General features: G+C 47.0%; 3 protein-coding genes across 3 annotated transcripts; 2 read left to right on the top strand and 1 right to left on the bottom strand.

Moving 5' to 3' along the window:
* On the top strand, positions 10,021 to 85,558 carry PAG6 (pregnancy-associated glycoprotein 6; the record flags this gene model as incomplete). Its single annotated transcript, NM_001001536.2, is given in 20 exon segments — positions 10,021 to 10,092; positions 11,471 to 11,496; positions 11,499 to 11,635; positions 12,949 to 13,057; positions 13,060 to 13,065; positions 13,156 to 13,256; positions 13,258 to 13,275; positions 14,396 to 14,458; positions 14,461 to 14,488; positions 14,491 to 14,536; positions 14,538 to 14,549; positions 14,551 to 14,558; positions 14,561 to 14,594; positions 15,508 to 15,511; positions 15,514 to 15,583; positions 15,586 to 15,622; positions 17,058 to 17,199; positions 17,285 to 17,369; positions 17,372 to 17,382; positions 85,233 to 85,558. Coding segments are annotated over 20 exon segments (1,146 nt in total). The 3' UTR covers positions 85,389 to 85,558.
* LOC100522849 (pregnancy-associated glycoprotein 2-like) lies at positions 47,486 to 56,778 on the bottom strand. The gene is made up of 9 exons (XM_021082953.1): positions 56,685 to 56,778; positions 55,445 to 55,583; positions 53,990 to 54,107; positions 53,780 to 53,898; positions 52,367 to 52,566; positions 51,319 to 51,432; positions 49,636 to 49,777; positions 49,450 to 49,548; positions 47,486 to 48,123 (listed from the first exon to the last, which is right to left on the bottom strand). The coding sequence occupies exons 1-9, from the start codon at positions 56,735 to 56,737 to the stop codon at positions 47,968 to 47,970; spliced, it is 1,140 nt and encodes a 379-aa protein (XP_020938612.1). The 5' UTR covers positions 56,738 to 56,778; the 3' UTR covers positions 47,486 to 47,967.
* Positions 106,848 to 115,935, top strand: LOC110259249 (pregnancy-associated glycoprotein 2-like). The gene is made up of 9 exons (XM_021082952.1): positions 106,848 to 106,918; positions 108,020 to 108,158; positions 109,494 to 109,611; positions 109,701 to 109,819; positions 111,071 to 111,270; positions 112,204 to 112,317; positions 113,856 to 113,997; positions 114,085 to 114,183; positions 115,780 to 115,935. The coding sequence occupies exons 1-9, from the start codon at positions 106,866 to 106,868 to the stop codon at positions 115,933 to 115,935; spliced, it is 1,140 nt and encodes a 379-aa protein (XP_020938611.1). The 5' UTR covers positions 106,848 to 106,865.

Here is a 128,292-nt window from a genome sequence, read left to right as displayed (position 1 = left end):
CTGATTATATAGAGACTAAACAACATGCTACCAAAAAACCAATGGGTCAACAAGGAAATCAAAAAGCAAATTAAAAATACCTTGAGACAATGACAATGAAAACACAGCATTAAATCCATGGGATGCCACAAAAGCAGTTCTCAGAGGGAAGTTCTATAGTGATACGGGCCTTCCTGAAAAAAGAGGAAAATGTCAAATCAACAACTGAAGCTACCACCTAAAAGAATTCGAAAAGAAGAACAGAAAAACCTAAAGTCATCAGAAGGAAGGTGTCATAAAGTCAGGGAGGAAATCAATGAAATACAGAGTCAAAAATGATAGAAAATGATAAAACCAAGAGCTGGTTTTTGAAAATACACACATTGACCAAACTCTGGCCAGACTCACCAAGAAGAGAGAACAACAGAGAAGTAAGAAATGAAAAAAGGAAATATCAATGGATATGTAGATATTAAAAATAAGAGAATTTATGAGAATTATATACCAAGAAATTTGACCATCTAGAAGAAAGGACACTTTCTAGAGAAATACAGCCCACCAAAACAGAATCGAGAAGAAATTGATCATTTGAAAAGACTGATCACAGAAATGACATCGAATTGTAATAAAAACACTCCCTACATACCAGTCCTGATCCAGATAGCCTCACAGGCAAATTCTACCAAATTTACAAGAAAGAACTTATTTCCATCCTTCTTAAACTTTTCCAAAAGATTGAAGAAGAAGGAATAATCCCAAGAACATTCTATGAAGTCAGCATCGCCCTAATAGCAAAACCAGACAAAGATACCATCAAAAATACAGGCCACTATCTTTGAAGAATAGAGACTCCAAAATTCTCAACAAAATTTTAGCCCGCTGAATCCAAGACCACTTAAAAAAGACCATACAGCACGACTGATGGGACTCATCCCAAGTTCACAAGGATGGTTCAACATATGAAAATCACAACAGCCTACACCACATTAACCAAAGAAAAGTCAGAGCCCACATGAGCATCTCAAAGATGCAGAAAAGGCATTAGAATCTTCTCTCTTGTGGATTTCCTTTTATTTTATGCCTGTGTCCTCTTCTTTGTAGGTTTTGTGAATGAATTGTTTGTTTGGTTTTGCTTTGTGGTTGCCCTGCTTTCCAAGTCGGTTGACCCCTTCCCGTATCTGCCTGATTTTAGCCTGATAGTCACATAGGCTTAAATACATTCTAAACAAAAAGAGTCTAGACTTTCTGGCTTCCCTTCCCCACATTTTTATGATTGTGATGTCCTTCTTTACATCTTCGTGTTTATCCTTTTGCTGATCCTCGTGTTTATCACGGCTTTACAAACACCTTCCCCTCCTAGATCTGCACACGGCTTATAAGGGATTACTTTCCCTGTTGTGATTTCCTCCATCCTGAATCTGCTTACGTCTTTCCTTTTTAGAGGAGAGCTGCCAGTATTTCTTTGAGAATGGTTTAGATGCTATCCTCTTTTACTTTTTGTGTGGGGAGAAATTCCTTATTTCTCCGTCTACTGTAAATGGTAATCTTGCTGGGTAGAGTACTCTAGGCTGTAAATTTTTCCCATTTACAATTTGAATATATCTTGACACTCTTCTCTGGCCTGTAGTATCTTCGCAGAGAAATCAGCACATAACCTTATGGGGGGTTCCCTTGAATTAACTCCTAGAGTTTCCTCTTGCTGTCTTTGGAATCCTCTCCTTATCTTTAACTTTTGCCATTTTTAGTATAGTATGTCTTGGTGTGGGTTTGTTTGGGTTCAACTTGTTTGGGGCCCTCTGTGCTTCCTGTATCTTGGTATCTGCTTCCTAAAGGATTGCAAAGGTTTCAGCCATGATTTCTTCAAATACATTTTCAGTCCACTTTTCTTTTTCTTCTCCTTCTGGAATCCCTGTAATGTATTGATTGGCCTGCTTTATATTAGCCACAGATCTCTTATTTTGCTTTCATGTTTTTTCATGTGGTTTTCTGTCTGCTGTCCTGATTGTGTGATTTCCATTATTCTACCTTCCAAGTCACTTATTCATTCCTCTGCATTATTCTTTCAGTTTTTCAACACCTTTAACTCAGCTTGTATCTCTGCACATATATTTTCTTGCCTTTTTTTTTTTTTTTTTGTCTTTTGCCTTTTCAGGGCAGCACCCATGGCATATGGAAGTTCCCATGCTAGGGGTCTAATCAGAGTACAGCTGCCAGCCTATGCCAGAGACACAGCAACGCTAGATCTGAGCTGTGACTGCAACTAACACCACAGCTCATGGCAACACTGGATCCTTAACCCATTGAGTGAGGCCAGGGATCAAACCCGCCACTTCAAGATTCCTAGTAGGATTCATTTCCACTGTGCCATGATGGGAACTCCTGCAAATACATTTTCTATTTTTTCCTTAACCTCCTTATACGTTCTAACTCCTTTCTAAACTAATCTACATTACTGTTCATATCCATTCTTAATTTCTTCCTATCCACTCTTCATTCCTTCATATCCACTCTTCATTCCTTCAGAACTTTCACTGTCTCCCTTTTGAACTCAGTTTCTATTAGACTGCTGGGGCCTGTTTCATCGTTTGCTCTTTCAGGGGAATTTTCCTGTTTTTTTCACTGGCAATTATTCTGACTTTCTTCATTTGCTTTAATTTTTCTTATGCCATGAGTTTAGGGAAAACAGATACTCCAGTCTTGGAAGGCTATTTATGTGTGAAACACCCTTTGTAAAGTCTTACTTTTGGGGATGGGGAGCGAGGACTGCTTTTGTTTCAGATGATTGCTGTCTCCTTCCTCACTGTGCCACTACTCTCCCCTTGATGGAGGGTGTGCTGCTGTACAGTTTGTGCAGGCTTCCAGGGAGATGGAGGCAATGGGCAGGGCCCCTATAGCCAGTGCCTGGTTTCTGGGCCCTTGCAGTGCCAAAGACCCTCAGGGAGGTGGCCCAGGCTGCTCCTGATGGCAAGGGCCTGAAGGGGCAGTGAACCTCAGGCAGGTATGGGCGACACTCAGAAACTTGACAGCAGCAACAGCAGTGCATGGAATTCCCAGTTGAGTCAGAGCAACAAGGAGTGTGCTCAGTTGTGGGTCACTCCTCCGTCACCACCCGTGAGGTATCTGGGGCCACAGGTGGTGCCGGTTCACAATATCCTAGTGGTGGCAGGCCACCCACCCCCTCTTGACTCTGAGATGGCTCTGGTGGTTTGCCCCTCATGCCCATACCCTGCTCGAGAGGCACCCCACACGTGCAGCCTTTGCGACAGGTTCCCACCACCACCACCCAAGAGACCATACCACATGGGCAGAGGAAATTTCCCATGCTGTCCTGCCTCTCTCCTCTTGCCCTCTCCAACAATGGTGCCTTGCTTTTCCTGGGGCCTACGGCTCTTCCCACATTCCCTAGGCTGTGGCCCCTGCTCCCCAGCCCATTCTTTCGTGGTCCCAGGCTGCTTCCGGTGATTCCTCCTTCCTTCCAGAGTGATGTTGGCTCCCCACATGGCTCCCTAATCCCTCAGGCTGCCTCCACACAGCCAATCCCAGTCCTCTCCCAAGAACTGACGTCTGAAGCCTGAGTCTCAGTGCCCAGCCCCCACCCAAGCATCTCAGGATGTGGTGTCCTGGGGCGGTGGTACCAAAGGTCCATGCACCTCGCTCTCTGCTTTGCCCTCCTAGTCCCACTGCTGCACTTTCCTCTCAGCTGTTAAGGTCCCTCCTCTCAGCTGATCCCCCCATCAGTTAAGTGGCCCCCAAGCTCTTGGATTCCTTTCCTCTTTCACAGCTCCTCTCAGGAGTGCTGATCCCATTCTGATTCCTTTGTATTTTTTTTTTTCATTTCCTCCCTCTCTCCCTCTCTCTCCTTCGCTCTTTCTCTCATTTCCTTTTGTTCTACCCATACGCTTGGATGTGTCTTGCCCTTCTTGGAGGCTTAAGCTTTTCTTCCAGTGGTCAGTAGATGTTCTGTGCCAGTCGTTTCACATGCAGATGTTTTCTTCTGTGGTTGCTGGAGAAGGTGAGGGTCATGTCTTACCCTCGGCCATCCTGATCCCTCCACCCAACTTTCGACAACAAAGGTGAACATGAGGACATTTGCTAAGGGAGATAAGCCAGTAACAACAGGACAAATACAGTATGGTTCTACCTCCGTGAATTACCTAAAATAGACACACTCTGAGTTCCCTGGTGGCTTAGCATTTAAGGATTTGGTATGGAAACTGCTGTGGCTCTTTCCCCAGTTTTCCACATGCCTCGGGGTGGACAAAAAAAAAAAGTCACACTCATAGAAGCAGAGAGTAAATTGTGGTCGTCAGGGAGAGGGATAAATGGGGAGTCGCTATTCAACCAGTATGAAGTCTCAGTTATGTAACATGAGTAAGGTCTAGAGACTTGCTGTAAGATTTAGCACAATACTTAACAAGGTTGTAACACACACTTGGTTTCTTTTATAACCACACTGAGGCCAAAACTCAGCCTCTGTCCACTGGTAATGAATAGAAACACAGAGACAGAGTTTGGGGAGAAGAGGAAAAAGATAGCTGTGTGTGTGTGTGTTTAGGGCCACACCCAGAGCATAAGGAGGTTCCCAGGCTAGGGGTCGAATCGAGCTGTAGCTTCTGCCCTACATCACAGCCACAGCAATGCGGGATCCAAGCCACATCATGGAAATGCCAGAACCTTAACCCACTGAGCAAGGCCAGGGATCAAACATGCATCCTCATGGATACTAGTCTGATTCGTTTCCACCAAGCCACCATGGGAACTCCAGAAAAGGATAGCTATTGTTTACCGGGCAAAGGAAGCCACAGCAGGCTAATGCCTTAAAGACTGTGCCACTCTTGGGAGAGATTAGGTGGTTTTATACCTTGGGGAGTGGAAAGTAGGGCCCCAGATAGGATCAGGGGAGAGGCCAGCTTGCATTGTTTAGCTGCCCCAGGACTGGTTCCAGTGGTCCCCCTTCTTCCCAGAGTTGAAGAAGCCTCCATTAAGCAGTGAACATCTTCCATTTCTTGAAGGTTTTAGTTCTGCAGAAGGGCTCAAAGATATGGTTATACATATTCCTTGAAGAGAACCAGGACCCTGCCCCAAGGCTGCACTCTTGTCTCTTGACTGCGCCTCCTGGTCTCTGCATCCCCTCCCTTCCCTGCCTAGCAACTCTTTGAACCTGCCCTTTGGAACTCAGGGAAGGGCACGGAGGCTGAAGCTTACTCCCTAAACATAAGAAATGGAGACACAGAAAGCCTTGTGTGCCCAGGAGCCCCACATAGCCCTGCTTGGTTTCCACATTTGCTGCATATGGTAGTTTCCAGGCTGGAGGTCAAAGCAGAGCTGCAGCTGAGGCCTTCACCACAGCCAGAACAACTCTGGATCCAAGCCACATCTGCAATCTATGCCACAACTTGTGGCCACACCAGAACCCTAATGTACTGAGCAAGGTCAGGGATCAGACCTACATCCTAAAGATACTATGTCAGTTCTTAACCCGAGGAGTCAACAGGAACTCCACCACATACGTTTTTTAACTCATACATTCCATTGTATAATTGTCTCTGTACATGCAGAGTCAGGCATATATATATAACCTCATTCACGTGGCAACGTGGTTCCATGTTTGGGTTCGGGAGTTAGGTTACCTGTGTTCATGCCCAGCCTCTGCTACCCAGAGCAGAGAAACCTCAGGTTCCACGTGCATAGAAATAGAGATCGTAGCAGTTACATGCAGACATCATAAGACTGCTGTGAAAATTAAATGAAATCATGTTGGTACCTTTAGCGCATTACTTAGACCTAGAAAGTGCTCAGGAGTTGTCTGGCTATAATGGTAATGCTGAGTGATGCAGAGAGCTGGGCCCTCCATCCCAACAAGCAAGTGGAATGGCCCTGCCAGACCTCAGTATATCTTCCTCCATGAGACTAGCCGTATTGCAATCGTTGATCTCCTACCTTCAATCAAATGCCAAGATTCTGTTATTCTGTGACTATAATTACATGAGATGTTGGTTCTGAAATGTCACCATGACAGTGAATTCAATCAGAACAGCTAAAAAATTATCGTAATTTTCATTATTCTGATCAGATTTTTATTATAGCATAGTTGATTCAGTGTTGTGCGATTTCTACTGTACAGCATTACTGACCCAGTCACTCATGTATGTACATTCGTTCTCTCCTCCTCTCTTCCATCTCTTCCTCTCTATGTCCAAGAGATTGGACATAGTCCCTGGGCTGTACAATAAACCCCACTGCTAACAATTCTAAGGGGAATATTGGCATCCACCAACCCCAAACGCCCCATCCGTCCCACTCCCTCCCCTCTCCCTCCTCCCCAGGGCAACCACAGGTCTGCTCTCCATGTCCATGATCTGTTTCTGGTTTGCAGATAGGATCATCTCTAGCCATACTTTAGATTCCACACATAAGTTGATATCATACACTGTTTGTCTTTCTCTTTGAGACTTACTTCACTTAAGTAGGAGAATCCTTGTCTGGCGCCTTAGACCCCTCGGCCATCCTGGCACTTTTATTGGAGGCTTTTTATTTCACATGTAAACCTCCTTTCTCTTTTCCACTGAAAGTCTTGCTTCATAACGACATTAGCAAAATTACTTACATGTTTTAAATTTCAAATTTCAAATTTTTAGTTTCAAATTTCTTTAACCAGTTTGTTTGTTTGCTTTGGTTTGCTTTTGCTTTGAGGGAAGGGTTAATGATTTGTTTGTGTTTAGTCCTTAGAAAATAAGTCACTAGGAATATAGAGTCAAAATTCTGCATTTTAAAGCCACTTAAGTAATATGTTTTTCTATGTGGCTATGTCACCAACTTGATGCAATTAGGTCATTTGTTTTAGTTGGTTCTCAATCTTGACAGATGAGTTTATCTATTTTTGATTCTGAAACACATTGACATGGTTGCAAAGGCAAACTAGGAAAGCAAGAAAAACCTCACTTCCATCCCTTCCCCTCCCCCATGAGATTAAACTTGTATTCAATTTTGGTTTGTTCTTCCACTGTTGCTTATTGAAAATGTACATGTATATGTATGTAAAAGCAACAAACTCAACACGGTTCTGGGCCCTCTTTCTTTAAGGCCTAAACAGTTACAATATATAAAATAGATAAACAAAAAGACCTACCATATAGTAGAGGGAATTCTCAATTTTTTTTCTTTCTATGGCCACACCCACGGCATATGGAAGTTCCCAGGCTAGGGGTCAAATCACAGCTAGAGCTGCTGGCCTACACCACAGCCACAGCAACGTGGGATCCGAGCCACATCTGTGAACTACACCACAGCTTACGGCAGTGTCAGATCCTTAACCCACTCATCCAGGACAGGGATCAAACCCGCATCCTCATGAGCACTGTGTCTGGTTCTTAACTCTCTGAGACACAACAGGAATTAGAACTCAATGCTTTACAATAACCGATAAGAGAAAAGAATCCAAAAAAATGAGATATACATGTATGCATAAATGAGTCACTTGGCTGTGCCCCTAAAATTAACACAACATTGTAAATGAACTAGACTTCCACTTTTAAAAATACCTTTAAAAAAGAAAAAATGCACTTTCATTTTAATCACATAATAACCAAAAAAAAAGAAAAATACCTAAACAGTATAGCCTGGATATGTCATCCATTCCACTCCTCTCCACACCCGCATTATACCCAGCTGTGCACCTGCCCTAAATATCTGAATCGACCCTCCCCTGTGGATGTCACCTCAGACATATTTATAAGCTTTTGCTTTACAAATAATGTTGCAGTGAACAGCTGCACCTAGCACATATGTCATTTTGCATTTTTGCAGTGTATCTTTGAGATAGGTCCTAGAGGGAACTTTGCTGAATTAAAGGGCATACATGTGTGGTTTGCTAGATACTGTCAGGTCCCCTCCATAAGGACTGAATCAGCAAACCTCAATCGTAACAAGGTACAAAAATGAGGAAAAAGACACAGTGGCCCCTACAACTTCTGTCAGCCGCCTAATGACCAGGTTAGCCTCGCATTGTTCTCCCCCATGGACGCCTGGGCAGATCTCAGGCAGGACCACCCAAGTCCAGGGAGCCCTGAAGGAGCCACCAAATGCCACTAGGTTCACTTTGGCTGCAATACTAGTTTAACCAGTAGCCCTGTTCATCTCAAGCTGAGAAGAAGCTCAGAATGGTCTTTCTTATTTTTTTTGTTTTGTTTTGTTTTGTTCTGTTTTCTTCAATTGATAAGAACTTAAAAATTAATAATTTCACAATATCTTTGTTTTGACAAACTAAGTATTTCAAGGCATGGAGCCTACTGGGGAATTATAACAAGTTTCTGTTGTGGCTCACCAGGTTGAGAACCACACTAGTATCCATGAGGATGCCACTGTGATCCTGGGCCTTATTCCAATGGGTTAAGATCAGGTGTTGCCATGAACTGTGGCATAGGTAAAGGAAGAGGCTCAGATCTGGCAAGGCTGTAGCTGTGGTGTAAGCCTCAGGCTGCAACTCTGATTCCACCACTAGCCTGGGACATTCCACAGGATGCAGGTGCAGCCCTAAAAAACGGGGGGGGGCCCAGTCATTGCACAGTGGTTAACGAATCCGACTAGGAACCATGAGGTTGCGGGTTCGATCCCTGCCCTTGCTCAGTGTTTTAAGGATCTGGCATTGCCGTGAGCTGTGGTGTTGGTCAAAGACTGGGCTCGGATCCTGAGTTGCTATGGCTCTAATCTACAGCTCCAATTAGACCCCTAACCTGGAAACCTCCATTATGCCGAGGAGCAGCCCTAGAAAAAAGCAAAAAGACAAAGAAAGAAAGAAAGAAACAAAGAAACAAACAAAGAAACAAACAAAGAAACAAAGAAAGAAAAAACTGATTGACAGCAAATGGAATTCTATATTCTTTGGCTTATCTTCCCCACTGGTCTTTCTTGACAAATGGAAGAAAAGTCACATGGTTAAGATGCATTTAGTCTCTTATTCATTTGACCAATGTGGCTGGAACCTCCTCTCTGTCCCCTCTTGACTCCCACCCCCAGGCAAGAAAGAAAACCCTGCACAGCCTACAGGTTGAATCCAGCACACAGGTGCTTGAGGTTGGGATCACATGTTTCTTTGGGGAAAAAATGAGAGGGAGAAAAAATTAGTAGCTAACATTTGAAAAACAGGGGATTTCACATAAATATCCAGACTTCTGATTCTCTGGAAAACGTAGCCAACCATCCTGCTTTACAGCATGGCAGCCACTGGTTGGAGCTGAGTAGGGGCTGCCACAGCCAGGATGCCCATCCAACCAGGCCATTCATTGACTTTGCATCCTGGGCCATGCGTTTCTGAGAACTGCCCTAGACGGCCAGTCCCTGAGACAAGGACTGCCTGTGTCTTACTCAACTTTGATTCCTGGCATCTAACCTGGACCTAGGCGCACAGGGTCCTCCATTAATGGAGTGTTGGATGAATAAAACATGTTTTGGATGCATGTGTCCCACTTCTTCCAATATTAAAATTGTGCCATAATAATTCCCTCTAGCCTAGGACTTGGAAGACAATGGCACCCCAGTGTCATGATCTGTGCCTATGGGTCCCTACCTAAAGCCACTTGTATGTCAGGAGGCGGCCTTAAGTCTTCACTTTGCCATTTGAACTCTTTTCCTCCTCAAAATCTCTGCTACAACAGAGGACAGAAAGGCACACCTCACAAAGTGGCTGCCAAGACCACACAAAACTATGAAATGCCAAGCATGGCCCCCAGCACTTATTTTTATCACATTGTTAGCAGTGTTTCATCTCCAATGTCACAGTGTCTCTCAATTCTTTGTTAATCCCCCCACTTTGATTTCGTTGTGCAGCTAAGCCCCAAGGAAGAGATAGAAGTAGAATCTCTGTATTCTGAGAATTTTCTAAGTCCACCCCCAAGGATATCAATGGAGGCTAAGATCTTATCAGGAGGTCTATTCTTATCAGTCCAATGGTGGCCGAGAGGGACGATACAGGCATGTCAGAGCATATATAACTAGGAGTTTCCCACCACCACTGCATGCTCAGAACTCCCTCTTTCCTGAGTACCTGGACCCAGAAAGAAGCATGAAGTGGCTTGTGATCCTTGGGCTGGTGGCCCTCTCAGACTGCTTAGTCATGTAAGTACGGGGACTAGAACTGACAACATCTCTCTCTATGGAAGGTTTCTTGTCGCCCTGGCATCCTCTTATTCCTCCACACACTGGGGTTAGAAGGGAATGCCATCATTCCTGACAGTCTTAAACCTCAGCTCTCACTGACTGATAAGTACTTTGCATGGGAACCATGGGGCCCAAGGGTCTTGGGAAGGGCTGCGGGATTGCACAACTCTGGGGCACCAGTCCCATCACAACCCAAGTGAAAATGGCACGCCTTGGATTTGTTCCGTGCACATCCCAGGCAACTGTCAGCGTGATCCTGTGGAAAGCATTTCTCCTGCATTTGCTCCTAGGTCTTCTCTCGGCTCTCTCTCCATTTCTGTGTCGATGTGTTTCTAGTGCTTCACCTGTGGATCTCTCTTCTTTCTCTCCATCTCTTTGGCTGACTCTACCCATGAAGAACACTCGGAGGTTTTGTTCATTTTCCTTTCAATTCTGATTCTTCCCCATTCACTAGCCTCTTTTTATGTGGTGGTGTGTGTGTGTGTGTCTTTTCGTCTTTTGCCATTTCTTGGGCTGCTCCCGTGGGCATATGGAGGTTCCCAGGCTGGGGTCTAATCGGGCTGTAGCCACCAGCCTACACCAGAGCCACAGCAACGCGGGATCCGAGCCGTGTCTGCGACCTACACCACAGCTCATGGCAATGGCCGGATCATTAACCCACTGAGCAAGGGCAGGATCGAACCCGCAACCACAATGGTTCCTAGTCGGATTTGTTACCACTGCGCCACGATGGGAACTCCCGCTAGCCTCTTAATTGGCACAATTTATTCCCCATCTCCTGGCTCCATCTCTCATCCTTTCTTCGGCTTGAGCCCTGGAGAAAGATCAGGAGGCCTACTGCTAGGCCTTTTGACCTCTAACAAGCAGTATGACCACAGCCAAGTCACAGACTCCCTGTCCTGCATTTCAAAGTCCTTCTCTCTAAAAAGAGGATCACGATCCCCCTTGCTCCTCCCAGAGCTACTGTGAGGCAGATACTCTTGGATGACAATAGCGATGGGATCGGCTACCATGGTGGAGACTTCCCACACACAAAGGCACATGACTTCCATCCTCTTCCTTAACAGCCAGAACATTCTATGTAGGGGGCGGGGGCTATTGCATTCAACCTGGTGCCACTGGAGGCTCCAAGGGCTCCCATGGCTTTTGCAACATTACAGGAAAGAACCTGTATTCAAACCTAGGCCCTTGCCATGGTCTTTGCAGGATGACACTCCTCATAACAATGCTTGGAAAAATACAGCGTCGGTACAATGGAGGGTGACAGTCCTTCTACAACATGGGACAGCTGTTGGCTATCTCTTGTTTTTTTCCTTTTCCCAATGCACCGTGAAAGGATCCCTCTCACGAAGGTCAAGTCCGTCGAGAAAGCCTCAGAGAAAAAGGCTTGCTGAAAAATTTCCTCAAGGAACATCCTTACAACATGATCCAGAATCTCCTGAGCAAGAATTCTTCCCATGTCCAGAAATTCTCTTATCAGCCGCTGAGGAACTACCTGGATGTGAGTTGAAAGGGGAGGAAGGCTCCACAGCGCCCCCTGGTGCTCTGGTCAAGCCTGGGGTTCCCCAGGAGGGGCCAGGAGGGATGTTGGGGCTGGGGCCCCTTCAGGAAGCAGAACCACAGGGGGATCTGGCGCCTCACACCCAGAGGAGAAGGCACTCCCACCTCAACTCTTGGTCTGAGGTGACTGGGCCCAGAGATGACCCGTGGCACTGAACCTCCACTTCTGTGCCAGGGAGTTGTCATTGGCACGTGGAGCTTTTGGGGTTTTTTGGTGGCTAGGGCCAGCACCAAAGCATATGGAAGTTCCCAGGCTAGGAGTTGAATTAGAGCTGCAACAACCAGCCTACACCACAGCCAGGCATTTCAAGCCACGTCTGCTACTACACCACAGCCCAGGGCAATACCATTTCTTCAACCCACTGAGTGGGGCTAGGGATCCAACCCAATCCTCACAGATCCTAGGGGGGTTCATCATGGCTGAGCCACCGCTGGAACTCCCAAGATTCTTCTTCTTGAACTAAAGGAACCACTTAGTTACAGATGAAGAGTGAATCATGTCTAATTAAACAATAAAGCCAACTGCAAAGCAACTTTGAAGCCACAGACTGTGAAGTCCTTCCAGCCCACGTAGACCTAAAAGTTTATGAGTAAAAGTTATTGAGCTCCTAGAGTGGTGATGCTGTAGAAATCTAATACTATATTGTTATGGCTACTGATTTCTTTCTTTTTTTTTTTTTTTGTCTTTTTTGCCTTTTGAGGGCTACACTGCAGCATATGGAAGTTCCTAGGCTAGTGGTTATGTCAGAGCTACAGCTGACAGCCTATGCCACAGCCACAGGGATGGGGGATGCAAGCTGTGTCTAAGACCCACACTGCAGCTCATGGCAATGCCAGATCCTTAAACCACTGAATGACGCCAGGGATCAAACCTGTGCCCTCATGGACACCACTCAGGTTCCTAACTGCTGAGCAACTACGGGATGGCTACTGATTTTGAAAAAAGATCTTATCTCTTCGTCAAGAACACATAGCCCAGCCTGAGACACAGACAAAGAATAATGAATGTCACATAAAGGGCCAACTGCGTGCTGTTGACAGGACAAGGATTGAGTGTGGGCAAAGGAAAGAGAAGGACGTGTCAGGATGGGCCTTGAGGGGACACTGGAGAGCTGCTCCAATGAGGCACTGGTCTGAGCACAGGCTATGAGGTGGGGCCGTGCACAAGGGACCTCAAGGTTGGTGGCACTTCCCAAAACCAAGGTGACCAGGGCAGTCAGTTCTGCCCTGACCACCCCTCCCCGCTCCCTATAGATGGTCTACGTGGGCAACATCAGCATCGGCACACCCCCGCAGCAGTTCAGCGTCGTCTTTGACACCGGCTCATCAGACCTCTGGGTGCCCTCCATCTACTGCAAAAGCAAGCCTGTGGTGAGTGCCCTCCCCACCCACCTTGTGCTGCCCCGACCCCCCTTCTCGGACCTTGGCAAGCTCACAGATACGCATCTCCTCTATCTGCAGTTACACACAGGTCCTTCAACCCTTCCCACTCCAGCACCTTCCATGACCGGGGCAAATCCATCAAGTTGGAATACGGCTCTGGGAAGATGTCAGGATTTCTTTGGCCAAGACACCGTTCGGGTAATGTGGATACCACAAGCTCAGGCAGGCTGGCCCTGGAGGGACTGTTGCTTCCCAGACAGACACAGATCCCTGGGGAGGAAGTACATCTGCTGACACACAAACTCTCAGAAATGCTGACCCAGAGAAATGTCTGCGTGTGGATTTGCTGCTCAGGTGTCACTTTGCTGGCAGCACTGGGTGGGGGAGTAAAACACACACACATTTCTGTTCCCCCACTAGGCCTGGCACTGGGCCAGGCACTTCCACTTGATCATGGTTTAGTCCTGCAGCCCCTCCCCCCTGCAGCAGGTACTGTCATTACCTCCTTTGTACAGATTAGGGAACTGAGGTGCAGAGAACAAGGGCCTTGGCCAAGGTCACCCACCCATCTGGTAAGCGGTGAAGCTGGGCTGCCAGTCAGAACTGAGCTGTTGTGGGCCTTGGGAGAGAGAAATAAAACTGATCTGGGGACCCTGGGGAGCAGCCCAGGGCTTCAGGCACTCAGGCAGGGGAGGCAGGGGGCCAAAGATGTGGGAGCAACCTGCTAAGTGCATTCTTACTCTAGGCGGTCTTGGAGTATCTAATTAAAAACTCAGGCCGGCCTCCTCATAAGGGCCTGGGTATTCTCTTTCTCTTCCTCTTTCCTCTCTCTCTCTCTCACACACACACACTGCATGTTTCTCAGGCGGAATTCATAAGAACCTTGAAGTTACCTTTTATAATGGGCATCTGTCTTACTGTGTGGATGCAGAATCCCACAATGCATTGCAACAAACTCATCCCTTTCTGCCATCAGATCCCAGGGATCCAAAGGAAAGGCTACCCTGCCCTCTACTCATTCTCCTCAGGTGGGAACCATGTGGTCCTGCCTTGAGCCTCTCTCCCCCCAGGACAAGGGCATAAGGCCAGTCTACTAACTGGAGATAGCATTTGCAGAAGGAGCCGCTGTGGGTGAAATCCAGAGCCCAGCTACAATTGAACTGGATCCCTGTCCTACCTTGGCCTATGGTCAACTCCGAGGCCCAGGCCAGGCCTTAGTTTCCTGCAAGATGATGGCATCTCTGGTGCCCCTCCATCCTAGCAAAGTCCCAGGCCTGCTTCCCAAATATTTCATGTGGAAACACCCCTTCTCCCACAGATCGGCCAACTCACAAGCACGGGCCAGGCATTTTGGCTGAGCAAGGAGGAGACCGGTAAGGCTTTGAACATGCCATCTTCGATGGCATCCTGGGCTGGCCTATCCCAGCATCGCCATCAAAGGGACCACCACCGTCATTGAATAACCTAAAGAAAGCAAGACCAATTTCTGAGCCTGTCTTTGCCTTCTACCTGAGCAGGTAAGTCTGAGCTGCCACAAACCCTGTCTCACATCAGCTCTAAGAGGGTTTAAGTTGCATGAAAAATTCTAGCGTACACAACCCAGAAGTTTTCTGAGAGATAGTTTAGACTAGGGTAACACACTCGCTAACGTAAGGCCACAATTGGTCCACTCAACTGGTTACTATCAATACACTTTTATTGGAACACAACCATGCTCCTGGGCCAAGGGCAGCACTTGGTCCAGAGAGGTGGAGGGAAGAGGAGAGCAGTGGAGGGGTCAGGATTCAGGGTGAGGGAAGAGAGAACGGGATTCGCTGACGGATTCGATAAGGAAGGGAGGACAGGGATGGGGGACTCTTTCTTCCTCACTCACATTTGACCAGGAGCCCCAGGACCAGCTAGAGCACTGGCAGGGCCAGTGCAAAAGGAACATTTGGGACCCCTTGTGAAAAAGCTTGAGTTTCAGGACAGAGATGGAAGAGGCACGGGGCCCTGCTGAACGGGGGCCCATGGATGGCTCAGGTCACAGGCCCAGGAAACTGGCCCTGGGTGAGCCTGACCATGCCCTAGTGACCTCAGGTCCAGCTTTCCTGAAATTGACAGGCTGGCCCAGTGGAAGCCACAGCCCTCCAGGCTGGGTCCCCTGAGGGACCTCTCAGTAGGCTGATTGCAGGAAAGGACCAGGCCCTCCAGGAAGGGTGGGTGCTCAGAGCCTGGCCAGGTTGCCCAGGTTCAAACCTCTCTGGGCCACTCATTAGCTGATCAGGTACTCAACCCTCTGTGCCTCAATTTCTGCATCTGTAAAATGGGATCATAGCAGTGCCTGTGAGGGGTGGATAAGCACAGCCCTCAACCGCACCTGGTGTGTGGCCACGTTGAGAAAAGCCACCCATTACTCTACACTCAGCCCTCCTCTCCTCCTCTCCTCAGTGACAAGAGGAGGGCAGCGTGGTGATGTTTGGTGGCGTGGACAAGAAATACTACAAAGGAGACCTCAAGTGGGTGCCCTGACACAAACTAGCTACTGGCAGATCGCCTTGGACAGGTAAGCCCCTCCCTCTGAGGGCCACACTGAGGGATTCCCCACACATGCGCCCAGACACGGACTGGTTCACACCCCTGCATGTGCAGAGACACACCGTCTCACACACACACACACACACACACACAGATACACACACACATACACTCCACAGACAGATACACACATAGAAACATGTACAGAGACACACTATAGAAACACACACAGGCACACAGAGACACCAGATGAACAGACACAGACATACACAGACAGACCACAAACACATCTCAGAGGTTTATATTTACCCAGGCCTCCTGACCAGTCCTGACAAGGGCCAGTGATGCTTGGCAACCCGGGATGCTGCAGCTTCCGCTGTGGGAGGCAGACGGGGACCATGGGTTGAGGTCCCTAAAGGGTCCTGAAAGGAGGATCAGGGAGACTTCCACGAGCCTGAGCAGGCTGGTGCTAAGATGACCAACCGTCCTCGGCTACCCAGGCCCAAGCAGTGATTAGGGCACAGGGTCGCCAGTGGGAAAACAGGACACAATCCTGGACAAACTGGGAAAACGGGTCTCCTTAGGGAGAAGCTACCGCAAGTGCAGAGAGGTTGGCTACATTCCTGAGACTGGAAAGCACATCAGACAGAGAGACGCCTCCTGACCCTGACCCACCCAGCCCCATCCCAGGCACACAGGGAGACAGGGGATATGACAGAGGCCACCAGGGAGCTGGACCCAAGAGTGGCCTCAGAACAAGAGGCAGGAGTTGAGCCCCTCACACAAGAGCTTCCATGTCCCTTGGAGGCCCCTGGGCAATGTCGCTCATCGCCTGCCCGGGAGCCTCAGTGTCTGAGCCAGCCCAGGGGGCAGGGCTGGGACAAGCTCTCCCAGGGCACCCTGGGTCCCCCTCCCCACCACTCTAATGAGCATCTGCTGCCCCAGAGAACCTCCAACATTCAACAAACCATGGTGTGGATTTACTGTGTGCTGGGCCCGAGGATACCCCTTGTTCTTACAGACCTAGCATCTAGGAAGGTGGACATTCAGGAAACAAGTCCCACAAAGATGATATTACCACTTTGCTCCAGGCTAGACATGAAGAAGTGTGTACAGAGAATATCCAAGAGAAGAGCCTGATGTAGTCGGTGGGGGAAGAGGTAGAGGGGGAGAATTCCCTGAAATGTGACAATGAAGCTGCAACCCAGATATGAGAGAAATCAACCAAGGGGATGGGGCCTTCTAGACAGGGTGACCAGCATGTGCCAAGGCCCTGAGGCACAAATGAGCCCGGTGCATTCAGGAACTGAAAGGAAATCAAGGAAAGTGAAATGACCAGAGCAAAGGAAAACAGAGTGGGGACAAGAGCTGGAGGACTGTTCTGGAGACAGTCGTGGGTGGGGCGGTGGCAGCATGGGAGACTCAGCGTGACCCTGGTGCCCCCTTTGTCCACTGTCTCTCAGGATCACATGCAGAGGGAGAGTCATTGGTTGTCCCCGCGGCTGCCAGGCCATCGTGGATACCGGGACGTCGATGCTGCATGGCCCAAGTAAAGCGGTGGCCAAAATCCATTCTCTCATCAATGCCAAGCACTTTGAGAAGGAGGTGAAGTATCAGGCCACAGGGTCACTCTGGGGCTCTTCACAGGAAAGATCAGCTGAACCAACCACTCTCCCTCTTTCTCTAACAGTATGTCGTCCCGTGTAATGCCAGGAAGGCCTTGCCAGACATCGTCTTCACCATTAACAATGTCGACTACCCAGTGCCAGCTCAAGCCACATCCGAAAGGTCAGGGCCAACCATGGGGCTGGTTCTTAAATCTGCAATGTGTGGGACCAGTGCACTGCTGGATGCCTGGAGAAGGGGACCTCTAAAGGCCAAGATGCACCCCAGCAGTTCCCACCCCCACCACCCACCACTGACCACTCATCACCAAATGGCTGTGGCCAGGGTGGGGCCAGGGCCTCCCACAAAACCAGTCTCTTGAAGGCAAAGGGAAGACTAGGATCTGGATACGGAGGTTGGCAGCAGCAGGTGAGGGCTCAGGCTCACGGCTGTGTCTTTCCTTCTCCCAGAATGCTAATAATAACCGCTGCTACAGCACCTTTGAGGAATCATGGATACCTTGAACCAGAGGGAGATTTGGATCCTGGGTGATGTCTTCTTAAGGCTGTACTTCACTGTTTATGATGAAGGACAGAACAGGATTGGCCTGGCTCAGGCCACATAAATGCTGGGGCTGCTTCAAGCAACATCCAGGCCAACCCCCCAACACACATTCCCTCACACCCAGGCATTCCTCGCCAGGGAGGGCAGCTTGAACGGGTTCGGTGCTCTGAAAAGCCCTGTTCTCAGTAAAGAATAAAGGATTGCCTTTGCAATGGTGCTACTACCAACCAGCGCTCTCTCTCTGAGTCTCTCTGGGCGGTGCTTCATAATAGCGCAGGACTTGACGACCTAGTCTGAACCACAAGTGAGAGGAGCCCATCTCCACGAATTTTCCAAGGGAAGGGCAGACCTCTTGGAAAGATAGTGGAGATCGGGGATCCAGAATCAGCACAGATCCAAACATCTCAGACCTGGACCCAAGTCATCAGAAGCCATCAGCTCACGCTTCCTCTCCATTGCTCTTTCCCTCTTCCCATCTTTGACTCTCTTAGCCTCTCTCTTACCTTTCCTCCCTCAGGCTTCTAAACATACTGAAGGACTCCGCAGCTGCCTGCCCAAGGTTTTATATTCCAAAAGGCATCTAACCCCTTGGGAAACAAGCGCACAAAGATGCGGCGGTACCAGGGAGGGCTCTGATTGGTCCACCTGAGGTCATGTGTCCAACCCTGGACCAACCATCACGGAGGGGGTCGTGGGTACTCTGATTGGTTTAACTTGGTCACATGGCCCTGCCCTGCAGAGACCAGGATTGACAGGTTCTTCCAGAACCATTATTGGAGCTGGGGAGAAGTGGCCCCAAGTAAGTGCCAGAGGGATATTCTAGATTACAGAACAGTGTGTGACTATCCCAGAAACTGTGCCACATTCTCAGAGGGATGGTAAAGGTTAATAAAAATAGATGCTAGGAAGGCCGCCGTCGTGGCACAGTGGTTAACGAATCTGACTGGAACCATGAGGTTGCGGGTTTGGTCCCTGCGCTTGCTCAGTGGTTAACGATCTGGCGTTGCTGTGAGCTGTGGTGTAGGTTGCAGACGCGGCTCAGATCCTGCGTTGCTGTGGCTCTGGCGTAGGCGGTGGCTACAGCTCCGATTAGACCCCTAGCCTGGGAACCTCCATATGCCGGCGGAAGCGGCCCAAAAAATAGCAAAAAGACAAAAATAAAAAAATAGATGCTAGGCAGTGCCTATCCTTAAGGGGTTAAGGAACCGCCTTGTGGCTGGTGTCACTGCTGTGGCTCAGGTTCAATCCCTGGCCCCTGGATGTGCTACAAGACTGGCAAAAAAAAAAAAAAAATTCTATTCTTACCCTCTCAGAGGACCTTTGACAGTGGCCCTCTGCTCCAGAAGGGCTTTGGTTGACGCCCTGCAAACTTAGAATGTTCCCCTTATCCCCCACCCCCACCCCAGCCATCAGCTCTCTGCCACCCACTCCTGTACTATCCTTCCAGTCCCACTTCTGGGGTGACAGACACATGTGGTGCCCAAGCCATCCCCACTCCTTTGAGGCCCCAGCATGGCCCTCATCTTGGCCTCAAATACTGTTGGTGGGGCTGTGTAAAGGGGGGAACATGATGCACAAAGACATCAGCCTTTCAGAGCTTCCTCCAGAGGGCAGAGACACAAACCACCTGGTCCCAGCTGCCATGGTTGGCACGTTTGCAGACCCAGATAGTTGCCCAGGCTAGACAGAAGGAGTCAGAGCAAAGGGAGGTCCTGATGGAAGAAGGAACAGGGAGGAATAAATAAGATGGAAAACACACCCAACTCACCCAAAGTATCTGCACTTTCTTCGCTCAGGCAAGAAAATGTCAGCTACAGGACTGTCTCCTCCCTCATGTTTTCATTCAGTACAAATTTACCAAGCACTGAACTATGTGCCAGGTACTGTGGTGGATCCCAGAGATAGAGGGCTGGGTAGGAGCCCACCACCCAGGCGTGGAGACAGATAAACAGACCCCCAGTGGCAAGGGCCAGATGGAGAAAACGGCAGAGGTGTTGAGATACAACTGGGTTTTGGCTTAATGGAGACTCAAGCAAAGAGTTTGTGAGACTCGTTTTCCAAGTGGTCCTTGTGGAGCCATAAGCAATGCCTCTCCTGGTGAGAAACCACCAATAACAGTCGTAATAATCAGCCCCAGTTGATGACACGTGCAGTCTCCCTGTTTCCTCATGAGCCCCTGCAGGGCGTGATCCCCATGTACAGATGAGGGAAGTCTCCTCCATCTTCTGGTTCCAGTACCAGTGACAGGCACACAGTAGGTCCTCAATAATTCCATGTTGAATAAATGAATGGATGGATCCGTAAGTGCTTTCACTAGAACACACTGCTGCACCCATGCTGGGGATCATGTATGATGTCAGCATGGCTATTTTCCGTAATAGCAACCTGAAACGGCCAGGCTTTTCTCCCTAGATGAGCCTAAGGGAGGGGCTGAAGCAGGTGTCTGTTAATAAGCCTGCTATTCTTCAGTCTCTATTTTGGCAGCCTGTGCCACCAACATGGAGAAAAATCTGATTTTCAAAGAAAACATCTTTCCTACACTCCACCTTTATCCTCTACTAATTGCAGACCACAGAGTTGATACCTTCCGTGAGAGAAAAAGTAGGAAAAACAGGAAAAAGATAAATCTGGAGTTCCCATTGTGGCTCAGTGGAAACGAGCCCAAATAGTACCCATGAGGATGAAGTTTGACGCCTGGCCTCACTCTGTGGGTTAAGGATCCAGCATTGCCATGAGGTGTGGTGTGTGTTGCAGACGTGGCTTGGGCCTGAGTACCCGTGGCTGTGACATAGGCTAGCAGCTGCAGCTCTCATTCAACCCCTAGCCACGGGTCTCAGGTGCAGCCCTAAAAAGCAAGAAAAGAAAAGAAAGAAAAAAATTTTTAGAGATAGATCTTGAACGTTTCTTGTGAGTGTATAAATTGGTATAGTCTATTTGGAGATGATTTATCCCTAAAATAAGTATGGTTCTCTCCCAGAAATCTTGCTTCTAAGATTTATGCTAAAGCAATGATCACAAACAAATATTAATAAGCACCCACAAACATTAATAAGCAAGGATGCAATCCTCAGGGCCTCTTACAAAAGGGAAAATCTAGGACATCCCAAGCTCATTCAAGTATACACAGCGCAGATCAGCCATCGAGCAACTGCCTTAAAATGTGTTTGGGGAGGCTTCAGTGTTAGGAGATATTTTTCCAATACGACACTGAAGAAAAAGAACAGAATACAAAACAGCATGATCCCCAGGTTGCTAAGCACGTGGAAGACACTGCAGCATCCTGGCCAGGCAAGTACATCCTGGAGCTCTCCTGCCTGGGTGCACATCCCACCTCTGACACCTACAGGTCATGTGACCTTGATAAGTTCTTCTCTGGACAGCAGTTTCCTCTTCTGTAAATTTGGAATGAGGATAGATCCTCTCACATGGATCCTCAAGAAAAAGCACATTAAGTGACAATGAGATATCACCTCACACCTACTAGGTTGGTCATTATAAAAAACAAAAGATGACAAGTGTGGAGGAGGACATGGAACCCTGTGCTGGGGGGAATGGACAAGGATGCAGCTGCTGGCAAACAAAGGGAGGTTCCTCCAACACTTGAAAAGAGAATTGCTATTTAATCCAGCAATCCCACTTCTGGAATCCCACTTCTGGGTAGTTATTCCCCCAAATTAAAAGCAGGATCTCAAAGGGATATTGTACTGTCCTGTTCATTGCAACATTATTCACAATAGCCCAGATGTGGAAACAACTTAGATCCATTAACATTTGAATGGATGAAAGAAATATGATACAGACATACAATGGAATATCATTCAGCCTTAAAAAAGGAGGAACTCCTGCCATTTAAAAAAAAATAGTTAATTTAGAATGTTCTGTCAATTTCTACTGACAGGAAAATAACCAAGTTATACATTATATACATTCTCTTTTCATATTATCTTCCATCATGTCTATCATAAGTGATTGGAATTATGTTCTCTGTGCTATACAGCAGGATCTCGTTGCTCATCCATTCTAAATGTAATAGTTTGTATCTATAAACCGATACTTTTACTCCATCCCACTCCCTCCCCCTCCAACTTGGCAGCCACAAGTCTGTTCTCTAAGTCCCTCAGTTTTCTTTCCTTCTGAGAATAGGTTCGTTTTGCCACAATGCAGATTCCATGTATGAGATATCACATGATATTTTCCTCTCTTCTGAATTACTTCATTTAGTATGAGAACCTCTATCACATCCATGTTAACACAAAACGGCATTCTTTTGACTTTTGTTATGGCTGAGTAATATCCATGGTGTCTATGCACTACATCTTCTTAATCCAGTTCATCTGTCAATGGACATTTAGGTTGTTTCCATGCCTGGGCTATTGCAAAGAGTGCTGCAGTTTTTATCATAGGGTGCATGTAGCTTTTGGAATGAAAGTTTGGTCTGGATATATGCCCAGAGTCGGATTGCTTGATCATATGTCAGTTCCATACGTAGTTTTCTGAGGTACCTCCAAACTGTCTTCCAAAGGGTTGTACCAATGTACATTGCCACCAAGAGTGTAGGAGGGTTCCCTTGTCTCCACAGCCTCTCCAGCATATCTCATCTATGGACGTATTGATGATGGTCTTTCTGACAAGTGCGAGGGGTACCTCATGGTATTTGATTTGCATTTCTTTAATGACTAGTGATGTTGAGCATTTTTCAGGTGTCTGCTGGCCATCCATATGTCTTCCTAGGAGAAATGTCTCTTTAGGTCTTCTGCCCACTTTTCAATTGCATTCTTTGTGCTTTGCTGTTGAGTTGCAGGAGGTGTTTGTATACTTTGAGAGTAAACCCTTCTTGGTTGCATGGTTTCTAACTATTTTCTCCCATTCTATAGGTTGTCTTTTTGTGGTTTATGGTTTCTTTTGCTGTGCAAAAGCTTGTCCGTTTTAGTGGGTCCCTTTGGCTTCTTTTCGTTCCTATTTCTCTTGCCTTAGGGGACTGACCTAAGAAAACATTTGTGTGGTTGACGTCAGAGAATGTTTAGCCTAGTTCTCTTCTGGGAGTTCGATGGTGTCCTATCTTATGTTTAAGTCTGTAAGCCATGTTAGTTGACTTCTGTGTGTAGTGTGAGGGAGTGTTCTACTTTCATTGATTTACATGCAGGTGTCCAGCTTCGCCAGCACCGCTTGCTCAAGAGACTGTCTTTTTCCATTTTCTTTCTTGCTTCCGTTTTGAAGATTCATTGACTACAGTGGTCCATTTCTACTAGGTGTCTGGGCTTATTTCTGGGCTCCCTCTCTCTTCTGTTGCATTAGTCACTATGTCTGTTTTGTACCAGTACCACACTCTCTCGGTTACAGAATATTGTCTGAAGTCTGGGAGAGTTACGTCTCCTGCTTGGTTTTCTTCCTCACTACTGCCTTGGCAATTCAGCTCTTTTATGGTTCCATACACATGTTTGGTTGTTTGTTCCAGTGTGAGAAAAATGTCGTCAGTAATTTCATAGGGATCTCATGAACAACTGCGATGGCTTTGAGTGGATGTCATTTTAATAACATGAATGCTTCCAGTGCAAGAGCATGGGATATCTTCCCATTTCTTTGAATCCTCTTTAATTTACTTGATTAATGTCTTATATTCTCAGCATAGGAGACTTTCACCACCTTGGTCTGGTTTATTCTGAGGCATTTCATACTTTGTGGTGATTTCTAAAAGGTATACATTCTTGTTATTCTTTTTGTAATATTTCATTGTTCGTTAGTAGAAGGACAGCTGATTTCAGAATGTTAAGCTTGTATCCTGCTACTTTGCTGAATTCATTCATCAGTTCATGTAGCTTTTGGGTAGCGTCTTTAGGGTTTTCTTATACATAGTACTATGTCATCTGCATAGAGTTACAATTTTACCTCTTCCCTTCCCATTTGGATACCTTTTATTTCTTTGGTTTTTCTGATTGCTGTGGCTAGGACTTCCAATACCATGTTGAATGCGTTTCAACGCATTATATAAGTGGTGAGACTGGACGTCCTTGTCTTGTTTCAGACTTTAGCAGAAAGGCTTTCAGCTTTTCTCCATTGAGTAGTATATTGACGTGGGGTTTCCCATCAATGGCTTTTATTTGTTAAGGTATGTCCCTCTATAGGCATGTTGGTAACAATGTTAATCCTGAATGGATGTTTGTTGTGTCAAATGCCTTTTCTGCATCTTTGAGATGCTCATGTGGGCTCTGACTTTTCTTTGGTTAATGTGGTGTAGGCTGTTGATTGATTTGCATATGTTGAACCATCCTTGTGAACTTGGGATGAGTCCCATCAGTCGTGCTGGTATGGTCTTTTTTAAGTGGTCTTGGATTCAGCGGGCTAAAATTTTGTTGAGAATTTTGGAGTCTCTATTCTTCAAGATAGTGGCCTGTAAATTTTTTGATGGTATCTTTGTCTGGTTTTGCTATTAGGGCGATGCTGACTTCATAGAATGTTCTTGGGATTATTCCTTCTTCTCAATCTTTTGGAAAATTTAAGAAGGATGGAAATAAGTTCTTCTTGTAAATTTGGTAGAATTTGCCTGTGAAGCTATCTGGATCAGGACTGGTATGTAGGGAGTGTTTTTATTACAATATCTCATGTCATTTCTGTGATCAGTCTTTTCAAATGATCAATTTCTTCTCGATTCTGTTTTGGTGGCTGTATTCCTCTAGAAAGTGTCCTTTCTTCTAGATGGTCAAATTTCTTGGTAATAATATCTCATAAAATTCTCTTATTTTTTAATATCTACATATCCATTGATATTTCCTTTTTTCATTTCTTATTTTGCTTATCGTGTTGTCTCTCTCTTCTGGTGAGTCTGGCCAGAGTTTGGTCAATTGTGTTTACTTTTTAAAAAACCGCTCTTGGATTTATATTTTCTATCATTTTTGACTCTGTATTTCATTGATTCCTCCCTGACTTTATGACACCCTTCCTTCTGATGACTTTAGGTTTTCTTTGTTCTTCCTTTCGAATTCTTTTAGGTGGTAGCTTCGGTTGTTGATTTGACATTTCTCTTTTTTCAGGAAGGCCCGTATCACTATGAACTCCCCTCTGAGAACTGCTTTTGTGGCATCCCATGGATTAAATGACTGTGTTTTCATTGTCATTTGTCTCAAGGTCTTTTTTATATTTGCTTTTTGATTCCTTGTTGACCCATTGTTTTTTGTAGCATGTGTTAGTCTTATCAGGTTTTCTCATTCTTTCCGTGGTTGATTCTTCTTTTCATGTATCAGTTCATTAGTTCATCAGATTTGACAGATGTTCTGATTTCTAATTTCATACCATTGTGATCAGAGAAAGCTTGAAATAATTTCATAATCTTAAATTTGTTGAGCTTAGTTTTGGTTCAGTATCTGACAATCCTTGAGAAATGTTCCATGTGCACTTGAAAAGAATGTGTTATTCTGTTTTGAGATGTGACGCCCAAATATCAATTAAATCTAACTGTTAATTGCCTCATTTAGGACTCTGCTGCCTTGTTGAATTTCTTCTAGAAGATCTGTCCACTGAGAGAGCAGGGAGTTAAAATCTCCTACTGTTTTTGTATTCCCATCAAGTCTCCTCTTATGTCGTTAGTATTTGTTGTATGTATTTGGGTGCACCTATATTAGGGCATATATATTGACAAGTGTAATATGCTCTCTGAACTGATCCTCCTATCATTAAATAGTGTACTTCTTTGTCTTTCTGCTTTGTTTAAAGTCTGTTTGACTGATTGAATATTGCAATTCCCACATTCTTGCCATTCCATCTCATTGTCATGAAATATCTTTTCCCATCCCCTCACTTTCAACTTATATGTGTCCTTGCCTTAGGTGAGGCTATTGCAAGCAGCATAATGTAGCTCTTGTTTTCACATCCAGTCTGCCTCTCTATGTCTTTTGATTGGAGACATTCAGTCCATTGACAGTTAGGGAATTATTGATAAATCCTTTGCCACTGTGAACTTTGTTGTCCAGTAATTCATGTTTCTCCTTTATTCCTTTCCTTTTTTTTTTTTTTTTTTGGCTGGATGATTTCCTTTATTTTATGCCTGTTCTCTTCTTTTAGGTTTTGTGAATGAATTGTTTGGTTTTGCTTGTGGTTGCCCTGCTTTCCAAGTCGGTTGACCCCTTCCCTGATTTTAGCTGCACATAGGCTAAAATACATTCTAAACAAAAAGAGTCTAGACTTTCTGGCTTCCCTTCCCCACATTTTATGATTGTGATGTCCTTCTTTACATCTTCGTGTTTATCCTTTTGCTGATCCTCGTGTTTATCACGGCTTACAAACACCTTCCCCTCCTAGATCTGCACACGGCTTATAAGGATTACTTTCCTGTTGTGATTTCCTCCATCCTGAATCTGCTTACGTCTTTCCTTTTTAGAGGAGAGCTGCCAGTATTTCTTTGAGAATGGGTTTAGATTGCTATCCTCTTTTACTTTTTGTGTGTGGGAGAAATTCCTTATTTCTCCGTCTACTGTAAATGGTAATCTTGCTGGGTAGAGTACTCTAGGCTTAAATTTTTCCCATTTACAATTTGAATATATCTTGACACTCTCTTCTGGCCTGTAGTATCTTCGCAGAGAAATCAGCACATAACCTTATGGGGGGGTTCCCTTGTAATTAACTCCTAGATTTTTCCTCTTGCTGTCTTTGGAATCCTCCCTTATCTTTAACTTTTGCCATTTTTAGTATAGTATGTCTTGTGTGGGTTTGTTTGGGTTCAACTTGTTTGGGCCCTCTGTGCTTCCTGTATCTTGGTATCTGCTTCCTAAAGGATTGCAAAGGTTTCAGCCATGATTTCTTCAAATACATTTTCATCCACTTTTCTTTTTCTTCTCCTTCTGGAATCCCATAGATGTATTGATTGGCCTGCTTTATATTAGCCACAGATCTCTCTATTTGCTTTCATGTTTTTCATGTGGTTTCTGTCTGCTGTCCTGATTGGTGTTTCCATTATTCTACTTCCAAGTCACTTATTCATTCCTCTGCATTATTCTTCAGTCTTCAAACCTTAACTCAGCTTGAATCTCTCAAATATTTCTACTTTTTCTTCACTCTCCTATAGATTCTATACTCCATTCTAAACTAATCCACATACTGTTCATATCCATTCTTAATTTCTTCCTATCCACTCTTCATTCCTTCAAACTTTCACTGGTCTCCTTTTGAACTCAGTTTCTATTAGACTGCGGGGCCTGTTTCATGTTTGCTCTTTCAGGGGAATTTTCCTTTTTTCACTGGCAATTATTCGACTTTCTTCATTTGCTTTATTTTTCTTATGCCATGAGTTTAGGGAAAACAGATACTCAGTCTTGGAAGGCTATTTATTGGAACACCCTTTGTACTACTTTTTGGGGTGGGGGGAGGAGGTTGCTTTTGTTTCAGATGATGGCTGTCTCCTTCCTCACTGTGACTACTCTCCCCTTGATGGAGGGTGTGCTGATGTATGGTTGCAGCTTCCAGGGAGAGGAGGCAATGGGCAGGGCCCCTTAGCCAGTGCCTGGTTTCTGGGCCCTTGCAGTGCCAAAGACCCTCAGGGAGGTGGCCCAGGCTGCTCCTGGTAACCTGGGGCCTGGGAAGTGGCAGCTGACACTCAGGAAGTCTAGGAGAAGCTCCAGTTGTGCCCTCCTCTCACCACCCGTGAGGTATCTGGGGCCACAGGTGGTGCCGTTCACAATATCCTAGTGGTGGCAGGCCACCCACCCCCTCTTGACTCTGAGATGGCTCTGGTGGTTTGCCCCTCATGCCATACCCTGCTCAAGAGGCACCCCACCACGTGCAGCCTTTGCGACAGGTTCCACCACCACCACCCAAGAGACCATACCCACATGGGCAGAGGAAGATATTCCCATGGCTGTCCTGCCTCTCCTCCTCTTGCCCTCTCCAACAATGGTGCCTTGCTTTTCCTGGGGCCTACGGCTCTTCCCACATTCCCTAGGCTGTGGCCCCTGCTCCCCAGCCCATTCTTTCGTGGTCCCAGGGCTGCTTCCGGTGATCCTCCTTCCTTCCAGAGTGATGTTGGCTCCCCACATGTCCCTAATCCCTCAGGCTGCCTCCACACAGCCAATCCCAGTCCTCTCCCAAGAACTGACGTCTGAAGCCTGAGTCTCAGTGCCCAGCCCCCACCCAAGCATCTCAGGAGTGGTGTCCTGGGGCGGTGGTACCAAGGTCCATGCACCTCGCTCTCTGCTTTGCCCTCCTAGTCCCACTGCTGCACTTTCCTCTCAGCTGTTAAGGTCCCTCCCTCTCAGCTGATCCCCCATCAGTTAAGTGGCCCCCAAGCTCTTGAGTCCTTTCCTCTTTCACAGCTTCCCTCAGGAGTGCTGATCCCATTCTGATTCCTTTGTATTTTTTTTCATTTCCTCCCTCTCTCCCTCCTCTCCTTCGCTCTTTCTCTCATTTCCTTTTGTTCTACCCATACGCTTGGATGTGTCTTGCCCTTCTTGGAGGCTTAAGCTTTTCTTCCAGTGGTCAGTAGATGTTCTGTGCCATCGTTTCACATGCAGATGTTTTCTTCTGTGGTTGCTGGAGAAGGTGAGGGTCATGTCTTACCCCTCGGCCATCCTGATCCCTCCACCCAACTTTCGACAACAAAGGTGAACATTGAGGACATTGTGCTAAGGGAGATAAGCCAGTAACAACAGACAAATACAGTATGGTTCTACCTCCGTGAATTACCTAAAATAGACACACTCTGAGTTCCCTGGTGGCTTAGCATTTAAGGATTTGGTATGGAAACTGCTGTGGCTCTTTCCCCATTTTCCACATGCCTCGGGTGGAACAAAAAAAAAAGTCACACTCATAGAAGCAGAGAGTAAAATTGTGGTCGTCAGGGAGAGGATAAATGGAGGTCGCTATTCAACCATGATTGTAAGTCTCGGAGTTTGATGTAAGCAGTGAGGTCTGAGAGCTTGGCCTCTAGGAGACCTTGGCTCCGTTGAGTATCTAGATCCTGTGTAGTGTGGCCATAACAGCACAACATACATCCAACAACAGGTTTTGAAACCACAACACTTGGTTTCATTTTATACCACACTCACAGACAGCAAAACTAGCCTCCATTCACGGTATCAGCCACGAAATACGAAACAACTAGAGAAAACAGAGTTTTCTTTTCTCTTTCCCTTGGTGCTGTTGAGAAAGGATATTCACACTCTATCTGCACCCTAAAAGCATGCTCTGTGTTTCGTGTGTGTCTATGTTCATTAAGCGGCCAATAGCCCACAAGGAAGGCAGACTATAGTTGAGGGCCGAAGCGCTCGAGTACATCAGGGAGCAATCAGGTAGGTGCGTTGGTATGATTCTGCCACTACCCGTTAAAGTATGTGCATCTTACCCCAGCATCTCTCACTAGCGCTCACAAACCGCTTAATGACTGGCCATATCCATAGCCACATGCTACATTAGGCGTAGAGAATGCACTAGATACCTTAACTCATACCGCGACGTGATGGAACAAAGGTACCAGGGACCTGCACCAATACATCCGCCCTATTCTCTATTCTATGGATATCTCTACTGTCTGAATTCATTTTCCCCATCACCAACAGCCAATTACCTCATCTGGCACACGCTTTCTCATCAGAAGTGATGACGATATGTCTGTTTATGTCCACCCCAAGCTGTGGAAATCTGGGTGAAATTGAGACCAGAGCAGGCAATTATATAGAGACTAAACAAATGCACTAAAAAAACAAAGGTCAACAAGGAACAAAAGAATTAAAAAGTACTGAGACAATGACAATGAAACACAGCATTCCATCATGGGATGCCACAAAAGCAGTTTCAGAGGAAGTTCATATGATACGGCCTTCCTGAAAAAGGAAAATTCAATCAACAACCGAGCTACACTAAAGAATTCGAAAGGAAGAAAAGAAACCTAAGTCATCAGAAGAAGGGTGTCATAAAGATCAGGGAGAATCAATAAAATAGAGAATCACAAATGATAGAAAACTTGATAAAACCAAGAGCTGGTTTTTTGAAAAATAAACACAATTGACAAACTCTGGCCAGACTCACCAAGAAGAGAGAGACAACACGGGTAAACAAATAAGAAATGAAAAAAGGAAATATAATGGATATTGTAGATATGTACAAAATAGAGAATTTTATGAGAATTATATACCAGAATTTGACCATCTAGAAGAAATGGAGCACTTTCTAGAGGAATACAGCCCACAAAACAGAATCGAGAAGAAATTGATCATTTGAAAAGACTGATCACTAGAATGACATTGGATTTGTATAAAAACACTCCTACAAGCCACGTCCTGGACCAGATAGCCTCACAGGCAAATTCTACCAAATTTACAAGGAAGAACTTATTTCCATCCTTCTTAAACTTTTCCAAAAGATTGAAGAAGAAGGAATAATCCAAGAACATTCTATGAAGTCAGCATCGCCCTAATAGCAAAACCAGACAAAGATACCATCAAAAATTTACAGGCCACTATCTTTGAAGAATAGAGACTCCAAAATTCTCAACAAATTTTAGCCCGCTGAATCCAAGACCACTTAAAAAGACCATACAGCACGACTGATGGGACTCATCCAAGTTCACAAGGATGGTTCAACATATGCAAATCAATCAACAGCCTACACCACATTAACCAAAGAAAAGTCAGAGCCCACATGAGCATCTCAACAGATGCAGAAAAGGCATGTGACACAATCCAACATCCGTTCAGGATAAACATTGTTACCAACATGCCTATAGAGGGAACATACTTAACACAATAAAAGCCATTGATGGGAAACCACAGTCAATATACTACTCAATGGAGAAAAGCTGAAAGCCTTCTGCTAAAGTCTGAAACAAGACAAGGATGTCCAGTCTCACCACTTATATTCAGCGCATTCAACATGGTATTGGAAGTCCTAGCACAGCAATCAGAAAAACCAAAGAATAAAAGGTATCCAAATGGGAAGGGAAGAGGTAAAATTGTAACTCTATGCAGATGACATAGTACTATGTATAGAAAACCCTAAAGACGCTACCCAAAAACTACATGAACTGATGAATGAATTCAGCAAAGTAGCAGGATACAAGCTTAACATTCTGAAATCAGCTGTCCTTCTACATACGAACAATGAAATATTACAAAAAGAATAACAAGAATGTATACCTTTTAGAAATCACACCACAAAGTATGAAATGCCTCGGAATAAACCAGACCAAGGTGGTGAAAGTCTCCTATGCTGAGAACTATAAGACATTAATCAAGTAAATTAAAGAGGATCAAAGAAATGGGAAGATATCCCATGCTCTTGCACTGGAAGCATTCATGTTATTAAAAGGACATCCACTCAAAGCCATCGGCATTGTTCATGAGATCCCTACGAAATTACTGACGACATTTTTCTCACACCTGGAACAAACAATCCAAACATGTGTATGGAACCATAAAAGAGCCTGAATTGCCAAGGCAGTAGTGAGGAAGAAAACCAAGCAGGAGACGTAACTCTCCCAGACTTCAGACAATATTCTGTAACCGAGAGAGTGTGGTACTGGTACAAAACAGACATAGTGACTAATGCAACAGAAGAGAGAGGGAGCCCAGAAATAAGCCAGACACCTAGTAGAAATGGACCACTGTAGTCAATGAATCTTCAAAACGGAAGCAAGAATAGAAAATGGAAAAAGACAGTCTCTTGAGCAAGCGGTGCTGGCGAAGCTGGACACCTGCATGTAAATCAATGAAAGTAGAACACTCCCTCACACTACACACAGAAGTCAACTAACAATGGCTTACAGACTTAAACATAAGATAGGACACCATCGAACTCCCAGAAGAGAACATAGGCTAAACATTCTCTGACGTCAACCACACAAATGTTTTCTTAGGTCAGTCCCCTAAGGCAAGAGAAATAGGAACGAAAAGAAGCCAAAGGGACCCACTAAAACGGACAAGCTTTTGCACAGCAAAAGAAACCATAAAAACCACAAAAAGACAACCTATAGAATGGGAGAAAATAGTTAGAAACCATGCAACCAAGAAGGGTTTACTCTCAAAGTATACAAACACCTCCTGCAACTCAACAGCAAAAGCACAAAGAATGCAATTGAAAAGTGGGCAGAAGACCTAAAGAGACATTTCTCCTAGGAAGACATATGGATGGCCAGCAGACACCTGAAAAAATGCTCAACATCACTAGTCATTAAAGAAATGCAAATCAAAACTACAATGAGGTACCCCCTCGCACTTGTCAGAAAGACCATCATCAATACGTCCATAGATGAGATATGCTGGAGAGGCTGTGGAGACAAGGGAACCCTCCTACACTCTTGGTGGCAATGTACATTGGTACAACCCCTTTGGAAGACAGTTTGGAGGTACCTCAGAAACTACGTATGGAACTGACATATGATCAAGCAATCCGACTCTGGGCATATATCCAGACCAAACTTTCATTCCAAAAGCTACATGCACCCCTATGATAAAAACTGCAGCACTCTCTGCAATAGCCCAGGCATGGAAACAACCTAAATGTCCATTGACAGATGACTGGATTAAGAAGATGTAGTGCATAGACACCATGGAATATTACTCAGCCATAACAAAAGTCAAAAGAATGCCGTTTGTGTTAACATGGATGTGACTAGAGGTTCTCATACTAAATGAAGTAATTCAGAAAGAGAGGAAAATATCATGTGATATCTCATACATGGAATCTGCATTGTGGCAAAACGAACCTATCTCCAGAAGAGAAAGAAACTGAGGGACTTAGAGAACAGACTTGTGGCTGCCAAGTTGGAGGGGGAGGGAGTGGGATGGACTAAAAGTATCGGGTTATTAGATACAAACTATTACATTTAGAATGGATGAGCAACGAGATCCTGCTGTATAGCACAGAGAACAATATCCAATCACTTATGATAGAACATGATGGAAGATAATATGAGAAAGAGAATGTATATAAATGTATAACTTGGTTATTTTCCTGTGCAGTAGAAATTGACAGAACATTCTAAATTAACTACTTTTTTTTTAAATGGCAGGAGTTCCTCCTTTTTTAAGGCTGAATGATATTCCATTGTATGTCTGTATCATATTTTCTTCATCCATTCAAATGTTAATGGATCTAAGTTGTTTCCACATCTGGGCTATTGTGAATAATGTTGCAATGAACAGGACAGTACAAATATCCCTTTGAGATCCTGCTTTTAATTTGGGGGGAATAACTACCCAGAAGTGGGATTCCAGAAGTGGGATTGCTGGATTAAATAGCAATTCTCTTTTCAAGTGTTGGAGGAACCTCCCTTCTGTTTGCCAGCAGCTGCATCCTTGTCCATTCCCACCAGCACAGGGTTCCATGTCCTCCTCCACACTTGTCATCTTTTGTTTTTTATAATGACCACACTAGTAGGTGTGAGGTGATATCTCATTGTCACTTAATGTGCTTTTTCTTGAGGATCCATGTGAGAGGATCTATCCTCATTCCAAATTTACAGAAGAGGAAACTGCTGTCCAGAGAAGAACTTATCAAGGTCACATGACCTGTAGGTGTCAGAGGTGGGATGTGCACCCAGGCAGGAGAGCTCCAGGATGTACTTGCCTGGCCAGGATGCTGCAGTGTCTTCCACGTGCTTAGCAACCTGGGGATCATGCTGTTTTGTATTCTGTTCTTTTCTCTCAGTGTCGTATTGGAAAAATATCTCCTAACACTGAAGGCCTCCCCCAAACACAATTTTAAGGCAGTTGCTCGATGGCTGATCTGCGCTGTGTATACTTGAATGAGCCTTGGGATGTCCTAGATTTTCCCTTTTGTAAGAGGCCCTGAGGATTGCATCCTTGCTTATTAATGTTTGTGGGTGCTTATTAATATTTGTTTGTGATCATTGCTTTAGCATAAATCTTAGAAGCAAGATTTCTGGGAGAGAACCATACTTATTTTAGGGATAAATCATCTCCAAATAGACTATACCAATTTATACACTCACAAGAAACGTTCAAGATCTATCTCTAAAAATTTTTTTCCTTTTCTTTTCTTTTCTTGCTTTTTAGGGCTGCACCTGAGACCCGTGGCTAGGGGTTGAATGAGAGCTGCAGCTGCTAGCCTATGTCACAGCCACGGGCACTCAGGGTCCAAGCCACGTCTGCAACACACACCACACCTCATGGCAATGCTGGATCCTTAACCCACAGAGTGAGGCCAGGCGTCAAACTTCCATCCTCATGGGTACTATTTGGGCTCGTTTCCACTGAGCCACAATGGGAACTCCAGATTTATCTTTTTCCTGTTTTTCCTACTTTTTCTCTCACGGAAGGCTATCAACTCTGTGGTCTGCAATTAGTAGAGGATAAAGGTGGAGTGTAGGACAAGATGTTTTCTTTGAAAATCAGAATTTATCCTGATGTTGGTGGCACAGGCTGCCAAAATAGAGACTGAAGAATAGCAGGCTTATTAACAGACACCTGCTTCAGCCCCTCCCTTAGGCTCATCTAGGGAGAAAAGCCTGGCCGTTTCAGGTTGCTATTACGGAAATAAGCCATGCTGACATCATACATGATCCCCAGCATGGGTGCAGCAGTGTGTTCTAGTGAAAGCACTTACGGATCCATCCATTCATTTATTCAACATGGAATTATTGAGGACCTACTGTGTGCCTGTCACTGGTACTGGAACCAGAAGATGGGAGGAGACTTCCCTCATCTGTACCATGGGGATCACGCCCTGCAGGGGCTCATGAGGAAACAGGGAGACTGCACGTGTCATCAACTGGGGCTGATTATTACGACTGTTATTGGTGGTTTCTCACCAGGAGAGGCATTGCTTATGGCTCCACAAGGACCACTTGGAAAACGAGTCTCACAAACTCTTTGCTTGAGTCTCCATTAAGCCAAAACCCAGTTGTATCTCAACACCTCTGCCGTTTTCTCCATCTGGCCCTTGCCACTGGGGGTCTGTTTATCTGTCTCCACGCCTGGGTGGTGGGCTCCTAACCCAGCCCTCTATCTCTGGGATCCACCACAGTACCTGGCACATAGTTCAAGTGCTTGGTAAATTTGTACTGAATGAAAACATGAAGGGAATGTCCTGTAGCTGACATTTTCTTGCCTGAGCGAAGTAAAGTGCAGATACTTTGGGTGAGTTGGGTGTGTTTTCCATCTTATTTATTCCTCCTGTTCCTTCTTCCATCAGGACCTCCCTTTGCCTCTGACTCCTTCTGTCTAGCCTGGGCAACTATCTGGGTCTGCAAACGTGCCCAACCATGGCAGCTGGGACCAGGTGGTTTGTGTCTCTGCCCTCTGGAGGAAGCTCTGAAAGGCTGATGTCTTTGTGCATCATGTTCCCCCCTTTACACAGCCCCACCAACAGTATTTGAGGCCAAGATGAGGGCCATGCTGGGGCCTCAAAGGAGTGGGGATGGCTTGGGCAGCCACATGTGTCTGTCACCCCAGAAGTGGGACTGGGAAGGATAGTACAGGAGTGGGTGGCAGAGAGCTGATGGCTGGGGGGGGGGGGGGGGATAAGGGGAACATTCTAGTTTGCAGGGCGTCAACCAAAGCCCTTCTGGAGCAGAGGGCCACTGTCAAAGGTCCTCTGAGAGGGTAAGAATAGAATTTTTTTTTTTTTTTTGCCAGTCTTGTAGCACATCCAGGGGCCAGGGATTGAACCTGAGCCACAGCAGTGACACCAGGCACAAGGCGGTTCCTTAACCACTCAAGGATAAGGCACTGCCTAGCATCTATTTTTTTTTTTTTTTTTGTCTTTTTGCTATTTCTTTGGGCCGCTTCCACGGCATATGGAGGTTCCCAGGCTAGGGGTCTAATCGGAGCTGTAGCCACCGGCCTACGCCAGAGCCACAGCAACGCGGGATCTGAGCCGCGTCTGCAACCTACACCACAGCTCACAGCAACGCCAGATCGTTAACCCACTGAGCAAGGCAGGGACCGAACCCGCAACCTCATGGTTCCTAGTCGGATTCGTTAACCACTGCGCCACGACGGGAACTTCCTAGCATCTATTTTTATTAACCTTTACCATCCCTCTGAGAATGTGGCACAGTTTCTGGGATAGTCACACACTGTTCTGTAATCTAGAATATCCCTCTGGCACTTACTTGGGGCCACTTCTCCCCAGCTCCAATAATGGTTCTGGAAGAACCTGTCAATCCTGGTCTCTGCAGGGCAGGGCCATGTGACCAAGTTAAACCAATCAGAGTACCCACGACCCCCTCCGTGATGGTTGGTCCAGGGTTGGACACATGACCTCAGGTGGACCAATCAGAGCCCTCCCTGGTACCCCGCTCTTCTGTGCGCTTGTTTCCCAAGGGGTTAGATGCCTTTTGGAATATAAAACCTTGGGGCAGGCAGCTGCGGAGTCCTTCAGTATGTTTAGAAGCCTGAGGGAGGAAAGGTAAGAGAGAGGCTAAGAGAGTCAAAGATGGGAAGAGGGAAAGAGCAATGGAGAGGAAGCGTGAGCTGATGGCTTCTGATGACTTGGGTCCAGTGTCTGAGATCTTTGGATCTGTGCTGATTCCTGGATCCCCGATCTCCACTATCTTTCCAAGAGGTCTGCCCTTCCCTTGGAAAATTCGTGGAGATGGGCTCCTCTCACTTGTGGTTCAGACTAGGTCGTCAAGTCCTGCGCTATTATGAAGCACCGCCCAGAGAGACTCAGAGAGAGGCGCTGGTTGGTAGTAGCACCATTGCAAAGGCAATCCTTTATTCTTTACTGAGAACAGGGCTTTTCAGAGCACCGAACCCCGTTCAAGCTGCCCTCCCTGGGCGAGAATGCCCTGGGTGTGAGGGAATGTGTGTTTGGAGGGGTTGGCCTGGATGTTGCTTGAAGCAGCCCCAGCATTTATGTGGCCTGAGCCAGGCCAATCCTGTTCTGTCCTTCATCATAAACAGTGAAGTACAGCCTTAAGAAGACATCACCCAGGATCCAAATCTCCCTCTGGTTCAAGGTATCCATGATATCCTCAAAGGTGCTGTAGCAGCGGTTATTATTAGCATTCTGGGAGAAGGAAAGACACAGCCGTGAGCCTGAGCCCTCACCTGCTGCTGCCCAACCTCCGTATCCAGATCCTAGTCTTCCCTTTGCCTTCAAGAGACTGGTTTTGTGGGAGGCCCTGGCCCCCACCCTGGCCACAGCCATTTGGTGATGAGTGGTCAGTGGTGGGTGGTGGGGGTGGGATCGGCAGTCGTGCAGCTTGGCCTGTAGAGGCCCCCCTCCTCCAGGTATCTGGGTTTCATCTCTCTCCTTAGGTGAGAGCTGAGTGGCTCTCTGAGCAGCTGAGGAAGCAGGGTGTCCATCGAAGAACCAGGCAGACTGTAGTCCCCTCCACCCCTCCCTGCTGTTTCTTTCCTTCTGCCCCAGGCTGGCTGTTCCTCTGCACAGAAGGCCTTTTCTTGCCCCTTTCCCCACAACCTGTTCTTTAAGGCTGCACTCAGCGCCTCTCCCCCACCCCCACTCGGGTGGCCTTCCTGGACTCCTGCTCACCCTCCTTGGCCACTCCAGGCTGGGTTGGTTGACTTGCCCAGTGCTCCATTGTCTCTAGCCCTCATCAGCTGGATGTGCCCCTGGCATCCCTTGGCACAGCCCCCAGGGGTGCCATGGGCACGAGCCCAGTGTCGATTTGCCTCCACCCCAGAGGGGCTTCTCAACCCTCCATGAGGTTGGGGGTTTACAATCATTGAAATTCCCTCTCTTCTTCACAGCCTTCTTTGAGCTCCTTCAGCCTCCTCTCAATTCCCATTGGGAGCTGATGTGTATTAACGCTCAAGTCTGAGCCAGGGGCTGTGCAGTCACTGTGTCCCCTTCATGCAGGAGGGCCTCAAGCCCTGCACAGGGCTGGTCTGGTGTCCCAGCTCCCAGAGCAGGACCTGGGGCTTAGAAGGGCAGGTGCAGCCTAGGACTCGGAAACCCTCTAATCATCATCCAAACCAGGGCACTTTGGAGATGGGCAGGGAGACTGTGAACCACTCTGGGGGACAACACACTGGCAGTGTCCTCAGCCACCCCCTTGTCCCTCAGCCTGATGATCACAGGGATTCTGTGTCATCCATCCTGGTTGGGCCCTTGAGGGCCAAGCCCTTAGTGGTCCCCTCTCCTTGTGCCTGGCACCGTGCCTGCCCGGGGTGGAGTCTCCATATGGATTTCAGGATGGTGGTTGTCCTAGTCTTCCCTTTGCCTTCAAGAGACTGGTTTTGTGGGAGGCCCTGGCCCCCACCCTGGCCACAGCCATTTGGTGATGAGTGGTCAGTGGTGGGTGGTGGGGGTGGGATCGGCAGTCGTGCAGCTTGGCCTGTAAGGCCCCCCTCCTCCAGGTATCTGGGTTTCATCTCTCTCCTTAGGTGAGAGCTGAGTGGCTCTCTGAGCAGCTGAGGAAGCAGGGTGTCCATCGAAGAACCAGGCAGACTGTAGTCCCCCTCCACCCCTCCCTGCTGTTTCTTTCCTTCTGCCCCAGGCTGGCTGTTCCTCTGCACAGAAGGCCTTTTCTTGCCCCTTTCCCCACAACCTGTTCTTTAAGGCTGCACTCAGCACCTCTCCCCCCACCTTGTGCAACCCGGGGATGCTGCAGCTTCCGCTCTGGGAGGCAGACGGGGACCATGGGTTGAGGTCCCTAAAGTGTCCTGAAAAGAGAATCAGGGAGACTTCCACGAGCCTGAGCAGGCTGGTGCTACGATGACCAACCGTCCTCGGCTACCCAGGCCCAAGCAGGTGATTAGGGCACAGGACCGCCAGTGGGAAAACAGGACACATCCTGGACAAACTGGGAAAACGGGTCTCCTTAGGGAGAAGCTACCCAGCAGTGCACAGAGGTTGGCTGCATTCCTGAGACTGGAAAGCACATCAGACAGAGAGACGCCTCCTGACCCTGACCCACCCAGCCCCATCCCAGGCACACAGGGAGACAGGGGCTATGACAGAGGCCACCAGGTAGCTGTGACCCAGGAGTGGCCTCAGAACGAGAGGCAGGAGTTGAGCCCCTCACACAAGAGCTTCCATGTCTTTGGAGGCCCCTGGGGAATGCCGCTCATCGCCTGCCCGGGAGCCTCAGTGTCTGAGCCAGCCCAGGGGGCAGGGCTGGGGGACAAGCTCTCCCAGGGCACCCTGTGTCCCCCTCCCCACCACTCTAATGAGCATCTGCTGCCCCAGAGAACCTCCAACATTCAACAAACCCATGGTGTGGATTTACTGTGTGCTGGGCCCTGAGGATACCCCTTGTTCTTACAGACCTAGCATCTAGGAAGGTGGACATTCAGGAAACAAGTCCCACAAAGAATGAATTACCACTTTGCTCCAGGCTAGACATGAGGAAGTGTGTACAGAGAATATCCAAGGGAAGAGCTGATGTAGTCGTGGGGGAGAGGTAGAGGGGGGAGAATTCCCTGAAATGTGACAATGAAGCTGCAACCCAGATGATGAGGAGAAATCAACCAAAGGGGATGGAGGCCTTCTAGACAGGGTGACCAGCATGTGCCAAGGCCCTGAGGCACAAATGAGCCCGGTGCATTCAGGAACTGAAAGGAAATCAAGGAAGTGAAATGACCAGAGCAAAGGAAAACAGAGTGGGGACAAGAGCTGGAGGACTGTTCTGGAGACAGTCGTGGGTGGGGGCGGTGGCAGCAGTGGGAGACTTCAGCGTGACCCTGGAGCCCCCTTTGTCCCACTGTCTCTCAGGATCACCTGGAGAGGGCAAATTATTGGTTGTCCCCGCGGCTGCCAGGCCATCGTGGATACCGGGACCACGTACCTGATGGGCCCACACGCAGAGGTGGACAAAATCCATTCTCTCATGAACGCAGTGCCCCTTCAGGAAGAGGTGAAGTATCAGGCCACAGGGTCACTCTGGGGCTCTTCTCCCAGGAAGGATCAGCTGAGCCAACCTCTCTCCCTCTTCCTCTAACAGTACCTGGTCCATTGTAATGCCAGGGACACCTACCCTGACATCATCTTCACCATTAACAATGTCGACTACCCAGTGCCAGCTCGTGCCTACATCCGAAAGGTGAGGGGCCAACCCTGGGGGCTGGTTCTTAAATCTGCAGTGTGTGGCACCAGTGCACTGCTGTATGCCAGGAGGAGGGGCCCCTCTACAGGCCAAGCTGTACCACTGCAGATCCCACCACCCACCACCGTATGGCTGTGGCAAGGGAGGGGGCCAGGGCCTCCCACAAAACCAGTCTCTTGAAGGCAAAGGGAAGACTAGGACAACCACCATCCTGAAATAAGATGGAGACTCCACCCCGGGCAGGCACGGTGCCAGGCACAAGGAGAGGGGACCACTAAGGGCCTTGGCCCTCAAGGAGCTTCCGGTCAACCAGGGCCCACGATGGATGACACAGAATCCCTGTGATCATCAGGCTGAGGGACAAGGGGGTGGCTGAGGACACTGCCAGTGTGTTGTCCCGCCAGAGTGGTTCACAGTCTCCCTGCCCATCTCCAAAGTGCCCTGGTTTGGATGATGATTAGAGGGTTTCCCGAGTCCTAGGCTGCACCTGCCCTTCGTAAGCCCCAGGTCCCGCTCTGGGAGCTGGGACACCAGACCAGCCCTGTGCAGGGCTTGGAGGCCCTCCTGCATGAAGGGGACACAGTGACTGCACAGCCCCTGGCTCAGACTTGAGCGTTAATGCACGTCAGCTCCCGATGGGAATTGAGAGGAGGCTGAAGGAGCTCAAAGAAGGCTGTGAAGAAGAGAGGGAATTTCAATGATTCTAAACCCCCAGCCTCATGGAGGGGTGAGAAGCCCCTCTGGGGTGGAGGCAAATCGACACTGGGCTCCGTGCCCATGGCACCCCTGGGGGCTGTGCCAAGGGATGCCAGGGGCACATCCAGCTGATGAGGGCTAGAGACAATGGAGCACTGGGCAAGTCACCCAACCCAGCCTGGAGTAGCCAAGGAGGGTGAGCAGGAGTCCAGGAAGGCCACCCGAGTGGGGGTTGGGGGAGAGGCGCTGAGTGCAGCCTTAAAGAACAGGTTGTGGGGAAAGGGGCAAGAAAAGGCCTTCTGTGCAGAGAGAACAGCCAGCCTGGGGCAGAAGGAAAGAAACAGCAGGGAGGGGTGGAGGGGGGCTACAGTCTGCCTGGTTCTTCGATGGACACCCTGCTTCCTCAGCTGCTCAGAGAGCCACTCAGCTCTCACCTAAGGCGGGAGATGAAACCCAAAAGCTGCAGATCTGGATACAGAGGTTGGGCAGCAGCAGGTGAGTGCTCGGGCTCAGGCTCACGGCTGTGTCTTTCCTCCTCCCAGGATGCTATAATAACCTCTGCTACAGCACTTTGAGGGATGGGGATACTCTGACCAAGAGCCAGACTGGATCCTGGGGATGTCTTCTAAAGGTGTACTTCACCGTGTTCGATCGAGGACAGAACAGGATTGGCCTGGCTCGGGCCGCATAAATGCTGGGGCTGCTTCCAGAAACAACCAGGCCCACCTCCCCAAACACACATTCCCTCACACCTAGGGCATTCCCGCCCAAGGAGGGCGGCTTGAACGGGGTTCAATGTTCTGCAAAGCCCAGTTCTCAGTAAAGAATAAAGGATTGCCTTTGCAATGGTGCTGATACCAACCAGTGCCTCTCTTGGAGTCTGGGCGATTCCTGGTAATCCTGCAGGCCTGGACAACCTCGTCTGAACCACAAGTGAGAGGAGCCCACCTCCATGAGATTGCCAATGGAAGGGCAGACTTCTTGGAAGGATACTGGGGACTGGGGATGCAGGAACCAGAGCAGATCCAAAGATCTCAGTGACTGGACCCAATAAATCAGACTCAGCTTACTCTCTTCCCTGCTCTTTCCCTTCTCTCATCTTTGATCGAGTCTCTTAACTGGACAGCTTTCTGCCCTCAGGCCTCTACACGAAATGAAAGACTCCGAAGCTTCCTGCCCCAGTGTTTTATTTTATTTTATTTTTACCTTTTTTTTTCCTACTGTACAGCATGGTGACCCAGTTACACATACACATATCCATTCTTTTTTCGCCCATTACCATGCTCCATCAGAAGTGACTAGGCAAGAGTTCCAGTGCGACACAGCAGGATCCCATTGCTTGTCCATTCCAAAGGCAATTGTCTGCATCTATTAACCCCAAGCTCCCAATCCATCCCACTCCCTCCCCCTCCCCCCAGGCAACCACAAGGCTATTCTCCAAGTCCATGAGTCTCTTTCCTGTGGAAAGCTTCCTTTGTGCCATATATTCGATTCCAGACATGAGTGATATCATATGGCGTTTGTCTTTCTCTTTCTGACTTACTTCACTCAGGATGAGAGTCTCCAGTTCCATCCATGTTGCTGCACATGGCATTAGTTCGTTCTTTTCTATGGCTGAGTAGCATTCCATGGTGTATTTATACCACAGCTTCCTAATCCAATCATCTGTCGACGGACGTTTGGGTTGTTTGCATGTCTCGGCTTTTGTGAATAGAGCTACAATGAACATGCAGTGGCATGTGTCTTTTTTAAGGAAAAGTTTTGTCCGGATATATGCCCATGAGTGGGATTGCTGGCTCATATGGTAGATCTATGTATAGTTTTCTAAGGTACCTCCATACTCATCTCCATAGTGGTTGTACCAGCTTACATTCCCACCAACAGCGCAGGAGGGTTCCCTTTTCTCCACACCCCCTCCGCACTTGTTATTTGTGGACTTATGAATGATGGCCATTCTGACTGGTGTGAGGTGGTATCTCGTGGTAGTTTTGATTTGCATTTCTCTAACAATCAGGGCTGTTGAGCATTTTATCATGTGCTTGTTGCTCATCTGTACATCTTCCTTGGAGAAATGTCTGTTCAGGTCTTTTGCCCATTTTCTCCATTGGGTTGTTGGCTTTTTTGCGGTTGAGTTGTAGAAGTTGTTTGTATGTTTTAGAGATGAAGCCCTTGTCAGTTGCATCGTTTGAAACTATTTTCTCCCATTCTGTAAGTTGTCTTTTTGGTTTCTTTGTGGTTTCCTTTGCTGTGCAAAAGCCTGTCAGTTTGATTAGGTCCCATTGGTTTATTTTTGCTTTTATTTCTGTTGCTTTGGGAGACTGTTTTAAAATTTTAAATGCATAGGAGTTCCCATTATGCCTCAGTGGGTTAAGAACCTGACATAGTGTTCCTAAGGATGCAGGTTTGATCCCTGGCCTTGTGCAGTGGGTTCCATATGCCCCAGGTGTGGCCATAAAGAGAAAAATGAAAAAGAAAATTGCATTTTTAGGAGAATATTCAGTTTTGGGAGAAATTGTTCCAATGTGACACAGAGAGAAAGGAACAGAATATAAAACAGCAGGATCCCTGGGTTGCTAAGCACATGGAAGACACTGCAGCATCCTGGCCAGGCAAGTACATCCTGGAGCTCTTCTGCCTGGGTTCAAATCCCACCGCTGACACCTACCGGTCATGTGACCTTGATAAGTTCATCTCTGGACAGGAGTTTCCTCTTCTGTAAATTTGGAATGAGGATAGATCCTCTCACACGAATCCTCAAGAAAATGCACTTCAAGTGACAATGAGATATCACCTCACACCTACTAGTGTGGTCATTATAAAGAACAAAAGATGACAAGTGTGGAGGAGGACGTGGAACCCTGTGCTGGTGTGAGTGGACAAGGATGCAGCTGCTGGAAAACAGAAGGGAGGTTCCTCCAACACTTGAAAAGAGAATTGCTATTTGATCCAGCAGTCCCACTTCTGGGTAGTTATTCCCCCAAAATTAAAATCAGGATCCATCAACAATTGGATGGATAAAGGAAATGTGGTAGACATTTTCTACAAATGGAATATTATTCAGCCTTTAAAAAAGAAGGAAATCCTGCCTTTTTTCTCCCCCTTTTTAGGGCTACACCTGGGGCATGTGGAAGTTCCCAGGCTAGGGGTCAAATCAGGCTACAGCTGCCGGCCTATGCCACAGCCACAGCAACAGAGGATCCAAGCCGCGCCTGTGACCTACGCCACAGCTTGTCGCAACGCCAGATCTGTAGCCCACTGAGCCAGGCCAGGGATTGAACCTGCGACCTCATGGATACTAGTTGGGCTCCTTCCCACTAAGCCACAACGGGAACTCTGATGTTTGTGGGTGCTTCTGATCATTGCTTTAGCATAAACCTTACAAACAAAGATGCTAGGAGAGAGGCCGTACTTATTTTAAGGACTAATATCTCCAAAAGATTACCAATTTACACTTTTACAAGATCTATCTTTTCCCTGTTTTTCCTACCTTTTCTTTCATCAAATCTCTCTGGACTGCAATTAGTAAAGGATAACTGTGGAGGGTGGGGCAAAAGGCTTGCTTTGAAAATCAGAATTTATCCTCATGTTGGTGGTGTAGCCTGCCAATACTGACACTCAAGAACAGCAGGCTTATTAACAGACACCTGCTTCAGCCCCTCCCTTAGGCTCATCTGGGGAGCCAAGCCTGACCTTTTCAGGTTGCTATTATGGAAATAAGCCATGCTGACATCATGCATGACCCCTGACATGGGTGCAGCAGTGTGTTCTAGTGAAAGCACTTAGGGATCCATCCACTCATTTATTCAACATGGATTAATTGAGGACCTACTGTGTGCCTGTCCCTGGTACTGGAACCAGAAGATGGGAGGAGACTTCCCTCATCTGTACCATGGGGATCATGCCCTGCAGGGGCTCATGAGGAAACAGGGAGATTGCACCTGTCATCAGCTGGGGCTGTTTATTTGACTGTTATTGGTGGTTTCTGACCAGGAAAGGCATTATAGTTCCATGAAGACAGCTTGGAAAATGAGTCTTATAAACTTTTTGCTGCACCTCCATTAAGCCAAAACCCAGTTCTATCTCAACACCTCTGTTGCTTTCTCCATCTGGCCCTTGCCACTGAGGGTTGTCTGTTTATCTGTCTCCATGTCCGGGTGGTGTGTTCCTAAGGCAGCCCTCTATCCCTGGGGTCCACCACAGTACCAGGCACATAGTAAGTGCTCAGGAAATTTGCACTGAATGAAAAAATGAAGGCAGGGAGGCATTGCTTTAGTTGACATTTGTCTTGCCTGAGTGAAGTAAAGGCTGGAACTGTGTATTGATTTGGGTGTATTTTCCATCTTTTTTTTTTTTTTGTCTTTTTGCCATTTCTTGGGTAGCTGCCAGCCTACGCCAGAGCCACAGCAACGTGGGATCCGAGCCGCATCTGCGACCTACGTCACAGCTCACGGCAACGCCAGATCCACTGAGCAAAGGCAGGGATTGAACCCACAACCCCAAGGTTCCTAGTCGGATTTGTTAGTCACTGCGCCATGATGGGAACTCCTATTTTCCATCTTATTTATTCCTCCCTGTTCCTTCTTCCATCAGGGCCTCCCTTCACCTCTAACCCCTGCTGTCCCCAGCCTGGGCATCTGCCTGGGTCTGCAAACATGCCAAACAATGGCAGCTGGAACCAGATGCTTCTCTGGAGGAAACTCAGGAACACCTGAAGTCTTTGTGCACCCAGTACTGCCCTTTACCTGGACAGGCGGCCCTGCCAGCAGAATTAGAGGCCAAGGTAAGGGCCATGCTGGGCCCCTGAAAGGGTGGGGATGGCTCAGGTATCCACATGGTCTGTCACCCAGAAGTGAGACTGGAAAAACACTACAGAGGTTGGGTGGCAGAGAGCTGGTGACTAGGGGTTGGGGGACAAGGGAAATTGCAGTTAGCAGGGCTTCAGCAAGAGCCCTTCTTGAGCAGAAGGCCACTGTTAAAGGTCCTTGAGTTGAGAAGAATGGAATCTTTTTTTACTTTGTGGCCTGGCCCTTGGTATGTGGAGGGGCCAGGGAATGAATCCCAGCCACAGCAGTGAACCTAGCCGAAACACCAATCCTTAACCACTAGGCCACCTGGGAACTCCTAGCATCTATTTTTTTTTTTTTTACCACTTACTATCCCTCTTAGAAGGTGGCAGAGTTGCTGCAGTAATCACAACCTGCTCCTAAATCTGGAACATCCCTGTGTCACATCCTTTGGAGCCACTTAGCCCCAGGTACAGAGCTGTGGTTCTGGAGGAAACTGTTAATGAGATGCTGCCTGGCAGGGCCATGCGACCAAGTAAGCCAATTGTAGTACCCCAAGACCCCTCCACGATGGCTGGCCTGGGTTGGAAACATGACCTCAGGTGGACCAATCAGAGCATCCCTGGTACCCTGATCTTTTCTGAGCTTCTTTCACTAGGGGGTGAGATGTCTTAGGGATATAAAACCCAGGGGCAGAAATAGATCAACTGAACAGACCGATCACGAGAAATGAAATTGAATATGCCATAAAAACACTCCCTACAAATAAAAGTCCAAGACCAGATGGCTTCACAGGTGAATTCTACCAAACATACAAAGAGGAACTTATACCCATCCTCCTTAAACATTTTCAAAAGGTTGAAGAAGAAGGAACCCTCCCAAATTCATTCTATGATGCCGCCATCACCCTAATCCCAAAACCAGACAAAGATACCACCAAAAAAGAAAACCGTAGGCCAATATCCTTGATGAACATAGACGCAAAAAATATCAACAAAATTTTAGCCAACCGAATCCAACAACACATCAAAAAGATCATACATAGAACACACCTGCACACCATCTACAAAAATAAACTCTAAATGGCTTAAAGACTTAAACATCAGACAAGACACCATCAAACTCCTAGAAGAGAACATAGGCGAAACCTTCTCTGACATTAACCTTACAAATGTTTTCTCAGGTCAGTCTCCCAAAGCAACAGAAATAAAAGCAAAAATAAACCAATGGGACCTAATCAAACTGACAGGCTTTTGCACAGCAAAGGAAACCACAAAGAAACCAAAAAGACAACTTACAGCTAAAACATACAAACAACTTCTACAACTCAACCGCAAAAAAGCCAACAACCCAATGGAGAAAATGGGCAAAAGACCTGAACAGACATTTCTCCAAGGAAGATGTACAGATGAGCAACAAGCACATGATAAAATGCTCAACAGCCCTGATTGTTAGAGAAATGCAAATCAAAACTACCACGAGATACCACCTCACACCAGTCAGAATGGCCATCATTCATAAGTCCACAAATAACAAGTGCTGGAGGGGGTGTGGAGAAAAGGGAACCCTCCTGCGCTGTTGGTGGGAATGTAAGCTGGTACAACCACTATGGAGATGAGTATGGAGGTACCTTAGAAAACTATACATAGATCTACCATATGAGCCAGCAATCCCACTCATGGGCATATATCCGGACAAAACTTTTCCTTAAAAAAGACACATGCCACTGCATGTTCATTGTAGCTCTATTCACAAAAGCCGAGACATGCAAACAACCCAAACGTCCGTCGACAGATGATTGGATTAGGAAGCTGTGGTATAAATACACCATGGAATGCTACTCAGCCATAGAAAAGAACGAACTAATGCCATGTGCAGCAACATGGATGGAACTGGAGACTCTCATCCTGAGTGAAGTAAGTCAGAAAGAGAAAGACAAACGCCATATGATATCACTCATGTCTGGAATCGAATATATGGCACAAAGGAAGCTTTCCACAGGAAAGAGACTCATGGACTTGGAGAATAGCCTTGTGGTTGCCTGGGGGGAGGGGGAGGGAGTGGGATGGATTGGGAGCTTGGGGTTAATAGATGCAGACAATTGCCTTTGGAATGGACAAGCAATGGGATCCTGCTGTGTCGCACTGGCAACTCTTGCCTAGTCACTTCTGATGGAGCATGGTAATGGGCGAAAAAAGAATGGATATGTGTATGTGTAACTGGGTCACCATGCTGTACAGTAGGGAAAAAAAAGGTAAAAATAAAATAAAATAAAACACTGGGGCAGGAAGCTTCGGAGTCTTTCATTTCGTGTAGAGGCCTGAGGGCAGAAAGCTGTCCAGTTAAGAGACTCGATCAAAGATGAGAGAAGGGAAAGAGCAGGGAAGAGAGTAAGCTGAGTCTGATTTATTGGGTCCAGTCACTGAGATCTTTGGATCTGCTCTGGTTCCTGCATCCCCAGTCCCCAGTATCCTTCCAAGAAGTCTGCCCTTCCATTGGCAATCTCATGGAGGTGGGCTCCTCTCACTTGTGGTTCAGACGAGGTTGTCCAGGCCTGCAGGATTACCAGGAATCGCCCAGACTCCAAGAGAGGCACTGGTTGGTATCAGCACCATTGCAAAGGCAATCCTTTATTCTTTACTGAGAACTGGGCTTTGCAGAACATTGAACCCCGTTCAAGCCGCCCTCCTTGGGCGGGAATGCCCTAGGTGTGAGGGAATGTGTGTTTGGGGAGGTGGGCCTGGTTGTTTCTGGAAGCAGCCCCAGCATTTATGCGGCCCGAGCCAGGCCAATCCTGTTCTGTCCTCGATCGAACACGGTGAAGTACACCTTTAAGAAGACATCACCCAGGATCCAGGTCTGGCTCTTGGTCAGAGTATCCGCCATCGCCTCAAAGGTGCTGTAGCAGAGGATATCATTAGCATCCTGGGAGGAGGAAAGACACAGCCATGAGCCTGAGCCCGAGCACTCACCCTGCTGCTGCCCAACCTCTGTATCCAGATCTGCAGCTTCTGGGTTTCATCCCCCGCCTTAGGTGAGAGCTGAGTGGCTCTCTGAGCAGCTGTGGAAGTGGGGTGTCCATCCAAGAACCAGGCAGACTGTAGCCCCCCTCCCCCCCTCCCTGCTGTTTCTTTCCTTCTGCCCCAGGCTGGCTGTTCTCTCTGCACAGAAGGCCTTTTCTTGCCCCTTTCCCCACAACCTGTTCTTTTTTTTTTTTCTTTTTTAATTTTTGTTGTTGTTGTTGTTGTTGTTGTTGTTGCTATTTCTTGCACAACCTGTTCTTTAAGGCTGCGCTCAGCGCCTCACCCCCCACCCCCACACGGATGGCCTTCTGGATCCCTGCTCAACCTCCTTGGCCACTCCAGGCTGAGTTGGGTCACTTGGCCTGGTGCTCCCTTGTCTCTAGCCCTTGTCATGCTGGGACTTCCCCTGGCATCCCTTGGCACAGCCCCCAGGGGTGCCGTGGGCACGGAGCCCAGTGTCGATTTGCCTCCACCCCAGAGGGGCTTCTCACTCCTCCAAGAGGCTGGGGGTTTAGAATCATTGAAATTCCCTCTCTTCCTCACAGCCTTCTTTGAGCTCCTTCAGCCTCCTCTCAATTCCCATCGGGAGCTGACGTGCATTAACGCTCAAGTCTGAGCCAGGGGCTGTGCAGTCACTGTGTCCCCTTCATGCAGGAGGGCCTCCAAGCCCTGCACAGGGCTGGTCTGGTGTCCCAGCTCCCAGAGCGGGACCTGGGGCTTACGAAGGGCAGGTGCAGCCTAGGACTCGGGAAACCCTCTAATCATCATCCAAACCAGGGCACTTTGGAGATGGGCAGGGAGACTGTGAACCACTCTGGCGGGACAACACACTGGCAGTGTCCTCAGCCACCCCCTTGTCCCTCAGCCTGATGATCACAGGGATTCTGTGTCATCCATCTGTGGGCCCTGGTTGTAGTCATGCTTCATGAGGGCAGATGCCCTTAGTGGTCCCCTCTCCTTGTGCCTGGCACCGTGCCTGCCCGGGGTGGAGTCTCCATCTTTATTTCAGGATGGTGGTTGTCCTAGTCTTCCCTTTGCCTTCAAGAGGCTGGTTTTGTGGGAGGCCCTGGCCCCCTCTCCAGCCAGGGCCACGTGGTGGTGGGTGGTGGGGTGGGAACTGCAGGGGTGCATCTTGGCCTGTAGAGGGCCCCCTCCTCCTGGCATCAAGCAGCGCACTGGTGCCACACACTGCAGATTTAAGAACCAGCCCCCAGGGTTGGCCCCTCACCTTTCGGATGTAGGCATGAGCTGGCACTGGGTAGTCGACATTGTTAATGGTGAAGATGATGTCAGGGTAGGTGTCCCTGGCATTACAATGGACCAGGTACTGTTAGAGGAAGAGGGAGAGAGGTTGGCTCAGCTGATCCTTCCTGGGAGAAGAGCCCCAGAGTGACCCTGTGGCCTGATACTTCACCTCTTCCTGAAGGGGCACTGCGTTCATGAGAGAATGGATTTTGTCCACCTCTGCGTGTGGGCCAAGCAGGTACGTGGTCCCGGTATCCACGATGGCCTGGCAGCCGCGGGGACAACCAAAAATTTGCCCTCTCCAGGTGATCCTGAGAGACAGTGGGACAAAGGGGGCTCCAGGGTCACGCTGAAGTCTCCCACTGCTGCCACTGCCCCCACCCACGACTGTCTCCAGAACAGTCCTCCAGCTCTTGTCCCCACTCTGTTTTCCTTTGCTCTGGTCATTTCACTTTCCTTGATTTCCTTTCAGTTCCTGAATGCACCGGGCTCATTTGTGCCTCAGGGCCTTGGCACATGCTGGTCACCCTGTCTAGAAGGCCTCCATCCCCTTTGGTTGATTTCTCCTCATCATCTGGGTTGCAGCTTCATTGTCACATTTCAGGGAATTCTCCCGCCACCCCCTCCCATCTCCCGACTAGATCATTCTCCACTCTTGGCCTTTCTCTGTACACACTTCCTCATGTCTAGCCTGGAGCAAAGTGGTAATTCATTCTTTGTGGGACTTGTTTCCTGAATGTCCACCTTCCTAGATGCTAGGTCTGTAAGAACAAGGGGTATCCTCAGGGCCCAGCACAGAGCAGATCCACGCCATGGGTTTGTTGAATGAATGAATGAAGACATGAATGAGGGACAACCAGAGCCCTGATTCTGGTGTCTGAGCAATAACGGGTCAACACCCAGAGGGACGGTGGAGATTCTCTGGGGCAGCAGATGCTCAGAGTGGTGGGGAGGGGGACACAGGGTGCCAAGGGAGCGGCTGTCCCCCAGCCCTGCCCCCTGGGCTGGCTCAGGCACTGAGGCTCCTGGGCAGGTGATGACTGAGCGGCCCAGGGGCCTCCAAGGGACAAGGAAGCTCTTGTGTGAGGGGCTCAACTCCTGCCTCTCGTTCTGAGGCCACTCTTGGATCCCAGCTCCCTGGTGGTCTCTGCCATAGCCCCTGTCCCCCTGTGTGCCTGGGATGGGGCTGGGTGGGTCAGGGTCAGGAAGTGTCTCTCTGTCTGATGTGCTTTCCAGTCTCAGGAATGCAGCCAACCTCTGTGCACTGCTGGGTAGCTTCTCCCTAAGGAGACCCGTTTTCCCAGTTTGTCCAGGACGTGTCCTGTTTTCCCACTGGCGATCCTGTGCCCTAATCACCTGCTTGGGCCTGGGTAGCCGAGGACGGTTGGTCATCGTAGCACCAGCCTGCTCAGGCTCGTGGAAGTCTCCCTGATCCTCCTTTCGGGACACTTCAGGGACCTCAACCCATGCTCCCCGCCTGCCTCTCAGCACGGAAGATGCAGTGTCCCTGGTTGCACAAGCATTTCTGGGCCCTTGTCAGGACCCTGGTCAGGAGGCGTGAGTGAATATAAACTCTGAGAGGTGTGCGTGTCTGTCTGTGTATCTCTATGTCTGTGTATGTTCGTGTGTCTGTGTGACTGTGTGTGCCTGCCTGTGTGTCTTTTGTGCCTGTGAGTGTCTACATTTGTCTTTGTGTTTCAGAGCGTTTTTGTGTGTGTGGAGTGTATGTGTATGTGTGTATCTGTGTGTGTGTGTGGTGGTGCATCTGTGAGTGCATGTGTGTGAGCCTGTCCATGTCTGTGTGCATGTGTGGGGACATCCCTCAGGGTGGCCCTCAGAGGGAGGGGCTTACCTGTCCAAGGCGATCTGCCAGTAGTTGGGTTTTGTCAGGGGCACCCACTTGAGCTCTCCTTTATAGAAGCTTCTGTCCACGCCACCAAATATCACTGCACTGCCCTCCTCCTTCCTGTTGAGAAGAGGAGAGGGAGAGGGAGGGCTGAGTGTAGGAGAATAATGGGTGGCTTTTCTCAAATTCGGCCACACACCAGGCACTGTTGAGGGCTGTGTTTATCCACCCCTCACAGGCACTGCTAAGATCCCATTTTACAGATGCAGGAATTGAGGCATGGAGGGTTGAGTACCTGACTGGCTAATGAGTGGCCCAGAAGAGGTTTGAACCTGGGCATCCTGGCCAGGCTCTGAGCACCCACCCTTCCTGGAGGGCCTGGTCCCTTCCCGCAATCAGCCTGCTGACAGAGTCCCTCAGGGGACCCCAGCCTGGAGGGCTGTGGCTTCCACTGGGCCAGCCTGTCAATTTTCAGGAAAGCTGAGACCTGAGGTCACTAAGGGCATGGATCAGGCTCACCCAGGGCCAGGTTCCTGGGCCTGTGACCTGAGCCATCCATGGGCCCCCCGTTCAGCAGGGCCCCGTGCCTCTGCCATCTCTGTCCTGAAACTCAAGCTTTTTCCACAAGGGGTCCCACATGTTCCTTTCGCACTGGCCCCTGCCAGTGCTCTAGCTGCTCCTGGGCTCCTGGTCAAATGTGAGTGAGGAAGAAAGAGTCCCCCCATCCCTGTCCTTCCTTCCTTATCGAATCCGTCAGCGAATCCCGTTCTCTCCTCCTCCCACCTGTATCCTGACCCCTCCACTGCTCCTCCTCCTCCCTCCACCTCTCTGGACCAAGTGCTGCTCTTGGCCCCAGGAGCATGGCGTGTTCCATAAACCTTTATTTACCAAATCCGGGTGCATGGCCAACTGTGGCCTTGAGTCCCATTTGGTTGATCTTATTCTTAACTATCAGTGTCTAGAAACATCTGCATCACATAGTCTAGAATTTTTCATGCAACTGAAAGCGTCGTACGGCTGATGTGGCGAGAGGGCTTGTCTAGCTGAGACTTACGTGCTCAGGTAGAAGGCAAAGACAGGCTCAGAAATTTGCCCTTGCTTCTTTAGGTTGTCGAAGATGGGGGTGGTCCCTTTGAGGGCGAGGCTGGGAAAGCCCAGGCCCAGGAGGCCATCAAAGACTCCATGTTCAAAGGCCTCACCGGTCTCCAACTGGCTCAGGCCAAATACCTGGTTCATGGTCCTGAGACTGCCGATCTGCGGGAGAGGGGGTGTTCCCACGTGGATTTTTAAGCAGGTCTGGGGCTGGACTGGGGTGAAGGGGATAAGAGATGCCATTAGCTTGCAGAGAACTAAGGCCTGCCTGGGCCCTGGCTTGACCATAGGCTGAGCTGGACCAGGATTTGCCTCCATTTGTGCAGGGCTGTGGATTTCAACCCACAGCTGCTCCATCTGCAAACACTGTCTGTAGTTAGTAGACTGGTCTTATGCCCTTGTCCTGGGGGGAGAGTGAGACTCAGGGCAGGATCAAATGGTTCCCACCTGAGGAGAAATGAGTAGAGGGCAGGGTAGCTTTCTCTTTGGCACCCCTGGGATCTGATGGCAGAAAGGGATGGGTTCGTTGCTATGCGTTGTCGATTCTGCATCTACACAGTAAGACAAATGCCCATTGTAAAAGGTAGCTTCAAGGTTCTTATGAAAATTCTGCCGAGAAACATGCGGAGTGTGTGTGTGTATGTGTGTGTGTGTGTGTGAGAGAGCGAGAGCGACAGAGAGAGTGAGAGAGAGACAGTGAGAAAGGGAAAGAGAATACCCTGGCCCTTTGGAGGAGGCTGGCCTTAGTTTTAATTAGATTCTCCAAGACCACCTAGAGTAAGAGTGCACTTAGCAGGTTGCTCCCACATCTTTGGCCCCCTGCCTCCCCTGCCTGAGTGCCTGAAGCCCTGGGCTGCTCCCCAGGGTCCCCAGATCAGTTTTATTCTCTCCCCCGAAAGCCCCACAACAGCTTAGTTCTGACTGGCCAGCCCAGCTTCACCGCTTACCAGATGGGTGGGTGACCTTGGCCAAGGCCCTTGTTCTCTGCACCTCAGTTCCCTAATCTGTACAAAGGAGGTAATGACAGTACCTGCTGCAGGGGAGAGGGGCTGCAGAATTAAACAATGGTCACAGTGGAAGTGCCTGGCACAGTGCCAGGCCTAGTGGGGGAACAGAAATGTGTGTGTTTTACTCCCCCCCTCCCCGCTGCCAGCAAAGTGGCACCTGAGCAGCAAATCCACACGCAAACATTTCTCTGGGTTAGCTCTTCTGAGAGTTTGCATGTCAGCAGGTGCACTTCCTCCCCAGGGCAGGTGGGGGGCGAGCCACTCGGAACTTTGGGAAAGGCAGGCCCTCCCAAGGGATCTGTGTCTGCCTGGGAAGCAGCAGTCCCTTCCAGGGCCAGCCCTGCCTGAGCTTGCAGTTTCCACATTACCCAAACAGTGTCATAGCCAAGGAATCCTGAAATCTTTCCAGAGCCGTATTTCAACTCGAAGTTTTTGCCCGGGAGGCGGAAGGTGCTGGAGTGGGAAGGGTTGAAGGACCTGTGTGTAACTGCAGACAGAGGAGATGAATTTCCATCAGCTTGCTGAGGTCTGAGGAGGGGGTCGGGGGGAGCACAAGGGGGGGCAGGGAGGGCACTCACCACAGGCCTTGCTTTTGCAGTAGACGGAGGGCACCCACAGGTCAGCTGAGCCGGTGTCAAAGACGACGCTGAACTGCTGTGGGGGTGTGCCGATGGTGATGTTGCCCACGTAGGCCATCTATAGGGAGCGGGGAGGGGTGATCAAGGCAGGCCTGGGTGCCCTGGTCACCCTGGTTTCCCAATGTGCCACCAACCTCGAGGTGTCCCATGGCACCTAATATCCCTTGTGCACGGCCCCACCTCACAGCCTGTGCTCAGACCAGTGTCTCATTGGAGCAGCTCTCCAGTGTCCCCCTCAAGGCCCAGCCTGAGCACTTCCTTCTCCTTCCTTCACCCAAACTCAAACCTTGTCCTGTCAACAGCACGCAGTTGGCCCTTTATTGCGACATTCATTTATTCTTTGTCTGTGTCTCAGACTGAGATATGCATTCTTGAGAAAGATAAAGGCCTTTCTCAAAATCAGTAGCCATGGGCGTTCCTGTCGTGGCTCAGCAGTTAACGAACCCGAATAGTATCAATGAGGACACGGGTTCCTTCCCTGGCCTCACTCAGTGGGTTAAGGATCTGGTGTTGCCATGAACTGCAATGTGGGTCTTTAGACACAGCTCGAATCCCCCCGTTCCTGTGGCTGTGGCGTAGGCCAGCAGCTGAACGTCTGACTTGATCCCTAGTCTGGGAACCTCCATATGCCATGGGCGTGGCCCTCAAAAGGCAAAAGAGACAAAAAATAAAAAATAAAATCAGCAATCATAACCATAGGGTATTAAGTTTTTATAGCATCACCCACCGTAGGAGCTCAATAACTTTTACTCGTATCATTTTGGGGTCTACAGAGGCTGGATGGACTTCCACTGTCTGTGGCCTCAAAGTTGCTTTGCAGTTGGCTTTATTGTTTAGTTAGACATGACTCACCCTTCATCTGTAACTAAGTGGCTCCCTTAGTTCAAAAAGAAGAATCTTGGGAGTTCCAGCTGTGGCTCAGCCATGAGGAACCCCCCTAGGATCTGTGAGGATTGGGTTGGATCCCTGGCCCTGCTCAGTGGGTTGAAGAATGGCGTGGCCGTGAGCTGTGGTGTAGGTAGCAGACGTGGCATGAAATGCCTTGCTGTGGCTGTGGTGTAGGCTGGTTGTTGGCAGCTCTAATTCAACTCCTAGCCCGGGAACTTCCATATGCTTCGAGCGCAGTGCTGCCCCGCCCCCCAGTCCCCCAAAATTTCCTCTGGCACAGAAATGGAGGTTTACCTGCCACCGGGTCATCTCTGGGCCCAGTCACCACAGACCAAGAGTTGAGGGTGGGAGTGCCTTCTCCTCTGGGTGTGAGGCGCCAGATCCCCCTGTGGTTCTGCTTCCTGAAGGGGCCCCAGCCCCAACATCCCTCCTGGCCCCTCCAGGGGAACCCCAGGCTTGACCAGAGCACCAGGGGTACCTATGGGGCCTTCATCCCCTTTCACTCACATCCAGGTAGTTCCTCAGCGGGTGACAAGCGATTTTCTGGTTCTGGATCATTTTGTAAGGATGTTCCTTGAGGAAATTTTTCAGCAAGCCTTTTTCTCTGAGGCTTTCTCGGACGGACTTGACCTTCGTGAGAGGGATCCTTTCACGGTGCATTGGGAAAAGGAAAAAAACAAGAGATAGCCAACAGCTGCCCATGTTGTAGAAGGACTGTCACCCTCCATTGTACCGACGCTGTGTATTTTCCAAGCATTGTTATGAGGAGTGTCATCCTGCAAAGACCATGGCAAGGGCCTAGGTTTGAATACAGGTTCTTTCCTGTAATGTTGCAAAAGCCATGGGAGCCCTTGGAGCCTCAGAGCCTCCAGTGGCACCCAGGTTGAATGCAATAGCCCCCGCCCCCTACATAGAATGTTCTGGCTGTTAAGGAAGAGGATGGAAGTCATGTGCCTTATGTGTGGGAAGTCTCCACCATGGTAGCCGATCCCATCGCTATTGTCATCCAAGAGTATCTGCCTCACAGTAGCTCTGGGAGGAGGCAGAAGGGGGATCGTGATCCTCTTTTTAGAGAGAAGGACTTTGAAATGCAGGACAGGGAGTCTGTGACTTGGCTGTGGTCATACTGCTTGTTAGAGGTCGAAAGGCCTAGCAGTAGGCCTCCTGATCTTCCTCCAGGACTCAAGCCGAAGAAAGGGATGAGAGATGGAGCCAGGAGATGGGGAATAAATTGTGCCAATTAAGAGGCTAGCGAATGAGGAAGAATCAGACTTGAAAGGAAAATGAACAAAACCTCCGAGTGTTCTTCATGGGTAGAGTCAGCCAGAGAGTTGGAGAGAAAGAAGAGAGATCCACAGGTGAAGCCCTAGAAACTGATAGACACAGAAATGGAGAGAGAGCCGAGAGAAGACCTAGGAGCAAATGCAGGAGAAATGCTTTCCACGGGACCTCAGTGACAGTTGCACAGGATGTGCACTGAACAAATCCAAGGAGTGCCATTTTTCATATGGGTTGTGATGGGACTGGTGCCCCCAGAGTTGTGCAATTCTGCAGGCCTTCCCCAAGACCCTTGGGCCCCATGGTTCCCATGCAAAGTACTTATCAGTCTGTGAGAGCTGAGGTTTAAGACTGTCAGGAATGATGGCATTCCCTTCTAACCCCAATGTGTGGAGGAATAAGAGGATGCCAGGGCGACAAGAAACCTCCCATAGAGAGAGATGCTGTCAGTTCTAGTCCCCGTACTTACATGACTAAGCAGTCTGAGAGGGCCACCAGCCCAAGGATCACAAGCCACTTCATGCTTCTTTCCTGGGTCCAGGTACTCAGGAAAGAGGGAGTTCTGAGCATGCAGTGGTGGCTGGAAACTCCTAGTTATATATGCTCTGACATGCCTGTATCGTCCCCTCTCGGCCACCAATGGACCTGATAAGAAATACAGACCTCCTGATAAGATCTTAGCCTCCATCGATATCTTTGGCGGTGGACTTGGAAAATTCTCAGAATCCAGAGATTCTCCTTCTATGTCTTCCTTGGGGCTTAACTGCACAACCAAATCAAAGTGCGGGGACTAACAAAGAGCTGGGAAGCTCTTGTGACATGGGAGATGAAACACTGCTAATAATGTGATAAAAATAAGTGCTGGGGGCCATGCTTGACATTACATAGTTTTGTGTGGTCTTGGCAGCCACTATGTGAGGTGTGCCTTTCTGTCCTCTGTTGGAGCAGGGATTGTGAAGAGTTCAAATGGCAAAGTAAAGACTTAAGTGCAGCCTCCTGACATACAAGTGGCTTTAGGTAGGGACCCATGGCACAGATCATGGCACCTGGGATGCACATCCTCTTCAGAAACCAAGGCTAGAGGGAATTACAATGGCCCAGTTTTAATATTGGAAGAAATGGGATGCATGAATTCAAAAGATGTTTGTTTATCCAGCACACATTAATGGAGGACCCTGTGTGCTGGGGTCCGGGTTAGATGCCAGGAAGTCAAAGTTGAGTAAGACACAGGCAGTCCTTGTCTTCAGGGAGCTGGCCGTCTAGGACAGTTCTCAGAAACGCATGGCCCAGGACACAAAGTCAATGAATGGCCTGGTTGGATGGGCACCCTGGGCTGGGGCAGCCCCTACTCAGCTCCAACCAGTGGCTGCCATGCTGGAAAGCAGGCTGGTTGGCCACATTTTCCAGAGAAGTCAGAAGTCTGGATATTTATGTAAAATCCCCTGATTTCAAAAGTTAACTACTAATTTTTTTTTCTCTCTCTTTTTTACCGAAGAAACATACTATGATCCCAACCTCAAGCACCTGTGTGCTGGATTCAGCCTGCCTCTGTGCAGGTTTTCTTTCTGGAGGTGGGAGCCAAGAGGAGACAGAGAGGAGGTTCCATTCATGTTGGTCAAATGGATAAGAGACTAAATGCATCTTAACCATGTGACTTTTCATTCCATTTGTCAAGAAAGACCAGCGGGAATAGATAACCAATGAATATAATAATTCCATCCACTGTTCACTATGTTTTTCTTCTTATTTTAGGGCTGCACCTGCATCCTATGGAAGTTCCCAGGCTAGGGGTGATATTAGAGCTGCAGCTGAGGCTTACACCACAGCCACAGCATTGCCAGCTCTGAGCCTCTTCCTTGACATATGACACAGGTCGTGGCAATACCGGATCTTTTAAGTCCTTGAATGAGGCCTCGGATCTAACTAGCATCCTGATGGATACTAGTCTTGTTCTTAACTTGCTGAGTCACAGCAGAAACTCCACCCTGCACTTGTTATAATTCTCTAATAGGATCCACGCCTTGAAATATTTAGTGTGGAGTTCCCGTCGTGGCTCAGTGATTAACGAATCCGACTAGGAGCCATGAGGTTGCGGGTTCGATCCCTGGCCTCGCTCATTGGGTTAAAGATCTGTCATTGCCGTGAGCTGTGGTGTAGGTTGCAGACACGGCTCAGATCCCGTGTTGCTGTGGCTCTGGCGTAGGCTGGTGGCTATAGTTCCGATTAGACCCCTAGCCTAGGAATCTCCATATGCCACGGGTGCGGGCCAAGAAAAAGGCAAAAAGACAAAAAGAAAAATTTAGTTTGTCAAAACAAACATACAGTGAAATAATCAATTTTTAAATGCCTTATCAATCAAAGAAAACAAACAAACAAAAATAAAGACCATTTTAGGCTTCTGCTCAGCCTGAGATGAACAGGGCTGCTGGTTAAACTGCTATTGCAGCCAAAGCAAAGATAATGGCATTTTGTGGCTGCTTCAGGGCTCCCTGGACTTGGGTGGTCTTGCCTGAGATCTGTCCAGGCGTGTCCATGGGGGAGAACAATGGGAGGCTGACCTGGTCACTAGCTGAGCGACAGAAGATGTGGGGGCCACTGTATCTTCCTCCTCATTTTTGAACAGTGTTAAAATTGAGGTGATTCAGTCCTTTGGAGGGGACCTGACAGTATCTAGCAAGCCACACATGTATGCCCTTTAATTCAGCAATGTTTCCTCTAGGGACCTCTCCCAAAGACACACTGCAAAAATGCAATGAAATATGTGCTAGGTACAAGCTGTTCACTGCAATGTTATTTGTAAAAGCAAAAGCTTATAAACATATCTGAGGTGACCATCCACAGGGGAGGGTCAATTCAGGTATGTAGGGCAGGTGCACAGCTGGTTACAGTGGGGGTGTGGAGAGGAGTGGATGGGTGAGATCTCCAGGGTATACTGTTTAGGGATTTTGTGTTGTTATTATGATTGTTACTAGTGCAAGTGCATTTTTTAAAAGTATTTTTAAAAGTGGAAGTCTAGTTCATTTACAATGTTGTGTTAATTTTAGGGGCACAGCCAAGTGATTCAGTTATACATACATGTATATCTCATTTTTTGGGATTCTTTTCTCTTATCAGTTATTGTAAAGCATTGAGTTCGAATTCCTGTTGTGTCTCAGAGACTTAAGAACCAGACACAGTGCTCATGAGGATGCGGGTTTGATCCCTGTCCTGGATCAGTGGGTTAAGGATCTGACACTGCCGTAAGCTGTGGTGTAGGTCACAGATGTGGCTCGGATCCCACGTTGCTGTGGCTGTGGTGTAGGCCAGCAGCTCTAGCTGTGATTTGACCCCTAGCCTGGGAACTTCCATATGCCGTGGGTGTGGCCATAGAAAGAAAAAAATTGAGAATTCCCTCTACTATATGGTAGGTCTTGTTGGTTATTTTATATATGGTAATTGTTTAGGCCTTAAAGAAAGAGGGCCCAGAACCGTGCTTGAGTTTGTTGCTTTTACATACATATACATGTACATTTTCAATAAGCAACAGTGGAAGAACAAACCAAAATTGAATACAAGTTTAATCTCATGGGGGAGGGGAAGGGATGGAAGTGAGGTTTTTCTTGCTTTCTAGTTTGCCTTTGCAACCATGTTAATGTGTTTCAGAATCAAAAAATAGATAAACTCATCTGTCAAGATTGAGAACCAACTAAAACAAATGAACCTAATTGCATCAAGTTGGTGACATAGCCACATAGAAAAAAATATTAATTCAGTCGTTTTAAAATTCAGAATTTTCACTCTATGTTCAGAGTGAGATATTATCTAAGGACTAAAACAAACAAATAAATACCACCCCCCCAAACTAAAACCAAACCAAACCAAAGCAAACAAACAAACTGGCTAAAGAAATCTGAAACTCTATTCAGTAATCTTAGTGTTGGTGATCTTGCTACAGTTCCCCTGAAAGTGTCATATTTAGGTTATACGTTAAAGCATGTAAGTAATTTTGCTAATGTCATTATGAAGCGAGACTTTCAGTGGAAAAGAGAAAGAAGGTGTACGTGTGAAATAAAAAGCCTCCAATAAAAGTGCCAGCATGGCCGAAGGGTCTAAGGCGCCAGACTCAAGAATTCTCCTCCTAAGTGAAGCAAGTCTCAAAGAGAAAGACAAATACCATGTGAAATCATGGAATCTAAAGAATGGCTAAAGATCTTATCTGCAAACCAGAAAGAGATCATGGACATGGAGAGCAGACCTGTGGTTGCCCTGGGGGAGGAGGGAGGGGGAGGGAGTGGGATGGATGGGGCGTTTGGGGTTGGTGGATGCAAATATTCCCTTTAGAATTGTTAGCAATGGGGTTCTATTGTACAGCCCAGGGAGCTATGTCCAATCTCTTGGGGTAGAACATGATGGAAGAGAGTAGGAGAGAAAGAATGTATATACATGAATGACTGGGTCACTATGCCATGCCTTAGAAATCGACACAAAACTAAGTCAAATATACTGTAAGAAAAAATAAAAATATAATCACGACAATAAAATCGTAATAATTTTGTTAGCTGTTCGTGATTGAATTTCACTGTCATGCTGACAGTTCAGAACCAACATCACATGTAATTATAGTCACAGAATAACAGAATCTTGGCATTTGATTGAACGTAGAAGATCAACTATTGCAGTACGGCTAGTCTCACGGAGGAAGATATACTGAGGTCTGGCAGGGCCATTCCACTTGCTTGTTGGGGATGGAGGGCCCAGCTCTCTGCATCACTCAGCATTACCATTATAGCCGGACAACTCCTGAGCACTTTCTAGGTCTAAGTAATGCGCTAAAGGTACCAACATGATTTCATTTAATTTTCACAGCAGTCTTATGATGTCTGCATGCAACTGCCACGATCTCTATTTCTAACCACGTGAAACTGAGGTTTCTCTGCTCTGGGTAGCAGAGGCTGGGCATGAACACAGGTAACCTAACTCCAGAACCCGAATATGCAACCACGTTGCCTTGTGAATGAGGTTGTATATATGCCTGACTCTGCGTGTACAGAGACAATTATACAAATGGAATGTATGTGTTAAAAACACATATGTGGTAGAGAGTCCATGTAACTGACCAATTTAGAATAAATTTCATTGAGTAGATTAATTTTAAAAGTAAACTGGTAGTAAACATGAATTTGGCCTTTTTTCGCTCTGCCAAGAGAACGAAGTCTTCTTGAAGTGTTACGTTTGACAGCAGGTTATGTGAAGTCCTTTGCCTTGAAGTCATCTGTATCTTCTTTTGAGATCTCTTGTAACTTTGGGAAAAGTATTATCCGCAGTGACCTGTAATTCTATCTGACTAATTTTTTTGGCTGTTTCTTTTTTTTAAAGGTCCATACCTGTGGCACATGGAATTTCCCAGGCCGGGGGTCGAATTGGAGCTGTAGCCGCCATCCTACACCACAGCCACAGCAACGTAGGATCTGAGCCTAGTTTGCGACCCATATCACAGCTCATGGCAATGCCGGATCCCTTAACCCACTGAGCAATGCCAGGATTGAGCCTTCATCCTCATGGATACTAGTCAGGCTTGTTACCACTGAGCCACAGTGGGAACTCCCCCAATTTTTTAAAGATATATATATATTTTTTTTTCCCACTGTACAGCAAGGGGGTCAGGTTATCCTTACATGTATACATTACAATTACATTTTTCCCCCAGCCTTTCTTCTGTTGCAACATGAGTATCTAGACAAAGTTCTCAATGCTATTCAGCAGGATCTCCTTGTAAATCTATTCTAGGTTGTGTCTGATAAGCCCAAGCTCCCGATCCCTCCCACTCCCTCCGCCTCCCATCAGGCAGCCACAGGTCTTTTCTCCAAGTCCATGATTTTCTTTTCTGAGGAGATGTTCATTTGTGCTGGATATTAGATTCCAGTTATAAGTGATATCATATGGTATTTGTCTTTGTCTTTCTGGCTCATTTCACTCAGTATGAGATTCTCTAGCTCCATCCATGTTGCTGCAAATGGCATTCTGTCATTCTTTTTTTATGGCTGAGTAGTATTCCTTTGTGTATATATACCACATCTTCCAAATCCAATCATCTGTCGATGGACATTTGGGTTGTTTCCATGTCGTGGCTATTGTGAATAGTGCTGCAATGAACATGCGGGTGCATGTGTCTCTTTTAAGTAGAGTTTTGTCCGGATAGATGCCCAAGAGTGGGATTGCGGGGTCATGTGGAAGTTCTATGTATAGATTTCTAAGGTATCTCCAAACTGTTCTCCATAGTGGCTGTACCAGTTTACATTCCCACCAACAGTGCAGGAGGGTTCCCTTTTCTCCACACCCCCTCCAGCACTTGTTACTTGTGGATTTATAAAGATTTTTTTTTTGTCTTTTTTTTTTGCTATTTCTTGGGCCGCTCCCGCGGCATATGGAGGTTCCCAGGCTAGGGGTCTCATCAGAGCTGTAGCCACTGGCCTACGCCAGAGCCACAGCAACGCGGGATCCGAGCCGTGTCTGCAACCTACACCACAGCTCACGGCAACGCCGGATCGTTAACCCACCGAGCAAGGTCAGGGACCGAACCCGCAACCTCATGGTTCCTTGTTGGATTCGTTAATCACTGTGCCACGACGGGAACTCCTAAAGATATTTTTTAATGAATTTCCTATAAAATTGTAATTAAAGTTTTTTTGGCTTCAGGAAGCTTTGGGATGCTTCAGAGGGCCCCTGAGTCATCTCAGAGGTGAGGGGGAGAGTTAAATTAATTAGGAAAATAGATGGAGAGCAGTATCAAATGGGTAGAGGTCTCCTCAGATTATGCAGTATGATGTCTCAACAGTAACCAAGTTTCTTTTGTCAACTGCATTGATCACATTTTTTGGTTTGTTTGTTTTAGGGCTGCACTTGTGGCATATGGAAGTTTCCAGGGGCCAAATTGGAGCTACAACTGCCAGCCTATGCCACAGCCACAGCAACACCGTATCTGAGACACACCTGTGACCTATACCACAGCTATGGCAATGCCAGATCATTAACCCGCTGACTGGGGCCAGGGATTGAACCCGTATCCTCATGGATACTGGTCAGGTTCATTTCCACTGAGCCACAGTGGGAACTCCTGTAATCAGATCTTAAATGTGCCTTCTTAAGTCTTATGTCATTATAGGCAGTTAGTGACTTTGCTCTGATGCCTTTGCAAAATACTTTCTCTTCAAGGAGATCTATAGAAAAGATATTTTGAAAAGTACAAGTTCTAGATTTTCAGATCTTAATGCTGAATTGGGCCCCTGCACTGGACTGGTCTATTGAGAGGACTGCTGACCTCACGATCATCTGAAAACAATGCTCACATGAAGGAGAAACTACACTAGGTCGAGACGACGACCACATCAGAAGTAGACAGCTGGTCCAAGATGACTAACACGAGGGTTTATGATTTTTTTCTGGGCCGCACCCGTGGCATATGGAGGTTCCCACGCTAGGGGTTGAATCTGAACTGTAGCCTCTGGCCTACGCCACAGCCACAGCAACACAAGATCTGAGCTGTGTCTGAGACCTGCACCACAGCTCATGGCAATGGTGGATCCTTAACCCACTGAGTGGGGTCAGGGATTGAACCCACATCCTTAGGCATACTAGTTGGGTTTGTTACCTGCTGAGCCATGACAGGAACTCCTGTAATGTTTTCTTGACTTCTTGAACTTTTGCATACGAATCAAATGTTTTTCCATTGGGAGCACCATCCTATGCTAATTTCAAAAGGCAAACCAATTGTTGGGTTTGTGGCCAATTACCTGTGTCTCGTACTTCTGGGTTACCTTGGTGGCGTTCTCCTCTCTAAGACTCTGGCTGAATAACCCTTAGGAAATTTCTTTTATTACTGGGTGGGATTTTCTCACCTGGCCAATTGAAAAGCTCTGACTCTGACCATAAACATAAATTTTCCTTTATGGTCACCCAGACTAGTCAGACCAGTGAGATAAGGCTCAATCCAAAACTGTAACCTCCTGTTTATTAGAAGGGAAACTCCCACAAATGTGGGAAGGATTTCTATGCTCAACACCAGGTTATGGCCACAAGTTTAAGGGCTCCTCTATGTTGGGAACAATTAGATCATAGTAAGGATGATCAGCCTAGCCTTGTAACATTAGGAAATTAGGCTGGGTGCCTTATGAACAATGTCTACATATTATTCCCCTTAGAGATAGTGGCTGGTGTGGAATAGGCTGGGTCAGATGACCAGAGAGTTGCTGGTCACAGCTAATGGAGCTCAGTGACTTTGTAGTAGTAATTTATGGACTTGGCTCCCACCAGGATGGATAGGAGGATGTAGTCTAGGACTCCCTCAGACTCAAGGTCATAGATGTAACAATTTAAAGATGACCCCAACCAATCTACCATTGGTATGAGCCTCATGGGTCAAGTAATCTCATGGGTCAAACAACTTAACAGTTATTTTTGTATTGTCATTGGGATTGGAGCCTGTAATTAGCCACATCAAAGCCTTAAGGAAATTCACTCAACAGATTTTAAATGCTAGTAATCAGGCTATTAGCCTACTGAATTCTGAAGTCCTCTGCTGCTTTGGGTGACCCACTCCGTAGTCTTGACAACATCCCCTTCTAAAAGTGGTTTGGAGCAGGAAGTTCTTGGCTTCAATAATCTTGGCTTACGACTCTATTGCGGCTATTAGCTCTGTGGCTTGTATTTGCCTGTTTGACAAGCTTATTGTTTCTTGTATTACCGAATGCGTGATGGAGTCTCCAAGAAAAATGAGGGCTAGTGAACTTGAAGCAGTTAATCAAAGACATAGTTCTTTACCGGATCAATGATGGTAAGTAACATTGTGGCTCTAGATATGGGGATATGCAGCAAGAGGGAATATTTCCCTGGATCGTAACTGACTAACTGTAATAGGCCTAGGTCAGTAATAGCACGTTGAGTGGTCTATCAGTGAAGTCTCTGACAGACCTGGGGGTGAGCATTCCAGCACCCCGGGACCAAATGGTCATGAAATGCCTCCCAAAACAATGGTTGAGTTTGTGACCATGGGGGAGCCCTGTGAGCTGGAGACTGGCAACTGCCATCTGCCTCTACACAGATTGAATCATGAGCCAGTGCAGCTGCTGACCCTCAACAGCCCCCTGAAAGAGCTCAGGGACGAGATCAGGAGTGAGGTACACTCTGCTCTGGGAAAACTGGCAGAACAGGTCTTCAGAGAGTTTACTATTTTAAGGAGAATATTTTGTGAGCCTCATTCTTGCATTCCTCATATCTAGAAAATCACTAAAATCATTAGGAGTGACGTATGCCTTGACCTTTCAGGAAAATACTGTTAAAAGTGAAAATGGAACCGCTATGGTTCAGACATCCAAAGTAATGCTATGTGGCATTATGACTGTGATTACAGACGAGCCCTTGCATTGCTGAGAACTTGGGTTTTGTGAGCTGTGTCAGACTTGGGATGCCACCAGCCATGCTTAAAGCAATATTTGCTGGCAGCAGGTAGCTCCAATCTTATGGCTTCAAGGCATCCTCTTGTAACTATGAAATTTTTAGACGGTGGAATTGCTTTAGACCAGACATAAGCAGGAAGAGCCCGAGTTTTGGGCTAATTAAACTGAATTCTTCAGTGAATGAGTTCATTTGTGTTTATTTAAGTTCCAATTGGCACTCCTACTTCTTACCGGGCCTGTTGCACCAGGATGGCCTAGGGATTGCGATTTTAGTAATAGAAGACTTGGATTTAGGACTTGGAACTCAGGGACATTTCTAATTTGGTGTCCATTCCCCAAATTGAGGAAGGACTATGCCCCATTTCAGCAGGAAGTAGCCACAGTGGTCATCTCCATGTTCGTGGAAGACTTGGGGAAGGACAGAAGTGGGGCTTTAAAACTAAGTCCCCCTAAAACCAAGTTCCTTTGCCAGGTTCTGGTTAACAGCTCTGTACAAATGAGTATTCCTTTGTCTAACATCTGTTCTCAAGACAGAGGAGTATTGAGGAAAAAGGGGGAATGAAACCAAGCAGGGCCCTGGGGGGCTCCTGGGCAGAGCAGTGCTTCTGTATCTCCCATTTCTTATGTTTAGGGAGTAAGCTTCAGCCTCCCTAACCTTCCCTGAGTTCCAAAGGGCAGGTTCAAAGAGTTGCTAGGCAGGGAAGGGAGGGGATGCAGAGACCAGGGAGGCGCAGTCAAGAGACAAGAGTGCAGCCTTGGGGCAGGGTCCTGGTTCCTCTTCAAGGAATATGTATAACCATATCTTTGAGCCCTTCTGCAGAACTAAAACCTTCAAGAAATGGAAGATGTTCACTGCTTAATGGAGGCTTCTTCACTCTGGGAAGAAGGGGGACCACTGGAACCAGTCCTGGGGCAGCTAAACAATGCAAGCTGGCCTCTCCCCTGATCCCTATCTGGGGCCCTACTTTCCACTCCCCAAGGTATAAAACCACCTAATCTCTCCCAAGAGTGGCACAGTCTTTAAGGCATTAGCCTGCTGTGGCCTACTTTGCCTGGTAAACAATAATAGCTATCCTTTTCTGGAGTTCCCATGGTGGCTTGGTGGAAACGAATCAGACTAGTATCCATGAGGATGCATGTTTGATCCCTGGCCTTGCTCAGTGGGTTAAGGTTCTGGCATTTCCATGATGTGGCTTGGACCCGCATTGCTGTGGCTGTGATGTAGGGCAGAAGCTACAGCTCCGATTCGACCCCTAGCCTGGGAACCTCCTTATGCTCTGGGTGTGGCCCTAAACACACACACACACAGCTATCTTTTTCCTCTTCTCCCCAAACTCTGTCTCTGTGTTTCTATTCATTACCAGTGGACAGAGGCTGAGTTTTGGCCTCAGTGTGGTTATAAAGAAACCAAGTGTGTGTTACAACCTTGTTAAGTATTGTGCTAAATCTTACAGCAAGTCTCTAGACCTTACTCATGTTACATAACTGAGACTTCATACTGGTTGAATAGCGACTCCCCATTTATCCCTCTCCCTGACGACCACAATTTTACTCTCTGCTTCTATGAGTGTGACTTTTTTTTTTTTTGTCCACCCCAAGGCATGTGGAAAACTGGGGAAAGAGCCACAGCAGTTTCCATACCAAATCCTTAAATGCTAAGCCACCAGGGAACTCAGAGTGTGTCTATTTTAGGTAATTCACGGAGGTAGAACCATACTGTATTTGTCCTGTTGTTACTGGCTTATCTCCCTTAGCACAATGTCCTCAATGTTCACCCTTGTTGTCGAAAGTTGGGCGGAGGGATCAGGATGGCCGAGGGGTAAGACATGACCCTCACCTTCTCCAGCAACCACAGAAGAAAACATCTGCATGTGAAACGACTGGCACAGAACATCTACTGACCACTGGAAGAAAAGCTTAAGCCTCCAAGAAGGGCAAGACACATCCAAGCGTATGGGTAGAACAAAAGGAAATGAGAGAAAGAGCGAAGGAGAGAGAGGGAGAGAGGGAGGAAATGAAAAAAAAAAATACAAAGGAATCAGAATGGGATCAGCACTCCTGAGAGGAAGCTGTGAAAGAGGAAAGGAATCCAAGAGCTTGGGGGCCACTTAACTGATGGGGGGATCAGCTGAGAGGGAGGGACCTTAACAGCTGAGAGGAAAGTGCAGCAGTGGGACTAGGAGGGCAAAGCAGAGAGCGAGGTGCATGGACCTTTGGTACCACCGCCCCAGGACACCACATCCTGAGATGCTTGGGTGGGGGCTGGGCACTGAGACTCAGGCTTCAGACGTCAGTTCTTGGGAGAGGACTGGGATTGGCTGTGTGGAGGCAGCCTGAGGGATTAGGGAGCCATGTGGGGAGCCAACATCACTCTGGAAGGAAGGAGGATCACCGGAAGCAGCCCTGGGACCACGAAAGAATGGGCTGGGGAGCAGGGGCCACAGCCTAGGGAATGTGGGAAGAGCCGTAGGCCCCCAGGAAAAGCAAGGCACCATTGTTGGAGAGGGCAAGAGGAGGAGAGGCAGGACAGCCATGGGAATATCTTCCTCTGCCCATGTGGGTATGGTCTCTTGGGTGGTGGTGGTGGGAACCTGTCGCAAAGGCTGCACGTGGTGGGGTGCCTCTCGAGCAGGGTATGGGCATGAGGGGCAAACCACCAGAGCCATCTCAGAGTCAAGAGGGGGTGGGTGGCCTGCCACCACTAGGATATTGTGAACAGGCACCACCTGTGGCCCCAGATACCTCACGGGTGGTGACAGAGGAGGGCACTGCTTCCTAGACCTTCCCGAGTGTCACTGCCACTTCCCAGGCCCCAGCTACCAGGAGCAGCCTGGGCCACCTCCCTGAGGGTCTTTGGCACTGCAAGGGCCCAGAAACCAGGCACTGGCTACAGGGGCCCTGCCCATTGCCTCCGTCTCCCTGGAAGCATGTGCAGACCATACATCAGCACACCCTCCATCAAGGGGAGAGTAGTGACACAGTGAGGAAGGAGACAGCCATCATCTGAAACAAAAGCAACCTTCACTCCCCCACCCCCACCCCAAAAATGTAAGCCCTCACCAAGTACCCAGGCGTGTTCTCATATATAAATAGCCTTCCAAGACTAGTGTATCTGTTGTCCCTAAACTCGTGGCATAAGAAAAATAAAAGCAAATGAAGAAAGTCGGAATAATTGCCAGCGAAAAGAAGAGGAAAATTCCCCTGAAAGAGCAAACAATGAAACAGGCCCCTGCAGTCTAATAGAAACTGAGTTCAAAAAGGAGACCGTGAACGTTCTGAAGGAATGAAGAGTGGATAGGAAGAAATTAAGAATGGATATGAACAGTAATGTGGATTAGTTTAGAATGGAGTTAGAATCTATACGGAGAAGTGAAGAAAAAGTAGAAAATACATTTGAGAGATGCAAGCTGAGTTAAAGGTATTGAAGACCTGAAAGAATAATGCAGAGGAATGAATAAGTGACTTGGAAGGTAGAATAATGGAAATCACACAATCAGGACAGCAGACAGAAAACCACATGAAAAAACATGAAAGCAATATAAGAGATCTGTGGCTAATATAAAGCAGGCCAATCAATACATTATAGGGATTCCAGAAGGAGAAGAAAAAGAAAAGTGGACTGAAAATGTATTTGAAGAAATCATGGCTGAAACCTTTGCAATCCTTTAGGAAGCAGATACCAAGATACAGGAAGCACAGAGGGCCCCAAACAAGTTGAACCCAAACAAACCCACACCAAGACATACTATACTAAAAATGGCAAAAGTTAAAGATAAGGAGAGGATTCCAAAGACAGCAAGAGGAAACTCTAGGAGTTAATTACAAGGGAACCCCCCCATAAGGTTATGTGCTGATTTCTCTGCGAAGATACTACAGGCCAGAAGAGAGTGTCAAGATATATTCAAAATTGTAAAAGGGAAAAATTTACAGCCTAGAGTACTCTACCCAGAAAGATTACCATTTACAGTAGACGGAGAAATAAGGAATTTCTCCCACACACAAAAAGTAAAAGAGGATAGCAATCTAAACCCATTCTCAAAGAAATACTGGCAGCTCTCCTCTAAAAAGGAAAGACGTAAGCAGATTCAGGATGGAGGAAATCACAACAGGAAAGTAATCCCTTATAAGCCGTGTGCAGATCTAGGAGGGGAAGGTGTTTGTAAAAGCCGTGATAAACACGAGGATCAGCAAAAGGATAAACACGAAGATGTAAAGAAGGACATCACAATCATAAAATGTGGGGAAGGGAAGCCAGAAAGTCTAGACTCTTTTTGTTTAGAATGTATTTGAGCCTATGTGACTATCAGGCTAAAAAGCAGGCAGATACGGGAAGGGGTCAACCGACTTGGAAAGCAGGGCAACCACAAAGCAAAACCAAACAAACAATTCATTCACAAAACCTATAAAGAAGAGGACACAGGCATAAAATAAAAGGAAATCATCCAGCCAAAAAAAAAAAAAAAAAAAAAGCGAAAGGAATAAAGGAGAAACATAGAATTAACTGGACAACAAAGTTCACAGTGGCAAAGGATTTATCAATAATTCCCTTAACTGTCAATGGACTGAATGTGCCAATCAAAAGACATAGAGAGGCAGACTGGATGTGAAAACAAGAGCCTACATTATGCTGCTTGCAATAGCCTCACCTAAGGCAAAGGACACATATAAGTTGAAAGTGAGGGGATGGGAAAAGATATTTCATGACAATGGAGAGGACAGGAAGGTGGGAATTGCATATTCACATCAGTCAAAACAGACTTTAAACAAAGGCCAGAAAGACAAAGAAGTACACTATTTAGTGATAGGAGGATCAGTTCAAGAGAGCATATTACACTTGTCAATATATATGCCCCTAATATAGGTGCACCCAAATACATACAACAAATACTAACAGACATAAGAGGAGACATTGATGGGAATACAAAAATAGTAGGAGATTTTAACACCCCACTCGTCTCAATGGACAGATTCTCTGGATAGAAAATCAACAAGGCAGCAGAGATCCTAAATGGGGCAATTAAAACAGTTAGATTTAATTGATAGTTTCAGGGCGTCACACCCAAAAAGCGAGAATACACATTCTTTTCAAGTGCACATGGAACATTCTCAAGGATTGATCAGATACTGGGACCCAAAACTAAGCTCAACAAATTTAAGATTATGGAAATTATTTCAAGCATCTTCTCTGATCACAATGGTTTGAAATTCGAAATCAGGGATGGACATGCTGTCAAATTTCGTTGTGATGGTTTATGTACAACTTTAAATGTAATAAAATTCATTAAGTAATAAAAACAAATGAAAAAAAAAGGAAATTAGAAATCAACCACTGGAAAAGAAATGAGAAAACCCTGATTATATAGAGACTAAACAACATGCTACTAAAAAAACAAATGGGTCAACAAGGAAATCAAAAAGCAAATTAAAAAGTACCTTGAGACAAATGACAATGAAAACACAGCCATTCCAAATCCATGGGATGCCACAAAAGCAGTTCTCAGAGGGAAGTTCATAGTGATACGGGCCTTCCTGAAAAAAGAGGAAAATGTCAAATCAACAACCGAAGCTACCACCTAAAAGAATTCGAAAGGAAGAACAAAGAAAACCTAAAGTCATCAGAAGGAAGGGTGTCATAAAGATCAGGGAGGAAATCAATAAAATAGAGAATCACAAAATGATAGAAAACTTGATAAAACCAAGAGCTGGTTTTTTGAAAAATAAACACAATTGACCAAACTCTGGCCAGACTCACCAAGAAGAGAGAGACAACACGGGTAAACAAAATAAGAAATGAAAAAAGGAAATATCAATGGATATTGTAGATATGTACAAAATAAGAGAATTTTATGAGAATTATATACCAAGAAATTTGACCATCTAGAAGAAATGGAGCACTTTCTAGAGGAATACAGCCCACCAAAACAGAATCGAGAAGAAATTGATCATTTGAAAAGACTGATCACTAGAAATGACATTGGATTTGTAATAAAAACACTCCCTACAAGCCACGTCCTGGACCAGATAGCCTCACAGGCAAATTCTACCAAATTTACAAGGAAGAACTTATTTCCATCCTTCTTAAACTTTTCCAAAAGATTGAAGAAGAAGGAATAATCCCAAGAACATTCTATGAAGTCAGCATCGCCCTAATAGCAAAACCAGACAAAGATACCATCAAAAATTTACAGGCCACTATCTTTGAAGAATAGAGACTCCAAAATTCTCAACAAAATTTTAGCCCGCTGAATCCAAGACCACTTAAAAAAGACCATACAGCACGACTGATGGGACTCATCCCAAGTTCACAAGGATGGTTCAACATATGCAAATCAATCAACAGCCTACACCACATTAACCAAAGAAAAGTCAGAGCCCACATGAGCATCTCAACAGATGCAGAAAAGGCATTTGACACAATCCAACATCCGTTCAGGATAAACATTGTTACCAACATGCCTATAGAGGGAACATACCTTAACACAATAAAAGCCATTGATGGGAAACCCACAGTCAATATACTACTCAATGGAGAAAAGCTGAAAGCCTTTCTGCTAAAGTCTGAAACAAGACAAGGATGTCCAGTCTCACCACTTATATTCAGCGCATTCAACATGGTATTGGAAGTCCTAGCCACAGCAATCAGAAAAACCAAAGAAATAAAAGGTATCCAAATGGGAAGGGAAGAGGTAAAATTGTAACTCTATGCAGATGACATAGTACTATGTATAGAAAACCCTAAAGACGCTACCCAAAAACTACATGAACTGATGAATGAATTCAGCAAAGTAGCAGGATACAAGCTTAACATTCTGAAATCAGCTGTCCTTCTACATACGAACAATGAAATATTACAAAAAGAATAACAAGAATGTATACCTTTTAGAAATCACACCACAAAGTATGAAATGCCTCGGAATAAACCAGACCAAGGTGGTGAAAGTCTCCTATGCTGAGAACTATAAGACGTTAATCAAGTAAATTAAAGAGGATTCAAAGAAATGGGAAGATATCCCATGCTCTTGCACTGGAAGCATTCATGTTATTAAAAGGACATCCACTCAAAGCCATCGACAGGGTTCATGAGATCCCTATGAAATTACTGACGACATTTTTCTCACACCTGGAACAAACAATCCAAACATGTGTATGGAACCATAAAAGAGCCTGAATTGCCAAAGCAATAGTGAGGAAGAAAACCAAGCAGGAGACGTAACTCTCCCAGACTTCAGACAATATTCTGTAACCGAGATAGTGTGGTACTGGTACAAAACAGACATAGTGACTAATGCAACAGAAGAGAGAGGGAGCCCAGAAATAAGCCCAGACACCTAGTAGAAATGGACCACTGTAGTCAATGAATCTTCAAAACGGAAGCAAGAACAGAAAATGGAAAAAGACAGTCTCTTGAGCAAGCGGTGCTGGCGAAGCTGGACACCTGCATGTAAATCAATGAAAGTAGAACACTCCCTCACACTACACACAGAAGTCAACTAACAATGGCTTACAGACTTAAACATAAGATAGGACACCATCGAACTCCCAGAAGAGAACATAGGCTAAACATTCTCTGACGTCAACCACACAAATGTTTTCTTAGGTCAGTCCCCTAAGGCAAGAGAAATAGGAACGAAAAGAAGCCAAAGGGACCCACTAAAACGGACAAGCTTTTGCACAGCAAAAGAAACCATAAAAACCACAAAAAGACAACCTATAGAATGGGAGAAAATAGTTAGAAACCATGCAACCAAGAAGGGTTTACTCTCAAAGTATACAAACACCTCCTGCAACTCAACAGCAAAAGCACAAAGAATGCAATTGAAAAGTGGGCAGAAGACCTAAAGAGACATTTCCCCTAGGAAGACATATGGATGGCCAGCAGACACCTGAAAAAATGCTCAACATCACTAGTCATTAAAGAAATGCAAATCAAAACTACCATGAGGTACCCCCTCGCACTTGTCAGAAAGACCATCATCAATACGTCCATAGATGAGATATGCTGGAGAGGCTGTGGAGACAAGGGAACCCTCCTACACTCTTGGTGGGAATGTACATTGGTACAACCCCTTTGGAAGACAGTTTGGAGGTACCTCAGAGAACTACGTATGGAACTGACATATGATCAAGCAATCCGACTCTGGGCATATATCCAGACCAAACTTTCATTCCAAAAGCTACATGCACCCCTATGATAAAAACTGCAGCACTCTTTGCAATAGCCCAGGCATGGAAACAACCTAAATGTCCATTGACAGATGACTGGATTAAGAAGATGTAGTGCATAGACACCATGGAATATTACTCAGCCATAACAAAAGTCAAAAGAATGCCGTTTGTGTTAACATGGATGTGACTAGAGGTTCTCATACTAAATGAGGTAATTCAGAAAGAGAGGAAAATATCATGTGATATCTCATACATGGAATCTGCATTGTGGCAAAACGAACCTATCTCCAGAAGAGAAAGAAACTGAGGGACTTAGAGAACAGACTTGTGGCTGCCAAGTTGGAGGGGGAGGGAGTGGGATGGACTAAAAGTATCGGGTTATTAGATACAAACTACTACATTTAGAATGGATGAGCAACAAGATCCTGCTGTATAGCACAGAGAACAATATCCAATCACTTATGATAGAACATGATGGAAGATAATATGAGAAAGAGAATGTATATAAATGTATAACTTGGTTATTTTCCTGTACAGTAGAAATTGACAGAACATTCTTTTTTTTTTTTATTTTCCCACTGTACAGCAAGGAGGTCAGGTTATCCTTACATGTATACATTGCAGTTACAGTTTTTTCCCCCACCCTTTCTTCTGTTGCGACATGAGTATCTAGACATAGTTCTCAATGCTATTCAGCAGGATCTCCTTATAAATCTATTCTAGGTTGTGTCTGATAAGCCCAAGCTCCCGATCCCTCCACTCCCTCCCCCTCCCATCAGGCAACCACAAGTCTCTTCTCCAAGTCCATGATTTTCTTTTCTGAGGAGATGTTCATTTGTGCTGGATATTAGATTCCAGTTATAAGTGATATCATATGGTATTTGTCTTTGTCTTTCTGGCTCATTTCACTCAGTATGAGATTCTCTAGTTCCATCCATGTTGCTGCAAATGGCATTATGTCATCCTTTTTTATGGCTGAGTAGTATTCCATTGTGTATATATACCACCTCTTCCGAATCCAATCATCTGTCGATGGACATTTGGATTGTTTCCATGTCGTGGCTATTGTGAATAGGGCTGCAATGAACATGCGGGTGCATGTGTCTCTTTTAAGTAGAGCTTTGTCCGGATAGATGCCCAAGAGTGGGATTGCAGGGTCATATGGAAGTTCTATGTATAGATTTCTAAGGTATCTCCAAACTGTTCTCCATAGTGGCTGTACCAGTTTACATTCCCACCAGCAGTGCAGGAGGGTTCCCTTTTCTCCACAGCCCCTCCAGCACTTGTTATTTGTGGATTTATTAATGATGGCCATTCTGACTGGGGTGAGGTGGTATCTCATGGTAGTTTTGATTTGCATTTCTCTTATAATCAGCGATGTTGAGCATTTTTTCATGTGTTTGTTGGCCATCTGTATATCTTCTTTGGAGAAATGTCTATTCAGGTCTTTTGCCCATTTTTCCATTGATTGATTGGTTTTTTTGCTGTTGAGTTGTATAAGTTGCTTATATATTCTAGAGATGAAGCCCTTGTCAGTTGCATCATTTGAAACTGTTTTCTCCCATTCTGTAAGTTGTCTTTTTGTTTTCTTTTTGGTTTCCTTTGCTGTGCAAAAGCTTTTCAGTTTGATGAGGTCCCATGGGTTTATTTTTGCTCTAATTTCTATTGCTTTGGGAGACTGACCTGAGAAAATATTCATGATGTTGATGTCAGAGAGTGTTTTGCCTATGTTTTCTTCTAGGAGTTTGATGGTGTCCTGTCTTCTATTTAAGTCTTTCAGCCATTTGGAGTTTATTTTTGTGCATGGTGTGAGGGTGTGTTCTCGTTTCATTGCTTTGCATGCAGCTGTCCAGGTTTCCCAGCAATGCTTGCTGAATAGACTTTCCTTTTCCCATTTGATGTTCTTGCCTCCCTTGTCAAAGATTAATTGACCATAGGTGTCAGGGTTTATTTCCGGATTCTCTATTCTGTTCCATTGGTCTGTCTGTCTGTTTTGATACCAGTACCACACTGTTTTGATGACTGTGGCTTTGTAGTATTTCTTGAAGTCTGGGAGAGTGATGCCTCCTGCTTGGTTTTTGTTTCTCAGGATTGCTTTGGCGATTCTGGGTCTTTTGTGGTTCCATATAAATGTTTGGATTGTTTGTTCTAGTTCTATGAAAAATGTCATGGGTAATTTGATAGGGATTGCATTGAATCTGTAGATTGCTTTGGGTAGGATGGCCATTTTCACAATATTGATTTTTCCAATCCAGGAACATGGAATATCTTTCCATTTCTTTACATCTTCTTTGATTTCTTTGATTAAGGTTTTATAGTTCTCGGCATATAAGTCCTTTACCTCTTTGGTCAGGTGTATTCCGAGGTATTTGATTTTGTGAGGTACAATTTTAAAAGGTATCATTTTTTTGTATTCCTTTTCTAATGTTTCATTGCTGGTATACAGAAATGCAACTGACTTCTGAATGTTAATCTTATATCCTGCCACTTTGCTGAATTTATTAATCAGTTCAAGGAGTTTTGGGGTTGAGTCCTTAGGGTTTTCTAGGTATAGTATCATATCATCTGCATACAGTGACAGTTTGATCTCTTCTCTTCCTATATGGATGCCTTTTATTTCTTTTGTTTGTCTAATTGCTGTGGCTAAGACTTCCAAAACGATGTTGAAGAGCAGTGGTGAGAGTGGGCATCCCTGTCTTGTTCCAGATTTGAGTGAGAAGGCTTTCAGTTTTTCCCCATTGAGGATTATATTTGCTGTGGGTTTATCATAAATGGCTTTGATTATATTCAGGAATGTTCCCTCTATACCCACTTTGGCGAGGGTCTTGATCATGAATGGATGTTGAACTTTGTCAAATGCTTTTTCTGCGTCTATTGAGATGATCATATGATTTTTGACCTTTTTTTTGTTAATGTGGTGTATGATGCTGATTGATTTGCGTATGTTGAACCATCCTTGTGAACCTGGGATGAACCCAACCTGGTCATGGTGTATAATTTTTTTGATATGTTGTTGGATTCGGTTGGCTAAGATTTTGTTGAGAATTTTTGCATCTATATTCATCAATGATATTGGGCGATAGTTTTCTTTTTTGGTGGTATCTCTGTCTGGTTTTGGAATGAGGGTGATGGTGGCCTCATAGAATGTCTTTGGGAGTATTCCTTCTTCTTCAACCTTTTGAAAGAGTTTAAGGAGGATGGGCACCAATTCCTCTTTATATGTTTGATAAAATTCACCTGTGAAGCCATCTGGTCCTGGACTTTTATTTGTAGGGAGTGATTTTATGACCTCTTCAATTTCATTTCTAGTGATCGGTCTGTTCAGTTGGTCTGTTTCTGCTTGATTCAGTTTTGGCAAGCTGTAAGATTCTAGAAAATTGTCCATTTCTTCCCGATTGTCAAACGTGTTGCCATACAGTTTTCATAGTATTCTCTTATGGTTTTTTGTATTTCTGCTGTATCCGTTGTGATTTCTCCTTTTTCATTTATAATTTTGGTTATTTGGGTTCTTTCTCTCCTCTTTTTAGTGAGTCTGGCCAGGGGTTGTCAATTTTGTTCACCTTTTCAAAGAACCAGCTCTTGGTTTTATTAATTTTCTCTATTGTTTTTTGAGTCTCTATTTTATTGATTTCTTCTTTGATCTTTATAATTTCCTTCCTTCTGCTGACTTTAGGACTTTTTTGTTCTTCTTTTTCTAATTCGTTTAGGTGGAAGGTTAAGTTGTCAATTTGGGATCTTTCTTCTTTTTTGAGAAAGGCCTGGATTGCTATAAATTTCCCTCTGAGCACTGCTTTCGCAGCAACCCATAGATTTTGAGAGGCTGTGTCTTCATTATCATTTGTTTCAAGGTAGTTTTTAATTTCCTTCTTGATTTCCTCATTGACCCATTGGTTTTTTGGTAGCATGTTGTTTAGTCTCCATGGAGTAGGTTTTTTCTCTTTGCTTTTCCCATGGTTGATTTCTAATTTCATGGCATTGTGCTCAGAGAAGATACTTGTGATAATTTCTACGCTCCTACATTTATTGAGATTCGCTTTGTGTCCCAATATGTGGTCGATTCTTGAGAATGTTCCATGAGCATTTGAGAAGAATGTGTATTGTGCTTTTTTTGGAAGTAGTGTCCTGACAGAACATTCTAAATTAACTACTTTTTTTTTAAATGGCAGGAGGTCCTCCTTTTTTAAGGCTGAATGATATTCCATTGTATGTCTGTATCATATTTTCTTCATCCATTCAAATGTTAATGGATCTAAGTTGTTTCCACATCTGGGCTATTGTGAATAATGTTGCAATGAACAGGACAGTACAAATATCCCTTTGAGATCCTGCTTTTAATTTGGGGGGAATAACTACCCAGAAGTGGGATTCCAGAAGTGGGATTGCTGGATTAAATAGCAATTCTCTTTTCAAGTGTTGGAGGAACCTCCCTTCTGTTTGCCAGCAGCTGCATCCTTGTCCATTCCCACCAGCACAGGGTTCCATGTCCTCCTCCACACTTGTCATCTTTTGTTTTTTATAATGACCACACTAGTAGGTGTGAGGTGATATCTCATTGTCACTTAATGTGCTTTTTCTTGAGGATCCATGTGAGAGGATCTATCCTCATTCCAAATTTACAGAAGAGGAAACTGCTGTCCAGAGAAGAACTTATCAAGGTCACATGACCTGTAGGTGTCAGAGGTGGGATGTGCACCCAGGCAGGAGAGCTCCAGGATGTACTTGCCTGGCCAGGATGCTGCAGTGTCTTCCACGTGCTTAGCAACCTGGGGATCATGCTGTTTTGTATTCTGTTCTTTTCTCTCAGTGTCGTATTGGAAAAATATCTGCTAACACTGAAGGCCTCCCCCAAACACAATTTTAAGGCAGTTGCTCGATGGCTGATCTGCGCTGTGTATACTTGAATGAGCCTTGGGATGTCCTAGATTTTCCCTTTTGTAAGAGGCCCTGAGGATTGCATCCTTGCTTATTAATGTTTGTGGGTGCTTATTAATATTTGTTTGTGATCATTGCTTTAGCATAAATCTTAGAAGCAAGATTTCTGGGAGAGAACCATACTTATTTTAGGGATAAATCATCTCCAAATAGACTATACCAATTTATACACTCACAAGAAACGTTCAAGATCTATCTCTAAAATTTTTTTTCCTTTTCTTTTCTTTTCTTGCTTTTTAGGGCTGCACCTGAGACCCGTGGCTAGGGGTTGAATGAGAGCTGCAGCTGCTAGCCTATGTCACAGCCACGGGCACTCAGGGCCAAGCCACGTCTGCAACACACACCACACCTCATGGCAATGCTGGATCCTTAACCCACAGAGTGAGGCCAGGCGTCAAACTTCCATCCTCATGGGTACTATTTGGGCTCGTTTCGACTGAGCCACAATGGGAACTCCAGATTTATCTTTTTCCTGTTTTTCCTACTTTTTCTCTCACGGAAGGCTATCAACTCTGTGGTCTGCAATTAGTAGAGGATAAAGGTGGAGTGTAGGACAAGATGTTTTCTTTGAAAATCAGAATTTATCCTCATGTTGGTGGCACAGGCTGCCAAAATAGAGACTGAAGAATAGCAGGCTTATTAATAGACACCTGCTTCAGCCCCTCCCTTAGGCTCATCTAGGGAGAAAAGCCTGGCCGTTTCAGGTTGCTATTACGGAAATAAGCCATGCTGACATCATACATGATCCCCAGCATGGGTGCAGCAGTGTGTTCTAGTGAAAGCACTTACGGATCCATCCATTCATTTATTCAACATGGAATTATTGAGGACCTACTGTGTGCCTATCACTGGTACTGGAACCAGAAGATGGGAGGAGACTTCCCTCAGATGTACCATGGGGATCACGCCCTGCAGGGGCTCATGAGGAAACAGGGAGACTGCACGTGTCATCAACTGGGGCTGATTATTATGACTGTTATTGGTGGTTTCTCACCAGGAGAGGCATTGCTTATGGCTCCACAAGGACCACTTGGAAAACGAGTCTCACAAACTCTTTGCTTGAGTCTCCATTAAGCCAAAACCCAGTTGTATCTCAACACCTCTGCCGTTTTCTCCATCTGGCCCTTGCCACTGGGGGTCTGTTTATCTGTCTCCATGCCTGGGTGGTGGGCTCCTAACCCAGCCCTCTATCTCTGGGATCCACCACAGTACCTGGCACATAGTTCAAGTGCTTGGTAAATTTGTACTGAATGAAAACATGAAGGGAATGTCCTGTAGCTGACATTTTCTTGCCTGAGCGAAGTAAAGTGCAGATGCTTTGGGTGAGTTGGGTGTGTTTTCCATCTTATTTATTCCTCCCTGTTCCTTCTTCCATCAGGACCTCCCTTTGCCTCTGACTCCTTCTGTCTAGCCTGGGCAACTATCTGGGTCTGCAAACGTGCCCAACCATGGCAGCTGGGACCAGGTGGTTTGTGTCTCTGCCCTCTGGAGGAAGCTCTGAAAGGCTGATGTCTTTGTGCATCATGTTCCCCCCTTTACACAGCCCCACCAACAGTATTTGAGGCCAAGATGAGGGCCATGCTGGGGCCTCAAAGGAGTGGGGATGGCTTGGGCATCCACATGTGTCTGTCACCCCAGAAGTGGGACTGGGAAGGATAGTACAGGAGTGGGTGGCAGAGAGCTGATGGCTGGGGTGGGGGTGGGGGATAAGGGGAACATTCTAGTTTGCAGGGCGTCAACCAAAGCCCTTCTGGAGCAGAGGGCCACTGTCAAAGGTCCTCTGAGAGGGTAAGAATAGAATTTTTTTTTTTTTTTTGCCAGTCTTGTAGCACATCCAGGGGCCAGGGATTGAACCTGAGCCACAGCAGTGACACCAGCCACAAGGCGGTTCCTTAACCACTCAAGGATAAGGCACTGCCTAGCATCTATTTTTTTTTTTTTTTTTTGTCTTTTTGCTATTTCTTTGGGCCGCTTCCGCGGCATATGGAGGTTCCCAGGCTAGGGGTCTAATCGGAGCTGTAGCCACCGGCCTACGCCAGAGCCACAGCAACGCAGGATCTGAGCCGCGTCTGCAACCTACACCACAGCTCACAGCAACGCCAGATCGTTAACCCACTGAGCAAGCGCAGGGACCAAACCCGCAACCTCATGGTTCCCAGTCAGATTCGTTAACCACTGCGCCACGATGGCGACTCCCTAGCATCTATTTTTATTAACCTTTACCATCCCTCTGAGAATGTGGCACAGTTTCTGGGATAGTCACACACTGTTCTGTAATCTTGAATATCCCTCTGGCACTTACTTGGGGCCACTTCTCCCCAGCTCCAATAATGGTTCTGGAAGAACCTGTCAATCCTGGTCTCTGCAGGGCAGGGCCATGTGACCAAGTTAAACCAATCAGAGTACCCACGACCCCCTCCGTGATGGTTGGTCCAGGGTTGGACACATGACCTCAGGTGGACCAATCAGAGCCCTCCCTGGTACCCCGCTCTTTTGTGCGCTTGTTTCCCAAGGGGTTAGATGCCTTTTGGAATATAAAACCTTGGGGCAGGCAGCTGCGGAGTCCTTCAGTATGTTTAGAAGCCTGAGGGAGGAAAGGTAAGAGAGAGGCTAAGAGAGTCAAAGATGGGAAGAGGGAAAGAGCAATGGAGAGGAAGCGTGAGCTGATGGCTTCTGATGACTTGGGTCCAGTGTCTGAGATGTTTGGATCTGTGCTGATTCCTGGATCCCCGATCTCCACTATCTTTCCAAGAGGTCTGCCCTTCCCTTGGAAAATTCGTGGAGATGGGCTCCTCTCACTTGTGGTTCAGACTAGGTCGTCAAGTCCTGCGCTATTATGAAGCACCGCCCAGAGAGACTCAGAGAGAGGCGCTGGTTGGTAGTAGCACCATTGCAAAGGCAATCCTTTATTCTTTACTGAGAACAGGGCTTTTCAGAGCACCGAACCCCGTTCAAGCTGCCCTCCCTGGGCGAGAATGCCCTGGGTGTGAGGGAATGTGTGTTTGGAGGGGTTGGCCTGGATGTTGCTTGAAGCAGCCCCAGCATTTATGTGGCCTGAGCCAGGCCAATCCTGTTCTGTCCTTCATCATAAACAGTGAAGTACAGCCTTAAGAAGACATCACCCAGGATCCAAATCTCCCTCTGGTTCAAGGTGTCCATGATATCCTCAAAGGTGCTGTAGCAGCGGTTATTATTAGCATCCTGGGAGAAGGAAAGACACAGCCGTGAGCCTGAGCCCTCACCTGCTGCTGCCCAACCTCCATATCCAGATCCTAGTCTTCCCTTTGCCTTCAAGAGACTGGTTTTGTGGGAGGCCCTGGCCCCCACCCTGGCCACAGCCATTTGGTGATGAGTGGTCAGTGGTGGGTGGTGGGGGTGGGATCGGCAGTCGTGCAGCTTGGCCTGTAGAGGCCCCCCTCCTCCAGGTATCTGGGTTTCATCTCTCTCCTTAGGTGAGAGCTGAGTGGCTCTCTGAGCAGCTGAGGAAGCAGGGTGTCCATCGAAGAACCAGGCAGACTGTAGTCCCCCTCCACCCCTCCCTGTTGTTTCTTTCCTTCTGCCCCAGGCTGGCTGTTCTCTCTGCACAGAAGGCCTTTTCTTGCCCCTTTCCCCACAACCTGTTCTTTAAGGCTGCGCTCAGCGCCTCTCCCCCCACCCCCACTCGGGTGGCCTTCCTGGACTCCTGCTCACCCTCCTTGGCCACTCCAGGCTGGGTTGGGTGACTTGCCCAGTGCTCCATTGTCTCTAGCCCTCATCAGCTGGATGTGCCCCTGGCATCCCTTGGCATAGCCCCCAGGGTTGCCATGGGCACAGAGCCCAGTGTCGATTTGCCTCCACCCCAGAGGGGCTTCTCACCCCTCCATGAGGTTGGGGATTTAGAATCATTGAAATTCCCTCTCTTCTTCACAGCCTTCTTTGAGCTCCTTCAGCTCCTCTCAATTCCCATCGGGAGCTGATGTGTATTAAAGCTCAAGTCTGAGCCAGGGGCTGTGCAGTCACTGTGTCCCCTTCATGCAGGAGGGCCTCCAAGCCCTGCACAGGGCTGGTCTGGTGTCCCAGCTCCCAGAGCGGGACCTGGGTCTTACGAAGGGCAGGTGCAGCCTAGGACTCGGCAAACCCTCTAATCATCATCCAAACCAGGGCACTTTGGAGATGGGCAGGGAGACTGTGAACCACTCTGGTGGGACAACACACTGGCAGTGTCCTCAGCCACCCCCTTGTCCCTCAGCCTGATGATCACAGGGATTCTGTGTCATCCATCTGTTGGCCCTTGAGGGCCAAGGCCCTTAGTGGTCCCCTCTCCTTGTGCCTGGCACCGTGCCTGCCCGGGGTGAGTCTCCATCTTTATTTCAGGATGGTGGTTGTCCTAGTCTTCCCTTTGCCTTCAAGAGGCTGGTTTTGTGGGAGGCCCTGGCCCCCTCCCTGGCCACAGCCATATGTTGGTGGGTGGTGTGGGTGGTGGGGATGAGATCTGCAGTGGTGCATCTTGGCCTGTAGAGGGCCCCCTTCTCCAGGCATCCAGCAGCGCACTGGTCCCACACATTGCAGATTTAAGAACCAGCCCCCAGGGTTGGCCCCTGACCTTTCCGATGTAGGCTCGAGCTGGCAGTGGGTAGTCGACATTGTTAATGGTGAAGACGATGTGTGGCAGGGCCTTCCTGGCATTACATGGGATCACGTTCTGTTAGAGAAAGAGGGAGAGTGGTTGGTTCAGCTGATCTTTCCTGTGAAGAGCCCCAGAGTGACCCTGTGACCTGATACTCCACCTCCTTCTCAACGTGCTTGGCATTGATGAGAGAATGGATTTTGGCAACCTCTTTACTTGGGCCAGAGCATCGACGTCCCGGTATCCACGATGGCAGAGCAACCACTGGACAACCAATGACCTCTCCTCTCCAGGTGATCCTGAGAGACAGTGGGACAAAGGGGGCACCAGGATCACTCTGAAGTCTCCTACTGCTGCCACCGCCCCCACCCACGACTGTCTCCAGAACAGTCCTCCAGCTCTTGTCCCCACTCTGTTTTCCTTTGCTCTGGTCATTTCACTTTCCTTGATTTCCTTTCAGTTCCTGAATGCACCGGGCTCATTTGTGCCTCAGGGCCTTGGCACATGCTGGTCACCCTGTCTAGAAGGCCTCCATCCCCTTTGGTTGATTTCTCCTCATCATCTGGGTTGCAGCTTCATTGTCACATTTCAGGGAATTCTCCCCCCTCTACCTCTCCCCCCACTGACTACATCAGGCTCTTCCTTGGATATTCTCTGTACACACTTCCTCATGTCTAGCCTGGAGCAAAGTGGTAATTCATTCTTTGTGGGACTTGTTTCCTGAATGTCCACCTTCCTAGATCTAGGTCTGTAAGAACAAGGGGTATCCTCAGGGCCCAGCACACAGTAAATCCACACCATGGGTTTGTTGAATGTTGGAGGTTCTCTGGGGCAGCAGATGCTCATTAGAGTGGTGGGGAGGGGGACCCAGGGTGCCCTGGGAGAGCTTGTCCCCCAGCCCTGCCCCCTGGGCTGGCTCAGACACTGAGGCTCCCGGGCAGGCGATGAGCGACATTGCCCAGGGGCCTCCAAGGGACATGGAAGCTCTTGTGTGAGGGGCTCAACTCCTGCCTCTCGTTCTGAGGCCACTCCTGAGTCACAGCTCCTGGTGGTCTCTGCCATAGCCCCTGTCTCCCTGTGTGCCTGGGATGGGGCTGGGTGGGTCAGGGTCAGGAGGCGTCTCTCTGTCTGATGTGCTTTCCAGTCTCAGGAATGCAGCCAACCTCTCTGCACTCCTGGGTAGCTTCTCCCTAAGGAGACCCGTTTTCCCAGTTTGTCCAGGATGTGTCCTGTTTTCCCACTGGCGGTCCTGTGCCCTAATCACCTGCTTGGGCCTGGGTAGCCGAGGACGGTTGGTCATCGTAGCACCAGCCTGCTCAGGCTCGTGGAAGTCTCCCTGATCCTCTTTTCAGGACACTTTAGGGACCTCAACCCATGGTCCCCGTCTGCCTCCCAGAGCGGAAGCTGTAGCATCCCCGGGTTGCACAAGGTGGGGGGAGAGGTGCTGAGTGCAGCCTTAAAGAACAGGTTGTGGGAAAGGGGCAAGAAAAGGCCTTCTGTGCAGAGAGAACAGCCAGCCTGGGGCAGAAGGAAAGAAACAGCAGGGAGGGGTGGAGGGGGGCTACAGTCTGCCTGGTTCTTCGATGGACACCCTGCTTCCTCAGCTGCTCAGAGAGCCACTCAGCTCTCACCTAAGGAGAGAGATGAAACCCAGATACCTGGAGGAGGGGGGCCTCTACAGGCCAAGCTGCACGACTGCCGATCCCACCCCCACCACCCACCACTGACCACTCATCACCAAATGGCTGTGGCCAGGGTGGGGGCCAGGGCCTCCCACAAAACCAGTCTCTTGAAGGCAAAGGGAAGACTAGGATCTGGATACGGAGGTTGGGCAGCAGCAGGTGAGGGCTCAGGCTCACGGCTGTGTCTTTCCTTCTCCCAGGATGCTAATAATAACCGCTGCTACAGCACCTTTGAGGATATCATGGACACCTTGAACCAGAGGGAGATTTGGATCCTGGGTGATGTCTTCTTAAGGCTGTACTTCACTGTTTATGATGAAGGACAGAACAGGATTGGCCTGGCTCAGGCCACATAAATGCTGGGGCTGCTTCAAGCAACATCCAGGCCAACCCCTCCAAACACACATTCCCTCACACCCAGGGCATTCTCGCCCAGGGAGGGCAGCTTGAACGGGGTTCGGTGCTCTGAAAAGCCCTGTTCTCAGTAAAGAATAAAGGATTGCCTTTGCAATGGTGCTACTACCAACCAGCGCCTCTCTCTGAGTCTCTCTGGGCGGTGCTTCATAATAGCGCAGGACTTGACGACCTAGTCTGAACCACAAGTGAGAGGAGCCCATCTCCACGAATTTTCCAAGGGAAGGGCAGACCTCTTGGAAAGATAGTGGAGATCGGGGATCCAGGAATCAGCACAGATCCAAAGATCTCAGACACTGGACCCAAGTCATCAGAAGCCATCAGCTCACGCTTCCTCTCCATTGCTCTTTCCCTCTTCCCATCTTTGACTCTCTTAGCCTCTCTCTTACCTTTCCTCCCTCAGGCTTCTAAACATACTGAAGGACTCCGCAGCTGCCTGCCCCAAGGTTTTATATTCCAAAAGGCATCTAACCCCTTGGGAAACAAGCGCACAAAAGAGCGGGGTACCAGGGAGGGCTCTGATTGGTCCACCTGAGGTCATGTGTCCAACCCTGGACCAACCATCACGGAGGGGATCGTGGGTACTCTGATTGGTTTAACTTGGTCACATGGCCCTGCCCTGCAGAGACCAGGATTGACAGGTTCTTCCAGAACCATTATTGGAGCTGGGGAGAAGTGGCCCCAAGTAAGTGCCAGAGGGATATTCTAGATTACAGAACAGTGTGTGACTATCCCAGAAACTGTGCCACATTCTCAGAGGGATGGTAAAGGTTAATAAAAATAGATGCTAGGAGTCCCGTCGTGGCGCAGTGGTTAACGAATCGACTAGGAACCATGAGGTTGCGGGTTGGTCCCTGCGCTTGCTCAGTGGGTTAACGATCTGGCGTTGCTGTGAGCTGTGGTGTAGGTTGCAGACGCGGCTCAGATCCGCGTTGCTGTGGCTCTGGCGTAGGCCGGTGGCTACAGCTCCGATTAGACCCCTAGCCTGGGAACCTCCATATGCCGTGGAAGCGGCCCAAAGAAATAGCAAAAAGACAAAAAAAAAAAAAAAATAGATGCTAGGCAGTGCCTTATCCTTGAGTGGTTAAGGAACCGCCTTGTGGCTGGTGTCACTGCTGTGGCATGTGATGTGCTACAAGACTGGCAAAAAAAAAAAAAAAATTCTATTCTTACCCTCTCAGAGGACCTTTGACAGTGGCCCTCTGCTCCAGAAGGGCTTTGGTTGACGCCCTGCAAACTAGAATGTTCCCCTTATCCCCCACCCCCACCCCAGCCATCAGCTCTCTGCCACCCACTCCTGTACTATCCTTCCCAGTCCCACTTCTGGGGTGACAGACACATGTGGCTGCCCAAGCCATCCCCACTCCTTTGAGGCCCCAGCATGGCCCTCATCTTGGCCTCAAATACTGTTGGTGGGGCTGTGTAAAGGGGGGAACATGATGCACAAAGACATCAGCCTTTCAGAGCTTCCTCCAGAGGGCAGAGACACAAACCACCTGGTCCCAGCTGCCATGGTTGGGCACGTTTGCAGACCCAGATAGTTGCCCAGGCTAGACAGAAGGAGTCAGAGGCAAAGGGAGGTCCTGATGGAAGAAGGAACAGGGAGGAATAAATAAGATGGAAAACACACCCAACTCACCCAAAGTATCTGCACTTTACTTCGCTCAGGCAAGAAAATGTCAGCTACAGGACATTCCCTTCATGTTTTCATTCAGTACAAATTTACCAAGCACTTGAACTATGTGCCAGGTACTGTGGTGGATCCCAGAGATAGAGGGCTGGGTTAGGAGCCCACCACCCAGGCGTGGAGACAGATAAACAGACCCCCAGTGGCAAGGGCCAGATGGAGAAAACGGCAGAGGTGTTGAGATACAACTGGGTTTTGGCTTAATGGAGACTCAAGCAAAGAGTTTGTGAGACTCGTTTTCCAAGTGGTCCTTGTGGAGCCATAAGCAATGCCTCTCCTGGTGAGAAACCACCAATAACAGTCATAATAATCAGCCCCAGTTGATGACACGTGCAGTCTCCCTGTTTCCTCATGAGCCCCTGCAGGGCGTGATCCCCATGGTACAGATGAGGGAAGTCTCCTCCCATCTTCTGGTTCCAGTACCAGTGATAGGCACACAGTAGGTCCTCAATAATTCCATGTTGAATAAATGAATGGATGGATCCGTAAGTGCTTTCACTAGAACACACTGCTGCACCCATGCTGGGGATCATGTATGATGTCAGCATGGCTTATTTCCGTAATAGCAACCTGAAACGGCCAGGCTTTTCTCCCTAGATGAGCCTAAGGGAGGGGCTGAAGCAGGTGTCTATTAATAAGCCTGCTATTCTTCAGTCTCTATTTTGGCAGCCTGTGCCACCAACATGAGGATAAATTCTGATTTTCAAAGAAAACATCTTGTCCTACACTCCACCTTTATCCTCTACTAATTGCAGACCACAGAGTTGATAGCCTTCCGTGAGAGAAAAAGTAGGAAAAACAGGAAAAAGATAAATCTGGAGTTCCCATTGTGGCTCAGTGGAAACGAGCCCAAATAGTACCCATGAGGATGGAAGTTTGACGCCTGGCCTCACTCTGTGGGTTAAGGATCCAGCATTGCCATGAGGTGTGGTGTGTGTTGCAGACGTGGCTTGGACCCTGAGTGCCCGTGGCTGTGACATAGGCTAGCAGCTGCAGCTCTCATTCAACCCCTAGCCACGGGTCTCAGGTGCAGCCCTAAAAAGCAAGAAAAGAAAAGAAAAGGAAAAAAATTTTAGAGATAGATCTTGAACGTTTCTTGTGAGTGTATAAATTGGTATAGTCTATTTGGAGATGATTTATCCCTAAAATAAGTATGGTTCTCTCCCAGAAATCTTGCTTCTAAGATTTATGCTAAAGCAATGATCACAAACAAATATTAATAAGCACCCACAAACATTAATAAGCAAGGATGCAATCCTCAGGGCCTCTTACAAAAGGGAAAATCTAGGACATCCCAAGGCTCATTCAAGTATACACAGCGCAGATCAGCCATCGAGCAACTGCCTTAAAATTGTGTTTGGGGGAGGCCTTCAGTGTTAGGAGATATTTTTCCAATACAACACTGAGAGAAAAGAACAGAATACAAAACAGCATGATCCCCAGGTTGCTAAGCACGTGGAAGACACTGCAGCATCCTGGCCAGGCAAGTACATCCTGGAGCTCTCCTGCCTGGGTGCACATCCCACCTCTGACACCTACAGGTCATGTGACCTTGATAAGTTCTTCTCTGGACAGCAGTTTCCTCTTCTGTAAATTTGGAATGAGGATAGATCCTCTCACACGAATCCTCAAGAAAATGCACTTCAAGTGACAATGAGATATCACCTCACACCTACTAGTGTGGTCATTATAAAAAACAAAAGATGACAAGTGTGGAGGAGGACGTGGAACCCTGTGCTGGTGGGAATGGACAAGGATGCAGCTGCTGGCAAACAGAAGGGAGGTTCCTCCAACACTTGAAAAGAGAATTGCTATTTAATCCAGCAATCCCACTTCTGGAATCCCACTTCTGGGTAGTTATTCCCCCCAAATTAAAAGCAGGATCTCAAAGGGATATTTGTACTGTCCTGTTCATTGCAACATTATTCACAATAGCCCAGATGTGGAAACAACTTAGATCCATTAACATTTGAATGGATGAAGAAAATATGATACAGACATACAATGGAATATCATTCAGCCTTAAAAAAGGAGGAACTCCTGCCATTTAAAAAAAAAGTAGTTAATTTAGAATGTTCTGTCAATTTCTACTGCACAGGAAAATAACCAAGTTATACATTTATATACATTCTCTTTCTCATATTATCTTCCATCATGTTCTATCATAAGTGATTGGATATTGTTCTCTGTGCTATACAGCAGGATCTCGTTGCTCATCCATTCTAAATGTAGTAGTTTGTATCTAATAACCCGATACTTTTAGTCCATCCCACTCCCTCCCCCTCCAACTTGGCAGCCACAAGTCTGTTCTCTAAGTCCCTCAGTTTCTTTCTCTTCTGGAGATAGGTTCGTTTTGCCACAATGCAGATTCCATGTATGAGATATCACATGATATTTTCCTCTCTTTCTGAATTACTTCATTTAGTATGAGAACCTCTAGTCACATCCATGTTAACACAAACGGCATTCTTTTGACTTTTGTTATGGCTGAGTAATATTCCATGGTGTCTATGCACTACATCTTCTTAATCCAGTCATCTGTCAATGGACATTTAGGTTGTTTCCATGCCTGGGCTATTGCAGAGAGTGCTGCAGTTTTTATCATAGGGGTGCATGTAGCTTTTGGAATGAAAGTTTGGTCTGGATATATGCCCAGAGTCGGATTGCTTGATCATATGTCAGTTCCATACGTAGTTCTCTGAGGTACCTCCAAACTGTCTTCCAAAGGGGTTGTACCAATGTACATTCCCACCAAGAGTGTAGGAGGGTTCCCTTGTCTCCACAGCCTCTCCAGCATATCTCATCTATGGACGTATTGATGATGGTCTTTCTGACAAGTGCGAGGGGGTACCTCATTGTAGTTTTGATTTGCATTTCTTTAATGACTAGTGATGTTGAGCATTTTTTCAGGTGTCTGCTGGCCATCCATATGTCTTCCTAGGAGAAATGTCTCTTTAGGTCTTCTGCCCACTTTTCAATTGCATTCTTTGTGCTTTTGCTGTTGAGTTGCAGGAGGTGTTTGTATACTTTGAGAGTAAACCCTTCTTGGTTGCATGGTTTCTAACTATTTTCTCCCATTCTATAGGTTGTCTTTTTGTGGTTTTTATGGTTTCTTTTGCTGTGCAAAAGCTTGTCCGTTTTAGTGGGTCCCTTTGGCTTCTTTTCGTTCCTATTTCTCTTGCCTTAGGGGACTGACCTAAGAAAACATTTGTGTGGTTGACGTCAGAGAATGTTTAGCCTATGTTCTCTTCTGGGAGTTCGATGGTGTCCTATCTTATGTTTAAGTCTGTAAGCCATTGTTAGTTGACTTCTGTGTGTAGTGTGAGGGAGTGTTCTACTTTCATTGATTTACATGCAGGTGTCCAGCTTCCCCAGCACCGCTTGCTCAAGAGACTGTCTTTTTTCCATTTTCTGTTCTTGCTTCCGTTTTGAAGATTCATTGACTACAGTGGTCCATTTCTACTAGGTGTCTGGGCTTATTTCTGGGCTCCCTCTCTCTTCTGTTGCATTAGTCACTATGTCTGTTTTGTACCAGTACCACACTCTCTCGGTTACAGAATATTGTCTGAAGTCTGGGAGAGTTACGTCTCCTGCTTGGTTTTCTTCCTCACTACTGCCTTGGCAATTCAGGCTCTTTTATGGTTCCATACACATGTTTGGATTGTTTGTTCCAGGTGTGAGAAAAATGTCGTCAGTAATTTCATAGGGATCTCATGAACCCTGTCGATGGCTTTGAGTGGATGTCCTTTTAATAACATGAATGCTTCCAGTGCAAGAGCATGGGATATCTTCCCATTTCTTTGAATCCTCTTTAATTTACTTGATTAATGTCTTACAGTTCTCAGCATAGGAGACTTTCACCACCTTGGTCTGGTTTATTCCGAGGCATTTCATACTTTGTGGTGTGATTTCTAAAAGGTATACATTCTTGTTATTCTTTTTGTAATATTTCATTGTTCGTATGTAGAAGGACAGCTGATTTCAGAATGTTAAGCTTGTATCCTGCTACTTTGCTGAATTCATTCATCAGTTCATGTAGTTTTTGGGTAGCGTCTTTAGGGTTTTCTATACATAGTACTATGTCATCTGCATAGAGTTACAATTTTACCTCTTCCCTTCCCATTTGGATACCTTTTATTTCTTTGGTTTTTCTGATTGCTGTGGCTAGGACTTCCAATACCATGTTGAATGCGCTGAATATAAGTGGTGAGACTGGACATCCTTGTCTTGTTTCAGACTTTAGCAGAAAGGCTTTCAGCTTTTCTCCATTGAGTAGTATATTGACTGTGGGTTTCCCATCAATGGCTTTTATTGTGTTAAGGTATGTTCCCTCTATAGGCATGTTGGTAACAATGTTTATCCTGAACGGATGTTGGATTGTGTCAAATGCCTTTTCTGCATCTGTTGAGATGCTCATGTGGGCTCTGACTTTTCTTTGGTTAATGTGGTGTAGGCTGTTGATTGATTTGCATATGTTGAACCATCCTTGTGAACTTGGGATGAGTCCCATCAGTCGTGCTGTATGGTCTTTTTTAAGTGGTCTTGGATTCAGCGGGCTAAAATTTTGTTGAGAATTTTGGAGTCTCTATTCTTCAAAGATAGTGGCCTGTAAATTTTTGATGGTATCTTTGTCTGGTTTTGCTATTAGGGCGATGCTGACTTCATAGAATGTTCTTGGGATTATTCCTTCTTCTTCAATCTTTTGGAAAAGTTTAAGAAGGATGGAAATAAGTTCTTCCTTGTAAATTTGGTAGAATTTGCCTGTGAGGCTATCTGGTCCAGGACGTGGCTTGTAGGGAGTGTTTTTATTACAAATCCAATGTCATTTCTAGTGATCAGTCTTTTCAAATGATCAATTTCTTCTCGATTCTGTTTTGGTGGGCTGTATTCCTCTAGAAAGTGCTCCATTTCTTCTAGATGGTCAAATTTCTTGGTATATAATTCTCATAAAATTCTCTTATTTTGTACATATCTACAATATCCATTGATATTTCCTTTTTTCATTTCTTATTTTGTTTACCCGTGTTGTCTCTCTCTTCTTGGTGAGTCTGGCCAGAGTTTGGTCAATTGTGTTTATTTTTCAAAAAACCAGCTCTTGGTTTTATCAAGTTTTTCTATCATTTTGTGATTCTCTATTTTATTGATTTCCTCCCTGATCTTTATGACACCCTTCCTTCTGATGACTTTAGGTTTTCTTTGTTCTTCCTTTCGAATTCTTTTAGGTGGTAGCTTCGGTTGTTGATTTGACATTTTCCTCTTTTTTCAGGAAGGCCCGTATCACTATGAACTTCCCTCTGAGAACTGCTTTTGTGGCATCCCATGGATTTGGAATGGCTGTGTTTTCATTGTCATTTGTCTCAAGGTACTTTTTAATTTGCTTTTTGATTTCCTTGTTGACCTATTTGTTTTTTTAGTAGCATGTTGTTTAGTCTCTATATAATCAGGGTTTTCTCATTTCTTTTCCAGTGGTTGATTTCTAATTTCTTTTTTTTTCATTTGTTTTTATTACTTAATGAATTTTATTACATTTAAAGTTGTACATAAACCATCACAACGAAATTTGACAGCATGTCCATCCCTGATTTCGAATTTCAAACCATTGTGATCAGAGAAGATGCTTGAAATAATTTCCATAATCTTAAATTTGTTGAGCTTAGTTTTGGGTCCCAGTATCTGATCAATCCTTGAGAATGTTCCATGTGCACTTGAAAAGAATGTGTATTCTCGCTTTTTGGGTGTGACGCCCTAAAACTATCAATTAAATCTAACTGTTTTAATTGCCCCATTTAGGATCTCTGCTGCCTTGTTGATTTTCTATCCAGAGAATCTGTCCATTGAGACGAGTGGGGTGTTAAAATCTCCTACTATTTTTGTATTCCCATCAATGTCTCCTCTTATGTCTGTTAGTATTTGTTGTATGTATTTGGGTGCACCTATATTAGGGGCATATATATTGACAAGTGTAATATGCTCTCTTGAACTGATCCTCCTATCACTAAATAGTGTACTTCTTTGTCTTTCTGGCCTTTGTTTAAAGTCTGTTTTGACTGATGTGAATATGCAATTCCCACCTTCCTGTCCTCTCCATTGTCATGAAATATCTTTTCCCATCCCCTCACTTTCAACTTATATGTGTCCTTTGCCTTAGGTGAGGCTATTGCAAGCAGCATAATGTAGGCTCTTGTTTTCACATCCAGTCTGCCTCTCTATGTCTTTTGATTGGCACATTCAGTCCATTGACAGTTAAGGGAATTATTGATAAATCCTTTGCCACTGTGAACTTTGTTGTCCAGTTAATTCTATGTTTCTCCTTTATTCCTTTCGCTTTTTTTTTTTTTTTTTTTTGGCTGGATGATTTCCTTTTATTTTATGCCTGTGTCCTCTTCTTTATAGGTTTTGTGAATGAATTGTTTGTTTGGTTTTGCTTTGTGGTTGCCCTGCTTTCCAAGTCGGTTGACCCCTTCCCGTATCTGCCTGCTTTTTAGCCTGATAGTCACATAGGCTCAAATACATTCTATACAAAAAGAGTCTAGACTTTCTGGCTTCCCTTCCCCACATTTTATGATTGTGATGTCCTTCTTTACATCTTCGTGTTTATCCTTTTGCTGATCCTCGTGTTTATCACGGCTTTTACAAACACCTTCCCCTCCTAGATCTGCACACGGCTTATAAGGGATTACTTTCCTGTTGTGATTTCCTCCATCCTGAATCTGCTTACGTCTTTCCTTTTTAGAGGAGAGCTGCCAGTATTTCTTTGAGAATGGGTTTAGATTGCTATCCTCTTTTACTTTTTGTGTGTGGGAGAAATTCCTTATTTCTCCGTCTACTGTAAATGGTAATCTTGCTGGGTAGAGTACTCTAGGCTGTAAATTTTTCCCTTTTACAATTTTGAATATATCTTGACACTCTCTTCTGGCCTGTAGTATCTTCGCAGAGAAATCAGCACATAACCTTATGGGGGGGTTCCCTTGTAATTAACTCCTAGATTTCCTCTTGCTGTCTTTGGAATCCTCTCCTTATCTTTAACTTTTGCCATTTTTAGTATAGTATGTCTTGGTGTGGGTTTGTTTGGGTTCAACTTGTTTGGGGCCCTCTGTGCTTCCTGTATCTTGGTATCTGCTTCCTAAAGGATTGCAAAGGTTTCAGCCATGATTTCTTCAAATACATTTTCAGTCCACTTTTCTTTTTCTTCTCCTTCTGGAATCCCTATAATGTATTGATTGGCCTGCTTTATATTAGCCACAGATCTCTTATTTTGCTTTCATGTTTTTTCATGTGGTTTTCTGTCTGCTGTCCTGATTGTGTGATTTCCATTATTCTACCTTCCAAGTCACTTATTCATTCCTCTGCATTATTCTTTCAGGTCTTCAATACCTTTAACTCAGCTTGCATCTCTCAAATGTATTTTCTACTTTTTCTTCACTTCTCCGTATAGATTCTAACTCCATTCTAAACTAATCCACATTACTGTTCATATCCATTCTTAATTTCTTCCTATCCACTCTTCATTCCTTCAGAACTTTCACGGTCTCCTTTTTGAACTCAGTTTCTATTAGACTGCAGGGGCCTGTTTCATTGTTTGCTCTTTCAGGGGAATTTTCCTCTTCTTTTCGCTGGCAATTATTCCGACTTTCTTCATTTGCTTTTATTTTTCTTATGCCACGAGTTTAGGGAAAACAGATACACTAGTCTTGGAAGGCTATTTATATATGAGAACACGCCTGGGTACTTTGTGAGGGCTTACATTTTTGGGGTGGGGGTGGGGGAGTGAAGGTTGCTTTTGTTTCAGATGATGGCTGTCTCCTTCCTCACTGTGTCACTACTCTCCCCTTGATGGAGGGTGTGCTGATGTATGGTCTGCACATGCTTCCAGGGAGACGGAGGCAATGGGCAGGGCCCCTGTAGCCAGTGCCTGGTTTCTGGGCCCTTGCAGTGCCAAAGACCCTCAGGGAGGTGGCCCAGGCTGCTCCTGGTAGCTGGGGCCTGGGAAGTGGCAGTGACACTCGGGAAGGTCTAGGAAGCAGTGCCCTCCTCTGTCACCACCCGTGAGGTATCTGGGGCCACAGGTGGTGCCTGTTCACAATATCCTAGTGGTGGCAGGCCACCCACCCCCTCTTGACTCTGAGATGGCTCTGGTGGTTTGCCCCTCATGCCCATACCCTGCTCGAGAGGCACCCCACCACGTGCAGCCTTTGCGACAGGTTCCCACCACCACCACCCAAGAGACCATACCCACATGGGCAGAGGAAGATATTCCCATGGCTGTCCTGCCTCTCCTCCTCTTGCCCTCTCCAACAATGGTGCCTTGCTTTTCCTGGGGGCCTACGGCTCTTCCCACATTCCCTAGGCTGTGGCCCCTGCTCCCCAGCCCATTCTTTCGTGGTCCCAGGGCTGCTTCCGGTGATCCTCCTTCCTTCCAGAGTGATGTTGGCTCCCCACATGGCTCCCTAATCCCTCAGGCTGCCTCCACACAGCCAACCCCAGTCCTCTCCCAAGAACTGACGTCTGAAGCCTGAGTCTCAGTGCCCAGCCCCCACCCAAGCATCTCAGGATGTGGTGTCCTGGGGCGGTGGTACCAAAGGTCCATGCACCTCGCTCTCTGCTTTGCCCTCCTAGTCCCACTGCTGCACTTTCCTCTCAGCTGTTAAGGTCCCTCCCTCTCAGCTGATCCCCCCATCAGTTAAGTGGCCCCCAAGCTCTTGGATTCCTTTCCTCTTTCACAGCTTCCTCTCAGGAGTGCTGATCCCATTCTGATTCCTTTGTATTTTTTTTTTCATTTCCTCCCTCTCTCCCTCTCTCTCCTTCGCTCTTTCTCTCATTTCCTTTTGTTCTACCCATACGCTTGGATGTGTCTTGCCCTTCTTGGAGGCTTAAGCTTTTCTTCCAGTGGTCAGTAGATGTTCTGTGCCAGTCGTTTCACATGCAGATGTTTTCTTCTGTGGTTGCTGGAGAAGGTGAGGGTCATGTCTTACCCCTCGGCCATCCTGATCCCTCCGCCCAACTTTCGACAACAAGGGTGAACATTGAGGACATTGTGCTAAGGGAGATAAGCCAGTAACAACAGGACAAATACAGTATGGTTCTACCTCCGTGAATTACCTAAAATAGACACACTCTGAGTTCCCTGGTGGCTTAGCATTTAAGGATTTGGTATGGAAACTGCTGTGGCTCTTTCCCCAGTTTTCCACATGCCTTGGGGTGGACAAAAAAAAAAAAGTCACACTCATAGAAGCAGAGAGTAAAATTGTGGTCGTCAGGGAGAGGGATAAATGGGGAGTCGCTATTCAACCAGTATGAAGTCTCAGTTATGTAACATGAGTAAGGTCTAGAGACTTGCTGTAAGATTTAGCACAATACTTAACAAGGTTGTAACACACACTTGGTTTCTTTATAACCACACTGAGGCCAAAACTCAGCCTCTGTCCACTGGTAATGAATAGAAACACAGAGACAGAGTTTGGGGAGAAGAGGAAAAAGATAGCTGTGTGTGTGTGTGTTTAGGGCCACACCCAGAGCATAAGGAGGTTCCCAGGCTAGGGGTCAAATCGGAGCTGTAGCTTCTGCCCTACATCACAGCCACAGCAATGCGGGTCCAAGCCACATCATGGAAATGCCAGAACCTTAACCCACTGAGCAAGGCCAGGGATCAAACATGCATCCTCATGGATACTAGTCTGATTCGTTTCCACCAAGCCACCATGGGAACTCCAGAAAAGGATAGCTATTGTTTACCAGGCAAAGGAAGCCACAGCAGGCTAATGCCTTAAAGACTGTGCCACTCTTGGGAGAGATTAGGTGGTTTTATACCTTGGGGAGTGGAAAGTAGGGCCCCAGATAGGGATCAGGGGAGAGGCCAGCTTGCATTGTTTAGCTGCCCCAGGACTGGTTCCAGTGGTCCCCCTTCTTCCCAGAGTGAAGAAGCCTCCATTAAGCAGTGAACATCTTCCATTTCTTGAAGGTTTTAGTTCTGCAGAAGGGCTCAAAGATATGGTTGTACATATTCCTTGAAGAGGAACCAGGACCCTGCCCCAAGGCTGCACTCTTGTCTCTTGACTGCGCCTCCCTGGTCTCTGCATCCCCTCCCTTCCCTGCCTAGCAACTCTTTGAACCTGCCCTTTGGAACTCAGGGAAGGTTAGGGAGGCTGAAGCTTACTCCCTAAACATAAGAAATGGGAGATACAGAAGCACTGCTCTGCCCAGGAGCCCCCCAGGGCCCTGCTTGGTTTCATTCCCCCTTTTTCCTCAATACTCCTCTGTCTTGAGAACAGATGTTAGACAAAGGAATACTCATTTGTACAGAGCTGTTAACCAGAACCTGGCAAAGGAACTTGGTTTTAGGGGGACTTAGTTTTAAAGCCCCACTTCTGTCTTATCCTTCCCCAAGTCTTCCACGAACATGGAGATGACCACTGTGGCTACTTCCTGCTGAAATGGGGCATAGTCCTTCCTCAATTTGGGGAATGGACACCAAATTAGAAATGTCCCTGAGTTCCAAGTCCTAAATCCAAGTCTTCTATTACTAAAATCGCAATCCCTAGGCCATCCTGGTGCAACAGGCCCGGTAAGAAGTAGGAGTGCCAATTGGAACTTAAATAAACACAAATGAACTCATTCACTGAAGAATTCAGTTTAATTAGCCCAAAACTCGGGCTCTTCCTGCTTATGTCTGGTCTAAAGCAATTCCACCGTCTAAAAATTTCATAGTTACAAGAGGATGCCTTGAAGCCATAAGATTGGAGCTACCTGCTGCCAGCAAATATTGCTTTAAGCATGGCTGGTGGCATCCCAAGTCTGACACAGCTCACAAAACCCAAGTTCTCAGCAATGCAAGGGCTCGTCTGTAATCACAGTCATAATGCCACATAGCATTACTTTGGATGTCTGAACCATAGCGGTTCCATTTTCACTTTTAACAGTATTTTCCTGAAAGGTCAAGGCATACGTCACTCCTAATGATTTTAGTGATTTTCTAGATATGAGGAATGCAAGAATGAGGCTCACAAAATATTCTCCTTAAAATAGTAAACTCTCTGAAGACCTGTTCTGCCAGTTTTCCCAGAGCAGAGTGTACCTCACTCCTGATCTCGTCCCTGAGCTCTTTCAGGGGGCTGTTGAGGGTCAGCAGCTGCACTGGCTCATGATTCAATCTGTGTAGAGGCAGATGGCAGTTGCCAGTCTCCAGCTCACAGGGCTCCCCCATGGTCACAAACTCAACCATTGTTTTGGGAGGCAGTTCATGACCATTTGGTCCCGGGGTGCTGGAATGCTCACCCCCAGGTCTGTCAGAGACTTCACTGATAGACCACTCAACGTGCTATTACTGACCTAGGCCTATTACAGTTAGTCAAAAGTTTCTGGACCACCTGTTCTACTAACCCATTATGATCCAGGGAAATATTCCCTCTTGCTGCATATCCCCATATCTAGAGCCACAATGTTACTTACCATCATTGATCCGGTAAAGAACTATGTCTTTGATTAACTGCTTCAAGTTCACTAGCCCTCATTTTTCTTGGAGACTCCATCACGCATTCGGTAAGACAAGAAACAATAAGCTTGTCAAACAGGCAAATACAAGCCACAGAGCTAATAGCCGCAATAGAGTCGTAAGCCAAGATTATTGAAGCCAAGAACTTCCTGCTCCAAACCACTTTTAGAAGGGGATGTTGTCAAGACTACGGAGTGGGTCACCCAAAGCAGCAGAGGACTTCAGAATTCAGTAGGCTAATAGCCTGATTACTAGCATTTAAAATCTGTTGAGTGAATTTCCTTAAGGCTTTGATGTGGCTAATTACAGGCTCCAATCCCAATGACAATACAAAAATAACTGTTAAGTTGTTTGACCCATGAGATTACTTGACCCATGAGGCTCATACCAATGGTAGATTGGTTGGGGTCATCTTTAAATTGTTACATCTATGACCTTGAGTCTGAGGGAGTCCTAGACTACATCCTCCTATCCATCCTGGTGGGAGCCAAGTCCATAAATTACTACTACAAAGTCACTGAGCTCCATTAGCTGTGACCAGCAACTCTCTGGTCATCTGACCCAGCCTATTCCACACCAGCCACTATCTCTAAGGGGAATAATATGTAGACATTGTTCATAAGGCACCCAGCCTAATTTCCTAATGTTACAAGGCTAGGCTGATCATCCTTACTATGATCTAATTGTTCCCAACATAGAGGAGCCCTTAAACTTGTGGCCATAACCTGGTGTTGAGCATAGAAATCCTTCCCACATTTGTGGGAGTTTCCCTTCTAATAAACAGGAGGTTACAGTTTTGGATTGAGCCTTATCTCACTGGTCTGACTAGTCTGGGTGACCATAAAGGAAAATTTATGTTTATGGTCAGAGTCAGAGCTTTTCAATTGGCCAGGTGAGAAAATCCCACCCAGTAATAAAAGAAATTTCCTAAGGGTTATTCAGCCAGAGTCTTAGAGAGGAGAACTCCACCAAGGTAACCCAGAAGTACGAGACACAGGTAATTGGCCACAAACCCAACAATTGGTTTGCCTTTTGAAATTAGCATAGGATGGTGCTCCCAATGGAAAAACATTTGATTCGTATGCAAAAGTTCAAGAAGTCAAGAAAACATTACAGGAGTTCCTGTCATGGCTCAGCAGGTAACAAACCCAACTAGTATGCCTAAGGATGTGGGTTCAATCCCTGACCCCACTCAGTGGGTTAAGGATCCACCATTGCCATGAGCTGTGGTGCAGGTCTCAGACACAGCTCAGATCTTGTGTTGCTGTGGCTGTGGCGTAGGCCAGAGGCTACAGTTCAGATTCAACCCCTAGCGTGGGAACCTCCATATGCCACGGGTGCGGCCCAGAAAAAAATCATAAACCCTCGTGTTAGTCATCTTGGACCAGCTGTCTACTTCTGATGTGGTCGTCGTCTCGACCTAGTGTAGTTTCTCCTTCATGTGAGCATTGTTTTCAGATGATCGTGAGGTCAGCAGTCCTCTCAATAGACCAGTCCAGTGCAGGGGCCCAATTCAGCATTAAGATCTGAAAATCTAGAACTTGTACTTTTCAAAATATCTTTTCTATAGATCTCCTTGAAGAGAAAGTATTTTGCAAAGGCATCAGAGCAAAGTCACTAACTGCCTATAATGACATAAGACTTAAGAAGGCACATTTAAGATCTGATTACAGGAGTTCCCACTGTGGCTCAGTGGAAATGAACCTGACCAGTATCCATGAGGATACGGGTTCAATCCCTGGCCCCAGTCAGCGGGTTAATGATCTGGCATTGCCATAGCTGTGGTATAGGTCACAGGTGTGTCTCAGATATGGTGTTGCTGTGGCTGTGGCATAGGCTGGCAGTTGTAGCTCCAATTTGGCCCCTGGAAACTTCCATATGCCACAAGTGCAGCCCTAAAACAAACAAACCAAAAAATGTGATCAATGCAGTTGACAAAAGAAACTTGGTTACTGTTGAGACATCATACTGCATAATCTGAGGAGACCTCTACCCATTTGATACTGCTCTCCATCTATTTTCCTAATTAATTTAACTCTCCCCCTCACCTCTGAGATGACTCAGGGGCCCTCTGAAGCATCCCAAAGCTTCCTGAAGCCAAAAAAACTTTAATTACAATTTTATAGGAAATTCATTAAAAAATATCTTTAGGAGTTCCCGTCGTGGCACAGTGATTAACGAATCCAACAAGGAACCATGAGGTTGCGGGTTCGGTCCCTGACCTTGCTCGGTGGGTTAACGATCCGGCGTTGCCGTGAGCTGTGGTGTAGGTTGCAGACACGGCTCGGATCCCGCGTTGCTGTGGCTCTGGCGTAGGCCAGTGGCTACAGCTCTGATGAGACCCCTAGCCTGGGAACCTCCATATGCCGCGGGAGCGGCCCAAGAAATAGCAAAAAAAAAAGACAAAAAAAAAATCTTTATAAATCCACAAGTAACAAGTGCTGGAGGGGGTGTGGAGAAAAGGGAACCCTCCTGCACTGTTGGTGGGAATGTAAACTGGTACAGCCACTATGGAGAACAGTTTGGAGATACCTTAGAAATCTATACATAGAACTTCCACATGACCCCGCAATCCCACTCTTGGGCATCTATCCGGACAAAACTCTACTTAAAAGAGACACATGCACCCGCATGTTCATTGCAGCACTATTCACAATAGCCAAGACATGGAAACAACCCAAATGTCCATCGACAGATGATTGGATTTGGAAGATGTGGTATATATACACAAAGGAATACTACTCAGCCATAAAAAAAGAATGACAGAATGCCATTTGCAGCAACATGGATGGAGCTAGAGAATCTCATACTGAGTGAAATGAGCCAGAAAGACAAAGACAAATACCATATGATATCACTTATAACTGGAATCTAATATCCAGCACAAATGAACATCTCCTCAGAAAAGAAAATCATGGACTTGGAGAAAAGACCTGTGGCTGCCTGATGGGAGGGGGAGGGAGTGGGAGGGATCGGGAGCTTGGGCTTATCAGACACAACCTAGAATAGATTTACAAGGAGATCCTGCTGAATAGCATTGAGAACTTTGTCTAGATACTCATGTTGCAACAGAAGAAAGGCTGGGGGAAAAATGTAATTGTAATGTATACATGTAAGGATAACCTGACCCCCTTGCTGTACAGTGGGAAAAAATATATATATATATCTTTAAAAAATTGGGGGAGTTCCCACTGTGGCTCAGTGGTAACAAGCCTGACTAGTATCCATGAGGATGAAGGCTCAATCCTGGCATTGCTCAGTGGGTTAAGGGATCCGGCATTGCCATGAGCTGTGATATGGGTCGCAAACTAGGCTCAGATCCTACGTTGCTGTGGCTGTGGTGTAGGATGGCGGCTACAGCTCCAATTCGACCCCCGGCCTGGGAAATTCCATGTGCCACAGGTATGGACCTTTAAAAAAAAGAAACAGCCAAAAAAATTAGTCAGATAGAATTACAGGTCACTGCGGATAATACTTTTCCCAAAGTTACAAGAGATCTCAAAAGAAGATACAGATGACTTCAAGGCAAAGGACTTCACATAACCTGCTGTCAAACGTAACACTTCAAGAAGACTTCGTTCTCTTGGCAGAGCGAAAAAAGGCCAAATTCATGTTTACTACCAGTTTACTTTTAAAATTAATCTACTCAATGAAATTTATTCTAAATTGGTCAGTTACATGGAATCTCTACCACATATGTGTTTTTAACGCATACATTCCATTTGTATAATTGTCTCTGTACACGCAGAGTCAGGCATATATACAACCTCATTCACATGGCAACGTGGTTGCATATTCGGGTTCTGGAGTTAGGTTACCTGTGTTCATGCCCAGCCTCTGCTACCCAGAGCAGAGAAACCTCAGTTTCACGTGGTTAGAAATAGAGATCGTGGCAGTTGCATGCAGACATCATAAGACTGCTGTGAAAATTAAATGAAATCATGTTGGTACCTTTAGCGCATTACTTAGACCTAGAAAGTGCTCAGGAGTTGTCCGGCTATAATGGTAATGCTGAGTGATGCAGAGAGCTGGGCCCTCCATCCCCAACAAGCAAGTGGAATGGCCCTGCCAGACCTCAGTATATCTTCCTCCGTGAGACTAGCCGTATTGCAATAGTTGATCTTCTACGTTCAATCAAATGCCAAGATTCTGTTATTCTGTGACTATAATTACATGTGATGTTGGTTCTGAACTGTCAGCATGACAGTGAAATTCAATCACGAACAGCTAACAAAATTATTACGATTTTATTGTCGTGATTATATTTTTATTTTTTCTTACAGTATATTTGACTTAGTTTTGTGTCGATTTCTAAGGCATGGCATAGTGACCCAGTCATTCATGTATATACATTCTTTCTCTCCTACTCTCTTCCATCATGTTCTACCCCAAGAGATTGGACATAGCTCCCTGGGCTGTACAATAGAACCCCATTGCTAACAATTCTAAAGGGAATATTTGCATCCACCAACCCCAAACGCCCCATCCATCCCACTCCCTCCCCTCTCCCTCCTCCCCCAGGGCAACCACAGGTCTGCTCTCCATGTCCATGATCTCTTTCTGGTTTGCAGATAAGATCTTTAGCCATACTTTAGATTCCATGATTTCACATGGTATTTGTCTTTCTCTTTGAGACTTGCTTCACTTAGGAGGAGAATTCTTGAGTCTGGCGCCTTAGACCCTTCGGCCATGCTGGCACTTTTATTGGAGGCTTTTTATTTCACACGTACACCTTCTTTCTCTTTTCCACTGAAAGCCTTGCTTCATAATGACATTAGCAAAATTACTTACATGCTTTAACGTATAACCTAAATATGACACTTTCAGGGGAACTGTAGCAAGATCACCAACACTAAGATTACTGAATAGAGTTTCAGATTTCTTTAGCCAGTTTGTTTGTTTGCTTTGGTTTGGTTTGGTTTTAGTTTGGGGGGGGTGGTATTTATTTGTTTGTTTTAGTCCTTAGATAATATCTCACTCTGAACATAGAGTGAAAATTCTGAATTTTAAAACGACTGAATTAATATTTTTTTCTATGTGGCTATGTCACCAACTTGATGCAATTAGGTTCATTTGTTTTAGTTGGTTCTCAATCTTGACAGATGAGTTTATCTATTTTTTGATTCTGAAACACATTGACATGGTTGCAAAGGCAAACTAGAAAGCAAGAAAAACCTCACTTCCATCCCTTCCCCTCCCCCATGAGATTAAACTTGTATTCAATTTTGGTTTGTTCTTCCACTGTTGCTTATTGAAAATGTACATGTATATGTATGTAAAAGCAACAAACTCAAGCACGGTTCTGGGCCCTCTTTCTTTAAGGCCTAAACAATTACCATATATAAAATAACCAACAAGACCTAGCATATTGTAGAGGGAAGTCTCAATTTTTTTCTTTCTATGGCCACACCCACGGCATATGGAAGTTCCCAGGCTAGGGGTCAAAACACAGCTAGAGCTGCTGGCCTACACCACAGCCACAGCAACGTGGGATCCGAGCCACATCTGTGACCTACACCACAGCTTACGGCAGTGTCAGATCCTTAACCCACTGATCCAGGACAGGGATCAAACCCGCATCCTCATGAGCACTGTGTCTGGTTCTTAAGTCTCTGAGACACAACAGGAATTTGAACTCAATGCTTTACAATAACCGATAAGAGAAAAGAATCCCAAAAAATGAGATATACATGTATGTATAACTGAATCACTTGGCTGTGCCCCTAAAATTAACACAACATTGTAAATGAACTAGACTTCCACTTTTAAAAATACTTTTAAAAAATGCACTTGCACTAGTAACAATCATAATAACAACACAAAATCCCTAAACAGTATACCCTGGAGATCTCACCCATCCACTCCTCTCCACACCCCCACTGTAACCAGCTGTGCACCTGCCCTACATACCTGAATTGACCCTCCCCTGTGGATGGTCACCTCAGATATGTTTATAAGCTTTTGCTTTTACAAATAACATTGCAGTGAACAGCTTGTACCTAGCACATATTTCATTGCATTTTTGCAGTGTGTCTTTGGGAGAGGTCCCTAGAGGAAACATTGCTGAATTAAAGGGCATACATGTGTGGCTTGCTAGATACTGTCAGGTCCCCTCCAAAGGACTGAATCACCTCAATTTTAACACTGTTCAAAAATGAGGAGGAAGATACAGTGGCCCCCACATCTTCTGTCGCTCAGCTAGTGACCAGGTCAGCCTCCCATTGTTCTCCCCCATGGACACGCCTGGACAGATCTCAGGCAAGACCACCCAAGTCCAGGGAGCCCTGAAGCAGCCACAAAATGCCATTATCTTTGCTTTGGCTGCAATAGCGGTTTAACCAGCAGCCCTGTTCATCTCAGGCTGAGCAGAAGCCTAAAATGGTCTTTATTTTTGTTTGTTTGTTTTCTTTGATTGATAAGGCATTTAAAAATTGATTATTTCACTGTATGTTTGTTTTGACAAACTAAATTTTTCTTTTTGTCTTTTTGCCTTTTTCGTGGCCCGCACCCGTGGCATATGGAGATTCCTAGGCTAGGGGTCTAATCGGAACTATAGCCACCAGCCTACGCCAGAGCCACAGCAACACGGGATCTGAGCCGTGTCTGCAACCTACACCACAGCTCACGGCAATGACAGATCTTTAACCCAATGAGCGAGGCCAGGGATCGAACCCGCAACCTCATGGCTCCTAGTCGGATTCGTTAATCACTGAGCCACGACGGGAACTCCACACTAAATATTTCAAGGCGTGGATCCTATTAGAGAATTATAACAAGTGCAGGGTGGAGTTTCTGCTGTGACTCAGCAAGTTAAGAACAAGACTAGTATCCATCAGGATGCTAGTTAGATCCGAGGCCTCATTCAAGGAGTTAAAGATCCGGTATTGCCACGACCTGTGTCATATGTCAAGGAAGAGGCTCAGAGCTGGCAATGCTGTGGCTGTGGTGTAAGCCTCAGCTGCAGCTCTAATATCACCCCTAGCCTGGGAACTCCCATAGGATGCAGGTGCAGCCCTAAAATAAGAAGAAAAACATAGTGAACAGTGGATGGAATTATTATATTCATTGGTTATCTATTCCCGCTGGTCTTTCTTGACAAATGGAATGAAAAGTCACATGGTTAAGATGCATTTAGTCTCTTATCCATTTGACCAACATGAATGGAACCTCCTCTCTGTCTCCTCTTGACTCCCACCTCCAGAAAGAAAACCTGCACAGAGGCAGGCTGAATCCAGCACACAGGTGCTTGAGGTTGGGATCATAGTATGTTTCTTCGGTAAAAAAGAGAGAGAAAAAAAAATTAGTAGTTAACTTTTGAAATCAGGGGATTTTACATAAATATCCAGACTTCTGACTTCTCTGGAAAATGTGGCCAACCAGCCTGCTTTCCAGCATGGCAGCCACTGGTTGGAGCTGAGTAGGGGCTGCCCCAGCCCAGGGTGCCCATCCAACCAGGCCATTCATTGACTTTGTGTCCTGGGCCATGCGTTTCTGAGAACTGCCCTAGACGGCCAGCTCCCTGAAGACAAGGACTGCCTGTGTCTTACTCAACTTTGACTTCCTGGCATCTAACCCGGACCCCAGCACACAGGGTCCTCCATTAATGTGTGCTGGATAAACAAACATCTTTTGAATTCATGCATCCCATTTCTTCCAATATTAAAACTGGGCCATTGTAATTCCCTCTAGCCTTGGTTTCTGAAGAGGATGTGCATCCCAGGTGCCATGATCTGTGCCATGGGTCCCTACCTAAAGCCACTTGTATGTCAGGAGGCTGCACTTAAGTCTTTACTTTGCCATTTGAACTCTTCACAATCCCTGCTCCAACAGAGGACAGAAAGGCACACCTCACAAAGTGGCTGCCAAGACCACACAAAACTATGTAATGTCAAGCATGGCCCCCAGCACTTATTTTTATCACATTATTAGCAGTGTTTCATCTCCCATGTCACAAGAGCTTCCCAGCTCTTTGTTAGTCCCCGCACTTTGATTTGGTTGTGCAGTTAAGCCCCAAGGAAGACATAGAAGGAGAATCTCTGGATTCTGAGAATTTTCCAAGTCCACCGCCAAAGATATCGATGGAGGCTAAGATCTTATCAGGAGGTCTGTATTTCTTATCAGGTCCATTGGTGGCCGAGAGGGGACGATACAGGCATGTCAGAGCATATATAACTAGGAGTTTCCAGCCACCACTGCATGCTCAGAACTCCCTCTTTCCTGAGTACCTGGACCCAGGAAAGAAGCATGAAGTGGCTTGTGATCCTTGGGCTGGTGGCCCTCTCAGACTGCTTAGTCATGTAAGTACGGGGACTAGAACTGACAGCATCTCTCTCTATGGAAGGTTTCTTGTCGCCCTGGCATCCTCTTATTCCTCCACACATTGGGGTTAGAAGGGAATGCCATCATTCCTGACAGTCTTAAACCTCAGCTCTCACTGACTGATAAGTACTTTGCATGGGAACCATGGGGCCCAAGGGTCTTGGGGAAGGCCTGCAGAATTGCACAACTCTGGGGGCACCAGTCCCATCACAACCCATATGAAAAATGGCACTCCTTGGATTTGTTCAGTGCACATCCTGTGCAACTGTCACTGAGGTCCCGTGGAAAGCATTTCTCCTGCATTTGCTCCTAGGTCTTCTCTCGGCTCTCTCTCCATTTCTGTGTCTATGAGTTTCTAGGGCTTCACCTGTGGATCTCTCTTCTTTCTCTCCAACTCTCTGGCTGACTCTACCCATGAAGAACACTCGGAGGTTTTGTTCATTTTCCTTTCAAGTCTGATTCTTCCTCATTCGCTAGCCTCTTAATTGGCACAATTTATTCCCCATCTCCTGGCTCCATCTCTCATCCCTTTCTTCGGCTTGAGCCCTGGAGGAAGATCAGGAGGCCTACTGCTAGGCCTTTCGACCTCTAACAAGCAGTATGACCACAGCCAAGTCACAGACTCCCTGTCCTGCATTTCAAAGTCCTTCTCTCTAAAAAGAGGATCACGATCCCCCTTCTGCCTCCTCCCAGAGCTACTGTGAGGCAGATACTCTTGGATGACAATAGCGATGGGATCGGCTACCATGGTGGAGACTTCCCACACATAAGGCACATGACTTCCATCCTCTTCCTTAACAGCCAGAACATTCTATGTAGGGGGCGGGGGCTATTGCATTCAACCTGGGTGCCACTGGAGGCTCTGAGGCTCCAAGGGCTCCCATGGCTTTTGCAACATTACAGGAAAGAACCTGTATTCAAACCTAGGCCCTTGCCATGGTCTTTGCAGGATGACACTCCTCATAACAATGCTTGGAAAACACACAGCGTCGGTACAATGGAGGGTGACAGTCCTTCTACAACATGGGCAGCTGTTGGCTATCTCTTGTTTTTTTCCTTTTCCCAATGCACCGTGAAAGGATCCCTCTCACGAAGGTCAAGTCCGTCCGAGAAAGCCTCAGAGAAAAAGGCTTGCTGAAAAATTTCCTCAAGGAACATCCTTACAAAATGATCCAGAACCAGAAAATCGCTTGTCACCCGCTGAGGAACTACCTGGATGTGAGTGAAAGGGGATGAAGGCCCCATAGGTACCCCTGGTGCTCTGGTCAAGCCTGGGGTTCCCCTGGAGGGGCCAGGAGGGATGTTGGGGCTGGGGCCCCTTCAGGAAGCAGAACCACAGGGGATCTGGCGCCTCACACCCAGAGGAGAAGGCACTCCCACCCTCAACTCTTGGTCTGTGGTGACTGGGCCCAGAGATGACCCGGTGGCAGGTAAACCTCCATTTCTGTGCCAGAGGAAATTTTGGGGGACTGGGGGGCGGGGCAGCACTGCGCTCGAAGCATATGGAAGTTCCCGGGCTAGGAGTTGAATTAGAGCTGCCAACAACCAGCCTACACCACAGCCACAGCAAGGCATTTCATGCCACGTCTGCTACCTACACCACAGCTCACGGCCACGCCATTCTTCAACCCACTGAGCGGGCCAGGGATCCAACCCAATCCTCACAGATCCTAGGGGGGTTCCTCATGGCTGAGCCACAGCTGGAACTCCCAAGATTCTTCTTTTTGAACTAAGGGAGCCACTTAGTTACAGATGAAGGGTGAGTCATGTCTAACTAAACAATAAAGCCAACTGCAAAGCAACTTTGAGGCCACAGACAGTGGAAGTCCATCCAGCCTCTGTAGACCCCAAAATGATACGAGTAAAAGTTATTGAGCTCCTACGGTGGGTGATGCTATAAAAACTTAATACCCTATGGTTATGATTGCTGATTTTATTTTTTATTTTTTGTCTCTTTTGCCTTTTGAGGGCCACGCCCATGGCATATGGAGGTTCCCAGACTAGGGATCAAGTCAGACGTTCAGCTGCTGGCCTACGCCACAGCCACAGGAACGGGGGGATTCGAGCTGTGTCTAAAGACCCACATTGCAGTTCATGGCAACACCAGATCCTTAACCCACTGAGTGAGGCCAGGGAAGGAACCCGTGTCCTCATTGATACTATTCGGGTTCGTTAACTGCTGAGCCACGACAGGAACGCCCATGGCTACTGATTTTGAGAAAGGCCTTTATCTTTCTCAAGAATGCATATCTCAGTCTGAGACACAGACAAAGAATAAATGAATGTCGCAATAAAGGGCCAACTGCGTGCTGTTGACAGGACAAGGTTTGAGTTTGGGTGAAGGAAGGAGAAGGAAGTGCTCAGGCTGGGCCTTGAGGGGGACACTGGAGAGCTGCTCCAATGAGACACTGGTCTGAGCACAGGCTGTGAGGTGGGGCCGTGCACAAGGGATGTTAGGTGCCATGGGACACCTCGAGGTTGGTGGCACATTGGGAAACCAGGGTGACCAGGGCACCCAGGCCTGCCTTGATCACCCCTCCTCGCTCCCTATAGATGGCCTACGTGGGCAACATCACCATCGGCACACCCCCACAGCAGTTCAGCGTCGTCTTTGACACCGGCTCAGCTGACCTGTGGGTGCCCTCCGTCTACTGCAAAAGCAAGGCCTGTGGTGAGTGCCCTCCCTGCCCACCTTGTGCTGCCCCAACCCCCTCCTCAGACCTCAGCAAGCTGATGGAAATTCATCTCCTCTGTCTGCAGTTACACACAGATCCTTCAAACCTGCCCGCTCCAGCACCTTCCGCCTCCCGGGCAAAAACTTCGAGTTGGAATACGGCTCTGGAAAGATTTCAGGATTCCTTGGCTATGACACTGTTCGGGTAATGTGGAAACTGCAAGCTCAGGCAGGGCTGGCCCTGGAAGGGACTGCTGCTTCCCAGGCAGACACAGATCCCTTGGGAGGGCCTGCCTTTCCCAAAGTTCCGAGTGGCTCGCCCCCCACCTGCCCTGGGGAGGAAGTGCACCTGCTGACACGCAAACTCTCAGAAGAGCTAACCCAGAGAAATGTTTGCGTGTGGATTTGCTGCTCAGGTGTCACTTTGCTGGCAGCGGGGAGGGGGGGAGTAAAACACACACATTTCTGTTCCCCCACTAGGCCTGGCACTGTGCCAGGCACTTCCACTGTGACCATTGTTTAATTCTGCAGCCCCTCTCCCCTGCAGCAGGTACTGTCATTACCTCCTTTGTACAGATTAGGGAACTGAGGTGCAGAGAACAAGGGCCTTGGCCAAGGTCACCCACCCATCTGGTAAGCGGTGAAGCTGGGCTGGCCAGTCAGAACTAAGCTGTTGTGGGGCTTTCGGGGGAGAGAATAAAACTGATCTGGGGACCCTGGGGAGCAGCCCAGGGCTTCAGGCACTCAGGCAGGGGAGGCAGGGGGCCAAAGATGTGGGAGCAACCTGCTAAGTGCACTCTTACTCTAGGTGGTCTTGGAGAATCTAATTAAAACTAAGGCCGCCTCCTCCAAAGGGCCAGGGTATTCTCTTTCCCTTTCTCACTGTCTCTCTCTCTCACTCTCTCTGTCGCTCTCTCTCTGTCGCTCACTCTCTCTCTCTCTCTCTCTCTCTCTCTCTCACACACACACACACACACAACACACACACACCCCGCATGTTTCTCGGCAGAATTTTCATAAGAACCTTGAAGCTACCTTTTACAATGGGCATTTGTCTTACTGTGTAGATGCAGAATCGACAACGCATAGCAACGAACCCATCCCTTTCTGCCATCAGATCCCAGGGGTGCCAAAGAGAAAGCTACCCTGCCCTCTACTCATTTCTCCTCAGGTGGGAACCATTTGATCCTGCCCTGAGTCTCACTCTCCCCCCAGGACGAGGGCATAAGGCCAGTCTACTAACTACAGACAGTGTTTGCAGATGGAGCAGCTGTGGGTTGAAATCCACAGCCCTGCACAAATGGAGGCAAATCCTGGTCCAGCTCAGCCTATGGTCAAGCCAGGGCCCAGGCAGGCCTTAGTTCTCTGCAAGCTAATGGCATCTCTTATCCCCTTCACCCCAGTCCAGCCCCAGACCTGCTTAAAAATCCACGTGGGAACACCCCCTCTCCCGCAGATCGGCAGACTCAGGACCATGAACCAGGTATTTGGCCTGAGCCAGTTGGAGACCGGTGAGGCCTTTGAACATGGAGTCTTTGATGGCCTCCTGGGCCTGGGCTTTCCCAGCCTCGCCCTCAAAGGGACCACCCCCATCTTCGACAACCTAAAGAAGCAAGGGCAAATTTCTGAGCCTGTCTTTGCCTTCTACCTGAGCACGTAAGTCTCAGCTAGACAAGCCCTCTCGCCACATCAGCCGTACGACGCTTTCAGTTGCATGAAAAATTCTAGACTATGTGATGCAGATGTTTCTAGACACTGATAGTTAAGAATAAGATCAACCAAATGGGACTCAAGGCCACAGTTGGCCATGCACCCAGATTTGGTAAATAAAGGTTTATGGAACACGCCATGCTCCTGGGGCCAAGAGCAGCACTTGGTCCAGAGAGGTGGAGGGAGGAGGAGGAGCAGTGGAGGGGTCAGGATACAGGTGGGAGGAGGAGAGAACGGGATTCGCTGACGGATTCGATAAGGAAGGGAGGACAGGGATGGGGGGACTCTTTCTTCCTCACTCACATTTGACCAGGAGCCCAGGAGCAGCTAGAGCACTGGCAGGGGCCAGTGCGAAAGGAACATGTGGGACCCCTTGTGGAAAAAGCTTGAGTTTCAGGACAGAGATGGCAGAGGCACGGGGCCCTGCTGAACGGGGGCCCATGGATGGCTCAGGTCACAGGCCCAGGAACCTGGCCCTGGGTGAGCCTGATCCATGCCCTTAGTGACCTCAGGTCTCAGCTTTCCTGAAAATTGACAGGCTGGCCCAGTGGAAGCCACAGCCCTCCAGGCTGGGGTCCCCTGAGGGACTCTCTCAGCAGGCTGATTGCGGGAAGGGACCAGGCCCTCCAGGAAGGGTGGGTGCTCAGAGCCTGGCCAGGATGCCCAGGTTCAAACCTCTTCTGGGCCACTCATTAGCCAGTCAGGTACTCAACCCTCCATGCCTCAATTCCTGCATCTGTAAAATGGGATCTTAGCAGTGCCTGTGAGGGGTGGATAAACACAGCCCTCAACAGTGCCTGGTGTGTGGCCGAATTTGAGAAAAGCCACCCATTATTCTCCTACACTCAGCCCTCCCTCTCCCTCTCCTCTTCTCAACAGGAAGGAGGAGGGCAGTGCAGTGATATTTGGTGGCGTGAAGAAATGCTGCTACAAAGGAGAGCTCAAGTGGGTGCCCCTGACAAAACCCCACTACTGGCAGATCGCCTTGGACAGGTAAGCCCCTCCCTCTGAGGGCCACCCTGAGGGATGTCCCCACACATGCACACAGACATGGACAGGCTCACACACATGCACTCACAGATGCACCACCACACACACACACAGATACACACATACACATACACTCCACACACAAAACAACGCTCTGAAACACAAAGACAAATGTAGACACTCACAGGCACAAAAGACACACAGGCAGGCACACACAGTCACACAGACACACGAACATACACAGACATAGAGATACACAGACAGACACGCACACCTCTCAGAGTTTATATTCACTCACGCCTCCTGACCAGGGTCCTGACAAGGGCCCAGAAATGCTTGTGCAACCAGGGACACTGCATCTTCCGTGCTGAGAGGCAGGCGGGGAGCATGGGTTGAGGTCCCTGAAGTGTCCCGAAAGGAGGATCAGGGAGACTTCCACGAGCCTGAGCAGGCTGGTGCTACGATGACCAACCGTCCTCGGCTACCCAGGCCCAAGCAGGTGATTAGGGCACAGGACGCCAGTGGGAAACAGGACACGTCCTGGACAAACTGGGAAAACGGGTCTCCTTAGGGAGAAGCTACCCAGCAGTGCAGAGAGGTTGGCTGCATTCCTGAGACTGGAAAGCACATCAGACAGAGAGACACTTCCTGACCCTGACCCACCCAGCCCCATCCCAGGCACACAGGGGGACAGGGGCTATGGCAGAGACCACCAGGGAGCTGGGATCCAAGAGTGGCCTCAGAACGAGAGGCAGGAGTTGAGCCCCTCACACAAGAGCTTCCATGTCCCTTGGAGGCCCCTGGGCCGCTCAGTCATCACCTGCCCAGGAGCCTCAGTGCCTGAGCCAGCCCAGGGGGCAGGGCTGGGGGACAGCCGCTCCCTTGGCACCCTGTGTCCCCCTCCCCACCACTCTGAGCATCTGCTGCCCCAGAGAATCTCCACCGTCCCTCTGGGTGTTGACCCGTTATTGCTCAGACACCAGAATCAGGGCTCTGGTTGTCCCTCATTCATGTCTTCATTCATTCATTCAACAAACCCATGGCGTGGATCTGCTGTGTGCTGGGCCCTGAGGATACCCCTTGTTCTTACAGACCTAGCATCTAGGAAGGTGGACATTCAGGAAACAAGTCCCACAAAGAATGAATTACCACTTTGCTCCAGGCTAGACATGAGGAAGTGTGTACAGAGAAAGGCCAAGAGTGGAGAATGATCTAGTCGGGAGATGGGAGGGGGTGGCGGGAGAATTCCTGAAATGTGACAATGAAGCTGCAACCCAGATGATGAGGAGAAATCAACCAAAGGGGATGGAGGCCTTCTAGACAGGGTGACCAGCATGTGCCAAGGCCCTGAGGCACAAATGAGCCCGGTGCATTCAGGAACTGAAAGGAAATCAAGGACAGTGAAATGACCAGAGCAAAGGAAAACAGAGTGGGGACAAGAGCTGGAGGACTGTTCTGGAGACAGTCGTGGGTGGGGGCAGTGGCAGCAGTGGGAGACTTCAGCGTGACCCTGGAGCTCCCTTTGTCCCACTGTCTCTCAGGATCACCTGGAGAGGGCACATTATTGGTTGTCTCCGCGGCTGCCAGGCCATCGTGGATACCGGGACCACGTACCTGCTTGGCCCATACGCAGAAGTGGACAAAATCCATTCTCTCATGAACGCAGTGCCCCTTCAGGAAGAGGTGAAGTATCAGGCCACAGGGTCACTCTGGGGCTCTTCTCCCAGGAAGGATCAGCTGAGCCAACCTCTCTCCCTCTTCCTCTAACAGTACCTGGTCCAGTGTAATGCCAGGGACACCTACCCTGACATCGTCTTCACCATTAACAATGTCGACTACCCAGTGCCAGCTCGTACCTACATCCGAAAGGTGAGGGGCCAACCCTGGGGGCTGGTTCTTAAATCTGCAGTGTGTGGCACCAGTGCGCTGCTTGATGCCAGGAGGAGGGGGCCCTCTACAGGCCAAGATGCACCCCTGCAGTTCCCACCCCACCACCCACCACCACGTGGCCCTGGCTGGAGAGGGGGCCAGGGCCTCCCACAAAACCAGCCTCTTGAAGGCAAAGGGAAGACTAGGACAACCACCATCCTGAAATAAAGATGGAGACTCCACCCCGGGCAGGCACAGTGCCAGGCACAAGGAGAGGGGACCACTAAGGGCCTGGGCCCTCAAGGAGCTTCCGGTCAACCAGGGCCCACAGATGGATGACACAGAATCCCTGTGATCATCAGGCTGAGGGACAAGGGGGTGGCTGAGGACACTGCCAGTGTGTTGTCCCGCCAGAGTGGTTCACAGTCTCCCTGCCCATCTCCAAAGTGCCCTGGTTTGGATGATGATTAGAGGGTTTCCCGAGTCCTAGGCTGCACCTGCCCTTCGTAAGCCCCAGGTCCCGCTCTGGGAGCTGGGACACCAGACCAGCCCTGTGCAGGGCTTGGAGGCCCTCCTGCATGAAGGGGACACAGTGACTGCACAGCCCCTGGCTCAGACTTGAGCGTTAATGCACGTCAGCTCCCGATGGGAATTGAGAGGAGGCTGAAGGAGCTCAAAGAAGGCTGTGAAGAAGAGAGGGAATTTCAATGATTCTAAACCCCCAGCCTCTTGGAGGAGTGAGAAGCCCCTCTGGGGTGGAGGCAAATCGACACTGGGCTCCGTGCCCACGGCACCCCTGGGGGCTGTGCCAAGGGATGCCAGGGGAAGTCCCAGCATGACAAGGGCTAGAGACAAGGGAGCACCAGGCCAAGTGACCCAACTCAGCCTGGAGTGGCCAAGGAGGGTGAGCAGGGATCCAGAAGGCCATCCGTGTGGGGGTGGGGGAGTGAGGCGCTGAGCGCAGCCTTAAAGAACAGGTTGTGCAAGAAATAGCAACAACAACAACAACAACAAGAATTAAAAAAAAAAAAAAAAAAAAAAAGGAGTTCCCGTCGTGGCGCAGTGGTTAACGAATCCGACTAGGAACCATGAGGTTGCGGGTTCGGTCCCTGCCCTTGCTCGGTGGGTTAAGGATCCGGCGTTGCTGTGAGCTGTGGTGTAGGTTGCAGACGCGGCTCAGATCCCGCGTTGCTGTGGCTCTGGCGTAGGCCGGTGGCTACAGCTCTTATTCGACCCCTAGCCTGGGAACCTCCATATGCTGCGGGAGTGGCCCAAGAAATAGCAACAACAACAACAAAAATTAAAAAAAAAAAAAAAAAGAACAGGTTGTGGGGAAAGGGGCAAGAAAAGGCCTTCTGTGCAGAGAGAACAGCCAGCCTGGGGCAGAAGGAAAGAAACAGCAGGGAGGGGGGAGGGGGGCTACAGTCTGCCTGGTTCTTGGATGGATACCCCACTTCCACAGCTGCTCAGAGAGCCACTCAGCTCTCACCTAAGGCGGGAGATGAAACCCAAAAGCTGCAGATCTGGATACAGAGGTTGGGCAGCAGCAGGTGAGTGCTCGGGCTCAGGCTCACGGCTGTGTCTTTCCTCCCCCAGGATGCTAATAATAACCTCTGCTACAGCACCTTTGAGGTGATGGGGGATACTCTGACCGAGAGCCAGACCTGGATCCTGGGTGATGTCTTCTTAAAGGTGTACTTCACCGTGTTCGATCGAGGACAGAACAGGATTGGCCTGGCTCGGGCCGCATAAATGCTGGGGCTGCTTCCAGAAACAACCAGGCCCACCTCCCCAAACACACATTCCCTCACACCTAGGGCATTCCCGCCCAAGGAGGGCGGCTTGAACGGGGTTCAATGTTCTGCAAAGCCCAGTTCTCAGTAAAGAATAAAGGATTGCCTTTGCAATGGTGCTGATACCAACCAGTGCCTCTCTTGGAGTCTGGGCGATTCCTGGTAATCCTGCAGGCCTGGACAACCTCGTCTGAACCACAAGTGAGAGGAGCCCACCTCCATGAGATTGCCAATGGAAGGGCAGACTTCTTGGAAGGATACTGGGGACTGGGGATGCAGGAACCAGAGCAGATCCAAAGATCTCAGTGACTGGACCCAATAAATCAGACTCAGCTTACTCTCTTCCCTGCTCTTTCCCTTCTCTCATCTTTGATCGAGTCTCTTAACTGGACAGCTTTCTGCCCTCAGGCCTCTACACGAAATGAAAGACTCCGAAGCTTCCTGCCCCAGTGTTTTATTTTATTGTATTTTTACCTTTTTTTTTCCTACTGTACAGCATGGTGACCCAGTTACACATACACATATCCATTCTTTTTTCGCCCATTACCATGCTCCATCAGAAGTGACTAGACAGAGTTCCTCCCAGTGCGACACAGCAGGATCCCATTGCTTGTCCATTCCAAAGGCAATTGTCTGCATCTATTAACCCCAAGCTCCCAATCCATCCCACTCCCTCCCCCTCCCCCCAGGCAACCACAAGGCTATTCTCCAAGTCCATGAGTCTCTTTCCTGTGGAAAGCTTCCTTTGTGCCATATATTCGATTCCAGACATGAGTGATATCATATGGCGTTTGTCTTTCTCTTTCTGACTTACTTCACTCAGGATGAGAGTCTCCAGTTCCATCCATGTTGCTGCACATGGCATTAGTTCGTTCTTTTCTATGGCTGAGTAGCATTCCATGGTGTATTTATACCACAGCTTCCTAATCCAATCATCTGTCGACGGACGTTTGGGTTGTTTGCATGTCTCGGCTTTTGTGAATAGAGCTACAATGAACATGCAGTGGCATGTGTCTTTTTTAAGGAAAAGTTTTGTCCGGATATATGCCCATGAGTGGGATTGCTGGCTCATATGGTAGATCTATGTATAGTTTTCTAAGGTACCTCCATACTCATCTCCATAGTGGTTGTACCAGCTTACATTCCCACCAACAGCGCAGGAGGGTTCCCTTTTCTCCACACCCGCTCCGGCACTTGTTATTTGTGGACTTATGAATGATGGCCATTCTGACTGGTGTGAGGTGGTATCTCGTGGTAGTTTTGATTTGCATTTCTCTAATAATCAGGGCTGTTGAGCATTTTATCATGTGCTTGTTGGCCATCTGTACATCTTCCTTGGAGAAATGTCTGTTCAGGTCTTTTGCCCATTTTCTCCATTGGGTTGTTGGCTTTTTTGCTGTTGGTTGTAGAAGTTGTTTGTATATTTTAGAGATGAAGCCCTTGTCAGTTGCATCGTTTGAAACTATTTTCTCCCATTCTGTAAGTTGTCTTTTTGGTTTCTTTGTGGTTTCCTTTGCTGTGCAAAAGCCTGTCAGTTTGATTAGGTCCCATTGGTTTATTTTTGCTTTTATTTCTGTTGCTTTGGGAGACTGACCTGAGAAAACATTTGTAAGGTTAATGTCAGAGAATGTTTCGCCTATGTTCTCTTCTAGGAGTTTGATGGTGTCTTGTCTGATGTTTAAGTCTTTAAGCATTTAGAGTTTATTTTTGTAGATGGTGTGCAGGTGTGTTCTATGTATGATCTTTTTGATGTGTTGTTGGATTCAGTTGGCTAAAATTTTGTTGATATTTTTTGCGTCTGTGTTCATCAAGGATATTGGCCTACGGTTTTCTTTTTTGGTGGTATCTTTGTCTGGTTTTGGGATTAGGGTGATGGCGGCATCATAGAATGTCTTTGGGAGGGTTCCTTCTTCTTCAACCTTTTGAAAATGTTTAAGGAGGATGGGTATAAGTTCCTCTTTGTATGTTTGGTAGAATTCACCTGTGAAGCCATCTGGTCTTGGACTTTTATTTGTAGGGAGTGTTTTTATGGCATATTCAATTTCATTTCTAGTGATCGTCTGTTCAGTTGATCTATTTCTGCCCCTGGGTTTTATATCCCTAAGACATCTCACCCCCTAGTGAAAGAAGCTCAGAAAAGATCAGGGTACCAGGGATGCTCTGATTGGTCCACCTGAGGTCACGTTTCCAACCCAGGCCAGCCATCGTGGAGGGGTCTTGGGGTACTACAATTGGCTTACTTGGTCGCATGGCCCTGCCAGGCAGCATCTCATTAACAGTTTCCTCCAGAACCACAGCTCTGTACCTGGGGCTAAGTGGCTCCAAAGGATGTGACACAGGGATGTTCCAGATTTAGGAGCAGGTTGTGATTACTGCAGCAACTCTGCCACCTTCTAAGAGGGATAGTAAGTGGTAAAAAAAAAAAAAATAGATGCTAGGAGTTCCCAGGTGGCCTAGTGGTTAAGGATTGGTGTTTCGGCTGGGTTCACTGCTGTGGCTGGGATTCATTCCCTGGCCCCTCCACATACCAAGGGCCAGGCCACAAAGTAAAAAAAGATTCCATTCTTCTCAACTCAAGGACCTTTAACAGTGGCCTTCTGCTCAAGAAGGGCTCTTGCTGAAGCCCTGCTAACTGCAATTTCCCTTGTCCCCCAACCCCTAGTCACCAGCTCTCTGCCACCCAACCTCTGTAGTGTTTTTCCCAGTCTCACTTCTGGGGTGACAGACCCATGTGGATGCCTGAGCCATCCCCACCCTTTCAGGGGCCCAGCATGGCCCTTACCTTGGCCTCTAATTCTGCTGGCAGGGCCGCCTGTCCAGGTAAAGGGCAGTACTGGGTGCACAAAGACTTCAGGTGTTCCTGAGTTTTCCTCCAGAAGCATCTGGTTCCAGCTGCCATTGTTTGGCATGTCTGCAGACCCAGGCAGATGCCCAGGCTGGGGACAGCAGGGGTTAGAGGTGAAGGGAGGCCCTGATGGAAGAAGGAACAGGAGGAATAAATAAGATGGAAAATAGGAGTTCCCATCATGGCACAGTGACTAACAAATCCGACTAGGAACCTTGGGGTTGTGGGTTCAATCCCTGCCCTTGCTCAGTGGATCTGGCATTGCCGTGAGCTGTGACGTAGGTCGCAGATGCGGCTCGGATCCCACGTTGCTGTGGCTCTGGCGTAGGCTGGCAGCTACCCAAGAAATGGCAAAAAGACAAAAAAAAAAAAAAAAAAAGATGGAAAATACACCCAAATCAATACACAGTTCCAGCCTTTACTTCACTCAGGCAAGACAAATGTCAGCTAAAGGAATGCCTCCCTGCCTTCATTTTTTCATTCAGTGCAATTTCCTGAGCACTTACTATGTGCCTGGTACTGTGGTGGACCCCAGGGATAGAGGGCTGCCTTAGGAACACACCACCCGGACATGGAGACAGATAAACAGACAACCCTCAGTGGCAAGGGCCAGATGGAGAAAGCAACAGAGGTGTTGAGATAGAACTGGGTTTTGGCTTAATGGAGGTGCAGCAAAAAGTTTATAAGACTCATTTTCCAAGCTGTCTTCATGGAACTATAATGCCTTTCCTGGTCAGAAACCACCAATAACAGTCAAATAAACAGCCCCAGCTGATGACAGGTGCAATCTCCCTGTTTCCTCATGAGCCCCTGCAGGGCATGATCCCCATGGTACAGATGAGGGAAGTCTCCTCCCATCTTCTGGTTCCAGTACCAGGGACAGGCACACAGTAGGTCCTCAATTAATCCATGTTGAATAAATGAGTGGATGGATCCCTAAGTGCTTTCACTAGAACACACTGCTGCACCCATGTCAGGGGTCATGCATGATGTCAGCATGGCTTATTTCCATAATAGCAACCTGAAAAGGTCAGGCTTGGCTCCCCAGATGAGCCTAAGGGAGGGGCTGAAGCAGGTGTCTGTTAATAAGCCTGCTGTTCTTGAGTGTCAGTATTGGCAGGCTACACCACCAACATGAGGATAAATTCTGATCTTCAAAGCAAGCCTTTTGCCCCACCCTCCACAGTTATCCTTTACTAATTGCAGTCCAGAGAGATTTATGAAAGAAAAGGTAGGAAAAACAGGGAAAAGATAGATCTTGTAAAAGTGTAAATTGGTAATCTTTTGGAGATATTAGTCCTTAAAATAAGTACGGCCTCTCTCCTAGCATCTTTGTTTGTAAGGTTTATGCTAAAGCAATGATCAGAAGCACCCACAAACATCAGAGTTCCCGTTGTGGCTTAGTGGGAAGGAGCCCAACTAGTATCCATGAGGTCGCAGGTTCAATCCCTGGCCTGGCTCAGTGGGCTACAGATCTGGCGTTGCGACAAGCTGTGGCGTAGGTCACAGGCGCGGCTTGGATCCTCTGTTGCTGTGGCTGTGGCATAAGCCGGCAGCTGTAGCCCTGATTTGACCCCTAGCCTGGGAACTTCCACATGCCCCAGGTGTAGCCCTAAAAAGGGGGAGAAAAAAGGCAGGATTTCCTTCTTTTTTAAAGGCTGAATAATATTCCATTTGTAGAAAATGTCTACCACATTTCCTTTATCCATCCAATTGTTGATGGATCCTGATTTTAATTTTGGGGGAATAACTACCCAGAAGTGGGACTGCTGGATCAAATAGAATTCTCTTTTCAAGTTTGGAGGAACCTCCCTTCTGTTTTCCAGCAGCTGCATCCTTGTCCACTCACACCAGCACAGGGTTCCACTCCTCCTCCACACTTGTCATCTTTTGTTCTTTATAATGACCACACTAGTAGGTGTGAGGTGATATCTCATTGTCACTTGAAGTGCATTTTCTTGAGGATTCGTGTGAGAGGATCTATCCTCATTCCAAATTTACAGAAGAGGAAACTCCTGTCCAGAGATGAACTTATCAAGGTCACATGACCGGTAGGTGTCAGCGGTGGGATTTGAACCCAGGCAGAAGAGCTCCAGGATGTACTTGCCTGGCCAGGATGCTGCAGTGTCTTCCATGTGCTTAGCAACCCAGGGATCCTGCTGTTTTATATTCTGTTCCTTTCTCTCTGTGTCACATTGGAACAATTTCTCCCAAAACTGAATATTCTCCTAAAAATGCAATTTTCTTTTTCATTTTTCTCTTTATGGCCACACCTGGGGCATATGGAACCCACTGCACAAGGCCAGGGATCAAACCTGCATCCTTAGGAACACTATGTCAGGTTCTTAACCCACTGAGGCATAATGGGAACTCCTATGCATTTAAAATTTTAAAAGTCTCCCAAAGCAACAGAAATAAAAGCAAAAATAAACCAATGGGACCTAATCAAACTGACAGGCTTTTGCACAGCAAAGGAAACCACAAAGAAACCAAAAAGACAACTTACAGAATGGGAGAAAATAGTTTCAAACGATGCAACTGACAAGGGCTTCATCTCTAAAACATACAAACAACTTCTACAACTCAACCGCAAAAAGCCAACAACCCAATGGAGAAAATGGGCAAAAGACCTGAACAGACATTTCTCCAAGGAAGATGTACAGATGGCAACAAGCACATGATAAAATGCTCAACAGCCCTGATTATTAGAGAAATGCAAATCAAAACTACCACGAGATACCACCTCACACCAGTCAGAATGGCCATCATTCATAAGTCCACAAATAACAAGTGCCGGAGCGGGTGTGGAGAAAAGGGAACCCTCCTGCGCTGTTGGTGGGAATGTAAGCTGGTACAACCACTATGGAGATGAGTATGGAGGTACCTTAGAAAACTATACATAGATCTACCATATGAGCCAGCAATCCCACTCATGGGCATATATCCGGACAAAACTTTTCCTTAAAAAAGACACATGCCACTGCATGTTCATTGTAGCTCTATTCACAAAAGCCGAGACATGCAAACAACCCAAACGTCCGTCGACAGATGATTGGATTAGGAAGCTGTGGTATAAATACACCATGGAATGCTACTCAGCCATAGAAAAGAACGAACTAATGCCATGTGCAGCAACATGGATGGAACTGGAGACTCTCATCCTGAGTGAAGTAAGTCAGAAAGAGAAAGACAAACGCCATATGATATCACTCATGTCTGGAATCGAATATATGGCACAAAGGAAGCTTTCCACAGGAAAGAGACTCATGGACTTGGAGAATAGCCTTGTGGTTGCCTGGGGGGAGGGGGAGGGAGTGGGATGGATTGGGAGCTTGGGGTTAATAGATGCAGACAATTGCCTTTGGAATGGACAAGCAATGGGATCCTGCTGTGTCGCACTGGGAACTCTTGTCTAGTCACTTCTGATGGAGCATGGTAATGGGCGAAAAAAGAATGGATATGTGTATGTGTAACTGGGTCACCATGCTGTACAGTAGGAAAAAAAATAAAAGGTAAATATATATTTAAAAATAAATAAATAAATTTTTAAAACAGAAGATCTCATTTAAATGTTTTACTACAATAAATAAATAAATACCTTTTTTTAAAGAATAGTCCTTTCTTATTGGAGAAGGGTGTAGGAGTTGACTGCCAATATATACTAGGTTTCTTTTGGGGTGTTAAAATGTTCTAAATGTAAATTATGTTGATAATCGTACAACTCCAGGAATATATGAAAAACCGCTAAACTGTACACCTTAAATGGTAGAATTTTGACATGTGAAATACATCTTAGATAGATAGATAGATAGATAGATAATATATATTTTAAATATGTATATATAAAGGAGAATTTAAATATAGAGAGAATTTTTTAAAGAATTAAAATTTCATTTAAAACAGAATTACTATTTGATCCAGAATTCCCACTTCTGGGTATTTAAACCCAAAAGAATTAAAATCAGGATCTCAAAGGGGTATTTGTACCACCATGTTCATTGCAGGTTTATTCACAATAGTGAAGAGCGTAAATTTGTACAATCTTTTTGCACAGGATTTATCTTTAAAATGTTTGTCCTGTATAGACATGAAGAATAGTCCTACCGTTCTAGGGCCATAAAGAAGATTAAATTAATTAATCTTTAGAAAACCTTTAGGACAGTGCCTGTCACACAGTAGCATGAGCCGGTTCTATTTTACACGAGAGAAAGACCAAAATTGTGTAACGGTAGTTACATTCAGATGAAGAAATATGGGCCATTTTCCCGATCATCTTGTATTTTCTTGGTTTTTTGTTTTTGTTTTTGTTTTTGTTTTTTTCAGGAATGGCACTTAAGATCAGAGAAAGCTAAGCATTACTCCATAAAATACAGGGGTTTCCAGAGTTCCCATTGTGGCTCAGTGGATTAAGAACCCAACTAATACCCATGAGGATGCTGGTTCCATCCCTGGCCTCACTCAGTGGTTTAAGGATCAGCATTGTCGCAAGCGGCAGCGTGGGTTGCAGATGCAGCTTGGATTTGGCGTTGCTGTGGCTGTGGCGTAGGCCTGCAGCTCCAGCTCCTATTCAACCCCTACCCTGGGAACCTTCATAAGCCGTGGTTGTGGCCCTAAAAAAGCAAAAACTGAAGAAGAAGAAGACAGGGGTGTCCAACAGGCTGGGGTTGCCTGCTGGAGCAAATTGATTCCCATAGAAAAAGCTATCCTGGGAGTTCCTTTTATGGTGCAATGCGAATCGGTGGCATCTCTGGAGCCCTGGGAAGAACGTTCAATCCCCAGCCTGGTACGATGGGTTAAGGATCCAGTGTTGCTGCAGCTGCAATTAGGTGTCAGCTGTGGCTCAGATCTGATCTCTGGCCTGGGAACTCCACATGCTGCAGAAAGGCCAAAAATGAAAAAGGGAGGGAGAGAGGGAGGGAGGAGGGAGAGAGGGAGGGAGGAGGGAGGAGGAGGGAGGGAGGCGGGGAGGGAGGCAGGGAGGGAAGAAGGAAAAAAAGCTATCCTGGACGAGACGGTAAAAGACTGACATCTAGTGGCCAAGGAAGATATTGCCTGCACATTCCAATCGTCCAAGCTGTCCGCTGGTGGACCTGCCCATTGATTCCATCTGCTTGTAAGGGCTGTTTGGCAACATGAAACCACTGTCACATCAACTCTCCCTCCTCTAGATCTACTAATCACACTTTGACAAATAGATTCTAGATAGATAGATGATATATAGATAGAGCGAGCTATGTAGATATATAGATATATATAGGTATAAAATATTTATTAGCTATAAATATTGTCCCAGGAATTTGATTTATACTAGAGAAAGTTGGAAACCACCCTAGACTCTAACAGTGGGAAGTTATCACCAAGAAGGAATCTGCTTCTGGATCTTAAAATGCTGAGGGTGGCCTGATTTGGGAATTGCAACCCGAATCACAGATCACAGGCACACAGGCTCCCTCACCTCCTTCAAGCAGATGAGCCCCTCCTCTGTCTCGAGTGTCAATCTTCCCTGCCTCCTCCTGTGCTTTCCCTTCCCTCTACCATCACCCCTTCACCCACCACATCATTTCTTTATCTGGTGATTATCTGTCTCCTTCCTTGGAGTAGAAAAGACAGCGATTTGGGTGATTTGGGTCTGCTTCCATCCTTGATGAATCCCCAGTGCCTCAACCAGAGCCTCGGATGCCATAGGCACTCAATAAATATTTTGGTGTTGAATGTTATGGGAAAGCAATGTTAAGAAAACGCCATGTCATATGCTCAGGCTGAAGACACCTCTCAAAAGCAAGAGGTGTGGCCATTGCACTGTATCAGTCAGCTCGGGCTGCCATAACAAATAGCACCAACAGGGCGTCTGAAACAACAGGCGTTTGTTTTCTCGCGGTTCTGGAGGCTGGAAGGCCAAGATCAGGGTGTCCACAAAGTTGTTTCTTCTAAGGCCTCTCCCTTCGGCGTGTAGACAGCCGTGTTCTCTCTGTGTTTTCATAAGGTGTTTCCTCTGTGCGTGTCTGTCCTAATCTTCTCTCTTTTTTTAAGATTTTTATTTTTTCCATCACAGCTGGTTTACAGTGTTCTGTTGATTTTCCACCGTCCAGCAAGGTGACCCAGTCACACATACATATACACATTTTTTTTCTCACATTACCCTCCATCATGCTCCCTCCTAAGTGACTGGATATAGTTCCCAGGGCTATACAGCAGGCTCTCATTGCTGATCCATTAAAGACAATAGTTTGCATAATCTTCTCTTCTTATAAGGACACCAGTCAGATTGGCTCAGGGCCCACCCTGGTGACCTCATGAATCTTAATCATTGCTGCCTCCACATATAGTCATGTGAAAATACTGGGGAGTTCGGCTTCAACCTATGAATTTGGGGGTGGGGAGGAGCACACAATTCAGCCCGTAACGCCAATAAGCACAAAAATCCCTGGGCTGCTTCAAAGAATACAGAGTCAGCTTAAGGGATTCCCGTGAGCCAGAAAGGGGACTATTTTAGCATGAAAATAAAAATGATTATAATAGATTATCACTCGTGGATTAAAACAAGAACCTGTGAGTCCATGCTGACCAATAAATACAAAGAAATAAATAAACAAATAGATGAGGTGCAAGGAAATCTCTTCCTTATCAGAGGATGACAATTTTTTAAATGTAAAACAAAGGACAGAGAAACTTAGGACTCTACCACCATCATTTCAATAACTGATTCAGGCAGAAGTCCTCGACGGATGCCTAAACTTTGGATGAAGGTTGGAAGCTTACTTGTACGGTCTCAAAACACCTCCCGGCCCGAAAGGCTCTGTGATCGCAGCTCAGTAACTGAAGCAGAGACCCTTGGCAGTGGACACCACCTTATCGAAGAAACTGAAGTTAAGGTCACCAATAAAAAGACAAGTCAACATCATGGACCTCCTGACACCATGCACTGAGAAGGACACAGCATCGCTTCTGTGATATTCCTGCCAAAAAAAAACACATAACCTCTGACTTCCCGTTGTGATTCAATGGTAACAAATGTGACCGGTATCCAGGAGGATGCAAGTTCCATCCCTGTCCTTGCTCAGTGGGTTAAGGATCTGGAGTTGCCATGAGCTCTGGTGTAGGTTCCAGACATGGCTTGGATCTGGTACAGCTGTGGCTGTGGCATAGGCCAGCAGCTGCAGCACTGATTCAACCCCTAGCCTGGGAACTTCCATAGGCTGTTTTGTGTGTGTGTGCTTTTTTTTTTTTTTTTTTTTAGGGCCACACCCACGGCATATGGATGTTCCCAGGCTAGGGGTCGAATCAGAGCTACAGCTGCCAGCCTACACCACAGCCACAGCAACGCCAGATCCAAGCTGCGTCTGCAAACTACACCACAGCTCACGGTAACGCTGGATCCTTAACCCACTGAGTGAGGCCAGGGATCGAACCCACAACCTCATGGTTCCTAGTCGGATTCATTTCCGTTTCGCCATGACGGGAACTCCATAGGCTGTTTTTTTGTTTGGTTGGTTTTTGTTTTCCTTTTTATGGCCATACCTTCGACATATGGAAGTTCCCAGGCTAGGAGTCAAATAGGAGCTCACGGCAATGCCAGATCCTTAACCACTGAGTGAGGCCAGGGATCAAACCTGCATCCTCATGGATACTGGTCGGGGGGTTCGTAACCCACTGAGCCACAACAGGAGCTCCCATGGCCTGTACTTTTCAAAACTGCCAGTGTCGGGCATGACAAAGACAAGCCGAGGAGCCATTCCAGACCAAAAGGGACTGAAGCGGCCCAGTGGCCAAAAATAATATGTGATCCAGGATGAAATTCTGGAACAGAAGAGTCACTAAAAGGGATGATTTTAGGACAATTGGTGGAATTGGAATATGCTGAGCATCAGAAAATAGTGTTGCATCGGGGATAAATTTCCCGAATATGATCATTGTGCCGTGGTTCCGTAAGCAAATGTCTTTGTTCTTTGGAGAATCACTCTAAAGATTTAGGAGTACAGGTCATGATGTCTGCAAATGATGCAAATTATCCAATGAAAATGATAATAATAGTGTGTGAGTGTGTGAGTGTGTGTGTGTGTGTGTGTGTGTGTGTGTGTGTGTGTGTGGAGAGACAGTAAATATGATAAAAGGTCAGCAATAGGTGAATCTGGGCAAAGTCCATAAGGAGTCTGTGGCCCTATTCTTGCCATTTTTCTGTAGATTTAAAATATTTTCAGAGTTCCCGTCATGGCTCAGCGGTTAACGAATCCGACTAGCATCCATGAGGACACAGTGGGTTCAATCTCTGGCCTCGCTCAGTGGGTTAAGGATCCAGCATTGCCGTGAGCTGTGGTGTAGGTCGCAGACGCAGCTCTGATCCTGCGTTGCTGTGGCTGTGGTGTAGGCCAGTGGCTCAGCTCCCATTAGATCCCTAGCCTGGGAACCTCCATATGCCGTGGGTACAGCCCTAGAAAGTCAAAAAGACCAAAAAATAAATACATAAAATAATAAAATATTTTCAAAATAAAACGCCTTTTAAAATGTTAAATGTTTTCTGCCAACAGCAAATGAAGAGAATATTCAAAAAAAAAAAAAGACTTACCTTGGGAAGGGGAGGTTAGGAGCGATTTCATCTCTCATAATGTTCCTGTGCTTTGGCCATAAGCAAGGTCACATTTCTTTTCTTTCCACAGCAGAAGGGAGAGAGAGGGGCCCTATATTCTTCTGCGAAACCATTTTATTCTGTCAGTGACCAATCAGCTTAGGTATCAATGCCTTGGTTTTGTGGGGGGGGGGTGTTTGCTTTTTCTAGGGCTGCACCTGCAGCATATGGAAGTTCCCAGGCTAGGGGTGAGTCGGAGCTACAGCTGCAGCCGCAGCCACAGCAACGCTGCATCCAAGCCTCATCTGGGACCAGGGATCAAACCCACATCCTCACGGATACCAGTCAGATTTGTTTCCGCTGCTCCACAATGGGAACGCCGTGGTGGGTTTTCTCTCTCTCTCTCTCTCTTTTTTTTTTTTTTTTTTTTTTTTTGGTTGGTTGTTTCTTTGTTTTTTATGCCTGCACTTGCAGCACATAGAAGTTCCCGGGCTAAGGGGTCCAATTGGAGCTGCAGCTGCCAGCCTGCACCACAGCCGCAGCAACAGTGGATCTGAGCCTCATCTGCAACCTACCCACAGCTTGCAGCAACACGGGATCCTTAACCCACCAAGTGAGGCCAGGGATTGAACCTGCATCCTCACAGACAGTAAAGTCAGTTTCTTAACCCACTGAGCCTCAACTGGAACGCCAATGCCTTGTTTTATAAATAAGGACATTGAGGCTCAGAGAAAGATCATTCAAGGTCACCAACACGGAGGCAGGGGCTGAGCCAAGGCCTGACCCCTGTTGAGTGGCTCTTCTCGAGGTTTACACACGGTGTTCTCTGCGCTCTGTGCCGGGCCGGGGTCAGAGATGCAGTGAAAGGATATGTGAGACTTTGTCCCCGTCCTGGGTCACAGTCCCCA

Source organism: Sus scrofa, chromosome 2 (genome assembly GCF_000003025.6).
Source record: "Sus scrofa isolate TJ Tabasco breed Duroc chromosome 2, Sscrofa11.1, whole genome shotgun sequence".
In the NCBI taxonomy this organism is placed as follows: Eukaryota; Metazoa; Chordata; class Mammalia; order Artiodactyla; family Suidae; genus Sus; species Sus scrofa.
The sequence above is the reverse complement of the archived record's forward strand: the minus strand, read 5'-3'. Positions and strand labels throughout refer to the sequence as shown.

Bases quoted from the DNA above. Each gene is read 5' to 3' on its own strand.
- LOC110259249 (XM_021082952.1), top strand. From the start codon at position 106,866: ATGAAGTGGCTTGTGATCCTTGGGCTGGTGGCCCTCTCAGACTGCTTA. The intron at 109,820-111,070 runs GTAATGTGGAAA...CCTCTCCCGCAG, and splicing joins TTGGCTATGACACTGTTCGG to ATCGGCAGACTCAGGACCAT. The intron at 112,318-113,855 runs GTAAGCCCCTCC...ACTGTCTCTCAG, and splicing joins TGGCAGATCGCCTTGGACAG to GATCACCTGGAGAGGGCACA.
- LOC100522849 (XM_021082953.1), bottom strand. From the start codon at position 56,737: ATGAAGTGGCTTGTGATCCTTGGGCTGGTGGCCCTCTCAGACTGCTTA. The intron at 55,584-56,684 runs GTAAGTACGGGG...GCACCGTGAAAG, and splicing joins CTCTCAGACTGCTTAGTCAT to GATCCCTCTCACGAAGGTCA. The intron at 52,567-53,779 runs GTAATGTGGAAA...CCTCTCCCGCAG, and splicing joins TTGGCTATGACACTGTTTGG to ATCGGCAGTCTCAGGACCAT.